The sequence below is a fragment of the Poecile atricapillus genome, chromosome 9, assembly GCF_030490865.1.
Source record: "Poecile atricapillus isolate bPoeAtr1 chromosome 9, bPoeAtr1.hap1, whole genome shotgun sequence".
Taxonomy (NCBI): domain Eukaryota; kingdom Metazoa; phylum Chordata; class Aves; order Passeriformes; family Paridae; genus Poecile; species Poecile atricapillus.
This window is the reverse complement of record NC_081257.1, coordinates 6,833,421-6,973,424: the sequence shown is the minus strand read 5'-3', so window position 1 is coordinate 6,973,424 and position 140,004 is coordinate 6,833,421. Positions and strand designations below refer to the sequence as shown.

General features: G+C 46.7%; 7 protein-coding genes across 18 annotated transcripts; 3 read left to right on the top strand and 4 right to left on the bottom strand.

Moving 5' to 3' along the window:
- Positions 1-20,464: 20,464 nt before the first annotated feature.
- LOC131582247 (PHD finger protein 7-like) lies at positions 20,465-23,548 on the bottom strand. Its single transcript, XM_058845201.1, has 10 exons — positions 23,416-23,548; positions 22,941-23,012; positions 22,481-22,572; positions 22,294-22,395; positions 21,907-22,031; positions 21,668-21,830; positions 21,475-21,581; positions 21,145-21,258; positions 20,873-20,998; positions 20,465-20,639 (listed from the first exon to the last, which is right to left on the bottom strand). Exons 1-10 carry the CDS (start codon positions 23,546-23,548, stop codon positions 20,465-20,467), a joined length of 1,209 nt encoding a protein of 402 aa, XP_058701184.1.
- Positions 23,549-31,670: 8,122 nt separating this feature from the next.
- Positions 31,671-67,337, top strand: EFCC1 (EF-hand and coiled-coil domain containing 1). 3 transcript variants are annotated; one of them, XM_058845063.1, is made up of 8 exons: positions 31,671-32,406; positions 33,639-34,045; positions 58,228-58,337; positions 59,582-59,714; positions 59,982-60,141; positions 62,574-62,732; positions 64,187-64,256; positions 65,855-67,337. In XM_058845063.1, exons 1-8 carry the CDS (start codon positions 31,705-31,707, stop codon positions 65,986-65,988), a joined length of 1,875 nt encoding a protein of 624 aa, XP_058701046.1. In that variant the 5' UTR covers positions 31,671-31,704; the 3' UTR covers positions 65,989-67,337. The 3 variants fall into 3 exon arrangements, with proteins under 3 accessions (XP_058701046.1, XP_058701045.1, XP_058701044.1); XM_058845062.1 differs by having other exon boundaries at positions 59,579-59,714; XM_058845061.1 differs by having other exon boundaries at positions 59,531-59,714.
- Positions 67,338-73,640: 6,303 nt separating this feature from the next.
- On the top strand, positions 73,641-76,556 carry GP9 (glycoprotein IX platelet). The gene is made up of 2 exons (XM_058845071.1): positions 73,641-73,885; positions 75,011-76,556. Exon 2 carries the CDS (start codon positions 75,017-75,019, stop codon positions 75,611-75,613), a length of 597 nt encoding a protein of 198 aa, XP_058701054.1. The 5' UTR covers positions 73,641-73,885; positions 75,011-75,016; the 3' UTR covers positions 75,614-76,556.
- Positions 76,557-86,443: 9,887 nt separating this feature from the next.
- Positions 86,444-100,174, top strand: RAB43 (RAB43, member RAS oncogene family). 2 transcript variants are annotated; one of them, XM_058845070.1, is made up of 3 exons: positions 86,444-86,745; positions 93,885-94,062; positions 94,900-100,174. In XM_058845070.1, the coding sequence occupies exons 1-3, from the start codon at positions 86,536-86,538 to the stop codon at positions 95,151-95,153; spliced, it is 642 nt and encodes a 213-aa protein (XP_058701053.1). In that variant the 5' UTR covers positions 86,444-86,535; the 3' UTR covers positions 95,154-100,174. The 2 variants fall into 2 exon arrangements, with proteins under 2 accessions (XP_058701053.1, XP_058701052.1); XM_058845069.1 differs by having other exon boundaries at positions 86,446-86,745; positions 93,879-94,062.
- Positions 100,175-101,458: 1,284 nt separating this feature from the next.
- On the bottom strand, positions 101,459-112,868 carry LOC131582165 (haloacid dehalogenase-like hydrolase domain-containing 5). Its single transcript, XM_058845064.1, has 8 exons — positions 112,727-112,868; positions 110,542-110,751; positions 109,732-109,844; positions 108,944-109,037; positions 107,727-107,760; positions 106,707-106,881; positions 105,147-105,335; positions 101,459-104,378 (listed from the first exon to the last, which is right to left on the bottom strand). The coding sequence occupies exons 1-8, from the start codon at positions 112,832-112,834 to the stop codon at positions 103,985-103,987; spliced, it is 1,317 nt and encodes a 438-aa protein (XP_058701047.1). The 5' UTR covers positions 112,835-112,868; the 3' UTR covers positions 101,459-103,984.
- Positions 112,869-115,196: 2,328 nt separating this feature from the next.
- On the bottom strand, positions 115,197-123,715 carry ISY1 (ISY1 splicing factor homolog). 4 transcript variants are annotated; one of them, XM_058845065.1, is made up of 12 exons: positions 123,515-123,715; positions 122,743-122,766; positions 122,349-122,371; positions 121,636-121,687; positions 120,798-120,863; positions 120,335-120,377; positions 120,055-120,167; positions 119,753-119,870; positions 118,906-119,028; positions 116,987-117,090; positions 116,252-116,338; positions 115,197-115,970 (listed from the first exon to the last, which is right to left on the bottom strand). In XM_058845065.1, the coding sequence occupies exons 1-12, from the start codon at positions 123,698-123,700 to the stop codon at positions 115,863-115,865; spliced, it is 1,047 nt and encodes a 348-aa protein (XP_058701048.1). In that variant the 5' UTR covers positions 123,701-123,715; the 3' UTR covers positions 115,197-115,862. The 4 variants fall into 4 exon arrangements, with proteins under 4 accessions (XP_058701048.1, XP_058701049.1, XP_058701050.1 ...); XM_058845066.1 differs by lacking the exon at positions 122,743-122,766 and having other exon boundaries at positions 123,483-123,595; XM_058845067.1 differs by lacking the exons at positions 122,743-122,766; positions 123,515-123,715 and adding an exon at positions 122,630-122,653.
- Positions 123,716-125,141: 1,426 nt separating this feature from the next.
- On the bottom strand, positions 125,142-134,264 carry CNBP (CCHC-type zinc finger nucleic acid binding protein). 6 transcript variants are annotated; one of them, XM_058845074.1, is made up of 6 exons: positions 134,106-134,249; positions 131,889-131,994; positions 127,796-127,915; positions 127,431-127,525; positions 127,054-127,256; positions 125,142-126,208 (listed from the first exon to the last, which is right to left on the bottom strand). In XM_058845074.1, exons 3-6 carry the CDS (start codon positions 127,896-127,898, stop codon positions 126,091-126,093), a joined length of 519 nt encoding a protein of 172 aa, XP_058701057.1. In that variant the 5' UTR covers positions 127,899-127,915; positions 131,889-131,994; positions 134,106-134,249; the 3' UTR covers positions 125,142-126,090. The 6 variants fall into 6 exon arrangements, with proteins under 6 accessions (XP_058701057.1, XP_058701060.1, XP_058701058.1 ...); XM_058845077.1 differs by having other exon boundaries at positions 127,431-127,522; positions 134,106-134,248; XM_058845075.1 differs by lacking the exon at positions 131,889-131,994 and having other exon boundaries at positions 127,054-127,252; positions 127,430-127,525; positions 134,106-134,264.
- Positions 134,265-140,004: the final 5,740 nt, after the last annotated feature.

The window sequence follows — 140,004 nt, the reverse complement described above, 5'->3', positions numbered from 1 at the left end:
CAGCACAGCACTTGCACCCTCCTGACTTGTGAGCCCCGAAGAAGGACACCAACCTGAAGGGGATGCGGATTCCCATGATGAACATTTCGAGAAGGAATGTCCCATGGTCTCTGCAGAGGGGGCAACGGAAGGAGAAAAGACCAGCACGCATGGCCAGTCCCTGCAGGGCAAACAGAAGCAGTGTGAGCAAGGCCCTGGTGCTGCTGAGCACCTGCTGTGTCCCAGGCCTGAGGGCATGGCTCCCACCTGCAGGCAGTCCCTGTGGAACCAGGCTCTTAGGCACGTCGGGCACACTATGGTGTTGAAGGTCATTCTCTCCTCCACTGGCTCCATGCAGATGGGGCATTCAGTGCCCAGCTCTGGAGTCGCCTGCACGATCTGCTCTGGACTGTGCTCAGGGCAGTAGGACCTGGGGGCAAAAGGATGGGCATAATGAGAACGACTTGGTCCTTCCCCGAGGGTGGCCAGAAGGGGAGAGGAGCTACCTGTATGAGGCAAAGTAGTGATTGACACAGCCGCCCTCCTTGGCACAGGGCAGGTGGAACCATCTGTTGCAGTTTTCCTCGCAGCACATGATGGTGGCCCCGCTCTGGCCGCAGACGCAGCAGTGCTGGAATGAGCCAAGCAGCCCCATCAGCGGCAGCCTGGGGGCCTCCCCAGGGCTGTGGGCAGGGCGCAGGATGGGGCCGCTCTCAGCCCACAGAGCCAGCTGGTGGAGGAAGCGCCTGTGCCAGGGTCTCTGTGGAGCTGCTGGGAGCCAGACTTTGTCCCACAGCTGGCTGGATGGCCGGCCTTCCCTGCTGGGGGTCTGGGCTAAGCTCTGGCCAGCCTCTCCTGGCACAAATGTCCCTGCTCTTTTGTCAGGCTCTCACCTTCTGTGCCGCCCTCCTGACTGCACATTTGATATCTTCAGGAAGATAGCCCAGGAGTCCAACACGTTTCTTTTCTTGCCGGACAAGAAGAGTGGCAAAATACTGCAGAAAAGGGGAAGAGGTGATGAAAACAGGGTGGCAGGGACTGCCCATTGCAATGCTGGCAGGAGTGCCCGGAGCCACTCACCAGGCAGAACATGTGGGCACAGATCCCGTATTTCTCCCGTCTGTTTCCGCAGGTGTCCGGGTCGGCCTCTACACGGCGACACAACACGCATGCTGCAGGAGACAGAGACAATGGCAGCGGGCATGAGCAGCTCTGTGGGGCTCTCAGCCCACATCATCGACCCCAAGGGCTGCTCTGTCCCTGCCTGCGTGCCTGGCTGATGGGCAGGGCTGGAGGCCTTGGAGAGCAGCGGCCATTGCGGGCACGGGGCTCCCAACAGCTGCCCCCTGGCCCAGCTGGGCCCCACTTGAGGAGGAAGGAGGCTCCCAGCCCTGGCCTGGATGAGCAGCTCCTGCCTCCTTTGGCCTCTGCTCTGGGCCCCACGCTGGCCACCCCGACAGCCCCTGGGCCAGGCTGTGGGAGGGGCTGCTTTGCCCTCACCTGGCTCCCTGCCATCAGAGCCCTCCTGCTCCCTGTCGCACATGGCGGCTGTCAGCGCTGAGTCCCTGTCCAGGAACGCCGCTGTCTCCGCCAGGTGCTGGTCCTGTCTCTCTGTGGGAGAGAGAAGAGTGATGGGAGTTTGGAGAACAGGCCCAGAGCTACAAGGGTGCTACTCCCTGGTCAGCCCTGCGTGAGCCCTGCTCCTGTCCGCCTTCTGCTCCCGTCGTCGCGTTGAGGAACACCGCCGTCTCCTCTGGATGTTCCTGCGCTGATTCTGGGAAGGGAGAGGCAGGTGAGCCTGCAGCAAGGGCCCAGAGGCCCGAGGTGTGGGGCCCCTCTGGTCCCTGGGCAGCTGCTTCCCTGCCTTACCTTCTCCTCCCGTTGCCAGGTCGCACTGACACACGGCCTGAGCCCAGCCTTCCCTTTTGGGGCTTTGGTCACACGTGTCACAATGGCCACTCCTCTGACATCAGCATCTTGCTCCCAAGATTGAGGCAGCCATGGCCTCATTTGCCTGGCGACCACTTGAGGCCGCCCCCTTGGGAACCGAGGTTCTGAGATGGTTCCAAGCCTTTGGTCAGCACGGAACCAGGCCAGAGACTCCTGCAGCAAGTGCAGCGTCCAATCCCAGGCCCCAGGGCAGCCATCGAGGGTGGCACTGTTGGCAGAAAGGTGCTGTTCAGGCACGGCCATGCCAGGGCTCCTGCCCCTGGCAGTCGGTTGCCCAGAGAGCTTGTGCAGGGTCTCTTGCACTGCACAGATTCCAAACCTGCTCTTTGGTGAACCGACATTTTCCTCAAGACCTCTCTGCAGTGAACTGAGATGAACCTGATTTCATGCCCGTGCTGATTGGTCACCGTTGGGAACAGGAAATAAAGCTGGGGACCACTGCAGCTGCCTCCCAACCTCAATTCTCCTGTCATCTAACGATCTAATGAATCTGACATTTCCTATTAAGTGGAAAAATTAGTATTAAGCTGCTGAGAAAGCTCATGCTTTACACTGACGCAATGGAAACCCGGGAATTTCAATGAAAGATTACCTTGTATCTGACTGGAGAGGTTGCAACAGTACTCAGCTCAGGAGTCAAATGCTTTTCCCACATTAAAGAACTTTGCCAGTTTTGTCCATGCTTTCCTTCTAGCAACTATATTGAAAAATGTCAAGATGGGACACACACAAACCGTTCTTGTAGAGTTTTCACATTCACACCTTTGCAAACACGCTCCTGCAAAGTCCAGATCATTGACTTCTAGAACAGTCAGCGGGATCCCAGGGAAACAGGGCAGGGGCTGACAAGCAGAGATACCCTGCACCTGCCTGATGCTGGGGCACCGGGAGTTCATCCATGTTCCTGTCTCCAGGGGAGAGCCCCCTTGGGTGGAAAACAATGCCTTCATTGAACTAGGAGGGAGGCACAGCAGGTGCAGTGCCAGGGAATGCCTTTACCCAGGAAGCAGGGTGGAGGCAGAGGAAAAGGGGAGAATTGGGAAGCTGCACCCGGGGCTCTGCAGGGAACCTGTGTCTCGGCAAGGCATTGAAGCTTAAGGAGCCAGAAGAGCTCAGCCATGCAATCCCGAGCTGTGGACCCTTTGTCCTCAGCACCAGGGACCCGTTTGCTTCTCCAGGCCCTGGGAAGTGCTCCGGTGCTGCTCCCGCAAGTTATGCATCGACACACAGAGCCACCGACTCTTCCTCAACCCTTTTCAGCACTGGACAGCAGGACGCAGTAAAATGTTGTCTCTGGTGCACGATCTAATTATTAAAAGTCTAATTATTCAAAGTCCTGCAAAGAAGCAACTTACATTGAAAGCATACACACCAAAAACCCCAAACCCTGGTACAAATCTTGAATTGACACAAGAAACATGTTCCTATTCAGAAACACAGCCTAACACTTTTGGCCAATATTTTTTCCTATTAGATCTTTGAATGGACTTCAAAATAACAATTTTTGGTAAGTTCTTCAAGGAACAAGCAGGAAACACGTGTGAACTCTAAAAGAAGATTTATTGGCTTGCTTTCACATTCCTTTTGGAATCCCTGTGCTTCATCCAGCATGCCAGAAAATTGTGAAAATCCAGCTTCGTATTAGGAGAAGTTTCTGAATTTGCAGTTTGCCTCAAAGACTTTCTTTACCTAGTTAAGGAACTGGTTCTGTAACTTACAGAGATTGAGTGGTTCCCCTGACTGGACATCACCACATGACCTTATACACTCCAGTACACAAAAGAGCTGTTGCTGCCTGGCAATTGCAAAGCTTTGAGCTCTTCTAGAGGCTTTGTCCTGAGCAACTTCATTAGGTCCCTCTCTGCTCGGCTCTCGAGCCTGTCCAGGTCACTCTGGAGGGCAGCACAGCCTTGTGGTGCATCAGCCCCTGCTCCCGCTTCTGTGCTATCAGCAAACGTGCTGAGGGAGCGCTCCGTCCCTTCTGCCAGGTCACTGGGGAATAAGGCAAACAAGGCTGGCCCCAGCACGGCCCCCTGAGGTCACAACCCTCTGAGTTTGGAGCTCCACTGTCCACTTCTCCACCTCACTCTCCCTGAACTGCCTCAGGAGCATATTATGGGAGACAGGGACAAAGCCTCGCTGAAGCTCCAGCTGACAACTCAGCCACTGCTCTTACCCACACAAACCCAGCCAGTCACTGCAGCAGAGGTGCCTATGAGATTCCTCAAGCATGGTTTTCCCTTCCTGCTATTCCAGAGCTTTGGAGATGACATCCAGGAGGGAGGTGTTTTGTCACCTGTCGGGAGATGGAGGAGGCTGATGGGCCTGCAGTTTCTTGGCTTCTTCTTGGTGGCCTTTGGGAAGACTGCAGTGATGCAGGCTTTCCTGCAATGCTCATGCCTCTCTCGTGAAGCATCACCTTCCCTGACTGGCTGAGAGAGCGCCCAGTGCCGGGGCCAGGAGCAGAGATTTCCCTTGGCCCCAAAAGGGAAGGCTGGGCTCAGGCCGTGTGTCAGTGCGACCTGACACCGGGAGGAGAAGGTAAGGCAGGGAAGCAGCTGCCCAGGGACCAGAGGGGCCCCACACCTCGGGCCTCTGGGCCCTTGCTGCAGGCTCACCTGCCTCTCCCTTCCCAGAATCAGCGCAGGAACATCCAGAGGAGACGGCGGTGTTCCTCAACGCGACGACAGGAGCAGAAGGCAGACAGGAGCAGGGCTCACGCAGGGCTGACCAGGGAGTAGCACCCTCATGGCTCTGGGCATGTCCTGCAAATTCCCCACACCCTTCTTCCCTCCACAGAGAGACAGGACCAGCACCTCGAGTAAACGTGGTGTTCCTGGACAGGGACTGAGCACTGACAGCCGCCATGTGTGACAGGGAGCAGGAGGGCTCTGATGGCAGGGAGCCAGGTGAGGGCAAAGCAGCCCCTCCCACAGCCTGGCCCAGGGGCTGTCGGGGTGGCCAGCGTGGGGCCCAGAGCAGAGGCCGGGGCAGGCAGGAGCTGCTCAGCCAGGCCAGGGCTGGGAGCCTCCTTCCTCCTCAAGTGGGGCCCAGCTGGGCCAGGGAGCAGCTGGTGGGAGCCCCGTGCCCGCAATGGCCGCTGCTCTCCAAGGCCTCCAGCCCTGCCCATCAGCCAGGCACGCAGGCAGGGACAGAGCAGCCCTTGGGGCCGATGATGTGGGCTGAGAGCCCCACAGAGCTGCTCATGCCCGCTGCCATTGTCTCTGTCTCCTGCAGCATGCGTGTTGTGTCGTCCTGTACAGGCCGACCCCTGTGCTTCCCCAGGCCCTGGCAAGTTCCCCTGTGCTGCTCCTGCATTGCCCAGGGCACCCACGGGCGTTGCTCGCGCCTGACAGTGACCAGAACCAGTGGGGAGTGTGACAGCTCTGTTGCTCTGGGCACGGCTGTCAGGCCAAGGCCCCTGGGCAGGGGGCAGTGTCCTTTTGGGCTTGGCAGAGCCCGTAGGCTCCTGGAGGGCTGGGGGCACTGCTCTGGCCCAGCCTGGCCCAGGCCTGGGAGGCCTTTGACATTGCTGATTGCCCTCACAGCCTCCAGGGCCGAGCCGGAGCTCAATGGCCCCAGCCTGACCGGACAGTCTGGACTGGAGCCTTCCCGTGGCTCCCCGGAACCCGAGAGCATCAGCGCCAGCTCAGAAACACTGCCTAACCGGGTTTGCCAATATTTTTTCTTGTTAGATCCTTGAAAGGATTTAAAAGGTAATGTTGTTGGGCAACTTCTTCAAGGAACAAATACGACACAATTCTTTTCAAGAAAGGGTTTATTAGTTTGGGTTCAGTTTCTGTATGAAATTCCTATGCTTCCTAAGACGATCCAGAAATTAATGAAGATCTAACATATTCCTAGGCGAAGTTTTTGAATCCACTACTCGCAGAAGTCTCTAAATTCACTGTTCCTCTTAAACACTTCCCTTACATCTAGTTAGCTAGCTGCTCCTGTAACATACAGAGATGCAGTGGTTTACTTGGCTGGACATCACAACATCATGTTACACACACCAGTATACTAACAACCTTTTGTTCCCTGACAGTTACAAAGCTTCAGGCTCTTCTGGAGGTCCTGAATTAATTTTGCATGCACATCCATAGCCGTGTTCCCTCCCCATGCTCAGCATTCAGCCACAGTTACCAGGGAACAGATGTTCCATACTCACCTCGAGCAATAATCTACGTCTGTCTTCCCAACCTACTTTGTCTTCACTGATCTCTACGGATCTACAAAAAATAACTTTGGGCCCTCTGCACAAAACAAAACACAACACCAATCAATAGGGTTCAACCCTTCTGATTCTGCTGCTGCTCCCAACAATCATGAATGAACAACACAACGGTCAAGTCAGCAGCTCTATTCTTCACGTCCCTCCTATTCTCTTGCCCCCCACCATATGTTGGCTCCAACAGAAATGTTCCCTACTGCAGCCTGGTGTACTAAGAAAAATGAAAGGCAGCAGCTGTCTCCCTGAACATGCTGAAATCTAAATTGCAGTGAAACAGCAGCTGCTTCATGAAATGCTCAGCAGCAGGATCCCACAGCTGCCCCCAGAATGCTGCCTGCCAAGGGCTGAGATCTCCATTCTAACACACCCTGCAAATCAGACGGGCTGGAAGATTGCAGGGCAGTAACTGTATGAACACAGCCATACATTTCATCAGTGTTATCTAACAAGTCTCAAGAAAGGAATGTCATTTAAGCCTGACTTGAGACTATAGTCTACAAAATAGAACAAGCAATTGTTTTGGCGGCCTGTGTAATTTTTTGGGGGCTGTGTATGTTTTCTTTTGTTGTTGTTGCCTTTGTTTTTAAATAGAAAATTCACTGGCTTCAGAAGAGAAAGCCCCAGATTCATTAGGATGAAGAACCGCACGGACGTATGTGGCTGACAAGAACACTCGGCATTCCTAATGGTAACAGCAGAAAGACAGGAAAAAGTTAAAGGAGATAGACCTACCTGAAAGGATCCCAAATGTCTCGGTAACCTGTCTAGTGACTATTTTTTTGCTAAGCTCTACAAGTTCCTATCGCTATGAGGCAATTGTCTGAAAGAAAGGAAAGGCAGAAAGCTGCTCAGCCTTTATTGTGCACCAGGACTGTCTCATGGGATTCTACCACAACTTTGGCCACAAGAAAGGATGGCAAATTTTGACTACAGAGCATTCATAACCAGGAGGCATCTTTTCCTCCTTACTCAAGTCCTGTAAGGGTTTAAAAGGGAAAAATAGACAAAAGGGGACTGAAGAAGTTGTGTCGTACCTCTTAGGCGTTCGTCATCTATGGAGAAGAAGAAAACTCGAGCACTTTCTGTGCGTGGTAGAGAAAGACACCTAGACAAGTACAAAGGGGTTTTAGCATCCTCAAAGGTCCTATCAAATGCCCTGAGCACGAGTTAGAGCTGTAGTGCCTCAGAGAAATGGTGTACATGGAAGAGCTCTACTCCACCGGATGCAAATAAAGCCTTCTATGAAAAAACCCCACTTTTTACAAGAAAACTGACTGTGTCTTTGCCTTTTGGCTCTCATTGCTCAGAGGTGTGCAGTGTCAGTTTCCCATTTTCTCAGTGCTGCCATTAATATTCCCACAGCATCCAACTACTACAGCCAAGTAGACAACAAATACAAATGGAACTTGCCTTTCTTGGTGCTTTTCAATTTCTGACATCTCAGGCTCATCAGCAGCCCCAGACGGGATGTCTTGGAAATGTGAATCCTCTTGCCACCTGACGTTTTCCGGTTTTATCGTTCCAAGTACGTGAGGCTCTGCAAAACCAGCAGCAAAACAGAAAGCAAGTCAAAACCAGATTATTTCTCTGCTTGCCAGGAAAAATTCCTCTTTTCAAGTGAAATATTTACATATTAAGAAGACAGATTTAGGAAGGACAAAATCTTCTCCTCCCTGATTTTCTGAGCTGTAGCTCTGCTCCAGGATATTCCACTTTGTTCTAGGCATCTCCTAGGTATTCTTAAACATTTAGCATCTCCTCCAGAAGACAGTGAATAGCTCCTGAATTCAGCACAAATGTGGTGGGCTTGTTGCTTTGTGTTGTTGTTTTTTAATATTTTGGATAAATTGGCACGGTTTCCTTTCATTCCTACCTGACTGTGACTTGATTAAATATTCCTTCATCTGCATTTCATAAGGCCTTATTTTATCTGAGCTTAGGACACCCCAGTGATCCTTCAGTGTCATTCAGTTTCACTTTTCTGAAGGCCCAGGAATAGAATTCGGTAACTAACAGAATGTTCATGGAGCTTGGGGGTCAACTCCAGGATTTTGCTCCTCCCTCTACCTTAACACACATTTTCCTTAAAATCCTGTTGGCTTCCATGTAACTTGGTATGACTGCTGTGCCACCTTTTTCCCTGTTTGAGAAGTTTAGGGGAAGCTTTTTCACTGCTCTGCAAAAATCCCAATGCCTTCTCAAGGCGTGCCTTTCCAAATTCCTGAGATGCAAGCAGGAGTTACCTCTCATTAATCTCCCACAACCTTGGCAAGTAGAGATGAAGATCAAAATGCTTCAGCAGAAGTACTGACTTCTGCTGCTGAAAATCCTCTGGATTGTGACCTTCTTCACACCATATTGCTCTACAGTGCCTGCCAGAAGCTGTTCCTTAGAAATGGCTCCGTTAGGAGGGTTCTGCTGTTACCTTCTTTGATGCCCAACTCCTCTGTGTCTCCAAAGAAGGAAAACTGGAAAGCACTGGACTCCTGAGTTCTGTTGTTTTCAGGCAAAGGTCCCAGACGGTCGTCTGGGGCAGAGTCCTGTGCATCCTCTTTGTCCTAGCCTATTTCCACTGTCTTTTCCGGTTTGATCTTTGAAGGTCCAAGCAAGTCTTTAAAATCATCAGCAGTGTCGCAATCGATTTCTTCAGACACTTAAAGCAGTGTCTCACTCTCTTCTTTCTCCCTCTGCTTTACTGAAGAAAGGCTTTACTGAAATGAGATTGATCAAGGATAGACACTCAACACATGTCCTTTTCAAAGACAGCTTCCCTAAGAGCCACCTTGCTCTTCATGTCTCCCTAAACGTATCCAAGCCATTAAGGACTGGTTCACGTTCAAGGCTAAGCAGTGGGGAAATATCTGTCTAAAGGCAGCAATGAGTGTCCTTTTTAATCAGCTATGTCCTTAAGTGACTTTTCCCTTCACAGTACATGGTAACATGGAAATCAAGAACCATAGAAATGCCAAGAGCTAATTCGGTTTTCCCACAGACCTGCAAATCCCGAGGTGCCTGTCTTGACCCTTCTCACCTTCACTTATGGCAGCAAACAGAGGGACTAGAAAGAGAGGATGACACTACGTGCTGCTGTTGGAGGTCCCAGTTGAGGCCCGACGTGGCTGGCGGGAGCGGTTGCTCCAGCGCGACGTCCGCGACGGTGTCCCCCTGCGCCTGGGCCTCTCAGCACTTGCTGTCCTCCTCCTGCTCCTGTCCTGGCGACTCCTGGACCGGACAGGTTGATCTGAGGCCCGACGTTGCACGCAGGAGCGGCTGCGTCTGGGGGACGTCCCTGAGGACGTCTCCCTTCGCCTGGGCCTCTCTGCCCTCGATGTTCTCCTGCTGCTCCTGTCATGGCAACTTCTCGACCGGGCAGGTGGACTCTGGGCATGAGCTTGCTGCCGGGAGCGGCTGTGTCTGCGGGAAGCCCGCGATGGTGTCTCCCTTTGCCTGCGCCTCTCTGCACTTGATGTTCTCCTGCTGCTCCTGTCATGGCGACTCCGCGACCGGACGGCTCCATCTGAGGCCCGCCTCTGCTGGTGAGAGCGCCTTCGCCTGCTGTCAGGCCCAGCACGTCTGGAATGGACCCTGTCCTCAGGGCCCGTCCAGCTGCTGGATCTTGCCCTTGGTGTGCGTGGGCTGCCGGTGTCTGCCAAGGAAGAAGGTGCATGCCGGGGGCTTCTGTGGCTGCTGGTCCCTGGAGTTGGGGACTGGGGAGCCAGACCCGATGGCACTGCGCTGCTGGAGCTCGGCCTGATGGCCTCGGATTCTGAAAGGCCGTGAGCAGGCTCCGGTCCTGACTGTCTGATCCGGCTGGCGCCATTGAGCTCCGGCCGCTCATCCCTGGGGGCTGTAAAGCCAAACAGGAATGTCAGAGGCCTGCCAGGCCCGGAGCAGGCCATGCCTGACCAGAACACTGCCCCCAGCCCTCCAGGAGCCCATGGGCTTTGCCATGCCTGGCCTGGGCACTGGCCCCAGCCCAGGGACACCCGCCTGCTTTGCCTCATACCCGTGCCGAGACCAGCACAGCTGTCACACTCCCAGCGGATTGTCCTCGCTGTCAGGCCAGAGCAGCGCCTGTGGGTGCCCTCGGCAGCACAGGAGAGGCACAGGAGCAGCTTCCAGGGCCTGGGAAAACAAACGGGTTGATGGCTCTGAAGACAAAGTGTCCCAGCACGGGATTGTGCAGCCGAGCTCCTCTGGCTCCTTCCACTTTGAGCCCTTGCCGAGACACAGGTTCCCTGCAGAGCCCCAGGTGCAGCTTCCCAACTCACCCCTCTTCCTCTGCCTCCTCCCTGCCTCCTGGGTAAAGGCATTCCCTGGCATTGCACCTGCTGTGCCGCACTCTCAGATCCGCGAAGGCATCGTTGTCCTCCCATGTTGGCTGACTGACGGGGAAAGGAAAAGCTGATGTGTTTCTGCTGCCCTGACCCCATGGACGTAACAGGGTGTCCCTGCTCTTCCTCCAATGCTTTTCCAAGTCCCGTGAGAAGCGGAAGTCCAGACTCCCTGGATGGGGCAGGGCTTGGACTGCTGGGGCAGGGCCTGGCACAGCACAGCACTTGCACCCTCCTGACTTGTGAGCCCCGAAGAAGGACACCAACCTGAAGGGGATGCGGATTCCCATGATGAACATTTCGAGAAGGAATGTCCCATGGTCTCTGCAGAGGGGGCAACGGAAGGAGAAAAGACCAGCACGCATGGCCTGTCCCTGCAGGGCAAACAGAAGCAGTGTGAGCAAGGCCCTGGTGCTGCTGAGCACCTGCTGTGTCCCAGGCCTGAGGGCATGGCTCCCACCTGCAGGCAGTCCCTGTGGAACCAGGCTCTTAGGCACGTCGGGCACACTATGGTGTTGAAGGTCATTCTCTCCTCCACTGGCTCCATGCAGATGGGGCATTCAGTGCCCAGCTCTGGAGTCGCCTGCACGATCTGCTCTGGACTGTGCTCAGGGCAGTAGGACCTGGGGGCAAAAGGATGGGCATAATGAAAAAGACTTGGTCCTTCCCCGAGGGTGGCCAGAAGGGGAGAGGAGGTACCTGTATGGGTCAATGTACTGTGTTACACAGCCGCCCTCCTTGGCACAGGGCAGGTGGAACCATCTGTTGCAGTTTTCCTCGCAGCACATGATGGTGGCCCCGCTCTGGCCACAGATGCAGCAGTGCTGGAATGAGCCAAGCAGCCCCATCAGCGGCAGCCTGGGGGCCTCCCCAGGGCTGTGGGCAGGGCGCAGGATGGGGCCGCTCTCAGCCCACAGAGCCAGCTGGTGGAGGAAGCGCCTGTGCCAGGGTCTCTGTGGAGCTGCTGGGAGCCAGACTTTGTCCCACAGCTGGCTGGATGGCCGGCCTTCCCTGCTGGGGGTCTGGGCTAAGCTCTGGCCAGCCTCTCCTGGCACAAATGTCCCTGCTCTTTTGTCAGGCTCTCACCTTCTGTGCTGCCCTCCTGACTGCACATTTGATATCTTCAGGAAGATAGCCCAGGAGTCCAACACGTTTCTTTTCTTGCCGGACAAGAAGAGTGGCAAAATACTGCAGAAAAGGGGAAGAGGTGATGAAAACAGGGTGGCAGGGACTGCCCATTGCAATGCTGGCGGGAGTTCCCAGAGCCACTCACCAGGCAGAACATGTGGGCACAGATCCCGTATTTCTCCTGTCTGTTTCCGCAGGTGTCCGGGTCGGCCTCTACACGGCGACACAACACGCATGCTGCAGGAGACAGAGCCAATGGCAGCGGGCATGAGCAGCTCTGTGGGGCTCTCAGCCCACATCATCGGCCCCAAGGGCTGCTCTGTCCCTGCCTGCGTGCCTGGCTGATGGGCAGGGCTGGAGGCCTTGGAGAGCAGCGGCCATTGCGGGCACGGGGCTCCCACCAGCTGCTCCCTGGCCCAGCTGGGCCCCACTTGAGGAGGAAGGAGGCTCCCAGCCCTGGCCTGGCTGAGCAGCTCCTGCCTCCTTTGGCCTCTGCTCTGGGCCCCACGCTGGCCACCCCGACAGCCCCTGGGCCAGGCTGTGGGAGGGGCTGCTTTGCCCTCACCTGGCTCCCTGCCATCAGAGCCCTCCTGCTCCCTGTCACACATGGCGGCTGTCAGCGCTGAGTCCCTGTCCAGGAACGCCGCTGTCTCCGCCAGGTGCTGGTCCTGTCTCTCTGTGGGAGAGAGAAGAGTGATGGGAGTTTGGAGAACAGGCCCAGAGCTACGCGGGTGCTACTCCCTGGTCAGCCCTGCGTGAGCCCTGCTCCTGTCCGCCTTCTGCTCCCGTTGTCGCGTTGAGGAACACCGCCGTCTCCTCTGGATGTTCCTGCGCTGATTCTGGGAAGGGAGAGGCAGGTGAGCCTGCAGCAAGGGCCCAGAGGCCCGAGGTGTGGGGCCCCTCTGGTCCCTGGGCAGCTGCTTCCCTGCCTTACCTTCTCCTCCCGTTGCCAGGTCGCACTGACACACGGCCTGAGCCCAGCCTTCCCTTTTGGGGCTTTGGTCACACGTGTCACAATGGCCACTCCTCTGACATCAGCATCTTGCTCCCAAGATTGAGGCAGCCATGGCCTCATTTGCCTGGCGACCACTTGAGGCCGCCCCCTTGGGAACCGAGGTTCTGAGATGGTTCCAAGTCTTTGGTCAGCACGGAACCAGGCCAGAGACTCCTGCAGCAAGTGCAGGGTCCAATCCCAGGCCCCAGGGCAGCCATCGAGGGTGGCACTGTTGGCAGAAAGGTGCTGTTCAGGCACGGCCATGCCAGGGCTCCTGCCCCTGGCAGTCGGTTGCCCAGAGAGCTTGTGCAGGGTCTCTTGCACTGCACAGATTCCAAACCTGCTCTTTGGTGAACCGACATTTTCCTCAAGACCTCACTGCAGTGAACTGAGATGAACCTGATTTCATGCCCGTGCTGATTGGTCACCGTTGGGAACAGGAGATAAAGCTGGGGATCACTGCAGCTGCCTCCCAACCTCAATTCTCCTGTCATCTAATGATCTAATGAATCTGACATTTCCTATTAAGTGGAAAAATTAGTATTAAGCTGCTGAGAAAGCTCATGCTTTACACTGACGCAATGGAAACCCGGGAATTTCAATGAAAGATTACCTTGTATCTGACTGGAGAGCTTGCAACAGTACTCAGCTCAGGAGTCAAATGCTTTTCCCACATTAAAGAACTTTGCCAGTTTTGTCCATGCTTTCCTTCTAGCAACTATATTGAAAAATGTCAAGATGGGACACACACAAACCGTTCTTGTAGAGTTTTCACATTCACACCTTTGCAAACACGCTCCTGCAAAGTCCAGATCATTGACTTCTAGAACAGTCAGCGGGATCCCAGGGAAACAGGGCAGGGGCTGACAAGCAGAGATACCCTGCACCTGCCTGATGCTGGGGCACCGGGAGTTCATCCATGTTCCTGTCTCCAGGGGAGAGCCCCCTTGGGTGGAAAACAATGCCTTCATTGAACTAGGAGGGAGGCACAGCAGGTGCAGTGCCAGGGAATGCCTTTACCCAGGAAGCAGGGTGGAGGCAGAGGAAAAGGGGAGAATTGGGAAGCTGCACCCGGGGCTCTGCAGGGAACCTGTGTCTCGGCAAGGCATTGAAGCTTAAGGAGCCAGAAGAGCTCAGCCATGCAATCCCGAGCTGTGGACCCTTTGTCCTCAGCACCAGGGACCCGTTTGCTTCTCCAGGCCCTGGGAAGTGCTCCGGTGCTGCTCCCGCAAGTTATGCATCGACACACAGAGCCACTGACTCTTCCTCAGCCCTTTTCAGCACTGGACAGCAGGACGCAGTAAAATGTTGTCTCTGGTGCATGATCTAATTATTAAAAGTCTAATTATTCAAAGTCCTGCAAAGAAGCAACTTACATTGAAAGCATACACACCAAAAACCCCAAACCCTGGTACAAATCTTGAATTGACACAAGAAACATGTTCCTATTCAGAAACACAGCCTAACACTTTTGGCCAATATTTTTTCCTATTAGATCTTTGAATGGACTTCAAAATAACAATTTTTGGTAAGTTCTTCAAGGAACAAGCAGGAAACACGTGTGAACTCTAAAAGAAGATTTATTGGCTTGCTTTCACATTCCTTTTGGAATCCCTGTGCTTCATCCAGCATGCCAGAAAATTGTGAAAATCCAGCTTCGTATTAGGAGAAGTTTCTGAATTTGCAGTTTGCCTCAAAGACTTTCTTTACCTAGTTAAGGAACTGGTTCTGTAACTTACAGAGATTGAGTGGTTCCCCTGACTGGACATCACCACATGACCTTATACACTCCAGTACGCAAAAGAGCTGTTGCTGCCTGGCAATTGCAAAGCTTTGATCTCTTCTAGAGGCTTTGTCCTGAGTAACTTCATTAGGTCCCTCTCTGCTCGGCTCTCGAGCCTGTCCAGGTCACTCTGGAGGGCAGCACAGCCTTGTGGTGCATCAGCCCCTGCTCCCGCTTCTGTGCTATCAGCAAACGTGCTGAGGGAGCGCTCCGTCCCTTCTGCCAGGTCACTGGGGAATAAGGCAAACAAGGCTGGCCCCAGCACGGCCCCCTGAGGTCACAACCCTCTGAGTTTGGAGCTCCACTGTCCACTTCTCCACCTCACTCTCCCTGAACTGCCTCAGGAGCATATTATGGGAGACAGGGACAAAGCCTCGCTGAAGCTCCAGCTGACAACTCAGCCACTGCTCTTACCCACACAAACCCAGCCAGTCACTGCAGCAGAGGTGCCTATGAGATTCCTCAAGCATGGTTTTCCCTTCCTGCTATTCCAGAGCTTTGGAGATGACATCCAGGAGGGAGGTGTTGTGTCACCTGCGGGAGATGGAGGAGGCTGATGGGCCTGCAGTTTCTTGGCTTCCTCTTGGTGGCCTTTGGGAAGACTGCAGTGATGCAGGCTTTCCTGCAATGCTCATGCCTCTCTCGTGAAGCATCACCTTCCCTGACTGGCTGAGAGAGCGCCCAGTGCCGGGGCCAGGAGCAGAGATTTCCCTTGGCCCCAAAAGGGAAGGCTGGGCTCAGGCCGTGTGTCAGTGCGACCTGACACCGGGAGGAGAAGGTAAGGCAGGGAAGCAGCTGCCCAGGGACCAGAGGGGCCCCACACCTCGGGCCTCTGGGCCCTTGCTGCAGGCTCACCTGCCTCTCCCTTCCCAGAATCAGCGCAGGAACATCCAGAGGAGACGGCGGTGTTCCTCAACGCGACGACAGGAGCAGAAGGCAGACAGGAGCAGGGCTCACGCAGGGCTGACCAGGGAGTAGCACCCTCATGGCTCTGGGCATGTCCTGCAAATTCCCCACACCCTTCTTCCCTCCACAGAGAGACAGGACCAGCACCTCGAGGACACGTGGTGTTCCTGGACAGGGACTGAGCACTGACAGCCGCCATGTGTGACAGGGAGCAGGAGGGCTCTGATGGCAGGGAGCCAGGTGAGGGCAAAGCAGCCCCTCCCACAGCCTGGCCCAGGGGCTGTCGGGGTGGCCAGCGTGGGGCCCAGAGCAGAGGCCGGGGCAGGCAGGAGCTGCTCAGCCAGGCCAGGGCTGGGAGCCTCCTTCCTCCTCAAGTGGGGCCCAGCTGGGCCAGGGAGCAGCTGTTGGGAGCCCCGTGCCCGCAATGGCCGCTGCTCTCCAAGGCCTCCAGCCCTGCCCATCAGCCAGGCACGCAGGCAGGGACAGAGCGGCCCTTGGGGCCGATGATGTGGGCTGAGAGCCCCACAGAGCTGCTCATGCCCGCTGCCATTGGCTCTGTCTCCTGCAGCATGCGTGTTGTGTCGTCCTGTACAGGCCGACCCCTGTGCTTCCCCAGGCCCTGGCAAGTTCCCCTGTGCTGCTCCTGCATTGCCCAGGGCACCCACGGGCGTTGCTCGCGCCTGACAGTGACCAGAACCAGTGGGGAGTGTGACAGCTCTGTTGCTCTGGGCACGGCTGTCAGGCCAAGCCCCCCGGGCAGGGGGCAGTGTCCTTTTGGGCTTGGCAGAGCCCGTAGGCTCCTGGAGGGCTGGGGGCACTGCTCTGGCCCAGCCTGGCCCAGGCCTGGGAGGCCTTTGACATTGCTGATTGCCCTCACAGCCTCCAGGGCCGAGCCGGAGCTCAATGGCCCCAGCCTGACCGGACAGTCTGGACTGGAGCCTTCCCGTGGCTCCCCGGAACCCGAGAGCATCAGCGCCAGCTCAGAAACACTGCCTAACCGGGTTTGCCAATATTTTTTCTTGTTAGATCCTTGAAAGGATTTAAAAGGTAATGTTGTTGGGCAACTTCTTCAAGGAACAAATACGACACAATTCTTTTCAAGAAAGGGTTTATTAGTTTGGGTTCAGTTTCTGTATGAAATTCCTATGCTTCCTAAGACGATCCAGAAATTAATGAAGATCTAACATATTCCTAGGCGAAGTTTTTGAATCCACTACTCGCAGAAGTCTCTAAATTCACTGTTCCTCTTAAACACTTCCCTTACATCTAGTTAGCTAGCTGCTCCTGTAACATACAGAGATGCAGTGGTTTACTTGGCTGGACATCACAACATCATGTTACACACACCAGTATACTAACAACCTTTTGTTCCCTGACAGTTACAAAGCTTCAGGCTCTTCTGGAGGTCCTGAATTAATTTTGCATGCACATCCATAGCCGTGTTCCCTCCCCATGCTCAGCATTCAGCCACAGTTACCAGGGAACAGATGTTCCATACTCACCTCGAGCAATAATCTACGTCTGTCTTCCCAACCTACTTTGTCTTCACTGATCTCTACGGATCTACAAAAAATAACTTTGGGCCCTCTGCACAAAACAAAACACAACACCAATCAATAGGGTTCAACCCTTCTGATTCTGCTGCTGCTCCCAACAATCATGAATGAACAACACAACGGTCAAGTCAGCAGCTCTATTCTTCACGTCCCTCCTATTCTCTTGCCCCCCACCACATGTCGGCTCCAACAGAAATGTTCCCTACTGCAGCCTGGTGTGTACTAAGAAAAATGAAAGGCAGCAGCTGTCTCCCTGAACATGCTGAAATCTAAATTGCAGTGAAACAGCAGCTGCTTCATGAAATGCTCAGCAGCAGGATCCCACAGCTGCCCCCAGAATGCTGCCTGCCAAGGGCTGAGATCTCCATTCTAACACACCCTGCAAATCAGACGGGCTGGAAGATTGCAGGGCAGTAACTGTATGAACACAGCCATACATTTCATCAGTGTTATCTAACAAGTCTCAAGAAAGGAACGTCATTTAAGCCTGACTTGAGACTATAGTCTACAAAATAGAACAAGCAATTGTTTTGGTGGCCTGTGTAATTTTTGGGGGCTGTGTATGTTTTCTTTTGTTGTTGTTGCCTTTGTTTTTAAATAGAAAATTCACTGGCTTCAGAAGAGAAAGCCCCAGATTCATTAGGATGAAGAACCGCACGGACATATGTGGCTGACAAGAACACTCGGCATTCCTAATGGTAACAGCAGAAAGACAGGAAAAAGTTAAAGGAGATAGACCTACCTGAAAGGATCCCAAATGTCTCGGTAACCTGTCTGGTGACTATTTTTTTGCTAAGCTCTACAAGTTCCTATCGCTATGAGGCAATTATCTGAAAGAAAGGAAAGGCAGAAAGCTGCTCAGCCTTTGTTGTGCACCAGGACTGTCTCATGGGATTCTACCACAACTTTGGCGACAAGAAAGGATGGAAAATTTTGACTACAGAGCATTCATAACCAGGAGGCATCTTTTCCTCCTTACTCAAGTCCTGTAAGGGTTTAAAAGGGAAAAATAGACAAAAGGGGCTGAACAAGTTGTGTCGTACCTCTTAGGCGTTCGTCATCTATGGAGAAGAAGAAAACTCGAGCACTTTCTGTGCGTGGTAGAGAAAGACACCTAGACAAGTACAAAGGGGTTTTAGCATCCTCAAAGGTCCTATCAAATGCCCTGAGCATGAGTTAGAGCTGTAGTGCCTCAGAGAAATGGTGTACATGGAAGAGCTCTACTCCACCGGATGCAAATAAAGCCTTCTATGAAAAAAACCCACTTTTTACAAGAAAACTGACTGTGTCTTTGCCTTTTGGCTCTCATTGCTCAGAGGTGTGCAGTGTCAGTTTCCCATTTTCTCAGTGCTGCCATTAATATTCCCACAGCATCCAACTACTACAGCCAAGTAGACAACAAATACAAATGGAACTTGCCTTTCTTGGTGCTTTTCAATTTCTGACATCTCAGGCTCATCAGCAGCCCCAGACGGGGTGTCTTGGAAATGTGAATCCTCTTGCCACCTGACGTTTTCCGGTTTTATCGTTCCAAGTACGTGAGGCTCTGCAAAACCAGCAGCAAAACAGAAAGTAAGTCAAAACCAGATTATTTCTCTGCTTGCCAGGAAAAATTCCTCTTTTCAAGTGAAATATTTACATATTAAGAAGACAGATTTAGGAAGGACAAAATCTTCTCCTCCCTGATTTTCTGAGCTGTAGCTCTGCTCCAGGATATTCCACTTTGTTCTAGGCATCTCCTAGGTATTCTTAAACATTTAGCATCTCCTCCAGAAGACAGTGAATAGCTCCTGAATTCAGCACAAGTGTGGTGGGCTTGTTGCTTTGTGTTGTTGTTTTTTAATATTTTGGATAAATGGGCACGGTTTCCTTTCATTCCTACCTGACTGTGACTTGATTAAATATTCCTTCATCTGCATTTCATAAGGCCTTATTTTATCTGAGCTTAGGACACCCCAGTGATCCTTCAGAGTCATTCAGTTTCACTTTTCTGAAGGCCCAGGAATAGAATTCGGTAACTAACAGAATGTTCATGGAGCTTGGGGGTCAACTCCAGGATTTTGCTCCTCCCTCTACCTTAACACACATTTTCCTTAAAATCCTGTTGGCTTCCATGTAACTTGGTATGACTGCTGTGCCACCTTTTTCCCTGTTTGAGAAGTTTAGGGGAAGCTTTTTCACCGCTCTGCAAAAATCCCAATGCCTTCTCAAGGCGTGCCTTTCCAAATTCCTGAGATGCAAGCAGGAGTTACCTCTCATTAATCTCCCACAACCTTGGCAAGTAGAGATGAAGATCAAAATGCTTCAGCAGAAGTACTGACTTCTGCTGCTGAAAATCCTCTGGATTATGACCTTCTTCACACCATATTGCTCTACAGTGCCTGCCAGAAGCTGTTCCTTAGAAATGGCTCCGTTAGGAGGGTTCTGCTGTTACCTTCTTTGGTGCCCAACTCCTCCGTGTCTCCAAAGAAGGAAAACTGGAAAGCACTGGACTCCTGAGTTCTGTTGTTTTCAGGCAAAGGTCCCAGACGGTCGTCTGGGGCAGAGTCCTGTGCATCCTCTTTGTCCTAGCCTATTTCCACTGTCTTTTCCGGTTTGATCTTTGAAGGTCCAAGCAAGTCTTTAAAATCAGCAGCAGTGTCGCAATCGATTTCTTCAGACACTTAAAGCAGTGTCTCACTCTCTTCTTTCTCCCTCTGCTTTACTGAAGAAAGGCTTTACTGAAATGAGATTGATCAAGGATAGACACTCAACACATGTCCTTTTCAAAGACAGCTTCCCTAAGAGCCACCTTGCTCTTCATGTCTCCCTAAACGTATCCAAGCCATTAAGGACTGGTTCACGTTCAAGGCTAAGCAGTGGGGAAATATCTGTCTAAAGGCAGCAATGAGTGTCCTTTTTAATCAGCTATGTCCTTAAGTGACTTTTCCCTTCACAGTACATGGTAACATGGAAATCAAGAACCATAGAAATGCCAAGAGCTAATTCGGTTTTCCCACAGACCTGCAAATCCCGAGGTGCCTGTCTTGACCCTTCTCACCTTCACTTATGTCAGCAAACAGAGGGACTAGAAAGAGAGGATGACACTACGTGCTGCTGTTGGAGGTCCCAGTTGAGGCCCGACGTGGCTGGCGGGAGCGGTTGCTCCAGCGCGACGTCCGCGACGGTGTCCCCCTGCGCCTGGGCCTCTCAGCACTTGCTGTCCTCCTCCTGCTCCTGTCCTGGCGACTCCTGGACCGGACAGGTTGATCTGAGGCCCGACGTTGCACGCAGGAGCGGCTGCGTCTGGGGGACGTCCCTGAGGACGTCTCCCTTCGCCTGGGCCTCTCTGCCCTCGACGTTCTCCTGCTGCTCCTGTCATGGCAACTTCTCGACCGGGCAGGTGGACTCTGGGCATGAGCTTGCTGCCAGGAGCGGCTGTGTCTGCGGGAAGCCCGCGATGGTGTCTCCCTTTGCCTGCGCCTCTCTGCACTTGATGTTCTCCTGCTGCTCCTGTCATGGCGACTCCGCGACCGGACGGCTCCATCTGAGGCCCGCCTCTGCTGGTGAGAGCGCCTTCGCCTGCGGTCAGGCCCAGCACGTCTGGAATGGACCCTGTCCTCAGGGCCCGTCCAGCTGCTGGATCTTGCCCTTGGTGTGCGTGGGCTGCCGGTGTCTGCCAAGGAAGAAGGTGCATGCCGGGGGCTTCTGTGGCTGCTGGTCCCTGGAGTTGGGGACTGGGGAGCCAGACCCGATGGCACTGCGCTGCTGGAGCTCGGCCTGATGGCCTCGGATTCTGAAAGGCCGTGAGCAGGCTCCGGTCCTGACTGTCTGATCCGGCTGGCGCCATTGAGCTCCGGCCGCTCATCCCTGGGGGCTGTAAAGCCAAACAGGAATGTCAGAGGCCTGCCAGGCCCGGAGCAGGCCATGCCTGACCAGAACACTGCCCCCAGCCCTCCAGGAGCCCATGGGCTTTGCCATGCCTGGCCTGGGCACTGGCCCCAGCCCAGGGACACCCGCCTGCTTTGCCTCATACCCGTGCTGAGTCCAGCACAGCTGTCACACTCCCAGCGGATTGTCCTCGCTGTCAGGCCAGAGCAGCGCCTGTGGGTGCCCTCGGCAGCACAGGAGAGGCACAGGAGCAGCTCCCAGGGCCTGGGAAAACAAACGGGTTGATGGCTCTGAAGACAAAGTGTCCCAGCACGGGATTGTGCAGCCGAGCTCCTCTGGCTCCTTCCACTTTGAGCCCTTGCCGAGGCACAGGTTCCCTGCAGAGCCCCGGGTGCAGCTTCCCAACTCACCCCTCTTCCTCTGCCTCCTCCCTGCCTCCTGGGTAAAGGCATTCCCTGGCATTGCACCTGCTGTGCCGCACTCTCAGATCCGCGAAGGCATCGTTGTCCTCCCATGTTGGCTGACTGACGGGGAAAGGAAAAGCTGATGTGTTTCTGCTGCCCTGACCCCATGGACGTAACAGGGTGTCCCTGCTCTTCCTCCAATGCTTTTCCAAGTCCCGTGAGAAGTGGAAGTCCAGACTCCCTGGATGGGGCAGGGCTTGGACTGCTGGGGCAGGGCCTGGCACAGCACAGCACTTGCACCCTCCTGCCTTGTGAGCCCTGAAGAAGGACACCAACCTGAAGGGGATGCGGATTCCCATGATGAACATTTCGACAGCGAACACCTCATGGTCTCTGCAGAGGGGGCAGCGGAAGGAGAAAAGACCAGCACGCATGGCCAGTCCCTGCAGGGCAAACAGAAGCAGTGTGAGCAAGGTCCTGGTGCTGCTCAGCACCTGCTGTGTCCCAGGCCTGAGGGCATGGCTCCCACCTGCAGGCAGTCCCTGTGGAACCAGGCTCTTAGGCACGTCGGGCACACTATGGTGTTGAAGGTCATTCTCTCCTCCACTGGCTCCATGCAGATGGGGCATTCGGTTTCCGGCTCTGGAGTCACCTCCACGATCTGCACTGGTCGGTGCTCAGGGCAGAAGGACCTGGGGGCAAAAGGATGGGCATAATGAAAAAGACTTGGTCCTTCCCCGAGGGTGGCCAGAAGGGGAGAGGAGCTACCTGTATGAGGCAAAGTAGTGATTGACACAGCCCCCCTCCTTGGCACAGGGCAGGTGGAACCATCTGTTGCAGTCTTCCTCGCAGCACATGATGGTGGCCCCGCTCTGGCCACAGATGCAGCAGTGCTGGAATGAGCCAAGCAGCCCCATCAGCGGCAGCCTGGGGGCCTCCCCAGGGCTGTGGGCAGGGCGCAGGATGGGGCCGCTCTCAGCCCACAGAGCCAGCTGGTGGAGGAAGCGCCTGTGCCAGGGTCTCTGTGGAGCTGCTGGGAGCCAGACTTTGTCCCACAGCTGGCTGGATGGCCGGCCTTCCCTGCTGGGGGTCTGGGCTAAGCTCTGGCCAGCCTCTCCTGGCACAAATGTCCCTGCTCTTTTGCCAGGCTCTCACCTTCTGTGCCGCCCTCCTGACTGCACATTTGATATCTTCAGGAAGATAGCCCAGGAGTCCAACACGTTTCTTTTCTTGCCGGACAAGAAGAGTGGCAAAATACTGCAGAAAATGGGAAGAGGTGATGAAAACAGGGTGGCAGGGACTGCCCATTGCAATGCTGGCAGGAGTGCCCGGAGCCACTCACCAGGCAGAACATGTGGGCACAGATCCCGTATTTCTCCCGTCTGTTTCCGCAGGTGTCCGGGTCGGCCTCTACACGGCGACACAACACGCATGCTGCAGGAGACAGAGCCAATGGCAGCGGGCATGAGCAGCTCTGTGGGGCTCTCAGCCCACATCATCGGCCCCCAAGGGCTGCTCTGTCCCTGCCTGCGTGCCTGGCTGATGGGCAGGGCTGGAGGCCTTGGAGAGCAGCGGCCATTGCGGGCACGGGGCTCCCACCAGCTGCTCCCTGGCCCAGCTGGGCCCCACTTGAGGAGGAAGGAGGCTCCCAGCCCTGGCCTGGCTGAGCAGCTCCTGCCTCCTTTGGCCTCTGCTCTGGGCCCCACGCTGGCCACCCCGACAGCCCCTGGGCCAGGCTGTGGGAGGGGCTGCTTTGCCCTCACCTGGCTCCCTGCCATCAGAGCCCTCCTGCTCCCTGTCACACATGGCGGCTGTCAGCGCTGAGTCCCTGTCCAGGAACGCCGCTGTCTCCGCCAGGTGCTGGTCCTGTCTCTCTGTGGGAGAGAGAAGAGTGATGGGAGTTTGGAGAACAGGCCCAGAGCTACGAGGGTGCTACTCCCTGGTCAGCCCTGTGTGAGCCCTGCTCCTGTCCGCCTTCTGCTCCCGTTGTCGCGTTGAGGAACACCGCCGTCTCCTCTGGATGTTCCTGCGCTGATTCTGGGAAGGGAGAGGCAGGTGAGCCTGCAGCAAGGGCCCAGAGGCCCGAGGTGTGGGGCCCCTCTGGTCCCTGGGCAGCTGCTTCCCTGCCTTACCTTCTCCTCCCGTTGCCAGGTCGCACTGACACACGGCCTGAGCCCAGCCTTCCCTTTTGGGGCTTTGGTCACACGTGTCACAATGGCCACTCCTCTGACATCAGCATCTTGCTCCCAAGATTGAGGCAGCCATGGCCTCATTTGCCTGGCGACCACTTGAGGCTGTCCCTTTGGGAACCGAGGTTCTGAGATGGTTCCAAGCCTTTGGTCAGCACGGAACCAGGCCAGAGACTCCTGCAGCAAGTGCAGGGTCCAATCCCAGGCCCCAGGGCAGCCATCGAGGGTGGCACTGTTGGCAGAAAGGTGCTGTTCAGGCACGGCCATGCCAGGGCTCCTGCCCCTGGCAGTCGGTTGCCCAGAGAGCTTGTGCAGGGTCTCTTGCACTGCACAGATTCCAAACCTGCTCTTTGGTGAACCGACATTTTCCTCAAGACCTCACTGCAGTGAACTGAGATGAACCTGATTTCATGCCCGTGCTGATTGGTCACCGTTGGGAACAGGAGATAAAGCTGGGGATCACTGCAGCTGCCTCCCAACCTCAATTCTCCTGTCATCTAACGATCTAATGAATCTGACATTTCCTATTAAGTGGAAAAATTAGTATTAAGCTGCTGAGAAAGCTCATGCTTTACACCGATGCAATGGAAACCCGGGAATTTCAATGAAAGATTACCTTGTATCTGACTGGAGAGCTTGCAACAGTACTCAGCTCAGGAGTCAAATGCTTTTCCCACATTAAAGAACTTTGCCAGTTTTGTCCATGCTTTCCTTCTAGCAACTATATTGAAAAATGTCAAGATGGGACACACACAAACCGTTCTTGTAGAGTTTTCACATTCACGCCTTTGCAAACACACTCCTGCAAAGTCCAGATCATTGACTTCTAGAACAGTCAGCGGGATCCCAGGGAAACAGGGCAGGGGCTGACAAGCAGAGATACCCTGCACCTGCCTGATGCTGGGGCACCGGGAGTTCATCCATGTTCCTGTCTCCAGGGGAGAGCCCCCTTGGGTGGAAAACAATGCCTTCATTGAACTAGGAGGGAGGCACAGCAGGTGCAGTGCCAGGGAATGCCTTTACCCAGGAGGCAGGGTGGAGGCAGAGGAAAAGGGGAGAACTGGGAAGCTGCACCCGGGGCTCTGCAGGGAACCTGTGTCTCGGCAAGGCATTGAAGCTTAAGGAGCCAGAAGAGCTCAGCCATGCAATCCCGAGCTGTGGACCCTTTGTCCTCAGCACCAGGGACCCGTTTGCTTCTCCAGGCCCTGGGAAGTGCTCCGGTGCTGCTCCCGCAAGTTATGCATCGACACACAGAGCCACCGACTCTTCCTCAACCCTCTTCAGCACTGGACAGCAGGACGCAGTAAAATGTTGTCTCTGGTGCATGATCTAATTATTAAAAGTCTAATTATTCAAAGTCCTGCAAAGAAGCAACTTACATTGAAAGCATACACACCAAAAACCCCAAACCCTGGTACAAATCTTGAATTGACACAAGAAACATGTTCCTATTCAGAAACACAGGCTAACACTTTTTATTGGAGAGTAATAAATTCTCGCTCGCGGTGAGAGACTTCTCCAGGGTCAAGCTGTTCAAGTGTAAGCAATTTATTATAAGGGTAAAAGGAGGGGAGACCCGTTTCCGCCACCAGCCTCGGCGTCCACGTGGTCCGGGGGAGGGGAGAGAGAACAGGTTGAGCAGGGGACGTGAGGTTGGATGAGGGAGGGAGGGAGTAAGAGAGCAGAGGGAAAGAGGGAAAAAGCAGAGGGAGAGAGCAGGGAAGACGAGAGGGGTAGGAGCAGGGAGAGGGGGCTGAGAGTTAGGAGGTGGGGAGAGGGGGAGGGGGGTAAGAGTTAAGATAAAAGAGCGAAGAGGTCAGAGTAAAGAGTAAAGAGAGTAAAAAAAGCGAAGTTCTTGTTACAATTCAATATATCTTTTTCTATCGTGAATATTCTAATTCTTAGTAACCAATCACCATGAGACACACCCACTAAAGAATTTACATTCAGCCTATGCGCTTCCCTCTATTAACATACAGTGTTGCATTTTAGATTCTACAAAACCTTACAAGTTCTTTCCTTGCTTCTTGACCTTTGCATTCTTTATCAGCAGAAGGACATTGTTTTATCAACAGGGATTCTCCTCTAGCTGGCTAAGCTATTGTTCTTTGGTTAACCAGTACTCAGTATCCTATGATTCAAAACAGGCTTTCATTTCTACTTTGATTCTAGCCTTCATATTTCCAGAATCTTTTGTTAAACCATCACATTCATAAGGTTTCCCTGTTTCACCTTCCCCAACAACTTTTGGCCAATATTTTTTCCTATTAGATCTTTGAATGGACTTCAAAATAACAATTTTTGGTAAGTTCTTCAAGGAACAAGCAGGAAACACGTGTGAACTCTAAAAGAAGATTTATTGGCTTGCTTTCACATTCCTTTTGGAATCCCTGTGCTTCATCCAGCATGCCAGAAAATTGTGAAAATCCAACTTCGTATTAGGAGAAGTTTCTGAATTTGCAGTTTGCCTCAAAGACTTTCTTTACCTAGTTAAGGAACTGGTTCTGTAACTTACAGAGATTGAGTGGTTCCCCTGACTGGACATCACCACATGACCTTATACACTCCAGTACACAAAAGAGCTGTTGCTGCCTGGCAATTGCAAAGCTTTGAGCTCTTCTAGAGGCTTTGTCCTGAGCAACTTCATTAGGTCCCTCTCTGCTTGGCTGTCGAGCCTGTCCAGGTCACTCTGGAGGGCAGCACAGCCTTGTGGTGCATCAGCCCCTGCTCCCGCTTCTGTGCTATCAGCAAACGTGCTGAGGGAGCGCTCCGTCCCTTCTGCCAGGTCACTGGGGAATAAGGCAAACAAGGCTGGCCCCAGCACGGCCCCCTGAGGTCACAACCCTCTGAGTTTGGAGCTCCACTGTCCACTTCTCCACCTCACTCTCCCTGAACTGCCTCAGGAGCATATTATGGGAGACAGGGACAAAGCCTCGCTGAAGCTCCAGCTGACAACTCAGCCACTGCTCTTACCCACACAAACCCAGCCAGTCACTGCAGCAGAGGTGCCTATGAGATTCCTCAAGCATGGTTTTCCCTTCCTGCTATTCCAGAGCTTTGGAGATGACATCCAGGAGGGAGGTGTTGTGTCACCTGCGGGAGATGGAGGAGGCTGATGGGCCTGCAGTTTCTTGGCTTCCTCTTGGTGGCCTTTGGGAAGACTGCAGTGATGCAGGCTTTCCTGCAATGCTCATGCCTCTCTCGTGAAGCATCACCTTCCCTGACTGGCTGAGAGAGCGCCCAGTGCCGGGGCCAGGAGCAGAGATTTCCCTTGGCCCCAAAAGGGAAGGCTGGGCTCAGGCCGTGTGTCAGTGCGACCTGACACCGGGAGGAGAAGGTAAGGCAGGGAAGCAGCTGCCCAGGGACCAGAGGGGCCCCACACCTCGGGCCTCTGGGCCCTTGCTGCAGGCTCACCTGCCTCTCCCTTCCCAGAATCAGCGCAGGAACATCCAGAGGAGACGGCGGTGTTCCTCAACGCGACGACGGGAGCAGAAGGCGGACAGGAGCAGGGCTCACGCAGGGCTGACCAGGGAGTAGCACCCTCATGGCTCTGGGCATGTCCTGCAAATTCCCCACACCCTTCTTCCCTCCACAGAGAGACAGGACCAGCACCTCGAGGACACCGTGGTGTTCCTGGACAGGGACTCAGCGCTGACAGCCACCATGTGTGACAGGGAGCAGGAGGGCTCTGATGGCAGGAAGCCAGGTGAGGGTAAAGCAGCCCCTCCCACAGCCTGGCCAGGCTGCTGCACAGCGAGCATGGAGAGCAGGTGAGCAGGTGGGCTGTTGTATTGGATCTAAAAATCTTGGTATCTCTCAAGGGTAAAACTCACCTCTGGTTTGTGTAATGTTAATTCCTACCTGAGAACCTTCTTTCCCGTCCTTCTTCCCATTGTCTGTGACCTCCCTGTATCCCCCGATCTCCCCTGCCCCCTAGTATAAGTGATAAGACCCAGGGCATTTCGGTGTCTTTCTTGCCCCGTATGGATGAGATACAATAAAGTCGGGATTACTCCACCAAGTTTGGGCCTCCTGTGTCTAGATACTTCGAGTCCGTGTTGTATCCTCTCCAGGACCCCCTCGGCCGCCTGTGTCCCGAGACTAGCGGGGCTCTCACCATGGGGGGTGGGACAGAGGAGTCCCCCCGAGAGAAGGATTACAACAGTGGCCTTGTTCCCCTTTCCTGGGACGGTGCTCCCTTCTCCCTGAGAAGCATTGGGGATGGTTGTCCCCAGGCCTTTCAGGAGGGTTTCCTCTGTAAAAGAGACAGAGTCCCCAGGGGCCCCAGGCTGGTCCTGTTGGGGCCCAATCAGGGATGTTGCACAGGGCCTGCAAAGAGGGTGGAGAGAGACCAGAACCAGCCCAGAGCTCCCCAAGCCCCTCTGCAGCTCTGGCCATGTCCATTGACATTCGGCTCCAATGGCCTTACCCGACGCCCTTGCAGTGCCCAGCTCCCTAAGGCAGAAGGGGATCCCAGCACACCATGGAATGGTGATCTCTGCTTCCTTCTAGATTGGAACTGTGATATGGAGTGTCTGGAATTCCTGGCACATGGTGGTTTCAGATCCATGGAAAATGCTGGAGGCAAGTTCTCTATGTCCCTTTTGGCGCAGAATAATCAGAGTCAATGTGGCAAGAGATCACTCATGTGCCATTTCCCTTAAGAGTCTGAGGGTTGATGGATTCTGGAAACCTCACCCACTCCCTTCTGGAGCCCTGAGTGATCCCACAGCATCGCTGCCAGTGGGAGGAAGGAGCATTTAGCTGTCAATCTTCTTCCCATGTGCAATGCCAGTGCCTCCTTCCGTGTGCTCTGTGCAGCCACGGAGAAGGGCAGAGAGAGAAGGGGCCAGGCCCAGAGCTGTGCCCCGGGGCTGTGCCTTGTGTGGCTCCTTTGCTGGCCCCAGGGAGCCTGAGGATCTCCTACAGTGCCACGGGAGCTGTTCTGTCCTGCCTTTCTTTGCAGCCATGCCACTTGGAGAAAGTGATCTGGCTTCCCAACCCACGTCCAGGACTGAGCCTCTGGAAGTTGGTGAGGGTAGGTCAAGGCCTTTCCCCCTGGGAGAGCTGCCAGCTCAGAGCCCAAGGCTTGGCCAGGTTGGCATGGCTGCAGATGCCAGGACAGAGCTGTGCACGTGTGTGCCCCCGCCCTGCACAATCCCCTCACCGCTTCTGCAGCTCAGTGCTGCCTCTGCAGATCTGTAGAGATGAGAGAAGCCTCTGTGCCTGTTGAGTTACAGGTGTGTCTGCAGGGAGAGGATTTTCCCAGCTCCTTTTCTGGATGCTGCACACAAGCCCAGCTCCCATCGCAGGGGTGAGTAGTGTGTCCCTGCTGACCCCACAGGCTGAGCAACGGTTTTGTGGGATCCATTCCTGGGAAATTTTTCTCCAAGGTCCTCCAACAGTGTCATGGTTTAGATTTGCCAATTTCGTTTCCCGGCCAATGCACCAAATAAATGTTGTGGTTTTAAAGCAGAACTAAAAAATCACTAGAAACCTTACTTATTTTTTGCTGTGAGATATGGATTAGAACAAGAGCAAAACAGGCTTAAAACTTAAAGGGAATAAAGAAAGTTTATTAACAAAACTACAAGAATAAGAAAACCAGAATAAAACTTCCAGAAAACCCTTTTTTCCCCCACTACCCAACCATTCCCTTGTTTACATGACACCTGGCCGTATCCAGCATGCTGCCAGCTCAGCAGTGGAGCACAGCACGGGCTCAACGCTGCCCATTGCTCCCACAGATATTATCACAGAAACCGGAATCTATGTTGAAGATCTGGTGCCCCTCGCAAGAATTGTCTGCCCCCAGGACGTGCAGGTCCTGCATGATAGGCACAGTAGTGACAGTCTTCACTGTGCCTCTTGTGCTTATATGATGTTATTTTGGGATTCAGAAGATCAGACGGTAATTTGTTGATTTTTCTCCACAGTTTTCTTAAAACTCTGCCCACAGCACTGGTAGCTTGACGCACAGTCATGCTGCTGTGCTCTTGTGGGTAATCAATGGTTGTCCAAAGAATTCTGCTGAGATTTCTGCTGCTGCCTGGGGCTTTCATTGGCCTCTTAATTGCTGGGCCTTGTCCTGGGGAGCCTGCTTGTGCTGCAGCCAATGCTGGCTCCCACGGAGGCTGCCTGGCCAAGAGCAGCCCCAGGAGCAGCAGGCAGAGGCAAAGCAAGGTGGGCAGGAGGAAGAGCGGGAACGAGATTGCCCTTGAAAGGAAGAAGCGCTCTGAGACCTGCTCCAGGCCAGGGACCCTGCCCAGAGCCATGCCCTGCTCGCCGGGCTCTTGAGGGGCAGCTCTCCAGCTGGGCCAAGCTGTGCCAGCAGCTGCAGCCGTGCTGGGGAGCCTTGGTCACTCTGGGCCCTGCTGTGCAGGAGGGGCCCTGTGTGCCGGCGGCAGCTGGGGGCCTCAGCCACCTCTTCTCTCCACAGGAACTCTTCTGTAGCTCCAGCATCCTGGCCAAGAATGTGTGACTCTCCATCATCCACAGGAAGCTTAGAGACTGTCTGGTTTTACTGTGCTCCTACATGCTCTCAGAAGCAGGAGTTGCCTTGGAAAGAAGAGCACCAGCACTCCCTGCCTCCCCCACGGTCCCCCAGCCCGGCTGTGATCCCTATTTCCCCTGAGATCCCCCCACCTCCTCCCCTCCCGAGCTGGCCGCCTCAGTCCTTCTAGGACTGAAAATCAGCCAGCCACGGTAGGCCTTGGGCCACCAACAGCTTGGGGCATCTGCTCTTGGCTACAAATAACACTTGTTGCCTATGGATAACAACCAGAGGTAGTTTTCTTACTGTTTTCCCTTTAATAGGAAGGGCTGAACATTCTTCCCATGCCCTGTCCCATCCTTTGCTCTTTTGATTTTCATACTGCTGGCTGCTGGCTGAATATCTTCAAAACCTTTATAACTCTGCATGTTTTACCCCACCTACTAGGCAAAAATAAATAATTCTTCCATTTAGATTTCATTTTTACTGTGGTTGGGCCACTCAGATTTGGAGCAACTCATTTTCTATTTCCCTTTTCCTTCCTATCTACAAAAAGTTCATCTGGACATGCAAATCAACAGAATTACTGAGATTCACCTCAAAGCCCAGAGGAGAATCTAGCACAAAATATTCTCCCTGTGTACTGCCCAGCAAGAAACATTCAGAGGAAAATACAGTGGCAGCTGAGGCTCGTGGAACTCCCAGAATCCTGAGCCTGCAGAGGAGGCAGACACAGCCTGGCAGTGGCTGAGGGGACTTCTCCTCACAGACTCCTCTGCATGTGTGTCCCTTCAGGAGGGGAAAGCTTTTAAAGCTTTGCCTTACCTTCCTCCTGTGCTAAAATGTAAGGCTTCTCCTTAAATTTACTGAGAAAATACTGAGCTACAAACAATTCTCCATTCCTCACCAAACTACTCAGGTGCTCGACTTCAAGAGCAAAACCAAATGTGGTCAGAAATTTCCCATCAAAGCCCATTTGTAGAGAAACCTCACCATATGTCAGCAACTATTTATTAGCACCAGTTCACTCAAGAGATTGCTCCTTTTTTATCCCAGAGAGAATATTAGAACCATTTGTTCTTGACAGGACTCCTTGGACAGCCTCCAGAGCTGCCTCCTCACCATGCCTTGCCTGGGCTGTTCTTGCAGCCTGGTAGCACCACCTGACTTTGCCACCCTGTTCAGACCTTGGGCATGGCTGGTGCCACTGTCCCCTCTGGTGCCATGGTCCCCTCTGGTGCCACTGTCCCCTCTGGTGCCACGGTCCTCTCTGGTGCCATGGTCCCCTCCTGGCTCGTGGCGTGTCCCTGCTGCTGGAGGAGCCCTGCTCGTGCTGCTGCCTATGTTCAACCAGGCCGGGGTTCTACCCCCCAGGCAAAGAGACTAAAGTCACTGCTTTGGGCAGCTCATTGGAACGAGTTTAACGCTTCCTCATCTCTATCACAGACCTCTTAAAACCCACAAAGCAACAGCATAAAGTCATCTCATCTACAGAGGTGAGGAGGCCTGAGTGAACAGAAGGTCGGCTTTCAAGCACACTGGGTTTTTAATTTAGTGGAATCACTCAGTCGTTCACAAGCCTTACTTGTCAAACCGGAATGTGCCATGCTCTTGTCTTGCTCGTGTTAAAGAGGCGCCAGGGAGAAATTGGTTAAGAAACCAGAAACACTGGGGGCTCTCAGGCTTGGCTGACGAACGGAGCAGGGTGGCACCTGCTGGCTTTGCCCCCATCCCTTTTCCTGCCGGAGGAAGGCGGACGCGGCTCCGCTGGGGGCGAGCCGGGCGCTCGGTGCGCGGCTCCGCTGGAGCTGCCGGCGGCCCCGCCCGGCTCGCCCCGCCCCGCCGCGGGCCGGGCCCGAGCGCTGGGCCGGCCTGGCGCTCGGGATGCTCGGGCAGCACCGCGGGCCGGCCGGGCGCTCGGGATGCTCGGGCAGCACCGCGGGCCGGCCGGGCGAGATGGAGCCGCCTGAGGGCTGGGACCCCTACGGGCGGCCGGCCCGGCGCACGCAGTGGCTGGTCAGCGCCCTCGCCTACCACTACGGGCTGGACCGAGGCGTGGAGAACGAGATCGTCGTGCTGGCCACCGGTCTGGACCAGTACCTGCAGGAGATCTTCCACCACCTGGACTGCGCCGGGGCGGGCCGCATCCCCGGCGAGGACTTCCGCACGCTGTGCCAGGTGCTGGGGCTGGAGGAGGCGGCGGAGCCCGAGGAGTGCGCGGGGCTATGGGACGGGCTCTCGGCCGAGCTCACCTTCCGCCAGTTCCACGCGCGGCTCTGCGGCCACTTCAGCACCCGCGCGGGGCCGCGGCTGCCGCTGGGCCGGGAGAGCGAGCACATCGAGACCCAGATCCGCCTGCGCAGCCCCCGCCGCCGCCGCCGCCGCGCCCACCCCGGAGCCGCGGGCAGCGCCGAGCGGCGGCCGCCCGGGCCCTGCTCCCGAGAGTGCTACGAGGAGATCGTGGCGCTGGAGCAGGCCGAGGACCGCATCGCCAAGCTGGAGGAGGAGAACGGCAGCCTGCGGGAGCTGGTGGAGGACATGCGGGCCGCCCTGCAGAGCAGCGATGCGCGGTGCCTGGCGCTGCAGGTGAGTCCGGGGCGGCTTGGGATGGCCCCGAGTGCTTCAGGCGAGTTGCTGCCCTGGGACAGTCAGTGTTTATAACCACCTCCAGACTCAGACCAAAGTTGCTCGTTCATCCTGGGCATTAACGTTTTAGAAGAGTTTAGTTACAAGAGAGGCTTTAAGGAGAAATGTATGGCACCGGTGTGCCATTAAATGTACTTGTGACGAGCACTGTCAAAAGTGTGGGGGAATTCAGCTTAACAAACCCACGTGTAAAATGCTGCTGCTTCTGCTGCACTTGCAGTCGGGATGTGCTGATACCATATGCTGGTTATGCTCCACTGCAGGGTTCTTCCTGAAGAAAGAACTTCTGGATTCTTAGCTGCACTAGCACATGCAGTGCCTCAGTCATAAGTGCCTCAGAAATATTAGAAGCATGTTTTGTTCAGAGTGTGATCACAAGAGTTCAGAGGTGGAACCAGTTCTGTGGGCAGGCTGATGAACAGTCTGGGGCTCCTCTGCAGAGGCCCATTAATTCCTGGGCTGGTTTCTGCTGGTTCTGCTCTACTGGCTTGAGTGAAACACATATACACTTAACAGCAGTTCAATTACTCTGGCACGAAAAGTGTGGAACAGGCAGAGCAGTGAAGGGCAGCATGGACCAATTGCTCTGGCACGCCTGACCAGGTCTGGTTTGAGACTAACACAGCACTCACAGAAGTCTGCTGCACTCTGCTCCACCTGTGACACTTCCACCTGCAGTAGATGACTGTTCCTCTTCACAATGTCCAGCAAGGCAGGTCAAAGACACTTTTACCAGTTTCATGTAAAAAAGGGAAAAGAAATCGGCAGCAAACAGGAAGTCACCAGCCAGAGGTCCCAGAAAGAATCAAAATGACAAAGAGGAGAGCTCTGGAACATCCCCAGCTGCTCCCTGCTCTCTTCTTCTGAACACAACTTCATTGGAAGTATCTTTTTCAGCACAGGACTGAGTACTGACATAGTAATGACATTAAAGCTATACAGAAAGTCGTGCAATAATATAATAGTGAGTAGTTTGAAAATTAAACTTAGAGCTAGGTATTAACAGCTACTTTCCAGAGATTGTTTCTTTGTGTATTTGGCGAAGGTCAAGTAGGTTTAGTTGCTGATCAACTATATGTGATTAAAAAAAAAACAACAAAGCACAATCCAGCCACTCTCAGTCTTAATTAAAACATCAATTTCCCTCTGCTTTGTGCTCCTGGTATCTACAGGTGGGACTGCGGAAGAGCCACGCCAGCCATAAAGAAGAAGGATCCTGCTTCATAGGGAGTAAGAGACCATTAACACAGAACCACTCCCAGACTGAGTGCCTCCAAAGTGTCCTGAAGGAAATGGAGCTCATCCGGAGCTCCAGGGATGGGCAGATTGAAGAAGCCATCAGGTTCAATCAGGAGCTGGAGAAGGAGCTGAAGAGCTCTCAGGAAGCTCTGGTCAGCCTGGAAGATTGCAACCGTAACCTGAAGAGAGAGCAGGCAGAGATGAGGAGGAAGGTGGAAGAGGCCAGACACGCTGTCCTGAACAGTCTTGGCAAAGTGAAGGAGCTGGAAGTGAGAGCTAATGAGGTGCCACATCTGCAGATACACATTCAGCAGCTGGAATCACAACTGCAGCACTACAGGTAGGTTGGAGTCTGTCAAAAAGCGCCTATAAAATCCAGGTGTTGGGACACAAGTGAGTTTGAGAATCACTGGTTGTGGCTTATTAAATGTCTCCAAAACACCTTGTGAAATCTAGCCAGAGGGAAATTAGAAGCTGCTTATCCATTTTCTTGGTAGGGGTCTGTAGGAGATCTGGGAGCCTTCCAGACCAAAGTAAGGGTGCTAATTTACAGAGTGCTGAAATTACTCCTCAGACACACAACAACAGAACTCAACGTGCTAATGCTTCAAGAAAGCCCCAAGCCAAATTCCTGATGGTCCTTCAGAAACCATTTCCAATGCTCTCATTTTTTTCACTGCATTTCCTGGTCGTTAGGTCCCATCCCAAGCCAGCTGTAATCAGATGGCTGACACTCCATTTCATAAAAAAGCACTTCAGGATGTCTTAGGAACTGGGGAAAAGTACACAAGGAAAAATTCTGGCCAGTGGTTTTAAACTTGCTGTGACTTCATTGCTTCTTCACTGACAGGTAATAAAGGAGAGAAGCTGAAACATTCCTAAATCCACAAAATAATATAGTGGGAAGCTTAAAAAAAAAACATTTCCCAACTAAACCTCACTTTTATAATAACATAAACAAATCTTTCCAGAAGTCAGAAAATTGGTCACAAATTTAACAGTCCACTGCTTTTGTTGCTTTTTATCGCAGACAAAACTTGGACTCACTGATGGTTATTGAGTGTTAGGCATTTCTGCACAGGTTTTAGAATGACCTGTGGAATAAAATCTACTTTCTATTTTCACTGACCCAAAGCAAAACCATTATTAATAGATACATTTTTACTTACACTACTAAATCTGGTCTTTTAATAAATTGCATCTTCTGAAGTCCTTGCCTCTTCCTAAACTCACACTTCCTCTGTTTGCTTATAAGAAGAATTCATAGTGAGTTATTTGTGGCATCATAGCTATTGTACTGTTTTATGAAGTGAGGAAATTCTAAAAATAACCATTTTACCCAGTGTCTAAGTATTGTGTATGTTAATACTTGCATGGCTGCAGAAGGCCAAAGAAAATAAAAGCATTTATTTAAACATCTGTAGGATTTAAAAAAACTCTGCGAGGGCACGTAATACGAGATTCAAGATGAGTGTCAGGGGTCTCTGGATGAATGATACAATTCCTGGTGCTAAAAGGGATCACAAAACTTGTCTGGTCTGTCACGTTCTCCTAGGCATAAGCACCAAAGATTTAAGATGAGTTCTTGTCCTGTGGAATTGCTTTTCCGAAGTACGATGAAGGATAAAAAAGATACCTTGAAACAGGTTAAAGGCAATAAGCAGTGTCCACTGGCCTTGCAGAGCAGGAACTTTATGGGTTACATCAAAACAAAGAGTGTGAGTTTAGAAATGTAAATTATATGTTCCTTGTAAGATTACCTTCATTTGTAATACTTAGGTTTAAATTGCATGCTAATCTCAAGTGAGTGTCAAGCTCAGGAATGGTGCTGGACTGACCATTTGGGAACTACACCCCTTTTTTAGCCCTGTGGCACATTTAGCCGAGGCCCAGGCCAGCTTCCACCCTTTGATATTCTCTGTTGGCCATAAAGCACCTCCCCATCCATGTCACAGAGCTCTTGGTGTCAAGAGTTTAATTTAGAGATGCATAATGATGATAATGGTGACTTGCACGCCTGTGGGCATACTCCATAACACATGGCATCCCATCACCCCTCATGTTCCCAGAGCGTCACAGAGGTGCCCAAACTGGCAGAAAATGGTGAATGAGTAGTGCAGAGCTGTGTGGTAAGGTGGGAAAAGGGTTCAGCAGCAGCTCTGCCCCACACAGCCCTGGCTGTCCCAGTTGGTCCCACTCCCTCTGCTTGCTCGCACTGGTGCTCAGGCAGCTGTTTCAGTCACCACTCCAGTGAGCAGTTTCCTCCTCTGCCAGGTGCCACACAGAGTTTGTGAGCAGGTCTGGATTTGGCAAGAACTAATGCTACAAGGTGGTGGTGGAGAGGAATGGGGGGGAACTTGGGTGTTCTGCAGAAAGCACTGACAATTGCAGATATGTCTCCTGATAATTCACCTTAACTGGCTTGGTTAGCCACAGGTTTCCTCCACCTAAAGTCAAGTTTCTTCCAGAGAGGATCATATTCAAGAATGAGTCCAATCTATGAGCTTTACACACTGCTCCTTCTTTATAGTTTCCTATTTATAAAGGAAATTATTTCTTCTTTTAGGTTAGGATTTTAAAAGCTCTTTTAGCATCTGCATCCATCTTCTAGACCTTCCTCTGATACCTACCTGCTATCATTTAGTTCTGGAATCCCAATCATGACCATAAGTTATAATCCCTAATGCAGGAAACAACAGTTCCCATTTAGTCAAGAAAGGGTTTAAGGACCTGCAAGTGATTAAACCTTGTCCTAAATTGGAGTGTGTCATTATAATCACCTATTCCTGATTTAATAGTGCAGATTCATATTCCTGACAAAGTGTATGACTTAAACATGAACTTCTGAGTGCACAGCTTCCCCTGCCAGGGTTTGAAATGTCCCTGTCACATCATTAGCTTCCTAAACCTGCCTAGTTGACCAAATAGTTCATAGTTCTTTTCTTCAGGTGTCCATCCTAATATCTACTGTGATGAACGTGTCAAGTTTCTGTCTGGACTGTCAGCTTTCATTGTTTAATCCCTGTCACATCAGTAAGTCAGTTCAGACACTTAAATGGTAAAATTTCAATCAATTCCTTACTGAAAGTTCCATTCATTTCAAAGGAAAAAGACATGACAAGAAATTGTATACTTACCATTGGTATTATAGAAGAACTGTGTAATTCCCAGTGCCTGATTACAGGAGAGTTTAGGAAGTCGGGTAAGTGCCATTTTTATGCAGTGCCCAGGGAGTTATTCCCAGAGGACAAATCATTAACCACTATTCCCTAAACTCCCTTTTTTTTTTCCCCGCTAAGTTTTACTCCAGCACTAAGTGACACCACCCATGTATTCTAATATAACCCTATGATTTCTAAGTATTGTTTATAAAAATACACATTGTTACTACAGTAAAAATTTCACATTTGCTGCTTCTTTTATCCACTAAGCCATTTGCCCTGTCAGAAAAGGAAATTGGACTGGTTTGACACGGATTATTCTTGCCAAATACGAGTTGGCTCTGTTTTCTATACTACATTGGAGGTAGCTTAGAAATTGACCACTTTATAACTTGTAATATTCTTTTTCTCTCTCCATATTCTTTTTCGCTTTAATAGCACTGGAGGGGATAGAACAATTTAACAACCATGTTTTTGATCCCAATGTAACAAATAAAAAGAAAGGTCATTTAGAATTGAAATCAACTTCATAACAGAGATGTTCACAGAGGGTTTATGTTGCTGCATCAGTCAGCAGCACAGTAATTACATAGGTCAGTGAAGGAGGTCATAAAATACCAAAAATTCTTCCCATATGCATGGTCTGTCTCCCAAATTACTTAATTATCCATCAGCATTTCTATGTGCTAATGAGTAGGAATCCTTTTGGCATGGAATGCAGAGAGGTTTGTTTCAGCCCCTCCCATTCTCCTGTAGATATGAAGACTGAGGCCTCTAGCATAATTTTCTCAATTTATTTATATCATCAGTGTCAATTTGTCTAAAATGTTATGCTTTAGGTCATCTTATACTGGAAGTAGTTCCATTTTTTTCTTTCAGGAGACAGTGCCCTGATCTTTTCAGTAATTTCTCAGGTTATCATTCAGTCTGCAAAATACAAGATGGACTAAATGGGTCAAAATCAAAAATCCAAGAACAGGAGAGAAATATGGAAATATTCCTAGCTGATACAGAATCAGCTCCATTAAGTGAGGAAACAAAAGCCCTAGAAAGGAAACACTAATACACAGTAGAAGGTGTCTGTAGTAGATTATTTCCTGTCAGGTTGATAATGGTTTCTATTTAGGCACCCTAGAAATGTTCTTCTACTTTAAAGATTAGACAATAAAGAAAATCTGGACAATTTTTGCTTGATTACTGTCATCAATACCAGCTCCCTGTTGTTGTGAGGTGAGGGACATCTTGGCAATTTGTTTCAGGTGGCACAAAATTTGAGAGGAGGCTGTAGGTGTGGCATGTGCTAGACAGATCTGCAGGTGGTAAAGATATCCTTGGACAGGAGCAGGGACTGATGGCACTCAGGGAACTGAGCTCAGAGAGTGAAATGAAATGTTAAATTTGCAGAGCCTCATCTGTAAAAACACTCAGATTCTTCTGGATGAACTGATGTCATCTCATTTTATTTTCTAACTTTGCCTGGAGCTGATATTGTTTTCTGCTAAAGGGTGTAAGGAGTTTTGTATTACAGAGAAGTCTGCCAAAAACCACAAGTTTTGGAAGAAGTTAGCTGCAGCAGGTGAATATATTCTATCATATGAAGCGTAGACTACTTGTGGGTCTCTAGTCATAGAAGACTCATAAGCTAAGTAAGGAAATTAGGTTACTCTCATTGGGAACCCTTTGAAGGAGCATTTTGATTTCACAAGAAGGGATAATGGAAGGTATTGTTATTTATGATAGAAAGAACCGTACAGAGCAATTTAAATAGATTAATTTAGCAGTGTAGAAAATGTATAGCATCTCTTTCTGTGGAAGGGCTGCTTTTATTTCAAATGCAAGAGTCTTTCAAAGCTAATAATAATAATAATAATAATAATAATAATAATAATAATAATAATAATGAGAGCAAAACCTTGACTTCAAATCCAGTCACATAATTGCAAGTTCATTTATCCCCAGTGTGCTGTGACACTGGAAGTGTAGCCACTTCCCTGCCTTTTCCCATGCTGGGCTCTTTTATTTACAATGGTTATTCTTGGGAGGCTTTCCCTGGCTTGTCCCTAAATCCTCCTTTTGTCTGCCTGGCTGTGTTTGCTGTGAGGGAGTGAATCGGTGGCAGCACAGTGACAGTGCCACACACAGGGACACCCCATCTGTCCCCTCCTGGCTCATCCCTTCCTGGGGATTGAGGGGTGGAAGTGCCCAAAACCAGAGCCCCAAGGCAGTGCCCATTCTGTCACCCCATACCCAGCCAGCAGCTGCCTTTCCCAGCTGCCTTCTCCGCCCTTCTGTGCATGGTTTCGATCATGCTAACCCCTCCTACACCAGAGGGATTCGTTTTTGCCAAGGGGATGGGATGTGGCAGCCAGTGTTTCTGCAGCTTTTCTTCCCTGAATGAATGCCTGGAAATTCAGGCAGCAGCTTGGTGATAGCTGTGCATATCCCTCCTCCATCTGCCTGCCCTGACTCTCCACAGTCCTCCCAGTAGCAGACTCTCTTACAGCACAAGCTTTGTAGGTGATCAACAGATTACCTATCTTGCCTTATGCTTCCCTCCCAAAAAAAAAAACTGATTTCACACACAAACATCACTTTAAAGAAAAAAATTTGCTCATCTACCCCTTTCAAAAACAAGCTGGAGTCCCCATGGGAGGCTGTGATCCTCAGAAAGCAGAGCTCCCAGTCCAGAGCCACTGATTTGCGGTTACAGCAAGAACCAACACCAGGCAAGGTTCCCAGATCATACCCAGCTCTCAGCCACACTGTAAATACCCTCGTGCTCCTCAGGACACTGCCAGGAGCAGAGGCACCCAGGGGTAGCCTGTCAAGCAGCATTTAAAACTGCATGGACTCTGAGGAGGCTGAGACTGAGCTAATCAGTGTCACTGATGTGAGGAAATACACTACAGGCAACTCCTGCACTTCCACTGACACAAGGCAGTTACTCAGCAGCCCTGCAAATATTTGCTCTGTTTGGCACTCCTGCTGAATCACTGCCTGTGTTTGCTGTGCTGTTCCCTTCCCTTCCTTCTCCTGGGTGTCCTTTCAACTTTGTCAGTGTCGCATCTGCCTGCTTAGCAGCATGATTAAAGTCCAGACTGATATTTGCCTCTCTCATGCCTGGCTGGGGGTATCCCTCTTTGTGGTACTCAGCATGTTTCCCTGGATTTGCCTTGGGAATCTGAACCTCAGCTACTCAGAACTGCAGCCCCTGAGAAAACCTAAGGAAAACTTAGCAGTCACATCCTAAGGAAAGTGAAAAAGCCAGGGGAAAAAAGCTAGAAAAAGATGTCCTGCTGTAGAAGTAAGACTCAGGTTAAATGGATCTGGTCTTACAGATTCGCGTCCTGACATAATCCCAGACTGAAATTCAAAGACTGATGGAGGTTGTGGGGGAGACAAGGTGGGGAGGAGGAGAAGGTGCTCAGTGTATCCGCTTCAGTCCTTCATTAGAGAAAAGAGATACCCAGGTATACCTCGTTCCACCTCCCCTATGGCAGAGGATCTTTAAGACCACCTGAAGATCTGAAGATTAACATCCCTTCCAACCCAAACCACTCTCCAATTCCCAATTCCAGATGTGAAACCTGATCTGTGTGCTCAAGTCTAGCAGCCTGAAAGTTGTAAAATGCATCAAGAGACTGGCTCTAGCTCAGAGACCATTCATGGTCTCTGAAAAAAGAATTTTTATGTGTTTTCATAGCTTTTCATAATACCCATCTGAAAATCTGGCAAATTCTGATAAAAAATGAATAGGTATGTGTGGCCTTAAGGGATCACAAAGTTAAAGCTCAGCTCAGAGACTGAAAACATAAAGCATGGACTGAAGCTAGACCATTATTGCAGGTATCTGTATCCCAGGATCTGCCTGTGTTCTGTGCACCATTCCACATAGGAACACACTTTAGAAAAAAAGAAATGGCCGGGCAATAAATGCCCAATGTAATCTCCGAGCATTAGGAAGTCACTTCTGTGGAGCAAACAACTTCAGCCTTTCACAGCATCATTCTAAAACCACTTGAAAAATAATGTGTAGACGCTGGGACTGACTGTGGGTTGCAATCCCTCCTTGTTCCAGGAGAAAAACCTTCCCTGAAGGCTGCCTGAGCTTGGAGTGCTAATTGCCACCACAGCACCTATCACCCCTTTTGGGAACAGAGGTGTCAAGTGCTGTGGATCAGATTTCAGTGGAAAGACCCCAAACCCTTCACTAAATCTCCAGAATGAAAATCAGGCCCTGTGCTTTGTTTTGTGCAGAGCCTCTGCTCACAGCAGAACGTTTCAGGGAGGCTTTATGGTGTCCCATTAATCATAACACTGAAAAATCTGGTACTCCCTGCACATCTGCTCTGCTTTTCCTCTCTGCACTTGACCCCATCACACGTCCTTGGCGTGAGTTCACACAACGTCAGAGTATCTGGGGCTGCACAGGGTGAGGTCAGCCGACTTTAAAGCGCCTTTGGCAGGTTTAAGCCAAGCTAAGCGCCTTTGGCAGGTTTAAGCCAAGCTCTGAGTACAGAATTTTCACTCTCCTGGAGCTGGCAGGTGTGAAGGGCACTGCTTGGCACAAAACTACACGAGGCAGAAATAGGAGCAACCAGAGCAAAGCCAATGCTTATGAGAATCGCAGAAGAGGAGGTTTCGCTCCCCATTTCTGTGCCAGCAAACAGGCAAGGGTGGCACTTCCAACCAGAGTACATCTGTCACGTGGAGCATCACTCTGCTATCACGAGCCACCGTCACTATCTGAATGACATTAATAAATTAAATTTCAAAGGACACTTTAACATACAAGTAAGAAATAAAATTAAAAAACATACAAATAAGAAATAAAATTAAAACCATTCACTTTGGTTTCTTGTTGAGCAGGCAGTTCTCTTCGTTGCAAAGTATTTTTTCCTCAGATTTCTAAATCAACCAAACCAAAAAAAAAAAAAAAAAAAAGAAAAATATTCCAAATGTTATAAGCAATAGTTGGGAGACAAGCTGGTCCTTAGAGTCTGAAATGTCTGTGTGTCCATTAATGAATGTACATTGTCCTGTTTAACTCCTAATGCTGCCCACATTTCCCAGGAACAATTCCTTCAGCCGGGGAAAAAAAAAGAGTAAGAAAACCAAGAATAAGAATGTTCTCAGTTTATTTTGTCAGTAAAACTGTGTCTGCACTTCTGGAGCCCTGGCTGGGATATTGCTGGGTAAATGCACGGACTTTGAACAAAAGACCTTTCAGCAGAGCCAGGGGTTGGGGTCTCTCAGAAAAGCTGTGATTAATCTCTCCACAGCAGAATTATGCACCAGGTTTATTCCTGTGCTGTCAACCTTGCACTTTACTGCCTTCTTCCCTCTCCCCCTGTTCCCTGCCTGCTTTTCTCTCTTTCCTCTGGGGCTTTTTGTTCAATGTCATTTACAGTTTGTAAAGAATGTTTCAAATGCACTTAAAAATAGGAAATTTGAAAATTAAGTAAGTATAAAGCTTTTGAGGTAAACACTATGCAGGATACCAATGATCCAAGCTTTGATTTCGTATCAAAACCCCATCATTAAAGATGTGAGACCCTTAGAGGTCAGACCTGTACTGTTTGTAAGATTGAGGAACTGTCAATCCATAAGCCTTGGCACTTGCTTTAAGTACTAAAAGTCATTTGTGCTTAGATTGCAGTTCTCCAGCCTTACCAGGAAAGGCCCTGCTTCTGGCAAGCAGCAATATTTTGCATTCAAGAAGTATTTTCTCCTAGTTAGGGTGCACCTTGCTGACAATCCAAATTACCTATCAAGTGGTGTTGATTTTAGAACAGAAAATTATTCATGCTGGAAAGGCAGCCTTCATTCCTTCCCATTCTAAGCAGAGAGAGCTTTCCTGGGGCAGGTTTCCAGGGACCAGCTGAATAAATGGAGCTGCTCCCTGAGCGAGCATGACTCACAGAGCAGAAATCACCAGCAAGTAATTGATGCTTTACTACCTCATGTTCTCCAACCAAACCTTTAATTCTATTAATCCACCTTTACCTGTCATTACATCCAGGAAGCAAACAGCAAATAACCCTGAAACAGAGTCATTACCCCACGGGCAGAGCCTACAGAACACCCTGAGCCCTCCTGTTTTTCTGGGCAGCGCCTGCAAGGCAGAGCTGAATTCCGCCCATCTCTAAAGGCTGTGGAGAGCAGAGCGGGGAGAAGGAGCAGCTCTGCTCTTCTACCGTCAGAAAGGAGCTGTCAAAGCATCGCTTCCTTTCCTCCCTCGCCAGCCTCTTTCTGCCCGGGGACGGCAGCTCAGATCAAAGCGGGTGGGTGAGGGCTGCAGCTGCACACACCAAAGGCGGCGAGCGCGGATGGGCAGCGGCAGGCAGGCAGGCTAGCTCAGCACCACGGCACCACGCCGGGACAGGGACACACCTCGGGACAGGGACACACCTCGGGACAGGGACACACCTCGGGACAGGGACACACCTCGGGAGCAGCCTGAGCCCAGATCCGCCTCACAGCCGATGCTCTGCGACACGCTAGAGCTGCCAGCACCAAGGCTGGAGGGCTGGATTGAGGAGGGGGCTCTTTGGGTGGGCTCCAGAGAGCACCAGAATCACCGACAGACACAAGGACAGAAAACAGGGAACGAGGCTGTGTGAGGGCTCTTATATTGGGAAGGAGTAGGGGGAGGTTACAACTTCTCAGCACATCAGGGAGAGCCAGGGGAGGTGCAGAAGGTGGGGTTTACAATGCTCTAACAAATGGCGAAACACAGGGAGGGGACACAGACTGACAAGCAGACAAACAATCCACTGGGGCGTCGTGGTTTAGGGGAATTCCAAAGGGGAGGGCCAAGCCGGGGGTCGGCACAAGGGGGGATTGACAGGGAACCCGCTGGAACAAGGGACAGGAATCGGGGTGGATTGGCACTCAAGGGGAAAGGCATAACGCAGGATTGACAGCCCGGGGGGGAGGCACAGGGAACATTTCAGGGTGAAGAGGCAGGGCTGGGACAGGGATTGGCAGGCGACCGAGGAGCTACAACTTGGGCCGAAGCAGCTGAGCTGGGGGGTGGCGGAACATACCAAGGGAAGGGAACACAGTATTCACAGCAGGAAGAGCACAGATGGCCACAACACTCATCTCTGGGTTCCTCCAGTTCGTGGGGCACAGAAATCCCTACCTCTTCCAGCCCTAATCCTGCCAGGGAGGCTCCTGCATGGAGAACAGCACCAGCCAGGTGTGCGTGTCACCTGTGCTCCAGGGGTGTCCTTGTCCTTGAGTCTCCTCAGGCAGCCTGCAGAAAGGCTCCAAATAACATTGAAATGGCTAGTTTTAATGGAGTTCTGTGTTGAAACAGCTCACAATGAGCAAGATGAATGTGAGCTGGGAGAGCTGCTGAAGTACATAAAGAAAACCAGGCACTGCGTTGTTTTTAAAGGCAGGTTTATGAACCATCCATCAACTCAACATGCAGAGACCTGAGTTCACTTGCAGGGGTTTATTATTTTTGGTGAAGGTAAGCAAACCAATGCTTTTGGATTTTGGTTTGCATTTTAGCCAAGCTTAGAATGAAGCAACTTTTTCAGTGACAGGAGTCCTCCCAGCACCCTGGGGACATATGCTGCCATGCCAAGCTTTACAAAAATGCTTTCTTTTTTCCATTGCTTTGGAAGTGAAACTGTAAACCTGTGATCTGGCCCAGAATATAATATATCAAGTGCCAGGTCTGGGGCGAGGGCTATAAAACAGGTGTAAAAAAGCTTATGTGGCTTAGATTGTGTATCCTTAAATTTAAAGGGCTTCCCCTCCCTCCTTGAGTAAACAAATTCATCTGCACACACTGGTAATATACTTAGTGAATGAGGTGCATTGTAAAATCACTCTAGATTTTATATTTTAGAAGATTAATTTGTCCCTTAAAAGCTGCACCCGGTCTGATGTTAAACCCCAGGATACATCAGCTTGTTTGTCTCTTGTTAAACCCTGCAGAAGAGACCATTGGTCAGACATGAGTCTGAACCCATCTCTGCAAGTAAAAACAGTGAAGTTCCAATTCAGTCATTTGATTCGTGTCTCCACTAAAAGTGCATTTGAACCACAAAGCTTGGATTCAGATCAGAATATCCACTGAGGGGGAGATGGAAACCTAACTTTTGCTTTATCCTAATTTCAACCACAGCTGGTAGTCTGGAAAAATGTTTTGTTTGGAGAAATCTGCTTTATATCACATGCTAAGGAAAGCTACAATCCTGTGATTATCATTTGACTTTTAGGTGAAATACTACTGGAAATAAAAATTTTAAAATTGCTCAGTTAGTCCAGATACAAAAAACCAGGATCAGCTGTGAAGAATCATAGAATGATCTTAGGACACTGAATGATGGGATGGTGGCAGGAACCACATATATGAAATCAGATTCATTTTGGGGGCTAAAAACCAAAATTAACCCCAAACAATGCTTTCAGCTCCAGTGAAGCAGATACAGTAATGAACTCAGAGTTTATTACAGCTACTGAAGAGTTATATCCTTGAGCTTTATAACTCCAAGGCTGTATCTGCAGTTATTAAGCTGCAGGGAGGAAAGCAAATAAAATATTAAAATGTGTTACAAAGGGAACAGAGAACAATACAAAGAAAATAATTATGCACGTTCACAGAACATCTATATCAGAGCAAGGAAATTCATCATCCTTTCACTGAAACGCATTAAAGTGAAAGTGAAAAGAATAGGCAAGGAGAGTAGGTCCATTTCTAATGCCTTTATTGAGGTCAGCTGTAGGTGGGGGAGCTTGACCACTGCTATTCACAATGAATGACCCAGAGGAGGCATTCAGCTTTGCCACATGGCAGAGCTAGGGCTTCCATCCTCATGAGAGTCCCTAGGAAGACACTGGCTCGTTGTAAATCTTGGGTAGTCATGGATAGCAAGTGTTGTTTTAGCTATGGCAATGAGGTGCAGAACATCAGTCAGCTGCGCAACGTTCTCCCTTGCTCCTCAATGTAGTTTGGAGTCCGGTTTCTGCCCTGTCTCACTGATTCTAGGGGTCTTTAGATGTTAATCCCACTTCTCCTGGGTGCTACCCCCCATGGGAGTTGGGCTCATCTACACACTGGGTGCTGTCATCAGTTGCCATTGGGGGTACTGGCTGCAGCAGAGGCAATAGACAAGGCCAGGTGGCATTAAAAAAGCTGTTACAACAACATTGATATTTACCAAACATGACACAGCATGAGGTATTTTAACAAAGAAGGCACCTTATGGTGACAAAATTCTACTGTTTAAACTGTAAACATCTTTGTATACTGGTCAGGAGGTCACATTTTACTCCTTACAAAAGAGGCCTAGAAAAGGCAACAAGTGGGAAAAAAAAAAAAAAAAAAAAAAGGCATGGAAATTATTTTAGCCACTTGCAGATGTGGAAGAGAAATAGCTTTGAACAGATGTGAAATGAGTCTGTAAAATTTTCATCCAGAAGATGAACAGGGAAGAATTGTTCAGTCTCTCAGCACAGGAACTGTGAGTCAGCTCAGGAAAGCAGAGGCAAGTTCAAAGCAGACAAAAAACAAAATGATTCTCACACAGTGGGTCCCACAAGCTTGGAGCACCTTTCTGCACAGTGTTGAGCTTGAGGAAAGGTTATGCAGATTAAAAAACAACTAAACTGTCAATTAAAAATAAAAAACCCCCACAATTTAGCAGATATTAAATAGAAAGATGACTCCACCTGAGTCACCATGGCAATTACTGAAATACTGCAGTGAAAGGCCAGGGGAGGAGTAAGGATGCACCAGATCCATGAAGAGCAGGGAAAATGTATCTCTAGGTATTGTCTTTGAGCCTTTAATATACATAGAATGATGAAATAAGAGTCTGAGTTTCTCACATCGTCTTGGCTTCCTTCACCTGCAGGAGTCCAAGGTCACAGCTCTGAGAATGAAGCTCACCTCACACCTGTAATCTCAGGGCTGTGCTCTAAGATGAGCCCTGACTCACACTCCAGACCACAGCTCTGGATGTTGTCCCTTCACATCAGTTTCCCCTTCTGAAAAGCGATTTTAATGACCACAGAGACGGCAGCTATTACTCACAGCAGTTACTGCTCCTACAATCACCTCTAAGATGACCTCCAAGCTTAGAGATGCTGTTTAATTCTTTCATAACAACCCCCTCTCGTTCAGATGCTCAAATATCATTGATAGCTGGAGATTAGCGGGGTTTAAAATGGATTAGCTGTTCTCCTGGTAAGGAGCATTTCTGAGCTACAGTGACAAATATTAGCTCCAATTTTGGAAAATCTCTTTATTTCAGCTTTAGCCCAAACTTCCCCGTTAGCAACCTCTTGCAGATTTCCTGCACAGCTCTCACAAGCTTTTCCTTGTTGGATGTAATAAGTAGGGTACAGGATTAGGTGTCTGAAGAGCCCAGCCCAAATCTGGTGTGACAAAACCCTGCCCAAGTCCCTGCCTTTAGGTCAGGCTTTCCCTTTCTGGCCATGTCCTGGCGGATGCCTATTGTCCGCTCTGCAATCACTTCTTTCATCTCCACTCAGAGCCCAGGAGCTCCCTGCTGGGCTGGGAACCCGCACAGGCCATTCAAGGGAGATGTCAGCCTTTGTGTGACAGACAGCCACACCAATATTGCAAGGAGCCTTTTCAGCCCTTCGTGCTTACAGCAAAATTTCATCTGAAAAGCTAGGCTTAGTGTTTCTGACATGCTGGCACAGCAAATATTTCCCCACATCACTTAAAAACATCATTTGTCAGAGTGCTGGCCCAGAGATTCTCAACACAGGCTGAGATCTGGGGGCAAGCAGAGCATTTTCATAATACCCAGTATTTATCTGGAATAGAACATGTGCTTTAATATTTTCATTCACTTGGCCTTCGTGCTGTTTGCAGCTGGCTGGCACAGACATGCACTGGTATTTCTCTGGGCACATTTGCTCACTTCACTCCAAACTGCTTGGTATGTCCATATATATCCAATATTAAAGATTCTGTTCCATAGTCTGTGTGATATCATTCATATCCAAGTACCTCACCTCTCTCTGCCCATAAAGGCAGCTCTAATTGGTTTGTCACATCCTGTTGGAACTGTCAGGGAGAGAAAATGGTGTTCTATAACCCTGAAACGAGAGATTTTTATTAATTCTAGTCCAGGTAGTCCTGAGATAGAAATAAAATATTTTACCTCATTGAAGAAAGGAATGAAGTATTAATGGGAAATCCTCTCTTTCTTTTAAAATCCCTCTGAGGATAAAAGAATAACCTGACTCCACAAATGGAGAAGAACCAGCCAGGAGAGCTGTGCTGTAAAACACAAAGCTTAAGCAGATGACACAAAAGGAGTTATGAACTGCAGGGCACAGTCTGCATTAATCACTTTGACAGGAGCAAATCATCTCAAACTCATCACAAACTTCATTCCTCCCAAACTTCCCCCACCAGCACTGCTTAGGAATACAAGGAGCTGGATTTTCAGCAGTGCCACTGCTCCCACAGCAGTGACTTTTATTGACACATACTCTAGAACCACTCAAACTATACTGTCAGATTATTTCAATCATTCTAACAGCTCATGCCACAAGAAAAATAACTGCTGGTTTACGTGGCAAAATGAGAAAGTAACTTTGTGTAATAGATCTTATTACTTTCTACTGTCCAACCCTGGCCAGGGACTTAGGAATATTTTGAATCTGACTTTCAAGGTTGTTATTTCAGAAATCTATTTTTATAGAGGTTACACTGTCCTTGTCAGAGCCAAAGTTATAAAATAAAGGCTGTAGCCTGAATATTTTAGTTCTAGAGAAATGTCTGTATGATAAAGGAGCATGATGAAATTATCTGGTTAGATTATTCAAAAAATCTCATTTAAGATCTCTTCACATCAATGCATGTCTTGGGGAAGGCTGTGTGCTATGAATTCTAGAGAACTCCGTCATGAATATCAAATAAAGATGATTTAAAAAGCAAACACTGATTTAGAAGGGTTACCTAGTTGGTGGCTGTCAGTCCCTTCCCACTGAACTGTTCTATTCTACGAGAAGAATTCATTAGGTTTTTGAACATGGCATTGTAGTTTTCAGGAAATTAATTTTATCAAAATAAACCACATTCTATCAGATTTCAGAGTTGCAGGTCTAATCCCCACCAGGGCACAGGAGAAATTTTCCTCTCTGGGCTGTTTTAAGCTTTTAATTTAAGGAACTTTTTTCCATTGTTATTGATGCTAGGCTGGCAAATAAGTGCAAAATGTAACTGCACATGCTGCTCTACTAAAATTTATGTGGTTTTTTGCTAGGTTTTGTATATGATGCTAAAATCTATCCTTAGAGCACTTTCCAAGTGGTCACAGACCCACGGGGAATGAAAAAAGAATTTGATTAAAGCAGCCTAAATGTGGATTCCAAAGTGATTGCTCAGGAAATGACCCCCTGCACCAGCAGAGACGGGTCTGAAAGCAGGCTGAGGTCTGCACTGGCAGATTGTAAGATTTGATTTGGGTTTTATACAAGTCAAATGTGTTGTCTCAAAATGATGTTACTGTGATTTCAACAGCTTTTATAGAGTTTAGGGAATCTCTTGGGGAGCATCAGGGATAGTTTGGAGAGGTGTCAATCACCCTCAGGTCCTGCTGGCACCTGCAGCCCTCGGGCACAAGAATAAGGAGGTCTCAGATCTCCATCAGCCTCGGGAAGTGAGGAAATCCAAGGGGTCCATGGAAGATGCACCTGCCAGAGGCAGTATAGTCATTGTAATTATTATTTAAAACTAAGCAGGCAACACCTAACAACTGTGGAGAGTTGCAGGCACCGAACCCTTGGAAGGCTTGCAATGATTACACAGTAAATATCTTTTGAGCTGGCATCTCATAGATGTTGAGATTTTTCTACATTTTCTCCAGCAATAATGTACTGGCATGAGAAGTCAATGAGAGCAGCAGCAGCAGCACTCTGGACTCTCCTCCCTGGTTTTGAAAACAAATACAGTTCTTGCAGAAGTAACAGACCCCAGAACTTCAGATGTGATGGCTCTGGTGGGTTACCAAGGAAGGGAAAAGTTGGGGAACAATCCTTAAATTGTCTCCATCGTAGCCATGGGTTAGTCCCAACCAGAAGCACAGAGCAGACACAGGAGAGAAGCAGCTCTTGTTTAACAGCAGTTGCATCAGGAAGTTTTAGAATATTCAACTGAATAACAGCAGACTGTCCATGTCAAATTGCACAAGGCCAGAAAGAAGTATTTCTTGGAATCTTGCTCAGTCTTGCTGGGAAAACACAGCCACTGAAAGATCTCCACAGGATCCCATTGACTGGGCCTGACAAAAGGGCTGGATACAAGGAACTCCTTTGGAATAAAGGCAGGCCTGGAAGCTCTGCTGCAGGCCAGGGTTTTGTTAAACCCTCTCCCAAACATCAGTGATACACTCTGGAGTTGCCTTTGATCCTGCATGGCCTTTCTAGGGACTGAAGTAAACAGAGGTTTTAAGGGATCCTGGGAACTTACATCGTGTCTCTCCTACACCACTCTGGACCCAAGGGCTTAAATTCCCAGTATTCTGATAAATGTGTTTGAATAACAATCCTTGAAGCAGGTGCCAGCACTCTCTCCTTGAGATGCTCTGGGTCCCCTCTGGCACTCACACCTGGGGCATGACCTGGTGAAAACTCATCTGAAACAGATCTGCATGTGGAATATCCTTGATTTCTGTTCCTAATGATGTATTTGGGGTTTATCTGGGAAAGATCTAGCATTTTAAACAAATGCTTCTGCTGGAAAATCAACTTTATGCACCACTTGGGGTTTTTCCCCTGGCTTTGGCCATTCATCAGATCTGGAGCCTGTCACTTCTCAAACCAGCATTAATAGTGGCCCTCACATCTGAAAGTAAGGTTCTTTCTGTTCCCAGAGGGATGAGACCCCTGAAAATAAGCAGAATTTATCCCGACTCTCCCAGCTCTGGGCAGGATCAGTGCAGTTCAATGAGCCTTTGCTAATGCAAAGCAGACTCGTGCGTGCTCGTGGGATGCTGTCATAAATCCTTGGAGGCCATAAACCTACAGCTGGCTCAGTTTACTGCCAGCAGCCTTCTTTATTGGCCCTCCAGATATATGATGTTTAATGTAGTCCTGCCCTGTTCAAGGAATTCCCAGCCCAAAAGCAGAGCCTGGTAAATGCCCCCTTTATCTGCTCTTGCCAGGCTGATCACTGCAGGTGTGAAAATGCTCTCTCAGGGCACTGCTAGGACCCCATGGCACATCACAGGGCAGCAAACATTCCTGCAGTGAATGACTGCACTGATTGGACTCACAACAATCAGGAGCATTTTAAAGAACCATAAATGATGGTTTGGAGGGAGAAGGGTGCTCTGCTGATAAATTTCAGGCTTGACATTGCAACGATATTGCACTTTGCACAGACTGTATTGATTTTTTTTTTCCGCTTTTAGTTGTTTAAGGTATCTACAGAAACCAAAACCAAGAAATATCTACATTCACTCCAAAGCCCTGCTGCTGTTTTTTGAAGTCTCTCAGATGAAAGGGTTTCTTGACAAACACCAGTGCTTCCAATAAGTTTAGCTCGAGCAGCAAACCAAACCCACCAGGCTTTCTTGTGGGGCTGAGCTGAAAGGAGCCCAGAACTCCACAGCACATTGCTCCTGTTTGTGCTCTGACCTCAAAGGGACCCTCTAGCACCTCCAAAGTCCTCTGCACTCGCTCTGATGGAAACTTCAGAAAATACTGATGGAAACTTCAGAAAATACAATATGAAATGTTTCTGTGAAATGCTGGGGTGTTGCTGGTATGGCTGTAAAAATCCAACCAGCAGCATTGCCAGCTGAGTGGAGTGGGTAAAGGAGGTTTTGTTTCAGATGCTCTTGAATTGGGAGGATTTTGGGCTTTTATTTCATATATCTCTAGAAACACGTGTCTAATTACTGAAGCCTAGTAGTGGAACTCAGAAACATCCTCTGCTTTCATTTTTTGCCATTTTCTGTATCTGAAATGAGCACAGAATATATTATCCCTAAGCTCTCAAATGCAAACAACATACTGTGAAAGCCAAGTCCATCTTCTTCCTTCTGATGTTTGGCTTTGTGAAATGAAGAAAGTGACAGTAAAAGTAAGGTCAAATTTCCTTTGAAGGATTTACAAATTTAAGAGTTTCTCCCCTCAGAATTGTCATTCCACGTGCTATATATTCATTTTTGATGAGCCTGTGTCACCTACCTAACGCTCTACAGCCCAAGAGGATTCCCAATGCAGCCAGATACAAACTGGAACATTTTCCTAGTGTGACTACAGTTGCTTTTAAGGTGGAGAGTTAAAAATTTCTTCTCCCTTTTCAGTTCCCACAGTAAAATCTAGAACAACTCCATAACATCTAGAACTCTGTGGGAGTTTGAGATTGGATCAGAAAGGATCAGTGCAAAATCTCTAGAAGATTTTAATTAACAAATATTTCTGCATGTCAGATTTTGTCAGATTTTATCCCGACCTGTCTTCCCTTCTAATGCATAAATCTCAGGGTTTGAAACTGAATTACAGGATGTCAAAAAGCCAAGGGAAAAGATTAAGTCTTATGTTGGGGGCAAGAGCAATGGGATCAGCATTAGAAAGCTTGGGATCCCATCCAAGACTGAGACAGATGGGAAGTTTTCCAAAAGGTAAAGTGAAAATAGAAAGTATGGTGTAAAAACCCGGTTACAGATGTTTCAGTGCTGGTCACCTACTGTCAATTACAATGAAAAGCTAAATATATTTAATAAATACCTGTGGGTTTAAATTCTGCTGCAGCCCTATGATGCTAAATTTAATCACTGTTTTTACATAAGACAACTCCACTGGTATCACCTACTGCTTCAAACAACCACATTTATTTTAAGTCTTCCTCCTAGTGCTGATCACAGAGAGCTGCTGCGGACTGCTTCCTGTTTTTCATACAGATTTCCCTCTTTTCCTGTGGAAATCTATTGAGGAAGCTCTCTGAAATCAGGAGGAAGTATCTGTTTCTAAATACCTGTGAGAGTGTCCAAAGGAAGGGTCTTTGCCCCCTGTGGGGCTCCTGGGGAGGGCAGGGGCTGCTTGTCCCCCCAAAAAGCTGCATCCTCACTCACACACAGCTGGGATCCTGCATGGAGAGGCTCCAATAAAGAGGGAAAAACTGCAACCAAGCATTGGGTTAGGAATTTTTTTAAAAAGAGGGAGAAGCAAAGAGCCAAAGCTTTTTGTTAAAATATTATTGACTGGGAAAACAGGAATCCTGTTTACTCAACTTCCTCATGAGGAATTTTCCTATAAGTGTGACCATCTCTCTCCTTCACCTCATTTAGTAGCTCTGCACTGCAGCCTGTGAGTTAATTAGAGTTTAACTCAAATTAAACTGGGTTTATGTCCATGAGATGTCATAATTGGCTAAAATTATGCACCTGCTTAAGCGTTCTGCTAGGAAAAAGTCTATGTAAGTTTAAACTTTGATAAGTTTAAGTGAATTTGATGATGAATACAACACAAACCTGCTTGGGCTGGGGTTCATCAAAAAACGGGAGGTGCTGCTGAGACAAGCAGAGGTGCAGCCATGGAGAAGGGAGAGGAGTCAGAGTGCTGAGCACTGCTGGAAATCAGTTCTTACACCCAGGGAGCAGCTGCAAATGGTCACACTACACTCCTGTCAGTGGCTTTTTCACCTCCCAATAATGTTTCCTATTCAACCATATCACCAACACAAGAAAAAATAGAAGTTGCTAGAACTGCAGCCAAAGCACAGGTAGGATCCTAATAAATGCAGACTCACTAGGCATCATTTTCTGATCTCTTGGAACTGGCAAATAACTTATAAATACTTGCAAAGGAAAATAGTGGACCTTGAGATTGGCTCGGTTGGTCAGAGCATGGTGTTAATAATGGCAAGATTGTGAGTTTGATCCAACTGGGCCATTCACTTAAGATTGAGCCTTGGGGGTTCCTATCATTTCAGAATATTCTGAGTTCTGGGAATCAATTCAGGAGTTACTTTTCAGTCACCTACCAGAACAATACTTGAAGAAGGCAGAGGACAGGCTGCTGTCAGGAAACCTTAAACGTTCAAAAGTCATCAAGACATCAGTCACGGAGCTTGGATTGAAGGAACATGCAGAATTACAGAGCCTCTGGTGGGGAACAGCACTCTCTGGAGCCCTGAGGATGTTTTCATGAAGCAGTAAACACAGCAGGGTGAGGTAATTGTTGCTTCCTGATGCAGGATCTGAGGAGTGGGAGCTGCGCCTTCCCCAGGTCCCCAGCAGGCAGCTGCTGCCTCTGACACCTCAGCTCAGCTCTGCTGGTGCCTCCTTGTCCCTCTGCACAGACAAAGCCCTAGCACAGCTCTCCTGGGGAACCTGCAGGCACCAAAACCCCTTTACAAGCTGGGAATACCCAGCCTGGATGCAGAACTGATGCTCACAGCCCCTCCCATGTTCCTGCTGGATTTTCCCAAATGCTCAGGAAGACACAGTCAGAAATAACTCACAGCCAGCTGGAGGCACAATGTTTGCTGTTAAATGAGCCATCTTTCTCTGCTGTCACTCCAGATCCACAAGACTCTGAATCAGTGAGGTACTGAAATAAATCCTGAAGGAATTCACGTGCCAGTGAGTAGGAGCTCTCCCAGTCTGTACCACACTCAGGGATAGCTGCACTTCTGCAGTCATCACAAAGAGCTTTGGCACATTTTTAGGATTTCAGAGTGGAATTCTGTAGGATCTTCACCCAGGTTAGATACTCTGTTAGGAAGAGCACTAAAAGGCTCCCTGGACATTGGATTTTTTACTGACATACACTGCAGCACCCAGGAGATAAGGGAAGGATTCCTGGGGATTAAACAGCACATGTCTACGTGAAGGAACACATGAAGGTGAGGGTTGTTACACAAGCAGTGGCAAAAGGAAATGATCCACAGGAGCACAGCTCTGCTTTCTCTGACCTCTATGATTTATGCCAGGTGCTTTGGTTAGAGCTGTCAGTGCTCAGAACACCACAGTATTTGAGTTACTAATTTTTGATTGTAGGACCTTGTCGCCCTGAGACTTAAAGCCTTCTGATAATGTTTTCATAGTTTTAGTTACTTTCCCATGAAAGTTCTATAAACATGGGTTGTCACATTCCTTCTAAGAAATGTCTTTTGATGGACGTTTTGCATGACCAGTGCGCTTGGGAAGGTGGTAACTTAATTATCCAACCCCTGGTGATTGTTGAGAATCTATAAATACTGGAGTCAGAGAGTAAAGAAGCTTTTTCCTCTTCTAACACTGAGAGACATTCGTGTGAATCATTTCATGTCCTTTAGCAAAAGGCTCTCAAGCATCTCTCTGTAAAATCCAAGTCAGGACACCAGAAGAGAGAGAATTCTCCAAATCTGAGTTTGAAAAGCAGGAAGGACAAACAGAATGTATCCAGGCAATTCTGGCATGGGCATGTGGGGGTGTGCCTGTGTTTGCTTCCACATGCCTCTATTGCTGTTCCTCATGGCCTGGGCTAAAAGCAGATCTCAAACAATTTCAAAATGTGTGCACAAAGGTTTGTGCCCTCTCCAAAGTGCTCGGAGTCACCACAGGAAGAACAATCCTGCTGTGTGTGACAGCACCATTCCAGGATTTTCCTGCTTGTATCCAACATGCAGGGAGATGGAAAGGTCTGCAAGAAGACACATGGCCATCACTTAAATGATTTTTTTCTAGAGGCTGGTGATTTTGGCAAGAAAATGAAAACCATCAGCCAGTAACAGGAAACCTCCCAGGACTGCAACCATTATAGTTGGAGTTATAATAGACTTTATAACTGCTTATATAAAGACAGGATATTTAGTGACCTTCATTATAGCCACTAAAAATTCATGCTTTTAAACATTTATCTTCAGTGCCAGACAGATCAAGCTATTTAAAAGCTGAGATTAAGCATCTGGATCGATCACAGAAAGTTCCTTCGTAGGATTTCTCTTGGAGAGGAGCTCACAGCACCAACCAGAGACAGATGTATTCAGAAAACCCACAGAGACACTCAGCTCCAGTGTGAAAACATAATCTCAACAGTAAACGAAAAGTCATAAATAATTCAAAAATATGCACACCTAAAGTCTCTAATTCCCACAGGGAATAAGCCAAATCTGAAACCATTCTGAGTTCCCTGAACTCTGACAGTTTAGGTAAAATAGTACAAAAATAAAAATCACACCTCATTTTGATTGAAAACCACAAGTCCTACACTTTGAAAATAAAGTGTAGCTCTGAGTATAATTGTGCTCAGGGCAACATACACATACAGCTGTTTGATCTGCTCCAAGGAAATCTCTAAAAGAGACGAGTTATAGGTCTGTGAATGACAAGTTAATTATTCCTCAGAGTTATTTTCTGATCAGTCAGGAATTATTTAAGCCCAAGATCTGCTCGGCACCAGAAGCAGGTGGGTTTTCCTGCAGCTCGATGTTTCCATAACAATACCACAGAGCCAATTAAAAGCCAATTAGTCATGGACATTACTTGAAGGCCCAGTACTTTGCAAACTCTCCCCTCTTGTGTGTTGCTGTCCATTATGCTGGGGATAAAGGCTCTGGGATGAATGGGAGCTGTTTCCCTGTCTCCATGGAAGCCTTGCCACGCTCACCCCACACAAACCTTCCAGCACCGCTTCCCCCTCTGATCTCTGCCCCAAACAAATGTGCTGTTTATTCACTCTTCTTCTCATTTATGGGGACCCATTTGATGCTGTATGAATAGCAATGAGGGAAGAATTAAACCTGTGTTTGAGAAGCAGTGAAGATTCCTGCTTCCAGCTCTTCCTCAAATCCCCTTCACCCACACCTGCTGGAAAGGATTTTCATGATACTTGAAAACTCTCCACGTTTTATAGGTTAAAATCTTAACCACTGCAATAAATAGTCACTGAAATATCAGCATCTGTGTTATGTGAACTAACCCTAGAATCTGAAACCCAAACAATCTAAATTATACTGCAGCTCAAAACTGAGAACAGTCTGCTCAGACACCAACTGCGGTGCTCAAGAAATTGTAAAGGATTCCTGTAGAGGTACCAGAAAATCAGCACATTGCAGGGAAGTAAAATGCAGTATCCCTGTGAAAGGAATATCCCCCAGTAGCAGTCCAGGACTCTGAAGCTCTGTGATGCTTCTCAGAGCCCCCACTCTGAATGTCCAGGCTTTACAGTGCATTTTGTTCGTGTGCTGCTCCAGAAGGATTTTTTCCAGAAATGATGACTGTCCAGGCTCCTTCCTGGGGATTGCTATGTCCCTTGGCTTTACAGGAAATCCAGTTGTTGCTAAGCTGAATAACGCCATAAATTGCAAATTAAGCAAGACATTAGTTTTTAATGCAGTCAGCCTTACTCAAGGGGGTAAAGTAAGAGCTGGCTTCTCAGTAAGGTTTAGCTCAGCTTTTCCCCTACAGATGTTTTCAAATAGTGACTTCTGTTGTTAAAGCCATGATCTTGTTTACTCCTTCCAGTTTCACAGGCAATGAAGGAACTACCATTGGTGTGGCTCCCCAGGAGCAGCTGAGTTAAACAAAGCCTCTGCAATTCTGGTGTCCAGCGTGGCCTCAGCTGCTCTGTCCCTGCAGCCAAAGTCCCCTCCCAGCTGCGGCTGAATTTAAAGGCAGGAAGCACAAGATTTGTACAGAAAACTCACGTTATACAATTTGTGTCAGCAGGACCCATCTGCTGAGTGGTTTGGCTCTCATTTTTTGCTATTTAATGTGTTAAATAAAGGAAATATGCAATATTCACCGGAACAAAATTAATCTATAGAAGAACCTGTAGGGAACTGGGCAACTTTGAGGACTCCTGTCCCTCAGTTACATTATTTGATCTGTGTCCCATCCCGCAAAAGCCATTCCTTTAAAACACATAAATGTGACATGCCCTCTTTGATCTCAGATAAAGACAATTCCAAAGGAGGCTCTCAGCATTGCTGACACCCATTCTGAGATGCTTTTCACCCTGGTTCCCAGGTGTGCCACCATTTCTGGCTCATTTTTTTTGCCTGCTCAGGCTCTGACTCTGCTTCATCCCAGCACTCAGAAGATATGGATCAAACTCCCAGACATTTCTGAGCCCACAGGAATGGCTGCAGGTGCCTGTGGCCAGAGCAGACTACTCCATATATGTTTTCTAGAGGTCTTTGACCTGACCTCAAAGTTATGGGTACAGCTCAGCTCTTCTTATCAAAGGACAGCTGGAACCCACCTTCCTGTGGTTGTCAGGGAAGTCACCTCAGGCTTGGGGTTCAGGTCAATGGCCCCGTTCTTCAGCGAGTCCCAGCAGCTGCATCCCACCAAAGCCCTGCTGGGCACATCTTGGTTTTCCAAATCTCCTGCACTCAGCCTCAGCCTGGTCTCTTTTTCAGGTGGGCAGCGGAGCGATGGCAGCGTGGCCAGCAGCACAGCCCCGAGCAGCAGGGGAGAGCAGCCCTGGCACCGCGGGATCGCCGCTCCCCGGCCGGCACCGCCGAGCACGGTACCCCAAACCCCAAACCCCAAACCCCAAACCCCAAACCCCAAACCCAGCCCTGCCACACTCAGCTGTGGTGCCAGCAGCAGCAAAACTAACCAGAGGTTCAACCACCACACCACAAACCAGTCCTGGAGATTCTTCAAATCCCAGACCTACACAAAACCTCATAGCCCAGATTTCCACTTCTCGCTCCCCACGTAATTTTGTGTTTAATGAAAGACTGAACTTATCACTTAGAGCTATGATTTAAAACAGCTTTTTTCCACATGAGTCATCCCACCAAAACTTTTTTTTCCTGGCTTAGAAAGTATAAAGACTTCATTTCTTCGTAAATAAAAATACAGAACCTCAGCAAAAATAATTTCCAAGGAAACAATTTGCAGATAATATTCTGTACAGCCATGCTCCTTGGAAACATCCTGGCTGCTCCAGTGACTCTGGACAAGCCCAAACTGTTTAGCACATGTAGCACCACCAACTGCCATAACATTGCACACTTTCCCTGCAGTAATTTATTTTTTTGGGCACATCCAGTTCAAAGACCACAAAAGCACTTATCTGACAATAACTCTGAGTTACAAGACACCTTTACTGCAGACTGGAGAGCTGTTTGTTGTGATAAAAAATTGGATTTTAGGTGTGTGTTGAATGGAGCTGGCAAGCAGCTTCTTGGGAATGTTAAAAACAGTGACATGTAAATACAATTAACATTGAAGCATGTTCTTCATCTGGCTAGACTTAGAAAGTAAACCTGCTTTTACAAATGTTTTTATCCAATAACACATTTTGCCAGCTCAGTTTCCACATAAAATAACATCACCTGTATTTCAAACAGCTTTTTAGCATGATGTTTTCATACAAATAAATCATGGGGTTATAGATTCTAAAACAGGGAAAAAATGTTCGATCAAGTAAAACAGGATTAGTTAGGCAGAAAAATCTAACTCAGAGAGATGAACAGGTAGGAAAAAATGTGTACTCGAACAGTAGTTGCTCCCTGCAACAACTGATCCTTCAGACTTATCCTTACCCTAGGGTAACTCAGGGAAAGAAGAGAGTTGAGGTGAAACAGCTCCAAGTTACCCACAAGAGAGCACTGAAATGTTCCAGACTCCTAAAATAAGGATCTTGGCTGCAGCCCCTCCCAGGGCTGGTGTTTCTCTGGGGGTTTGAGCTCTCCCTTCTCTCTGGCTCAGGTTTATCTGGGGGTGTAGGGGTGCAGCTGAGGGGTCCCTGTGTCCCCGCAGAGGATCAGCTCTTCCGCTCCGTGGAGGGCCGGGCTGCCTCGGATGAGGAGGAGGAGAAGTGGGCAGGAGAGAGGGATCCCCAGCTGGAGCACGGGAAGAAGATCCTGGCCAAACTCCCTTGCTGTGGCAGTGGGTAAGTTTAATTCATTAATTAATGTACTTTGAGCCCTTTGCAAAGATAATTTCACAACATGTGGCTGCAGTCAGGAGCCTTTTGCCCATCCTTTGTGGCACATGGGGAGCAGCCTGCTGGATATTCCCACCAAGCCCTAATTAGTGTCAGCAAAGATACTCATTTGTGACCTGTGCTGCCAAGAATTCCACAGGAAATCTGGTTTTTACAAACACAGACCTCTGCTGGGAGGTCTCACTATCTCTTTTCTCTTAATGGTGTGTGTAGATGTGATGAAAAGACGTGGAGAAATCCGCTGTCCCACCTGGAGAGCACCAGCACTGACGGGAAGGACCCTGTAGAGCTCCCAGGGAGAATCTCCCCCCTCACAGAGCAGCCAGAACTCAAGGGCCACCAAGAGAAAAAACTGGAAACAAACATGGAAGAGGTAACAGGTGCCAAACAGAGTGTGAAAGAGTTGTTTATGCATCTTTGGGGAGCTGCATCTATATATGTTTGTATTTTATTCTGGCCATTCTGCTCTCTGTTGTTGATGTTTCTTGTTGTGCTGTGGTTTGTCAGCTCAGACATCTCCTGTTTTCCTCCAACACCTGCATTTCTACTCTGGTTCCTACCCAAAACTGCCTTTGGAGGATGAGATATACCCCAGGCCCTTCAAATACTGTCCTTGATTTACTGAGATTCCCCAGCGGTGGATGAAACACTCCCCATATCCTAAGGCATCCAACACCTCTGGAAGCAGAATAACTTTTCAATAAATCCCTCAGGCTGGCTGAGACTCCCTGCTTTGGAGTCAATTATCCTATTTACTATGTGTTTTTCTTGGGCTTAGACTGATATATTTATATCATAAATATAAATCTAATATATCAATAATATAATAAAATGGGAATAAAATTAGTTCTCAGGTTTAGTGTGTCCAAATCCCTTGAGCAGAGGTTACAACCACATTATTTAAAGCCCCAGTGCTGTATCCCAGCAGTCCTGTGTGATCTCACTATTTAAATTCTGCAGACTTCAGCCCCTGATGGGTATAGATTGAAGTGCCAGCAATCTTCCTATGAAACAAAAATAGTGCATTGCCCTGGTCATTCAGTATTTTACCCCATCTTTAAATAAAGCAGAAAGCTTCCCATAGTTCTGGAAGGATTATGTGAATCAGTGAAATATTTCAAGTGAGGGTAAAATATTTAGCTTCTTTACATGTTGCCATCCTTTGTGTTTTAACAGTGTTTCATATCATTTTCTCCCTTGACTAAATTAAATTAAGAAGTTTACATGTTAGGGGAGAAAAAAAATTAAAACCAGAGTAAAATCTTATTTCTGCCTTACAGAATTTTCAGTATTCAACGGCCATTTATCCTTGCAATATTCTTTACAGAAACATGAAAGTTCCTTCTCTACTGCTTAGCATCAGCTCATGGGAAAAAACTACCTGCAGGTAGTGCCAGTTTTCTTCTCGTTTTATTCCCCATTCTGAGGTGCTCATCTTCTTCTGCAGCATCATTCTCCCCTCTTTTTCATCTCTGCTGGTGGATATTAGTTCTGTGCAGCTTGTCTGGAAAATCACCATTATCAACAGATTAATACAAAATTCCAGAGGAAAAATGGAACCTGTTACTCTTGATTTAGAGGCAAGCAGAGAGGTGAAGGAGCCGTAGTGCCAACTCACTGTGACATTAATTGAATAGCAATAGGATGAATCATTTTGATTCCTGTTAGGAAATTTATTCTTAAGCCCTTTTATATTAGCCAGCAGTTATAGGGGAGGAATTTGCTGCTACAAAACAGACAAGTAATAAAAAAATCCCTGTCAAAAAGGTGACTCTCCTTGCCATCAACAGAAAGCAAATAGGAAGACTGAGAAATGCTCTCTCTCAAGCACCTTGCAAGTAAATACATTGGCTTAATAAACAAACCACCAACACTTTCTCTGAAGCTGACAGAAGTGCCCTATCCACTGCTGTATATGCTTCTGTTTGTGGCTGCTCAGTGTGTAAAATCAAATAACAACGAGCCTAACAAGCAAGAGACTCAGCAGGCAAGTGAGGGGCAGCACTCTCAAATACTCATTAATAATTGCTTCAGCCTGAGATTTGTAAAACCAGAGGATGAGAGAGTTCTGAGATTTGTCATCTCTACAAAGTTCTACTTTCCAACAGCCCAACACTTAAAAACAGCTTCTCCTGAAGACAGGGTGGTGACCTGGGGATGATAGATGGGGAGAACATGAGTGAAATCTAAAAATAAAGTGTTGTGCTGCTGAGTGTAGTGTTACAAAGAAATGCCAATTATTGTCTATACGAGCCTGCATGCAAGCTGCCAGCTTCATTAAAAAGGCAATTAGTTTATGAACTGCCATACAGGGTCAAAGGAGAAGTTCATCCCAATATCTGGAGAAAAGCAAGGAGAAACAGTGGAGAGGTTGTTCCTCTTGGTGTTCCTCACCTGGTTCCCACTGCACCGGGGACTGACACATCTTGTCTCACTGAATGTACAGACAATTGCTCTGTAGGAGCTGCAAGGCAAAGAGATGATCATGGGGAAGGCACACAAATTAGTTTTGCTTTATAGAGGACAACAGGAATGCAAAAGGGGAGAAAGCTGACATAGCAATGATAATATTTAAGTATAAAATATATAAAAAATTTAGTATTTAAAATTCCTGAGTGACCTGCCTGTACCCAGTGATGAATGAACTCCCCTTGTGCACAAGAGCAAAGCACTGACTTCCTAACAGCTCCTGATATCTCACTTTATGGAGCACATTAAACCACAAAAGGGGGAAAACTCAGCTTTGCAATCCTTGGGCAAGAAAGGAAAAGCTCCAGTGCCTTCAGTTTGCTGTGTTTTGTGCAGATGAAAGGCCCCTTGCTCGGGGAGCTGCAGCAGAAGGTGGAGGAGGCAGAAGGGCTGAAGATGGAGCTGCAGATGTTGGAGACAGAGAGGGTTCGGCTGTCCCTGGTGGAAGAGAAGCTCATGGATGTTCTTCAGCTTCTCCAACAACTCCGAGACCTGGTATGGTGAGAAAGCAGTCCTGGGACTGAAAACTGGGTTTTGTAGTCCTTTCCAAACTAAGAATGTGGTCATCCCTTCTACAAAGTACAAAATTCTTTACAGCAGGACAGAATTTGACATGTGTGTGGCCTGGGAACTGGCTGGTGCTTGCAGAAAGCCTTTAGACTCCTTTGGCTGGCTTTCTAAAAGCCTAGAGATCTCCTTGGAGCTGAGTCTTCAAGCTCATTACCCTCTAAACCAAAAGTGAGGGCAAATGAGGAAAACAAAGGAGTAATCAGGAAGATTCCAGAACATGTATTTTTCCTTCTAGAACAGGACCTTTGTTTAACTGCATGCTTACGTAATTCTGAGTCAGTATTAAAGAGATAAAACTCCCAGGAGTGTTTAGCAAGAATCCCCTAAATCTCTGATGGGCTGTACCCAAGAGAAAGGAAACCTTACCCATCAGAACCTGGGGGTTTAGGTGTCACTTCTGCAGCACATTCACCTTCATGTCTGAAATATTTCATTCACAACAGAACCTACCACCTAGCAGTGACTGTCCAAAGGCACACACACACCCTGTCAGGACTAATAAAACCTCACACTGTGTTGCTGAGGCCATGAGAAATCCTCAAACTGCTCCCCACTCTGCCCCAGTCCCCACTGGGGCAGCCAAGCAGATGGAAGAGGCCCCAGTGCCAGGGAGCAGGGCAGCTCTGCCTGGAGGTGACAGCATCTTCCTCCCAGAACTGCTCCCTTCCACTTGCTGAAGTTTTAGCAAGAACAGCCTGTCCCTGCAGACAGGGGCTCCCAAGGTGCTAATTCAGCTGAGGCAAGACCATCTCCCAGAAAGCACGGGAGTGTCCTGACAGCAGATTAGGAGAGTTTGCTTTTCCAGGCACATTATATAATGTCCCACCAGATTTCTTATGTAAAACCACCACGGAGAGAGATCATCCAAGTCCTGAGTAGTTTTTACAGTGCTCTCACTTTGGCTAATGTTTGTTACATCTCAGATCCAGCCCTGCCCCAGGACATTTGCTCTGTGCTTCAGCTGACTCTGAGATGACCTTTACTAAAATAACCCCACCAGGTCCAGCTCACCTTCCCCACAGACCTGGCAGAGGACTCAAAGAGCTTTTGCTCTGCTTGCCCTCCTTGCCACCTACAGCTGCTTAGGCACACACTCTGGAAAATGCTGTATTTTCCACTGAATAATTGTTACTTCTCTTTCCACAACAGGAATTAGAGGTTGTAGGTTTTACAGCCCCCTACAAACTGCTGTCTGAGCAGGGTCTAAGATGAATTTGCCTTATTGAAGATAAGGCAAATATCAAGTCTTGTGTTAATCAGGATTCAGCGTCATTTTGTTTTAGTTTCCAAATGCAAATACCCTGCACACAGGTTCTGTTGCATATCTGTAAACTGGGGAAGGACAGATTTATGCCATAATGTTGTTTTATTTTTTAAAGAACATATCTAAACGAGCCTTGGGGAAAATCCTGCTGAGCACTTTGGAATCCTGCCATGACCCCCAACCTGGTAAGAAAAGAAATCATATCTAAAGACCAAGAATCATGAAAATGTGTCCTTTTGGGACAAACACTGGGTAATGCACAGATGAATAGGAAAAGGAAATTTCAACTCCTGGGGTACAGCCTGGGGAGAAGGAGGTAGTTTGCAAGAAGATTGCCTATAGAAAGTGATGCTTTCTAGTCTGTGACACATCAAAAAAACACATCCAGGGTGCTTTTTTAGTCAAGTTTTAATTAAAACTTGGCCTCTGGCTGGTAATTCATCATTCTGCAAATGTTTTTAGGGTTTCATTGATACAGGAAAGTGGAAAAATGACCAAGTATGTAATGCAGCTGTTTCTCAGGTTTGCTAGCCCAGGGTGCTGTGTTCCTCTGCTGCAACACAAAGTTTACCCATCAGAACAGTTCTGTACAGAAACCAGATCAAACCTGCACTCCTCTGATAACAACATTTCCTGATCCTTGTGTGAAAATTAAACTTGCAAATTCCTGTCCCTGGCCAATGGTCTGGAGCTACCTTTGCAGGAACCGTGCAGGGACCAGAGCCCCAGGGCTTTGGTTTGATGCCTTTATTCCTATTAGCAGAGCATTTGTTCTTCCCTCCAAGAAATGAACACCCTGTCCCGGGAACACGGCTTGGAGGTGCTTTTAATAGGCAGGCAGTGGTCAAAGACAAGGTTAGAAAAGAACAAATGTGGCCTGGGGGCTCGGTTTTGGAGAATATTATTTACAGGGATTTAGGGAGAATGGCATTAGAGCCCTTCTGAGGTTTGCAGTTTCAAAGCCTGATTTTCCTTGTGCCCAGCAATCCAGGGCACAGGCAGCCCAGAGCCAAGCTGTGCTCTTCAGCTGCAGAGGGAGCCGAGAAAAGAGGGCAAAGACACACTTTTGTGGGCAAAGACACACTTTTGTGGGCAAAGACACACTTTTGTGGGCAAAGACACACTTTTGTGGGCAAAGACACACTTTTGTGGGCTCCAGGACACCAATACAGAGAGAAACCACAGCTGAGCCGTGGGTTTGATGTTCTCCTGGGAGAACAGAAGAGGAGATTGTTTGGACCCACAGCGCAGTGTCCAGAAGGTGCTGCCAGTTATCCTGCACAGGAACAGGGACTCCCAGGGATGCTGCTCAGAGTTCCTCCCTTTCTAACAGCAGCACAGCTCAGCTCCCTGAAACTCCAGCAGGTGCTGCTCTCTGTCCATTCTGCATCAGCCCTGCCATACCCAGCTCAGCCTCTCTGCTTTCCACTCTCTGGCTGAGCACCTGGAGAGAGTCCAGCAGCTTTCCCGAGTCTTTGTACTCAAACGTTTTTCTCTGACAAGCCAAAGTGGGTGGTTGGGTTGGCAATGGTGATATGGAATAGTCTTTGCTCCCACAAGAACGTGAGACCTCAGGGGGCAGGGTCTGAAGCAAGAGAAGAACAGAGAAGACAGCTGAACCCAGGTTTGCTCAGGTTTCTCATGGACAGGACTTCATTATTTGGTCACAAATTTAGACATTTTATTGAAAGGGCACCTATGAAGAAAAGAGTCTTTTGTGACTGTGAAACTGCAACTTCCTTACTTTGTTCAAATGCTAATGTTTGCAATTTTCTTCCCCAAGGCAAAGCCCAGCTGTTGGAAGTGCTGAACACCCTTCAGCAGGAGCTGGCCGCCTGTGAACTGCTGCACAAGCAGCCCATGGAGCAGGCACAGAGCCCACGGTCCCTGTCCAACCCCCTGGTCATCTCCTGCTGAGCCCAGCCAGCCCCAGGACAGCTGGAAGGAGGAATGAAGGACATTTGTCCAGCCCAGCCAGGCCTGGACTGGCCAGGAGCGAGGAGTGACCCCAGGGAAGAGCAGCAGCCCTGGGCTGAGCACAGCCCTGCCTTGGCTGGACTGCAAACCCCAGCCCTGGGGTGCCCTGGGGTGCCCTGGGGTGCCCTGGGGTGCCCTGGGACTGGGCTGGCACCAAACTGTGCCCAGCACCCTCACCTGACCCACGGTGATTTACAGCCCTGGGGATGTGGGGGCTGCCCACAGTCTGCAGCCTCTGTGGAAGCCCCACTCCAAAGCCAAGTGTTACCCCTGGATTTGTTATCCCTTACCCTACAAGTGACAAACTGAATGATGAACACACCCAGGAGTGTGTGCCAGCAGTGCAGGTTTTAAGGGCTCTGTGTTTCTCACTCAATTATTCACCTTATTTAACTCTGAAGCTAGATTTTTTATTGCTCTGCTGAATTTTATATTGGCAATTATAGAGATGCCTTAGGAATATGCAGCAGCCTTTCCTGTCAACAGTCAGATTTTACATAAAAAGTTACATTTAAATGCTTGAAGAAGATCCAAAGCACTCTTGTTCCCAAGGTCTCAGGGAAAGGAAGGGCTGAAAAATTCACTTTGCTGTCGTTCTGTGTTAGCAAACAACCTATGCAGTGCACAAGTGAGTTCTCAAGTTTAATTTCCCTCAGTGCAGCTGCACAGACACAAAATTAGCCCCCATATGCAAACCAATTAATGTAAAAGAGCTGGGCCTAATCATGGTGCCATGGAATGTTTTAATCTGCAATAAAATAATTCCCGGGGCAACAGTTAAAAAAAAAAAAAAAAAAGGTTTATTTCAAGGTGCTTTTGCTGTGTCATTCACCTGCCAAACAGAGGCAGAATTCCTAAAAGAGCCAGCTGAATTTATGTTATTGAAAAGATGCACTGAGGATCTTTTAAGAATGTGAAATTATCTGCCTGAGATAATGCCAGCGATGAAGTAAGATCATTCCACTGTACATGTATGAATTTTTTCCAGAAAATGGTTTTCATACAGGAATAAGGTCCACAAGGCAAGATGGGGAATAAGATTTCCATTCCTTTCCATTCAGAACACACTGTGCAGCTCACACACACCTCCATTAAAAATTGTGGCACATTTGAGCCACATTGGGAACAAGAATTTGTATTATTTTCATTTAATTTTAAAGGAGAAAAAAAAAAAGGGATTATGCAAACAGGGAAACAAACTCTACTCAATGGTGATTTACCTCATTGGGGTTCTTTTTGTATTTTGGGTTTTTTTTGGTGGTTTAGCAGAGGAAGATTTTAAGAATAGATATATATTGTTAATGAACATTTTTCTTATAGATACATTAGACAGGACGTGTATACATAGAATAATATTCACCCTATAAGAAAGAAAACTGTCTTTTAATGCTAAATATATTACTAACAAAATACCAGAGAATAATATACTATGACTAGAACTGATGGGATTTTGGTGTGTTTTTCCCATGAGCCAGACATGCAAACTGAGCAGAGGCAGAGATTTGTAGCAAAAGCTCTGTTCAGCTGCAGCAGTGGTGGGACTGGAGGCAGCACAGAGGTAACTGGCCCTGTATTCTGCAAAGGGGATCTCCCTGCTCCAGGTTTGGTTTTATTCATAGAGATTAATCAGAAATGCCACAGAGTTTGAAGGAGAAGAAAAGGAAAAATAATTACATTCACTAGGAAACAAATTGGAACATCCAAAATAATGGAGATGATGAGTAAAGGCAAAAAGCAAATGATGGAAGCAAAAGCTCAGGCAAAGCACTCTGATCTCAGAAACGTGCTTAGATCACAATGAAAGGTCCTTAAAACAGCATAAAGTGCCACTGAAGGGAGGCCGTGAGCAATACTTAACGGGAGGGGGAATCCCAGGGATTTTTCTTTTCTCATCCTTTTAGCTGAAGACACCTCATATTTCAGAACAGTTCACAGGATGACTCCTCATTAAAAAAAATGTAAAGCAAAGCTGACAGATTTTCTCTAGTCATAAACCCTGAGCAGTGCCCTTCAGCTGGAGCAGCTGAAGGTGCAGAAATGGCCAAGGCAGGAGGCAAACCCTGAGTGATTTCAGAGCTGCTGATAAGAGAGGACAGGGAGCTCTCCTTCTCTCATTGCAGGCTCTGGTTTCCCTGTCAGAGACAGAGATGCTGTGGCTGTGCTGTGCCTGCATTTATCAAACTGATGAGGAAATAAATTTAAATAACCTCCAACCAGCTCCACCAAATGCAGGAAGTTTCACTGAATGCAGTCATCAACACTGGGCTAGAGACACCAAATGAGGGCAAAGAGATAATTAGATAATGCAGGAAGAGGCTTGCAGCATCTTCTAATGAATGTACAATTCTCCTCAGAGGAACTGCTGCTTATTTATACCCTGCTGTAAGTGACCATGTGATTAATTCAGCTAGCAACTTGATCAAACTGACTTTCCAAATTGTTGGTATATCAGCATTCAGTGATAGGAAATTATAGGATTAGCACAGCAGCATTTTCAGCTCTTGAGATTTTATCACAGGTCACACTATATAAAGGAATTGTTTAAGAACCCAAGGCACTTCATCAGCTTTCATTAGCAGTCTGCAGCCTTAAGGACTAGGATGGCTCAAAATATTAAGCCTATTAAAAAAAAAATTAAAAAATAATATCCTACATTGCTTTGAAATGCAAATATCAGGGTTTGAGGATGCAATGCAAGAACTGGAAACTAGGGCTGGCAATAATGTTATCTGACATCCTGCAGCAAACACTGTGTGGTTGCAGAGTTGGAGAATGCTCAGGACTGACCTCCCAACCCCAGGGCAGCTCTGCACTCTGACATCTCCTCCTGGGTAAAACATTCCCGATAATCCAGCTGCTGGCAGCAGGAACTCAGCAGAACAGGATCAGACCTGTCTGCAGGGACTTTCTGGGGCTCTTCATGGGTGATCAGGAGTCTGGGCAAACTCTCCTGCAGTTCACTGTGCAAACAGCTGGGCACATCTGCAAGGGTGGGTCCCACAATTGGTGTGTAAACCCAGCATTAGTGGGGCAGGAGCAATGGCACTGGAGCTGCTCTCACTGGAGAAAATTAATTCATCACTGCACAGACACCCAGAGTCAACTGGTTTATTTCAAAACCAATGGAGTCATAGCTTTGTAAAGGACAGTATAAAAATAACCATTGTATCAATTATGGACAGTGAGTGAAATTCTGCAATGAGTTCCCACAGTAAACTCATCACCTGGGCTTTCCCAATGTAGTCTTTGACATCAGACACTAATTAATATCTAACTCATCTCTCCAAGAACAGCTGCTCAGTGTGGCCATAAAGTTCAGTGTCCTGCCTTCTACATTTCCAACTCTTCAAGCAGAAAATTAGCTAATGATTTTAGCTGATCTTATTTGTCACCATTCCCTTAAGCAAGGAGCACACCACAACACTCTGAGTGCTGAACAATCTCATGCCTTTCAAAACCCTACTACAGCTGTTCTGCAATAAATTGGTGAAGATTAATGCTTAAACACCTTTAGCAGGCTTGCCTAAAGAGTTAGCAGAGCATTGGAACAAGGTCATTCATGGATAGCTCTTTGTCACACTGGGAATTCAACAAACAGCCCAAACAGCTGGAACAGAGCAGTGAAATAATCTGGAACTGAGGATACCACATGCCACCATTTATACCAGGAGAGCAGGGGCTGATTTGGACTATCTTTAGCCTGGTCCAAGCACTGAACCCCCGTTAGCACAAATCCCAGGTATTTCCAGAATGAATACTGCAATTTAATTTAATGTAAAAGGCACACACGGAAAATAGAGAGCAGGAGATCTGCTCTGACAGCTCAATCCCAATCCCAAATAAAACATTCCCATAAATGCAGTCTTGTGTTGTGCCTGCCTGCAGCACTGGACTGTATTTTCAATGACAGTGACTGTGCCTAAAGAGCTAGAAAAAGACCTGCTTTTCATTAGAGCAAAGCAAGCAAGGCAGAGATGGGCACAGAGCCTCCAGTTTGCCCAGCCCAGAGCTGTCTAAATCCAAATTGACCATGAATATTTTCATGAATCCTCTGAGTTCCATAAAACACAAACATGTGGGTTAAGGCCTCTGATTCAGACAGATCCCTTAATACACACATTTTGTACCTCGAATTTATTTGTATCCTGGAGACAACGGAAAAAAATTTCCTAAAAATAAATCAGTATTTTGTTCTTTCAGGTAATTCTTTTGAATTGAGAAATTACAGCTCAAGAGCCGATTCGGGGGATGATCAACATTGGAGAACAAAATAACTTGGATGACACCTAGTGGAAAAATAAGCAATCACTGGGTGAAATTCTGAATGGGGGAAATGGCAAAGAGAGAGGTTCTTTGTGAGAACAGGTGGGAGGAGAGAGAATTTCCTGATAAAATGGGAGAAGTACAATTTAGGAGAAGAATTTCCTAAATGACAAGACTTTATCTGCCTTCGGGATAATCCGAGGAAATGGGATTTTTTAATTGGAAGAGGCAAAACCCCATTAGGCAAAATCACGATAAATGTGCAGCAGGAAAAAATATGGACAGGAGGAAACTCTGAGTCCTCCTATGTGGAAATACTCAGAAGGCTTTGACAGCCAATTCTGCAGAGTGAAGTAGGTAAGAGGAATATTTTTGCCTTCAGGCAACAATAGCTCCTGATTTGAGAGAAGTTTTTCTTTAATTCATTTTTGCCAACAATATTCCTTGATGTGAGAATGAATTTTGTGAATTTTTTATGCTCCTTCTTGCTTATTTGTAGAATTCATTAATTACCAGTGACTCACATCCAAATTACAAAGCTGTATTTTGGTTAGTCTGCTCTCACCAACCTATTTGAAAGTACAAAAGAACAGAATTAATCAAGGTGAGAGGTTTTAAATGAGAAGCTGTCCATTTGCAATGTGAGGTGGGCAGTTTTTTCAGCACTGGAGATGGAAGCAGTGCTTGAGAAAACTGCTTTTCTAGGTCAAGAACAGCAATAAATGACTGTAACTCCTAAAAAGTGGCTAGAAAAGATACTGGTATCTTCTGCCTGAATTTGCTCTCAGCAGGTCATGAGTTTGATCTGCACTTTTATCTCCAACTTGCAGTTTTTATTCTGAGCCACAAGGAAAGCAGTAATCTCCTCTCAGCCCTTTTCCTCCCTGAATAATCAGACACAGCCCCATGGAACTCAGTGAAGTCAAGGGCTCCAAAAAAAGCTGATCCAGAGAAAAAGGCTTTCAGGGGAGAGGTGAGTATGGGGGGGCTGTTTGGGAACCAAGAGTGTCCAGAAATCCTTTTCCACTGAGAGGAGGCAGAGCCTCTCTCATTCACAAAAACTTCAGATGGATTCTCTCTGTGGACAAAAATACTTTCATACCCTAACAAGATTATAGCGGATTATAACTATTTTTTTTTTTTTTTTTTCAAATTGGCTCTTAATAAATCCTCTTAAATGAAGAGTCCTCATTTGGCCTACAAAAAGCTATAGCCCTAACATCAGAAATGTAAATGCCTGGTGCTTCTGCCAGATACTCTGCACACCCTCACCTCCCCAGGGAGCTGGAGCACTGGGCACAGGCATGGGGACTCAGCATGAGCAGCCACCTCTGACGGCCCCAGGGACACCTGGAGGAAGGTGGGACTATCTCTGAGGATAGCACAGAATGTGAGTGTGGATTCCAGGGGATTCCAAATGTTTTCAATGCAAAAGGACGCAGCATTTGACTTCACTGTGGGACAGGAAGGTTTTGATTCCGTGTGGCAGCATTCCTGAAGGCACAGTGGCACAGACTGTGCAGGCACAGGGGCACACAGACATTTATGAAATCCATGGATGTGCTTCCCAAAAGCAGTGAAACAATCCCAGGGATGGAAGGACCTTCCTGTCATTATCAGTCCACTCACATTCCACTCCAGGTGAACTTCTCACTTCTCAAGGGAGGCATCGCCCTCCTCATCTCATAGAAAAGATCAAAACTCAAATGGGCTTTGAAGTATTTTTATCTTTCCCCCCCGGCACTGTCTGAATTGCCTTTTCAAATGCTAAAGAGCAGAAATACACAATAAAGCATTTTCTTGAGGAAGTTCCTAATGAAGTTGAGGCCCCTCGAAACTCATTAGACCTAATGAAGAAAAGTTCTTTAAAAGTAAGTAAAAATTAGACAACAAGTGTTGCATCCCAAGAGTTGGTAGGGGAATCTATCAGTGGCAAACCATGGGATGAAACCCATGTTTAGGAACATTCTCCCACAGCCCCTTGTTGTTTCTGTGTACCCATTTCCAAGTTACATCATTCTGGTTATGTCATTCCTTGTCCCTGCCCATTTCATCCCTGCTCCCCACCCCAGTTCCAGAATATTCCTCGCTCTGGGCTCCCCCATTGGTTCCTGTTCCCTGTTGTTCCTCCCCTGAAGCCTGGTTGGTTGTTATCCCTTGGCCCTGCCTTTGCCCTCAGCCCATTGGCCCACAGTCCTGATGCTCCGCCCATCCCTGGCTTTATAAATTCCTGGACCCTGCTAAGTTGTAGGTTTTTTGTCCCTGTTCTCCTTCTGGGCGAGGATAATAAACTCCCTAGGAACTCCACACAAAGAGCCCCTCTCATCTTTTCTCCTCGGCTCGGCTCAGTGCACGAGTGTCCGGTGATAAGAGCTGTCCCTTCCCCTGGAGACACCAAGCTCTTGGGAAGGCGGTGGTCTCAGCAGCTCCTGCCCTGTCACCACGAACAAGAATTGCTGCCAGGATAATTTATACACCAGAAGTTTCCTTTCCTCCCAGGAAGAGCCTGTCATAAAGAGAGGACAGCTCAAAACCACAGCTCTGCTACACGTCTGCAACACGAAAACCTCACCTGGGCTTCATTTCCAGAAGCAGAAAAGAGCTCCGAGCCTGTCCCCTAAACAATACTACACAGAAGTGGCCTGAATGAAGCACCAGATCCACAACCAGCTGGGCTTCCAAATGTCAGCTGCCGTCACAGTTCTTGTGTGTTCATGGCTGGTAACTGAAGCAAAGCAAAACTTAGATCCAAAATTTGCACACCCAATCAGAAGTGAAAAGAAAATCCTGTTTTTGCTTTCCCTTCACACAGACATGGTATTCTTTGTTTAGATGAACAGATAAATATGTATTATAAACCTGTATGATCCTAATGCACTGGCTTTGCAGCCAAATACACAAAGATCATTTCAGAAACCTTCCTTTCACTAGCTGGAGTCATCGTTTTTGAACATGGGTGACCCAAATAAAATACTATATTTTGTGTGACTTCAACACAATTTCTTCTGTTTCAGTTCAATGGCATTAATATTTTCCTTTCTCTATTCCTGTCTTTCTCTATCTCTTAATGATGCCACCTATCATGGCTATTTTGATGTTATGGTGTGCTTTTATGAAAGTTTTATTGAAAAGGTGAGAAGGCAGATACTAAACAAACCTGGCTGACTAATACAGAAAAACTCAATTTCACAGGCTAACTTCATCTCCCTCATCAGCAGCTCAGGGCCAAACTAACTTTTATTCCTGGAGAATTTTTGGAGGAAAAAAACCCCACAAATCTCAAATTCTTCCAGATACTGTCAGATGCAATAGGGAAAATACGTTAGGAATAAAACAAAAATCCCAAAGCATTCCCTCTTGCCTGCAGAAAATACAAGACCCACCCCAAGCACTTTATGTCACATCACAACCATAAATAGCAGCTTGCTCTGGCGTGCTGCCCCATCCTGCCCAGGAAAAAGCTCATCTTCCCTGCCACACTTCCTTGGGGACTCTGAGCACTCAGCCTGCACTGCCATCCACACTGCAGCACTTTGGCAGGCGGAGGGAAAGGGATCAAGAGGGATCAGACAGGGTAAGTGTCAGCCAGGCACCTCCCCAGCTCTCCCTTCTGCATTTTTGCCATAGTTCTTGTTTCTGTTTGTGTTTGGGTTTCTTGCTGTTTCAATATTAAATCAGAAGAGATCATCTTTTCCATAAATATCACCTAACTTTTTTTAGGCAGCTGTCATAGTCTGTCCTTCTAAGATGATTACTTTGGGAAAAAGAGGTCCAGTAGATTTCTTGAGAAATCACAGATGAGTATCTAGATTCAGAGGAAAGATACTCAGAATAACTCACTGACAAAGACACAGGAGATGGTTGAGTCAGCTTCAGAAAGAAAGAAGATTTCCAGACATTTACAATTATTCAATCCCTTAAACACATATTTTTAACACTAGATCTATGAAGATATGGAAGCAGAATAGAAACCTTTGCCTAAAACTAAACTGTTTTTTCCCACCATATCGTGGTGACATTCTGTCCCAGAATTTTGATCAATAATATTTTTTGTACAGATATGAAGGGAAAACAATGAACCATAGAGGAAAGGGAAGAACTGTGTTCTGTCTTCAGTGTTTGTGCTGAAGTTGGTCTCTGTGGGACATACAGAAGCTAAAGATTTTATTCCAAAAACCTAAACCTGGGGAAGAAATAACTGCCATGGTTCTGATAACTTGGGAGGCTCCCTAGAACAGAGGCTAGACAGAGTTAAAGGAATAAAATAGGGATTTATTAAAAGGCCTTTAAAGGATGCACCTTGGGCAGTCCAAGAGCCCGGATGTGGCTCCACCCAAGATGGACCATGAGTCATGAGTTTTCACACTTTTATAAGTTTTGGTCCATTTCATATTGGGGTTAATTGTGCAATTCCAGCTGCAGGTGATGCAGTCCCATCCTCCCTGATTGCTCTCTCTCTGCTGTTTGTACTTTTTGGGCCTGAAGCTGCAGCGGTGTCCTTGGTTCTGGGGCTGGAAAAGGATTGTTGTGTGTGCCTGAGCTGTGAGGAGAACTTGCTGACACTTTGTATGAAGTTCAGAGTTATATACTAATGCAGTACAGAATCTGCAAAATACGAAAGCTAAAACTTAAGGCATCAGTTCTGCTCGTAGAACCACACTAATAAACCTATAAACCTCACTTATTGTCGTTTGTGCAGCTGGAGATGGAGCTGCTGGCCGTGCTGGGCTGTGTCCTGCTGTTCCCCGTGGTCCTGGGTGAGGATTGTCCATCCCTGTGCAGCTGCTGGTCCCTGGGGGAGGCGTGGGGGATGCATGTGGACTGCAGCTCGCGGGGGCTGCGCTCCCTGCCCACCCTGCCCCGCCTGACCCGCAGCCTGCACCTGCACAACAACAGCCTGGCCTCCATCCCTGCTGGAGCCCTGGACAGCCTGGGCCACCTGCAGGAGCTGCAGGTCTGGGACAACCCCTGGCACTGTGACTGTCACATCCTCTACCTCAAGCTCTGGCTGCAGGATTTCTCCGCGCCCGCGCTCGCCCGGCTCAGGTGCGCCAGCCCCGCTCATCTGAGGATGAAATCCCTGGGGCAGCTCACTGGGAATGATCTGGGCGTTTGTACGAGGCTTCTCCCAACCAAGTGTCTCCAGTTCTTCTGGCGGGACCTCATTTTAATTGCTGGAGTGATAATTACCCTTATTTTAGTGGCGCGGGCTCTGAAGATCTCCAAAAAGCTGATCTGCCAGCTCACCCTGGGGCGCCGGCGCTGGAGGAGGAACATCCCCAAAACACACAAGATACAGTGAGTGCTCTTCCCTGCCACCAGCCTTCAGAAACTTCAAACTCCTCCACAACAGAAGAGCAAGAGCACCGGTAACCCTGCTCTGAATAACAGTCAATGATAAAAAAGCTCAAAGTCTGGGTCCTCAGGCAAGTTTGATTTAATTTTCGTCCAAAAAGAAGCTCGGTGAGGTTTGGACAGGCAAGTTTCATACTGCTGCCATCTACTCATAAGAAGAGCAGTTTCCACTGATTTTTAAAAATCATTTAACTTAGTGCTTTCCCACTGAATTCTCAGCTCTTATAAAAAGATTTACACTCCCACATCCTACACTTTTTAATATATGGAGAAGAACACCCAACTGTATTATTTTAACAACTCTTTTCTCACTCATGCTCTGTGAGTTTAAAACCCATCACCATCTCTTGGTGTCCCAGAGGGCTTGGTAGGACCATTCCTGTGTGCAGAACAACTCAGCCACCTCTTCCTCAGGTTCAGGAGCTTTCTGCCACCAAAACCACCAAGATTATATACACTGGATACTGAATGTATTCCTTACTGAATACACTTAAAGATGAACTGGTAATGAGAATATAATCAGCAAAATAATTTTAAATCTTATTGAATTTCCCGGAGGGTGAACAACAATAAAGCATTCTGTGTGAAACTGAAATAATGGATGCTTATTGAACATTCATATTGACCCAAATGTGATCTCTTTCTACGATTCTAAACATTTCTGATTAAATTTCTAAGATATTTCCAGAACTTGTCCTCTGGAGATAATTTTAGAATATTTCCCCTGCACTGAGCTTTTCAATTTTTTAAAAGACAACCAACATTCTGTAGGAATGCAGAATATTACAGAAGAAATGCACTCTGCCATCTCTCATGGAATTTCCTACATGATATTTCTTGTTTCTCCAAAATGAAATAAATCATTAACACTAAAAAGCTTTCACTCTCTTCTGTTCCTATAAACCAGATATGCATAGAATAGTAAACTGTTTTACTACGTGGCTTCAATAGTACAAATGTTTTTAAAATGAGCAATTAGCAAACATTTCTGCTTACACCAACCAACATATCAAATAAGATGCACAGAATACAGGAAAAAAATAATTGAGAGAACTTTTCTGTCCTTATAAGAGGAAAGAGAAGGGAATCTCTTCCATGGCAGTAGCTCACATTCTACCAAAACAGCACTGTATTTAGAACTCTTGGTCCATTTGGGTTTTATCTGGAAAAAAACCCTCTGCGAAGGGGACAGATGGAGCTGACTGAGGGCTCAAAAGCAACACTCAGTGTTTATCTGGCAGAGCCACTGTGTCATGCTTAAGCCACACACTCCATCAAACTGCACAAAAAACACCACAGTTGCTAACAATGTGCAAATGCAGGAAAATACATCAGCTATCAAAATGAAACATGCAAGCAGCACTCCCAAAATGGGTTTGGAACACCCCAGAAAGTGTCACTGCATCCTTCCTGCCTGCAAGGGGCAAACTGGTGGCTGTCTGCTTGCACAGTCTGGGAACACTGGTGTGACTGCTGGGATGATAATAAATAAAATAAAATAAAAAGTTAGGAGGTTTGCTTCCACACTGGGCAGGAGTGGTCATTGTTATTGCCCAAAACTTCACTGTAGCACACAGAGAAGGTTTGTGTGAACAGCAGTTCTGTGTAGACTGAAACTCAATTAACATGAAGAATATTTGCAGGTTTCATTTATTAAATAGCACGAGATGTGAATCACCTTTTTGCCTATGAATTCTCTACATTTTGTTAACACTGGAGCAAACAGCATTGCTCAAGCTGAATTCTGTCCAGCTTCCTGCTTGCTTTCTGCCAGGCTGAATTCAGAGTTTATTCTAGGTCTGTTGTTTGAGCTCAGGCAGCAGAGCAGTTTGCAAGGCTCCATCATCACAAAATGCTGCTCTCCTTTGTGCTGCAGGGCCACCATCCTGACAGAACGTGATTATTATGATCCATGTGCTAACAGGCAGCTCTGGAGCTCCCTGAAACACAAGGCAGCTCATTCCCTAGGAACCATTCTGTCTCAGCTGAGAGCAGGCTGAATAAAACAGCTCAGCTCTGCCCAATAAAATAAAACAGTTCAGCTCTGCCCAATAAAATAAAACAGCTCAGCTCTGCCCAATAGAAGTGGCTCTGCCTTGTGGAGTCCCACTGTCTGGCTTTGCATCACTGATGTCCTTCCTCTGGGTGCAGCCACTCTGGGGCTGATTGCTGAAATCAGCTGCAAATACTCTTTCCTGCACCAGAATTGAAAGAATTGAAGCACTTCTGCTTGTTTATAATACAGAAGAATTTCCAAATCCAGAAAGAAAGCAGCAGCACGATTGCCCTTGGGCAGCAGCAGCTGCTGAGGTCACCGGAGCTCCTGCAAAAGCACAGCAGGAGCAGGGCAGCCTGGGGAGGAGCTGCCCAAAAGATGCCAAGCGTGGAGCTAAGTGGGAAAAATAGTGGCATTGCCATGGACTCTTGATATGTCTGCTTTTCAATATATATAATTTTTATTTTTATTTTTATAATACCTTCCTCCTGCCTGCACAGGGCAATGGCAACTGCCAGCAGCTCCAATCCAAATGCCACTGCCAGGGAGGGCTGGGCACCTGGATAGTGTAGGAAATGACATGGCTTGGAGAATGGAGCCAGCTTGAGCCCTCCTGCCCTGGCACAAGCATATCCTTGCAAAGGAGAAGCAAAAGTGCATGCCTGTGATGTAAGTTGTTTTAGAAGAGATGCTTATTCAGAGGAAAAACTGCAATGTTTTCACTAAAAAGTACCTGCCACTGCTGTGGAGTCATTGCATTTGCATGATTTCCACCCTGTCCCATGTTCTAAGGATGTTGGTATTTTAAGAACATACATTTCTCATGTGTTTCAATCCCACCTCCTGCAGGTGAAGGTTAAATGATGAATGAGATCTAGGTGTACTCAACAGCTTTTTTTCCCCCATGAAGCAAAGAGGAAGAAATCTGAAAACTTTTTTTTTTTTCACCCTGGAGTCTCACGTGCTTTGAGAATGAGCCCAGCCTTTCCCAGGAGCTCTGGGCAGCTCCATGAGGTGGGTACATGGCATTTTTCTGTTCTGACAGTCTTCTCATAAGTGTGAGTGTAGGAAGTAGATTTGATGGGCTTACATTCATATCCAACCTGAGAGGATTTTGACTGTAAACCTGTCCTAAGGTTTGCTCAGCAACCTACGTAAAATCCATTCACACTAAATTCATTGTGCTCAGAGACTAAGCACAGCTTTGCTCTCAGGAACAAAATACACTGCAAAATTAACCAGCTTGTTCTGTATTTATCATTTGGTTAATTAGCTGTGAATTTAAGGATTCAGATTTAGTGGTCCCTTACAAAGAATTTAACTACACAGAAAATGAGTAATACAAAGTAAAATATTTATTTCTGTTCAGTTAAACCCCAGCTATGTCATAGGAGATATGTCACATAATGACAGTAATTTTCCATATTAGTTGCATACCTTCTGCTTGCACTGACCAGATATGGAACTGCATTAAAAACTACTAGAATAACTCGTCCAATAAAAAGATAAAAACTCGCCCAAGAAAAGGTTTCAAACAGCAGAAAACCAAGACTATTCCTAGCCTAATAGGACAAGAAAAAAACAGGGATTCCCTCAGGTGAACAGGAAATTTCTCCTATTTTTGAACTAGTAAACAGAAACTGTAAGAACTAAACCCTAATTCAATGTACAAAATACATGCAGAATGCAATGAAACAGGTTATTGGTTGGTCTGTACTGCCACTCTTGTATTCTAAATTAATTAACCAATGCACATTCATTCTCATGATGGTTTATGCACCCTAAATGCACTCTTTGGGGAATTATTAAAATAGAATTTGAGGCTTCACAAAACTTCTGTTGTTCCTGGATTCTTAAGGTCCACACACTTGCATGTTATGATTTACACTGAATGAGAGGATTTTACTTTTGTTGCCAACAAGTGAAACTGAGATGCTAACAGTTCCTACCTAATGGCTCCTTTGATGGTGCTAAGTTTACTGTAATGCTTAGTTTATTTATCTTAATGCCTTTTCTCTCCAGAGCACAAAACAATTTCCCAGAGTGCTGCAGCTCTGTTGCTGGAACCCACGTAAATATTTTGCCACTACATTGACTCCAATGAAATTCAGATTACACTCAATAATGGGTGTGTGACAACAAATTGCTGCAGTTGCATAATGGCCACATGGCTGCTATTTATACTTATTTATACTTCCCAGGGGCAATTTACTCCTGACGTGGCCTCTTCCCCAGCAGCACTTCCCAATGTTTATCCCAAGTGATGTCACAGCTTCTGCCTGACCTGGCATCTTCATTTGTGGCAAAAGAAATGGGATGTGCCTGACAGAATTTTTCTCAGATTTCATTTGGCTTGGCTTGTCTGACCAGCAAGCATCCAGCTCTCGAGCAATCTAGAGTTATTTAAATTGAATGGTGCTGGTTTTGCATCAAGACATTCCCTGGGAAAAGTGGATTGAAACCTCTTCCCTCAGAATACTCTGAAAGAATAGGGCTACAGAAATACAGAACTTTAATCTTAGTCCAAGGGGAAAAAATTCAAATAAAGCCTTTCTTAAATGACCTTTATCTCTAGGGAAGGGAGTGTCAGCAGGGATGGATTGCAGCCTCCCTTTTCTCCTTGAATCATCCTTCTTGTCTCCTCTTCAGGAGTCAAAACGGTTTTACCTCTTAACTAATAATTTGTTTTTTGACAAGGATTCATAGATTGCCTCTTACAGAGAAGGACTCTGGAACCTGACACATCCAAATAAAATCGATTTTTGCAATCCTCTCCCATCAGCAGCGGTGCACAGCAGATGGAGGCTGTGGCAATGGCCAGGCCACCAAAGTTTGCCCTCAAGGCAGCAGAGCATTTCGAACCGAGGGCATTTTTCACTCCCCTGAGTTTGCAAGGACACTGCAAACCCCAGTAATTTAATGTTCAGATGCATTTACCAAAGCTGGGTTACAGAAAGACAAATCCTAAACCAGCAGCAATTACAACCCGAAGGAAAGGGGCAATGAAAGGACACAAATTGTGCACAGCAAAAACTCAGAGCCCCCAGAGGGATTTCTTTGCCCCCAGTCTCTGCTTTGTCCAGCTGCTCTGAAACTGGACCAGCACTGGCACCTAGGGGCTGCTAAATCCGACAGGGACAGAAGTTCCCTGAAGTTTGTCACCCTTAACAAGGCCTCAGTGATGGGCTGAGATTTTCCAAACAAGCTGCCAATTACTGCCAGCTCTTCCCAGAGTTTCCATACAAATTTTCTGTTCTGAAGTGTCTGAAGGTGTAAGACATAAATTGTTTTCTACTGGCAGAAACCTGGAGTTATAATAATTCTGGACACTGGGCAATACAATCTCCATTTGTTTTCTTCACTGTGATTAATCATTTTTAGACGAGTCTGGAAATTTCTGCTACTACAACTGCCAAAGTCACAGCTTAATATTTACACTGAAACTTGACAAAGGCTTTATTTCTTCTGTTTTCCTGAAGTGATGATGAACTTTGATATAAATTCAAATTAGACTAACATCTTTGTACTATGGCTTCATCCCATCAAAGTGCAATAAAACAAAAAAGGAAAAAAGTATATTAAGTAAAACAAAATAATATATTAAGTAAAACAAAAAAGTATATTAAGTAAAACAAAATAATGAAATCAAATCCCTTTGTGGGTCTTTTCCCCTGCTGTTCCCCTACCTAACTGAAGTGCAACACCATAATTCTTAAAAGGCCCAAATATATTAAAACAACTTGAGCTCCCTCAGCAATCTGTACTGGGGAAAAGTTACCATCAAAAAATCCAGCTATTGTGACAATATCAGGGGATCCCAAACAGACACAAGGAAAATGAAACCCCAGATTTTAGGATGTCTGATGAAAAGAATAAAGAGCCAGCAGATGCTGCAGATTTCCAGATGTGTCTTTACTGAGTCTTTAGCACTTTGTGCAGTATTTCATGGACATGCAGCCTCAGGCCAGCTGGTAAATCCCAGTTCATGTGCACCCTCGCTGCTCTGTGGGACTGGCTGCACTGGAAATGCCAGGCAGGAATCCTGGTGGGTGAAAATGCTGTTAAAGGTACCCAAAAACTCCCTGACCCTTCACTCCTGATGGTGCAGCTCCAACCAGGTGATGCAGGTCAGCAAGGAGCCCAGGGAACTGCACAGATCCCCAAAACAAGGGGACTGGACTGGCTGTGAGGCCACATAAACCGAGGGGTTTAGTTTCATCAGCCACTCTTTAGTGTCTGAGACTGATTAGCAGCCGAGTTTAAGAAATCAGTTCTGTAATTGCCATGGCTCTGAAGTGTGTGTGTGTGTCCTCAGGCCCTGTGAGATAAAACCTGTGTGCCATGACTGCCCTTCATCCTCTAGAGAGCACAGACAAGGAAAAAAGGATGGGTGACTGAGATTGATAAAGGCCTCCAGAAGCCAAGCAGAGGAGGATTTGCACTTCATTCGTTCAGAAGATGATTAAGCTGTGAATGTGAATGTTGTATTTCAAATGACAGAGGCCAGTCTCCACAACTGAGTCATCTGAAAGGAACTGGAAATAGCTGATAGTTTTTAACATTCAAAACGCCTCTTCATGAATACAATTACAATTTTTTTTGTTATTCCCAGCTTGTTCTGGAACTTGGTTGGTAACAAACGGGACACCTGTGCAGGGTGAGGAACACATCACACATGACAAAGTCACACACTTTGCTGAACAGCTGCAGAACAGAAACTGTTCCATTGCTAGGAGTCACCACGAGGGAGATTTTCAGTTTTTCCCATAGCAAGGGTAGGCTCTGCAGGCTTAGAAGATGTACTCAATACAAATCCTTGGTGGGAGAAGTTTTGGGTGCCAAATTCATCCCTGTTTATTTGCTAGTTATTTCCTTATAACTTGACAGTTCTGCTGCCACCTGCACTACTACAGAAAAAGGACACCAGGCAGAGGCAAAATTTCTGCTAGAATACGTCTAAGTGACATCAGTTTCTGAGATTCCAGGAGTTCTCCAGCTGCTGGGACCACTGCTGCTCGGAAGGACAAATGTTTGAGTGTGGAAAAGAGCACATAAGGAAAACCCCACTGTAACAATGTCGAACTTCTCAATTAAACACAATTCTTACCATTACCGTAAAGAGCATCTCTATCCATGTGCTGCTCCCCACTTCACACAACACAACGATGGGGAAGAGAGGCTGCCAGCAGGAATTCCTGTATTCCTGTACAGCAGAAATATCTGTTCACTGGTGATGGGCTTCAAAACACCCATCCATTTGTGTCAGCCCTTTGTGAGTTGAAAGCTCCACACCCCATCCACAGAGAGGACAAAATGCTGTCTCTCCTGTAAACACAAACCCTCCTCAAGAAGGAAAGCTCAAAATATTAAAAATAATATAAGACTGGAACAAGAGCAGTTTGCTTTGAGAAACTCAAGAGCCATAGAGCATGCATGATTTAATATGCATGAGTAAGAATTTATGCATCAAATCTATGGGGCTATTTCAGGTAATGCTGAGTATGGGAGCATGGTTCCCATACATACTTTTTAAAAAAAAAAAAAACAAAACCCAAATAAGTTGTTACTTTGCATATATTATATTTATTATAAAAGGTGATCTTTAAATATTTAACAAATAGCTGTCTTTAAAAAGAAATTACAATATATCACTGCTTTTGTAGTCTGAAAGAACTCAGTCCATTCCAGCTGACTCAGCTGCAAAATCAGCAGGCCATTAAATTATATTAAATTATATTAAATTAAATTATATCAAGAATTACAGATGCTTAAACATTTCCTCTTAACCAAAATCTAACCAGGGAAAGGCTGTACCACGAAAGGAGCATTAACATCAAACAACATCAATAGAAAATGTTGAAATTTGCTGGAAAATGTCTCTTGGAACACAGTATAAACAGCGTGCCCACCAAGCCATAAATCAAGTCATCTTGGTTTTCGTGAACAATTTTAGTGATTGTTCTACATTCCCTCTGGAAGCCACAGGGAATGAATGCTTGCTACTGCAGAGAATTCAGGAAATTCAGTGTGTCCTCAGAGAGTTTCAGAACTTACTTGGAACCCCTGCCCTCAGCTCCTCCAGTGCTGCAGGAGAGTGGAGAGCAGATTTTAGGATCTTCCTTGTGGTTTTTCTGTTTCATATGAGATCACTGTAGACGTTCATTCAGAAGGTCAGAACTTAATCTCCTTTTTAACTTCAAGTCTCCAGCTTTGAAAAATAACCCGGTCCTAACCCCCAAATCCATTGTGGAAATTGCCAACAACCTTCCACCTGCACCCAAGGCTCTGCAGCTCAGTTTGGTGGAGCTGAAATTTCACTTCCCCAGTGGAACTGAGAGAACAGGAAACTAAGGCCAGTTTAGGGGGTTTTCTCCCAGGTTTTAGTACTGCTTTCTAGGTAAAACTGGGTAAGAGACTACTACAGAGTGTTTCTAGCACTCTCTACTCTTCTCTGATGAATCACTCTCAAATACAGCCAGATACAATTTGGAATTGACTCAAACCCATTTTGTTTTTCCTGCTCTTTGCATGAAACAGGTGTTAACCCCAATGGAGTCTGAGGATTAATCAAAGAAAACCAAATATTTTAACACTCAAATCACTACTTACAGCTTTCATAATGCGAGAGAGCTCATCACAGATCCCTCACATAAGCATGATAATATAATGTGATAATTTGTGGGTTTTTTTGGAGAAATTTTTTTTTTTAAAAGCAGTTAAAGGCTCATGATTACAAGCAGCAACAATAATAGCTAATAGAAAAATCTAGCAAGGATAATGAAAACCCTGATTTATAATTATGTTCACAGAAGTAGCACCTTTAGTTCTCCATTAAAATGATGAGATAAAATTAATTATAAATATTAAAGACTAACATCTCTAGCAATGATTCCTCCTAACTAACACTAACAAGTGTTTTTTCTCAGCTCTGAAAATGTAATTAGCATGAAAGCATACACACAATGATGTCTTATTATCTCTTTAACACCTTTTCTGTCCTGGCTGATCAATATCCAAGGATGCAGTGTCCTGCTTAATTCAGAGCTGCAGGAACAGAAAGCCTTTGGTCCAGCCTGACTGAGAACTCAAACCTCTGCTCTAGGCTGGAAGGTAACCATGGATCACCAGAAATAGATACCCACATCTGAAGAAGAATAATCATGGAGCCACCCAAAACCAGACTGATTTCAGAGGCAACTCATGCCAAGCTGGCCTGGTTGGCTGTGCTGGCTCAGAGATAATCAGGTTGCTCTTCTCCTGCACAACTCTCTACGGCACAATTTAACTCCCACTCTTTGCCATATAACAGTTTCACTTCACAATTTTATAACCTGAAACAATGAGGATGGAACTCAGCTGATCTTTGGTACAAAGAACAGAATGACAAAATGTGCTCTGTCAGTGTGCCCAATTAGTAAAGCTTATTTTTATTAACATCTTGATTTTCCACGTAAACTAAAGGAGAGTACGTGTTCAAGAGCACTTTGCTTTGCAGATAACCCAGACAGCAGTTAAAACAATATATCTTGAGATATATTCACCTTAATACGCAGAAGCAGTTTGCGATGTAACAGTCACACATATCCATGTGCCTGTGTCAGACACGCAGCTGGATGTCAACATCTCTAAAGCCATCTCTCAGCAGCACAGGACCTCGCAAGGGTGAAAAAACACAGCCCTGAGCCTCGGCCTGTGCCTGTGGGAACAAACCACACCCTGCTGAGACCTGAAAACGAAAAGCCAGCGAGGCAAGCCAGCGGCACTTCCCGGAAGGCTCAGTGGCAACTGCACCTGTTTGTTTCTGCAAGAGGAATACACAAAACCCGCAGAACACAGCAAGAAATCCGCCACTCCAGCGAGGATGCGGAGGAGCGCTGCGGGTGCACATTCTCTGCCCGGACAGCGATCCATGGCTCAGCACCAGCACCGCCTGTGGGCCCTCGCATGACGGGTTCGGGTGCTCGGACCGCGACACGGGGGAGCTGCGGCCGCTCCGGGTGTGCCCGGGGCAGTGACGGATCCCCGCTCGGCGACCGATCCCCGCTCGGAGCCGGCACAGCCCGGCCGCGGCCGTGCCGAGCAGGAGCGGTCCCGAGGCGGTCCCGAGGCGGTCCCCGGGCGGTCCCCGGGCGGTCCCGGGGCGGTCCCCGGGCGGTCCTGAGGCGGTCCCGGGGCGGTCCCCGGGCGGTCCCTGAGCGGTCCCGGGGCGGTCCTGAGGCGGTCCCCGAGCGGTCCCCGAGCGGTCCCCGGGCGGTCCCGGGGCGGTCCTGAGGCGGTCCCTGAGCGGTCCCTGAGCGGTCCCGAGGCGGTCCCGAGGCGGTCCCGGGGCGGTCCCCGGGCGGTCCCGAGGCGGTCCCGGGGCGGTCCCCGGGCGGTCCCGAGGCGGTCCCGGGGCGGTCCCGAGGCGGTCCCGGGGCGGTCCCCGGGCGGTCCCGAGGCGGTCCTGAGGCGGTCCCGGGGCGGTCCCCGGGCGGTCCCGAGGCGGTCCTGAGGCGGTCCCGGGGCGGTCCCCGGGCGGTCCCGAGGCGGTCCCGAGGCGGTCCCGGGGCGGTCCCCGGGCGGTCCCGAGGCGGTCCCGGGGCGGTCCCCGGGCGGTCCCGAGGCGGTCCCGGGGCGGTCCCGAGGCGGTCCCGGGGCGGTCCCCGGGCGGTCCCGAGGCGGTCCTGAGGCGGTCCCGGGGCGGTCCCCGGGCGGTCCCGAGGCGGTCCTGAGGCGGTCCCGGGGCGGTCCCCGGGCGGTCCCGGGGCGGTCCCCGGGCGGTCCCGAGGCGGTCCCGGGGCGGTCCCGGGGCGGTCCCCGGGCGGTCCTGAGGCGGTCCCGGGGCGGCGGGCGCTGCGCAGAGCCGGCTGCCCTCGGCCGCAGCGCGCCCCGCCATGCCCGGAGCGGCCGCGCTGGGCGCCGGCCCCGAGGCCGAGGAGAGCTACGATTTCCTCTTCAAGCTGGTGCTGATCGGCGACGCCAGCGTGGGCAAGACCTGCCTGGTGCAGCGCTTCAAGACCGGGGCCTTCTCCGAGCGCCAGGGCAGCACCATCGGCGTGGACTTCACCATGAAGAGCCTGGAGATCCAGGGCAAGCGGGTGAAGGTGAGCGGCGCCGGGCCCGGCGGGGCTGGCTCGGGCCGTGCCCGCAGCCGGGGCCCTGGGCGAGGAGGAGCGGCTGCCGGAGCCCGGCGGGCCGGAGGCACCGAGCGCAGGAACGGGCCGGGCCCGCCCGGGCCCCGGGGCAAAGGCTGCCCCAGCCCGGCCTGCGCTGCTGCAGCGGCTCCCGCTCGCCTCGGGCTCCTTCCTGGCCCCGCTCTGCTCACAAGGCAGAAGAAAGCTCAGCTGGACTGTCGTGTTTCCAGAAAGGGATGTGGAACGAGCAGATTGAGAGAAGGTTCCTAAATTAGGCATGTTATTATCTTAAGACACTGTTTTACAGGGTGTCACAGGAAGTGCCGTTTTTACGGTTCTTCTTTCTAGAACCAATAAACTCTAAATTTGACCTTTTTGGGGGTTTTTTTTAAGCTAGAGGAAGTCAGCTGGTTGTTAGGGTTAGAAAGAGCCTAGAGCATATACCCAGTGATCTATGCTCAGATTCTCAGTGGCACAGATTCCCTACAACTGTGCTCACCCTTTGAACACAGGAGTGAGTGCAAGTAAACAGGGGAGAAAATGTTTAAGGCATCTGCGGTTTGTAGTAGGTGCTTTTAACAATGGTGCTTCAAACTGGGATCAATCCCTTCACCAGCCCCTCCAGAACGGGGTCTTATAACTATCCTCCCCCCGGTTGGAGTAAAAAGCATTGGATTCAGTCACTGCCTGCAGAAAGGTGATGGAACTGTAAAGCTTTTAGTGACACATAAATACACTAATGCGGTTAAGTTTTGGGCTGTGTTTACCAAAGTAGGTGTCAAAGTCCTCTGTTGGTTTTTTTCTTATAAATTAACTTAGGTGACCAGAATATTAAAGTGAAAAGGCTGCAGAAGACAGAAGAAATGAAGGCTGGCATTTTTTAGGAAAAGAGGAGTTTACAGTTCCACACCCTGCAGCAGTGTTTATTTTCTTGTTAGTGTCACACCTTTCCCTGTCACGTCTGGCTGGGGCTGAGGAGCTGAAAAGGAAACTCAGGTTGTCTGAGGTTTTTTCCTGCGGTTTTTGAGCTGTCAGTGCCTCTTCCAGACTCTCTGGCAAATGAGGAGTGGGGGGTTCTGCTTTAAGGTGGAAACCTGCCTCTGTTTAAATGCTGAGCACATAGAAAGTGATAAATGTGTCTGTTCCTGGTGCCAGGGACTTCAGGAGTATCCCAGGAAATTAGCTAAACTTCCTAGGTGTGCTTTTTCATACTGTCACTACTCACACCTCAATAGTCCTGGATTTGTAGCCTGTCTGTAACAAAACCTGTGTGTTATTTCTTAGTATTTTATGCAAAACAAGTAAGTGCAAGGTCTTGAAGCTTATCTTTTTCTTTGGGTTGTTCAGTGCTTCCACTTAGGAAAAAAAAAGAGGAATGCACATATTGAAGAAGAGTATTTTAAGTATTACTTTAGGAAAATTAATCCAACACTCTTGCTGATTTACCTTACAGGTGCTTCTGTCAGCTGCTGAGTTAGGGACACAGCCTGAATATGAAAGCATTTGCTTTGAGTTTTTTTGGTTTTGGTTTGGTTTTTTTGGGGTTGTTTTTTTTTTGTTGGTTTTTTTTTGGTAGTTTGTTTTTGTTTGGTCTGTTAAGGTGTGGGCTGTGTGTGAAGTTTAAATCAGATTTTCCCAGTTGGATTGAGATTTCAGAGCAGCCCATCTAACCTGGGTTAGGTTTGCTCAGCATGCTCTTGGAAACAGGGAATAAGGAAGCATTTTCTTAGACTTTTTTGAGCTTACACACTACTTGCACTTCTTGCCTCACAAAAGTGGGACAGGCAGTTGTCTGCTGCTTTGATTTCGTTAGGGGTTTATGGTACTCAAGACAGTATTGTTTTCTATTTAGCAAATGGTGAAGGAATCAGAAAATTCCTGTTTTTATAATGTTTCAGAGGCTCAGCTTTAGAAGTTCCTTCAAAACAAAATATCTACCAAAAAAACCCCCACAAACTAAAAAAGGAGCTCTTGAATGCTACTTGTTCCACCTCCCCAGTGGCCTAAACTTAATTTTTAGTCTGGCTGAGGTTGTTGCAACCCAACAACACTTATTTTGTGATTGAAATAAACAATTTAAGGTTAAATGTGCCCCTTTCTGTTTCAAACTTCAAGTGTTCCCATCACAGTTACATAATGTTTCTGAAATATTTGGAACCCAAGGATTTTAGGTCTCACTTTCTTTTGATGTGATTTGTTGGGGTTTTTTTTTGATAAAAATGATGAAAAGATGCCTGTTGGAATACTGATGGTAAAGGTGCTGCAAATAGCTTTTTTTTTTTAATCATTTATGAAACTTGGGTCTTTCCTTGCACGTTGAAGCTGTATTCTGTCAAGTGTCTCACGTGGTGTTCCACACACTGCTGTTTCATCAGCTGCTGAAGCTGACTAAACTTCATATAGAAAGAGATCAGCTTTATGAAATGTCTGCAGGCTGTCTTAATTTAAAGAAATGTTCTAGTACATGCTGTTTGAAATTGATGCATGCTGCTTTCTCCAAAGAAATCCTCCCTAGCTGGCTAAATCCTGGAGTACAGCCTGTAGTGCCCAAAAGTTGGTCTTGTTAATGACTCAAAAGTGTTTAAAAGTGGTGTTAATCACTTAATGCATAGTGATTAAAGTCCTGTTGATAAAATAATTACTTGTTCTTTGAGTGATAGGAAAAAAATCTGGTAAACAGAACAAAAATGTTTTATAACTGTTATGTCACTGTAAGAAAAGATATTTATAAAATGCTGGAACCGAGATTTTACATAATGATAGGCAAGGACATTCCTAAGTCCAGGTCCATAAATCGTGGTTAGTAATAACAAAAGTATTTTTCTTTTGATGGATTACTTCCTGTGAGCTGATTAATTGTCCTTAATGTCTACTTTATGCTGTCATTTCATAGTGTTTTACTTAAAGTGTTTTTTCCTCTGTGCCACAGTTTTTCTCCCTCAGTATAACTTTCAGAAAGTAGCAGAAGAGAACAGTTGAAAACACATTCCTTTTACAACAAGTACTTCTTTATGTACCATTGCACTTCTTCATTTACAAGCTTTTTCAGCCCATATGTTATCAAGATTATTGGCTTTGATTCAGGCCTCATGGCTGTGAATTCCTTTCAGAATGGCCCAAAATATACTTTTGTGTCATGATCTGGCCAAATTGCCAGTGATAAAAAGTTGTGACTTGTCTTGTCTCCTGACTGGGGATTTAATAACTTTGCTTCACAGATAAAAGCAGAGCTGTTGGAAGCAATAGTCTTTGATATCCAGAGGAAAATGTAGCTCTCTGTCAACTCCTTTGACACTCATAACCTGGAGCAAATGAGAACACTACATTCCCAAAATAGAGAGATTCCTCATTCTCTGAAAACTGTGTAGGGAAACATTTGAATGGAGCAGTTTATCTTGACTGTCCTGTCTATGAATATCACTTTAAATTGAAATACACTGCCACAGAGATGTTGCTTTTGGCAAAAATGGCGTGGATTAAATTGCAAGGCTGTTTCAATAAGTGTTTTTAGGAGCAAGTGTTGTGTTTTGCCAGCCTACAGGAATGTATATTATTGTTTGCCATTGGAGATGACAGGAGTCAGACACAGTTGGTTAAGATTCATTTAGCACAGTCTTTAGATCCAGTATTTCACTGCTGGGAAATTTTATGGAATATCACTCCAAAAGTGACATTTCTGTTTTTATAAAGGAAGGTATCAGCTGGAGGATGCCCTCAGTCATTATTTATGCTGCTCCACAAGCAAAAGTACACCTGAACTCCTGTGATACTTCAGAAGAATTAGGAAAGTACTTAATAAATTATGTAGCAAGTAAGGGAGGGAGAAATTATTTCATGTGTCTTGGGGCCATCTGTTAAGCATTAACCTTTGATAAACAATATGTTTATCAATGCAAGGAGCAGCCACATTTGGTAATGAACATTTACTGTGCTCTTTGGCCAACCTGTCACACACCAGCTTCAACATTTTGTCTATCTCTGTGGTTGAAAATCTGCTTTCTGTAAGACTGAGCAGACATCCCAGAATGATCTTCCAGAGAACCTCCATGAATTTTACCACCTTGTGTTTTCCTCCTTGCATCTAACTGAAACACTCTTTGTTTCAGATTTTTTCTGGTGTCTCTCACTGTCCTTTCTGTGCCACCCTGAATAGTGTGGCTGTCCAAAAAGTTCAAAGCTAAGAGCAGATCAAAATAACCAGCTTTTGTGAGTAAATGAGTGAAAACAGTGAAGCAATTAGCACAAGAAAGGTGGCTCCTTTACTCTGCCGTATTCCTTCTGAACAATGAATATGTATTCCCTGTTCTTTGCCCTGTTCTCTTTTGCTCCTAGCAGTGGTCCCCCTGAAGGCCTGCCACCAATCTCTGATTTCATAGGTGTTTTTAATTATTAGTTTCAATTGAATCCAGCACAATTCTCCAGCAATCCCAACTTCTCTGTCTTTCTTACTCCAAAGGAGTTGCCAGTAATTACAAAATCAGGAACCGCTTTAAAAGGTTACTGGGTGTCAGATGTCGCTACCACCAAGTTATTTACAAAGCTGAAGCACTTAAATCGAGGAAATAAACAATTAAGAACTTTGTGTCATTTACAACACATGTCATACACTTGTATACATATATATATGTATATACATACTTGTCTATACAGAAGAATACATGAGCATATATTTTTTAGTAACCTGTGGCTAGTACAGTCCTTTTGGTATTTAACTTTTAACTTAAACTGAGGGCCTTTGGAATGGTAAATAGTAAGACTACATTTTTTTTCCCCAAAGAGTTTTAAATTGTTACTTTTTGTCAAGAGTTACATGCTTATAAATATAGTTTAACAGAAATACTATATAAAACTTTTGCTGTGCACAAGCTGGTGAAAGTTGTAGTTGTGATTGGTGTTTTTGTAAAGTTGTCATGGTTCTTTTTCTGTAGAATTCCGTGAAATATCTCTGTAGACATGCTGGAGAAAACAGGTTTACTTAGGATCAGAACTGGTATTTTTGTAACTACTTAAATTATATTTTTAACCATATATCAGACTGATTAATGTTACATGGAAATATTTTTCTTAGACTTTTCTAAAGATGCTGTCAAGCAAACTAGCTGTATTTTTCCTTTAGAAATACAACTTGCTTTACATGAAGTAATCTGGTTCATAATACTTCCTTGCTGTGTCTACAGTGTGCATTCTTAATGATGTAAGACATTATTCAAATTACAAACCATGTGACAAGACAAGGTTTTCAATCTTCCAAACTGGAGGAGGAGTTGTTCTTAACTCAGTCACTCTGCACTTTTATTTACACCACGTGAAAAATATAAGAGAAAACAATTTTATTTTTTAAATCGAATATTTCCAATTTGTCTGTATGCACAGAATCCCTCAGGCCCTTCCCTAGAGCTGAGTAATCATCATTAGCCTTTTCTAGCACTTGTCCTAATCAAGTATTGAGATTTAACAAACACAAAGGTCTGGTGGGAGACTGGAGTACAGAGATCATCCACACACCTGCCCCCAGTTTCCTTGTCCCTGGTAAGTGCTGACTGCTCTGAACCATTATCTGTTGCATTAATAACCATTGGCTTTGTGGTTTTCTGAGTCCATTACAGTCCCTTCTCTGAGAATACTCTTACCAGAACTGAGAAGTCCTTTCTCCTTGGATTGATTCCTTTTCAGCTGTACATATATCAGCTGGGATCTGAATGCTTGCTTAGCACAGGAAATGAGATCTTATCAGCACAGCCTTTTCCAAAGTGAAATTTGCTGCTCGAAAATGCAGCAGAGTCAGAAGACACAAAGAAAAATCTACTGTGCAAAAGAAATAAAAGGAGAAAATTATTCCATATTATTTGGTATAAAATAGAACTGGCACATTGTGTTAAGCTGTCAACAACACTTTAAAATAAGGGGGTTCAGAGAGAGGGGAAACCATAAATAAAAGGTCTGCGCTATGGGAGGATTAAAAACCCCAGTAGTATTTACTTATGTCCTGTTTCAGTGGAGATGCAGAATATAAGGAATGGCACAAAAAGACAAGCAGTGGTCTCCCATTTATCATTTGGGGATAGAGAAGTGAAAGTGCAACAGAATATAAATTTATAGAAGGAAATTCTTTAGTTTCGCTGTGACTAAATAGTGAAGCCAAAAGCTTTGGAAGATTCAGAAAAAATTAGAGGTTTATAAAGAGGATGAGAACATCCCCAGTTACTTCAGACTACAAGATTCTGGAATATAAGTCATCATGTTCCAGGACATTCGACAACCTATAAAACAACAGGATTTACAAAGAAATTCCCTATGAGCAGGATATTGTGTTTGTCCACACTGAATTCTTTGGTTTAATCCTCTGGAACATCTAATACTGGGAACTCAAACTCTGATGCTAAACTCATCACTCTTATGCTGCTGGATTTAGGCAGAAGTATATAAACCAAGCATTTCTTCTTCCTGCCCAGACATAATGTCTGTTTCACCACCCAAAAAAGGACAGGTGATTGGACAGACCAGATCCTTGGCTGACTTTATTGAGACCTAGGATTGCTGGCATTTCATTTACACACCCTTTTATCTGTATTCTTTAAATTGTCTTGTATTTCCTTCTAAAACAGCATCAGTGCTCTCAGATTATGTGACCACATCCTGCTCCCTTTGTTCCTGCCCCTGTCACAGAACTGGCAGAACCACAGAGAAGTGTGGTAGCCAAAACCCACCTGTAGTTTCAGTGACACCAAGTGACCTTGGCTGAAGGCTGGCACCTTGTTCTGCTGCAGAGGGTGACAAAGGGGTAGGGCTGGGCACAGAAGAGAATTCCAAAATCTGCCACAGAAGGAGCTTGCTGGCAGGAAACCAGGGTGCCAACTGATTCAGGTACAAACTTTGAGCAGCTAAGTTCTCACCATAGATTACATATATATATGTAATTATTATCTATATGTTTATATCAAAGTTCTCAAGCATATATTCTCATCCTTAGACAAAAGAACTAAACATGAGCAAAAGGCTAGATCAGCACAGGGCTAGAATGTATTGCACATACAGGAGATTTGGATCAAGGCTGTTGGATCAAGTCCTGTCCTCTCTGTGTCTCACTGTGCTGTGTCCCTCAGCTGCAGATCTGGGACACGGCAGGCCAGGAGCGCTTCAGGACCATCACACAGAGTTACTATCGCAGCGCCAACGGGGCCATCCTGGCCTACGACATCAGCAAGAGAGGCTCCTTCCTGTCCATCCCTCGCTGGATCGAGGATGTCAGGAAGTACGCCGGCTCCAACATCGTGCAGTTACTGATTGGTGAGTTGGAAATGCCAGTGCTTGTTTAATATGGCCAGAAGGTTTTGGTTTTGGTTGAAGTTAAGGTGTGTGCAACAGACCCGATTGGAGATTTTACCAGAAGAACTGATTCAGGGAAGCAGAGATGTTTTGCTTTGATTGATTTCTTAAAAGAAGTAGACAGCTTTGAATCCTTTGCATCTCATCTAGTGGAGAACTGGGATGCCCTGGATTTCCCAGTTCTGAGGCACAGCTGCTGTGGAGTCCCCTCTCCCCCTCTTTCCTCCCCTCTCCTTTTTCCTTTCCTTTTTCATTTCATCATAAAGATCGGGCTCAGGGAAGCTCCATCATAGCAAGCTGATGCATTTTGGTGAGTTGGAACACACACACACTTCAGCAGACAGGGATTTTTGGAAGGACTTTGAGACAATCAGAGTTTGTCAGTTCTTTGCTAGGAGTTCTGCTTTCTAGCCCAAATGTTTTGGACTTAGATGCAGCTCTTGGGGCCTGTAGAGTTGCTAAGACAACAGCAGGACCATTCTAGATTTCCCTAGGAACCAGCAGCTGTCTGCTGTTTTCACAGAATGGTTTTAACCTCAATTTCTAGCCTATTCTCTTCTGTTACTTTTTCTCTATGGGTAATACAGAAATACAGGTTGGAAAGGGCTGGGGAGATCATCCAGTCCAAGCTGCTGCTCAGAGCAAGGCTGGAGTCAGGTTGGTCAGAGCCTTTTCAGTCACATTTTGAGAATCGACAGAATGGAAATTCTTCAGCTTCCTTGAAAAACCTCCTGCCAAACACTTCCTGTGACACAAACAAGCCCTTATAAATCGCTCTGTTGTTCCCTTTCCTTCCAGGAAACAAGTCTGACCTAAGTGACCTTAGAGAGGTTCGGCTGGAAGAAGCTCAGAGCCTGGCTGAACACCATGACAACATCATCTGTGCCATAGAGACCTCTGCGAAGGACTCCAGCAACGTGGAGGAGGCTTTTGTGAAGATGGCCACAGAGCTGATGATGAGGCATGGAGGGCCCATGTTCAGTGAGAAGAACACTGACAGCATCAAGCTTGACAGCAAAGACGTTGTGGAAGGCTGGGGGTGTGGTTGCTGATAAGAGCTAGCTGATATCCCTAGCTTTACTGGAATTTAGACGGTGCTTCACCCTAATGCTGAGTAGCATGGTAGCCATATTCTCCTCCTCCTCCTGTGAAACCAGCAATTTTGTAGAAGTTAGACACAATCCTGTTTGCTTCGGTGTCTTAATTTTAAAAAGGGACTTTGGAGAGATAGTCCTAAAAGTCAAACCCTCTGAAAAACTTACTCAACATTTGTCCCCACCATTTTATTTTCTGTAACCTTCATACGAGTTACAAAAAGGAAGGAAACTACTTTGAACTTGGTATTTTGGGGTGGGAAGACATTTGGTTGGGGAAGAGGCTGATACAAACCCAAAGGTCTGAGCATTTAGCGTGGGTCTGGTGGCAAAGGAGATCACTTTTGGAACAGGCAATCTTGACAGTGTCTCCTCAAATCCTCAGCGCTCCACTAGTGACCAGAAAGTGTCAGTGTCTTCGATAGTGGTATTTCAAGGGTCATAATAGCCAAGATTTTGATGACAGGACCAAATAGCAGTCACCTGTCCTAGGGCATATAAATTGCTAGTTGCTGTTGGAGCAGGCCCAGGTGGGGGAGCTTCTCTCAGGTTTTGTTATCATTTGAAGTTAGTGTTTTAACAGAAAGCAAAACCAGCCTGAGCGCTATCGCAAGCAGGGCTGGACCGGGGCAGTGATTTAAAACAGCCTTGAGGAGAGAGAAGGTGCATTTCATTTCCTGTTTGCACAGTGATAGCTCCTTCTTCCAAGTGGAAGCATCACTGAGATTTTGCCCTCAGGTCTCATCATTTCATTCCGCAACTCAAGACCTGCACCACTGGAAAGAGAAACTGGAGAAACCTTGAGCTGACTGTAGCCAAGATCTCTTGCCATGTGCCTAAAGGTCAAGTACAGGGTTCATTCTGGTCAAACATTTGATGTTGTGTTACCAGAGTGCATAAGTGGCATAAGTGGATTTGATTTTTTTATTGGTTTTGTTTTTTAAACCATCTCTTTTAAGTACTACATGGGCATATAATGGGAAAGAAGACCTCAGAATAGCTGAGAACTGCATGATTGCAACTTCTTGGCTATGAAAAACCAGCGTTGAGTGAATCCCTCCCAGCTTTGTACCCAAATGTTCCCCTCTCCCTAACACAAGTTACCAGTTGCTTTTCATTTCTTTAAAACACTCAGCAGGAAAAATCTTTCACAGTGGATCAAAATCTACATAAAGTAAAATAGATTTCATAATCCAGTTCTTTCAGATGCAGCTCTGTAGAGTTTCTTGTAGATGTGGCTGAGGTACTGATGGATTCCTCTGCATTTACACTCTCAGGCACCTTACAAAAGTGTATTTGCAAAGAGAGCAGGGGCAGCAATATTTTTAACTCTGCAGATAAAGCAAAGGTGTTCAGGAATGGCAAGCAATTCTGGTAATTTGAAGGAGTTACTTTCAAAAAGCACCCATTTGAAATCACTTGACTCTTTGAAAAATCCAGATCAAAAAGGACTTGAATTGTTTTGCTACTAGGCCTGCACCAGTTTAGTCATCCAACATATCCAGTGCCATGAAAATTAGGAAGATTTAGGAAAGGGCTAATGGATACCAATTTTAATACTATTCATCTTCCTGTAGCAAATACTAAACCGTTTTCTGATCTTTCTGGTTTTTTTTTAAACTGTGAGGTAGATAACTGAGGAGTAGTGTGTGCTTTGTAGCCTGTTTGCTTCTATCTAAGGGGTTAGTTTTCAAATTTTATAGTTGGGGGAATGAAAAGGCCTTAAGTTTTTCAACTAGTATAGTTTTCACAATTCTGATATTTTCTACAGAAGGGCAGGCTGAGCTGCAGTACTTGGTAGTGTTTTTGGATAGTTTTCCAGAATGTTCTTACTTCCAAAGATAGCAGGCAATAAGTGTCCAGCTAGACATTTGGGGATTTGAAATTGGGAATGGGAATGAAAATGGGAATTTTCCAAACCCTAGAATTGTCAGTGTATAACCTATATTCTGCTCTCAGGAGAAACTGTGAAGACAGTCCAAGCTAAAACTCAGTGCTGGTGGCTGCTTTTCCTCCTGCTGAGATCCTTAAGGTACAGAACATTTGCAGACACTTGACTTTCTGTCCTGACCTGTTAGAGTTGATGTCTGTAGGTCATGGTCCTGCAGTTCTGCTTGAACAGGGACCCCCAGATGAGCTCAGCCCCCCACTGCCTGCAGGATTGGTGCCAAATTATTTAATAATGAGAAAAATCCACATGCATTTAAGAGCAGTATTGCTACTTCTCAGACTGAAATCCGTAGTTTACATAGTAACTCATCTTAAAACTGGAACAAGAAGCAAAATGAACATAAATCCTGCTTCCAGTGCAGCCAGTGAATGATTGTGTTTTTACAGTAGATGAAGAACTGAGGAACTGTTGATCCTATTCTAGCCTAAACCTCTTTGTTTTGAGGTTTGTTTAGTGAATAAGTAGAATTAGACCAGGCAATACACTTTTCATTACAATTTGCCTGGATGTATCTCTTAAACCAGGCTTGAAGGGTGAGGCTCTGTCTGCAGGTCAGTCTGGCTCAGTCAGAAAATGTGCAATAGAGCAGCAGTGAATTGTTTGCTGTACTGTAAATGAAGGCACCAATTCCAATTGGTTTTCAGTTTCCTGCAGGAAACTAAAAGCGTGGCTTTAAATCAGTTTTGTCTTTTAACTCTTGGCTCTTCTGTGTTGTAACAAATGGAGTACAAGTTTGCATGCCCTCCTAACTGAACAAAAGAAATAGAAGAAGCTGGTTTATTTTTAATTTTCATTTTTTTCAGAAGAAACCTGAAGACCTGGTTTATTTTTCAGGTTAGCAGCTGGTGGTGCTTGGGCTGTCAGTAGTTAAAGTTTATTTTGATTACCAAACCCTTCCTTTGTTCACTGCCCCCTAGGCTGGGAGCTTCTTGACCAGAAATAAACAGTAAATGTAAAGCTTTTCACTGCCCTGTTGAAGACTTTATCAAACCTGGGACTACACACAGCTATGAAATTCAGGCATTAGGGAGATTGTTGGTTTAACTCCATTAACCCCATTGAACCCAAAAGGATACTGGAGTGAAGAGAGTGAGGAGCAATAAACCTGTGATTTACGGGTAAAAACCTGAGTTTCAGCTCTCAGGGTATAAATGGGCACTGATGTACATCCAGTGAATAATTCAGTAGTGCTTGTTCAGAGTTCACAGCATAAACATTTGCCAAGAAATCTGTTTACTGCCAGTTGAACATTAACAGGACTATGGTGCAGTAATTGCTTTCAAGCAGATCCCCTTGGCTGATCATGTATTTGCATTAGTATTTATCATTTCTCTTTGGCAGTACCAAAGTGTGCAAAAATATTACAAAAGCACAGGAGGGGACATTGATCTCTGCCTTGTAGCACTTGGGAGTGGAATGCAGAGGCAAATACTGAAATGAAATCATCAGCAAAATGTGGTTCCCAGGAGCCTTGGTTACACTTTGTATTGATTTCAAGCTAATTTTATCTCCAGTTTCTCATCCAGTCCATCATCACGGATGGAACTTGTACAAATATTTATAATTATGTAAATATAAAAGCAAATAAGTGCTGGCCCAGAAACCTGCTAACATTTGCTTTGCAAAGCAAAATTTGATAAAAATGAGAATACTTAAGAACAGAGGGGAAGTCCTCTTACAGTACTGGAAAGAGGTTTTTCAGGGGGAAAAAAATCTAAATGAAGCCCAGCTAAAACCACTAATAGCTTTCCTGTTAGCTAATACTGATAGATTTCCAGGAGCTTCACCAAAAGTGGAGCTCTTGCTTGTTTTGGGTGCCTCAACTATCATATATGAAAACAAGGGTTTGGAAGATTGTCCTTTGCACACAGCATGCAAACTTGTCCTGAGGACATTTCTTAAAAGTGAGCCAAGAGCTGAATTGACACAGACACAAAAGCTGCAGACAGATGCCTCCCAATCTCTTCAAAAGCATCTCGGTACCATTGCAAATAAAGCACAAAACTTGTGTGGAAGTGGTTTTGCACTAAAGGGAAATAGTTATCAGAGAAAAAAAAAAAAAATCATTAATGTGAAGGGAGAGCATCCTGGTTATTCTGCATTTTTCATGTTGATTTCCTGTTTCAATGCTGTGCATAAGTAAGATTTGTCCCTTTAAAAATTATATTAAAATAGATAAAGTGTGAAAAGTAGTTTGATACTTGACAAAATAAACACTTTCTTAAGAGAGTGGTAATACTGATGAGGAGAATAACTTTGCTAATTGGGCTTGGTGGTGCAGTATGAGGGGTTCCCTACAGTTGTTGTTGTGTTGGAATGGTGTGAGACACAAAAACCATTCCCAAAACAGGGGAAGCCAGTGGGGGACACCAGACCCTGTCCTGCCTGCCAGACAGAAAATAGATACAGGCATGTACTGAGCAGAAGGTGAATTTAGTTCTTTGTAACTGTTTTTAAAGATTTCTGTTTTAGATCTCTGATGGGCAGATGTGCTCTGTGCTGTCAGCCAGCTTTTCCCTCTTCTGTGCCTCACTCGCTGAGATCTGACAGGTAAAAACCCCACAACTCCAGAGCAGGGAGCATCCCAGCCAGTCTGGCTCACACACACATCTTGGGGGAAGGAAAAAAATCTCTAATTCATATTGAATTCATTCACTGCATTCCAAAATTATTTGAGGGGTTTGGGTGATAACAGTGTTAAAATGGTTCTGCATTTTCTAGGACAAATCTGTTGCTTTTCAAGGTTTCTTCAGGAGATGCAGGCTGTACATTTCTAATCATCAGTAACTATTTTGCTTTTAATCTTTCTTATCACAATACTGAATAAATGATTTGGAATATGAGGAGACAAGGGAGCAAGCTTGCATACTACGGTAATTTTTTATACTTTACCTTCATCTATTTATGAATTTATTATGAAAAGTATTTTTAAACATGAAACCTGCTTTTGTTGTGAATTTTAGCAAAGTAGTGGATACATTGTACTGTGTATCATTTAAAAGGTTTAATTAAAGTAAACATTTGGCAATTAATTCCTTTTGTTGTTATTTTATGCATGTACCTTGTTGTGGTATATGATCAGAAACAAAATCAACTTTAAGAAATTATGTATGCTATCCTACAGTGCTGTATGGTCAACTTTTACACAAGATATGACCTAATGTACTTTTAATTAAACAAATGGTGCTGAACTAACTTCCTCTTATCCTCCCAGCTGTCCATCACTTCCAGAAATGCATGCACTTCCAGTTGTTCCCAGTTAGCAAACTCTCCAGCAGAGCTGTCTGTGAGATGAAGAATGAAACCCAAAATGCTCAGTGTTGGAGAAGCCCAAATAACTTTTTCAGTGCTTGCAATTAAGTGTGAACAATGTAGTTACAACTGTACCTCCCCAAGGGAACGTTTAGATCCTGGATTTTATTGAAGTGCTGGAAATTAAACAAAGCAACACCCCTTTCTTTTTGCTTGGCTCTTTAATTTGAACGTCAGCAGATGGGTATTTGTGATCCACAGGAGCCAAATATTGAATTACTTGGTTTGCATTGTCTGCTGCTTCAGTAACAGCCTCAGGTATCGAAAGAGGAGTTGTCAGTGCAATGGCCAAGCTCTGGAGCTGGGTCCTCAGAGGGCTGGGTGCAGCTGAATTTGTCAGTTAATTCTCTTTATTGCTACAGAAACCTCATGGCTGACTGTGCTGGTGAGAGTGGGTGTGAGAGGGAAATGGTGCAGGTGTCATGATTGATGTCCATCTGCTCTTGGGAGGGACTGACTGTGACTTTCTCATGTGTTCTACACATTTAAACTGGAGTTTCTAAATCTGTGTGGGGGAAAAAAACCCCAACTTTTCCCTTTTAATGGCTTGTTATAAGTGCACGTGATGAACACTTAGAAATGATTTCCCATTTCTGGGAACTCTCCCTGGAATTCTCTAAGAATGTGAAATAGTTTGGATACAAGAGATCTACACACACTACAACCATTTTTCATTTGCTGTGGTGAACTGACCATTCATTATGTAGCTTGTACCTTCAAAAAAAAAACCTGTGTTTTTTATAGTTTAAGTTCACTGAATATTTTTTCTCCTCATCTATGGGCAGGAAGTTAGCTGTTAAACTAGCAGAAAGCATTTTCCCAGATACAATTCCACAAAACAAGACACCAGTCCTAAATCCTATTGAAAATCTGGTTCTGAGATTCTTACCTGTACAACAGATGCTGCTTCTGCTTTTCAGGCAAAGGTCAATAAATAAACCAACAAATAAATACTTTATAAATTTATAAATAACACCTGCTGGGTGTTAAACTGTAAGGCATGTTTAGCATGAGCCCAGATTCCAGATTGGCATACAAGACCAACACAATGGAAGGAGAACTTTTAAGACCAGCTGAGTCCTAGGTAGTCTGAATTAGAAATTAAACAATCTTTACACAAAGTAAACCTACCTGTACTATTTGGAATATCAACTCATCTGTTTTATTCACAGAAGCGACCACAAAAACACTTCCCTGAAACTTTTAAGTGTGCAGCCTGTTTCTGTCAACGCTGAAAACAGGATATATTTCATCACCCAAGAATTCATCCTTGTCTAGACAAAAGATTTTAATACAGACTGTGTGAGATACACTGTGGTATCTGTTAGTTCCCATTTCTGTTCAAGCTACAGAGCATACAGGCACACCACTGAGTTTCAGAGAAACTCCTGTAATCCCAGCTTTACACTGATGGAAAGAGATTTCCACCTCTTTGGCAACTGCCTTCTGTGTGTAGTGTTATCCAGCTCACTATTTATGATTTCCTTTCTTTCCTTCAACTGCTGGTTTTTCAGCATTTTGGCTTTTTGAGGGTCTGCCAAGCCCAAACTGCCACTCACCAAGCTGGAGTTCAGTCCATGGAGCTGGAGAATCTGGAATATCCTGAGGCATGGAGGACTGTCTTCCTCCTCTATAAACACATTTTATGTTAATGTTTCCATGAGGGATGATATTTAAGAGATCTATATACAGTTCCTTCATTAATCTTTTGAAGTGTTCATCCACATTACAGAGAAAAAAAAAGGAGAAACAGAACATTTTCTGTTCTTCAGCAACTTCCAACATTTTTATTCCTTGCTCCACCGATTCTGGTAGAGAGTTGTACAACATGCCTTAGTACTGAAACAACTTCAAATCATCCTGACCTTACAAAATCACAATCTTTACTTAGATTTGGCATTCTTTGCAAATACTTGGTATATTACAGAAAAGTGCTAAAGAAACAGGTAGATACCTGTTCATTGTACCAATGAAAAGGCAAGAATGTGCTGCTGTAAATACTTTTCCAGTGAAGAAGCAGGAAATCGACTGTTTAGAGCAGTGTCCTTGCACAGGATCCAGTGAGACACTGAAAGCTCCTTAGGAAACAAGAGATGAATCAACAATCCTGACAGTGGAGAGGGGATTGCAGTGCTTTGCAAGCAGAGGAAACACAACAACAAAATCTGACTTCACAGCAGCTGTGAGCTCTCAGAGTTGCTGTTGGGATAATGAGCAGTGAAGGATTTGGCCAGGAAGGCATTTGTGCCAACCCTGCAGGAACCTGGGAGAAATGAACACCCAGGATTTTGTTTGTACAATTCCTAATTTGAGAAAAAAAAACACCTAAAAAACTCAACCCTAAAAACCTGACTAGTCCCTAATGTGAATTGATCTTTGTGTGTAAGTTGACTTTGATTTTAAAACAATGAATTGGCTTATGTTTTCCAAGCTTAAGTCACAGGTAGAACGCATATTGTGTTATAACAAACAACACAGAAATACTTTCAAAGGCATCTTTGGGATGAAAACTTTAGAAGTATTTTACAAGAATAACAAAAAAAAATAAATTACTTTTTCATTTTAAACAAACAGCTATTAAAATCCATGACCCAAACAACATGTAACATTGACACGAGATGAGATACATTACACTAAAGGCCAGTTAATTACCACAGTGGTGTGAGGCTTCAAGTAAATTAGGAGGCACTTTTTGGCCAAGCAGTAGTCCCTGATTCAGTGGTAAAGTCCCAACTCACAGAAACACCTGAAACAAAACTGCTAAAGCTTTCTAAGATTCTAAATTCCTAAAAAAAAAAAAGAAAAGTGCAGATAGAAAGGCAGCAAAAAGCAGCAGAAGGCCCCAGAGGGCACCACCCAGGTCTGCTACTTCCCTTCCAGGATTATGGAGCTCCAACACAGCCAGGGCTTCACACAGCAATAAGAGGAGCAATGAAACTCCAGGGACATGGGAAAACAGACACAAGGAAAGGCAGCAGCAGTTAGATCAGAGCAAGTCTAAAGTGGGACAGGCTGAACTCTGCTCTGATTGAAGGGAGCACTGAGTACTTGCAGAATGCCAGGCACTGAGACATGGTGTGCTCTGTACCAGCCCATGTGGAATGGACTGAGTGACGCCAGCACCACAATCTGATACCCTCAACATCCCCAACACCTAAAAGCTGAATCTTCCAGCAAACAAAAGGAGGTACTTTTGTGGAGGGATTTAAGTACCAGTATATGAATAGGCTACTATGAAATATTGCTATTAAAGTCCCTAACATAACAAAGAGGAAGACAATAATGGGCAACTCAAGCCAGAAATTCCACATTTAGAAGCACTATAGAAAGCATTATTGATATTTAATGTACTTAAACACACTAATGTTCCTACGTGTACTTCTAATAAGTATACTTAGTAGAAGATTGTATCAATTTAGAGGTTAAAAAAGTTTAAAGGCAGCAGTTTGTGGCACTCTTGTAAAGCACAATGTGTTTTGGGGAAGAAAAGCGCAGCACTGAGTGGTCCTTAAGAAATCCTGTCACCTCAATTAGGTACAAAGTTCTCCAGCTGGAAGACCAGGTCTACAGCAGCATCCACATCTGGCACAATGTGGTCTGGTTCCACCAAGCCAGGGTCGAACCTGAAATCCCTGTGGCCGTGGAACACGGTCTCAGTTACGCTGTCCCTGGTGTCCAGGGGCACCTCGGTGTGGGGGTTGTACACCCCGGTACAAACCAGGACAGACCTGCAGTGGGCAGCAGCTGCAGATGCCAGCTCGTTCTCCCAGCTGAGGCCAATCTCATTGTCCTGGGAGAGCGTGGCAGGGCCTCTGCCTCCAGAAACCTTGGCCTGGAGGCGGGATTTGGAACCTGTCCTGGAGCTCTCCAGGTAGCGGTTGTACAGGTTAGCGCCGTACACATCCGTCATCAGATTGTCCCTGCAAACGAGAAATCCAGTCAGCACTGCAGCTTTAGCTGTCAAAAGTCACTCTTACAGTTTCCATTTAACAGTTCATTGTATACTTTACACAACTTTATGTGGAATTGGGCAGACAGGGAGAAATCCAACCCCGCAGCTGTTTTATTGTACCATTTTCATGAAGCATGACAGCATAAAAATGAATCACTCTCCGTGTTGCAGACTGGGGCAAGGGGAGAGAAAATCAAGATATGAGCAGCCCATGAATAAGCTTACTATATTTCCAGAAATCTTGGAGATTCTGGAACAGTCCTTAATACAATACAGTTTTATCTTCTCTGAAAAGGATTCTATGATGTGGCAGCACAGGCAATAGCATATGACCAACCTAAATTACCTCAGAGATAAAGTCTAGCACTACAGTCTCTGTCCTTTGTTCAAAGGCAGTTGGTGTTACACCATTAAACCTAATAGAATCAACATCCAGACAAACCCTTTTTGTTAGATTTACACAGCCTATTACAGGAAATAAATAAATTAATAAAAAATCTGGAGAAATCTTAGTTGCATATAAAACTACCTTCTGAAGAAATTACACATAAAAAGAGCAAAGAATCATTAATTTTTAATATTAGAAACCTCATAAAAAATACACCATAACACCAACGAAGTCAGATGGTCTTAAAATGTTGGAGAAACAAGCTGGTGAGAGTTGTGTGTTTTTCTTGGCTGGCATTTACACTGTAAGTAATTTCCTGGTGCATTTGTCAGGCTCAGCTCGCCTTACCCCACAGCATAGAGGGTCTGGATGGGCTGCTCCCAGCTCCTCTGCAGGGCCTGCGCCCGGATCAGGTGCTCTGCATATTGGTATGTCAGCCTGCTGGGTTTGCCCATTAACACCTCGTACTTCAGCTCTTTCCCAGTGATCTTCTTGTAAATGTTTTCCAAACAAACCATGAATGTCCCGTGTCCAAACCTACACAGATAGAAATCCAAACCATCAATGTTCCATCCCCAAACCAACACAGATAGAAATCCAAACCATCAATGTTCCATCCCCAAACCAACACAGATAGAAATCCAAACCATCAATGTTCCATCCCCAAACCTACTCAGATATAAAACCAAACCATCAATGCTCCATGCCCAAACCTACTCAGATATAAAACCAAACCATCAATGTTCCATCCCCAAACCTACATAGATATAAATCCAAACCATCAATGTTCCATGCCCAAACCTACACAGAAATAAATCCAAACCATGAATCTCCTGTGCCCAAATCTACACAGATATAAAACCAAACCATGAATGTTCCGTGCCCAAACCCACACAGATATAAAACCAAATCAAATTACATTAAGCAGAGATTAAAAACATCAAACAAGGCTTTTTTTATTTCATGATTTTTTAGGAATAAATCATGTCCTGTAACTATCAAATTCTCCTCAGCATGCAACATTTCTGCAGCTGGTTCATTGAAAATTAAGTGCTATTTAGCTGAACAACAGACAACACAATAAACCCACATTACTGGGATGGCACAACAGATTTATCTAATTTTAAAATTGCTCACTGGAGGTATCTGGGCTGCCTCATGGTAGCCTGAAGCCATCACACATAAATCTTTTTCAATGTGCCAATTAGAGATGGCCTTTGCTTCCAAAGAGAGAAATCTGAGCAGATCTTTGACCCAGGATTCAGGCAGCAATCAAGTCACAGTAACAAGTTTCTATTTCAAAATTACAGACTGAGGGGAAGGGAAGGAAAACAAACCTATTAAAGAAGTACCTTATATTGAAAGCAAAATCAAAACCACTCTAAGAGGTCCTGGCACCTTGTTCTGCGTGTTCTACTTGTTTTCTCTTGTGCTCCTTAAAGAGCTCACTGCATTGTTCTCAGCTCAGAACCACTCACTGCTTTCAACCAGCAGGGTCAGCTCTTTACCCTACCAGGAAAAGAGAAATACCAAAGAGGGACCTAATGAAATGAAACAACGGCCTTGATAATTTTTTTTTTCATTTTTGCCTTTGAACTGAGGCTCTGAAGCCCTCAGGAAAAAAAAACTTCTCTTTCTCCACTGTTCTGGGAGTGAGGAAACAAAAGGGGGGGGGGGTTTTTTGAGCTTAAAAGCAGCTTTTCTCTTGAGTGACTGATTTCCTGGATGCAATAATGCAGCCAGCAACAAGGCAGCATTAGCTGAAAGTGCATTAGAGATGTTGCATTCAAAGCCAAGCCCTGCTGTGAAGCTCCATCAAGCATTCTGTATTCAAGCGTTGACTCTGAATCCTACTGGAAAAACGAGGAAGCCCCAAATAAATCCCAATTCTATGAATAAAGCACTTACCTTGGGGACTGTGCCTCAGCCACCCACATCAGGTCCATGTTACAGGCAAGCACGGGAATGTGAGGGTAGTTTTCCTGCTCATAGGGATTTCCAGGATAGCCACTTGTCAGCAAAACATCAATTATCAGCTGCAGGCTGGTTTCCCATCTCACTGGCTCCCCAAACAACACCACAGCTGTGAGAGCCACAGTTACAGAACAGGAATGGAATTGTTAGCACTGGGTCTAAAACTTGGCCTAAAGAGACTGAACAAGTCATTTAATACAACCAGGAACTGATCAAACAGTCACATTAATTTAAGGGCTTGATATATCACATGCCCATCCATTCAAAATCTCAGAAGTAACAAGACCCCACTGCAAACTTGACAGCTTTAGGAGTTTTATTTCATAGGTGAGGTTTCTCCAGAAATTACAATATTGACTTCTAAATTGTATTTCCAAGTCTTCCATAACCCACATGTTCTCTGTTTATACACAGTACATGAATACACCACCTGCGATGTTGATTTGTTCAACTCAGAACAAAATTTGGATGCTGTATTTAAAAACTGCTTTGGTCTCCAGCAATAATCTGACATGGATTTTTAAAAATACTAAGGTCCAATTTCTACTTTCCTGTAGTTCAGATGAGATGAGAGTGAACACAAGGCCCTTCTCATACTACAGCTCCATCCTGACTACTGTAAGAACAAGACCAATTATTTCTGAATAATGAACATCAGTTAATTCCTCATTTATGAAAGGAGGACAACAATAGCCTGTTAAAGGCAGATGAAAAGGAAAGGAGACCTCATATAGCCTTCAAACTTCAAAACCCAATGGCTGAAAGCTGCATGCACTAAAAAACAGCTTTACAACACATGATGCTTTCAAATTAATGACAGGTGTCATTAACAAGGAAATTTTGTCTCAGGCGAATTTCTGAAGTGCTCAACAAATCTAAAAATAATTTCTGAAAATAAAATAAAAATATTTTATTTATTAATGGATAGATGCAAGTTAAATAAAGATAACTGACCCTCAATCTTGGGAAGCTCCACAGCAGAAGGAGACTGCAACAAGAAAAAAGTGAAAGTTTTTTTACAAGATTAAACATCTGTTTTAAACAGAATAAATTCAAGCACAGCTCCCACAGCTGCCCCCTGCCACTCTGCCAGGAAATGCACTCTATAGTGATATATACCTGACGTCAGTTCACTCAGAAAATTGTGTTTCCACTCTGACACCTCTGGCTCAGGGACAGCAGTGACTGTGCTGTACCTGCACCAGCCTCCTGCTTCTCCAGAGCTGTTTTAAACAGCTTTTTAACTGGAGTTCTTTAACTCCAGCTCTTAAAATTACTTGTGTTGCAATTTTAGCTGCTTAAATTACCTATTTAATTAGTTGTCTAAATTACTTGTATATAAAAGTATGGATGTTTATTTTTCTCCAGTAGTACCAAGACATTTGAAAAATAGTTTTTGAGATGTTTTTCTTTAACACTTCTGATAAAGAATGCACAGTATAACATGTAATATATTTGCTAAACAATTAAGAGTCTGTACTTCATTATTTACTCTCTGTGGTGAGAGTAAACACTTTAACAGGTTCTTGACCTTCCCCATCCACTTGGGTGAGGAGCCCAGCAAAAGGTGACACAGCTGAGGGATGGATTCTGTCAGCCACTGAGAATGTCCCTGTTCCAGGGGGGAATCCTTTTTCTAGGCTGGCCCTGAACGTGAGCAGCACACCCAGCTGTTCACTCCTGCTTCAAACCCTGCACAGCTCAACTGGCACCACTGTACCCACTGGAAACATTTAAATAGTGCTACAAACAGCAAAGGGAGATCTATGAGGGAAAATTATTTCTCTTCAAAGCATTCATTTACAATCAAAGCTACCTCATACCAACACAATCATATATATTCAGGGAAAAGCTTATGTTATCTGCCATACTTTCTGAGGAAGCTAATCAGCTTTCCAGGACAGACTTTGCATTAGGTATCTGCATTAGATTGTGAGTTTTCCTGCAGCAGTAGGTTACAAAATCAAAGGCTGGGTTAAAGAATTACTACTGAGAGAAAAGAGTTGTTCTTGAGAATGCTTTGTTAATAAAACAAATAAGGAAGCAGAAAAGTAAAGTCAAAATACAGTGTAAGAACAGCAGCATTAGCTTGGTAGTTAAATATTGACCCCTGTTATAGGATGTCATGCAATGAGCAAACAGAGATGTTTAAAACAAAAATCTGCACTCACCAGGACATTGGGTCTTCTGTCATGGTCAACTGCATCGAGGAGAGGGCGTTTCTCCCGCAGGGCATCAATGGTGATGGGCTGGCAGAAACCAAGGCTGGGACACAGCAGCTAAGGACACACAACTGCTCACAGGAAAAGGTTTCCAAACTGCTGATTCCACTTAAACCATTTAAATGTACTCAACTGACAAATTACTTAGGAATGAAAGCAATGCCAAAGACAGACTATTCCTTCTGTGAGACAGAAAGATGATCGTCCCACTGCTGATAAACGAGAGACCAAAGTTCTTCTCTTTTGTTTTCAGTCTTCTCAGCTACTTCTCTCTTAGCCAAGCCTAATGAATTTTGACCATTAATTGGAATGTTTCTTCAATACCTTTTTCTCAGTTTTGTACTTCAGAGCTTATGTTTAAAAGATGCATACACATTTTTGCAACTCATGATTGACACCAACTTTAATGAAAATCCCACTAAAGGAAGAAGTGCAGAAGAGACTTAATGGAAGCCTGAGCAAAGCTTATGCAAAAGTAAAGATTATTAAGTTACAGTTTGAAACTTTGATACCACCATGTTATCAATATAATTTAAGTTCTTTGGGCACTTAGTATAAAACCACATCCAAAACATAAATTTGGCACCATACTAGGAATTATCATTACTATTTATTACTGCATTTGAAGGCTTGAAATATTTGATTTTCACTTAGTCCATGGGATCCCCTGAACCTGATTAAGGAAAACACTGTGACAGAAAGTTGTTGGTTTTTTTAACTCTTTTTTTTAAAGATACTCTTGAGCAATATCAAGAAGTGGTCCTTGTCCAGATACCAGAACACATTTTTCATGATAACGCTTGAACATCCGTAGAGGACTGTGTGACATCATCACTTGATCTTGTGAAATCTGTTTGGGATTTAAAAACAAAAGGAGTCTGTTGTTTTTCAGAGAAGTTGTTTATACATAGATTCAATTAACAGATGTGACAGATTCCAGGAATTACAAAACAATCAGTATTTTCTCCTTTCACAAATGATGTATTGATAATATGTCAGAAAAAAGTACCTTACTGACAAATTGTCATACACACTCCTTTGAGCTCCCAGCTCTATTCAACATGAACAAACTTTCCTCTCCTAGTTTTATAAAACCACCAAATTCATTTGAAAATAAAAATTCCAATAAATTATTTGGAAATCATTTTCCTTTAGAAAAGGAGAATCAGAAGGAGCCTCGTTCCAATCGTGGGTCCTTTGCTGGACTGCAGCTCTGATTTAATAGTGCCAGAAGATCACCTGATTGCAGTTTACATATCCCCACCCCTTCAACAGGACAGGGATTAACCAGTAAGATTGTTATCCTGGAAAGATGCTCCTGTGAGCACCTTTCCAAAGAAATACCTTTAGCTTTACTATTGGAAAAATCAGTGCCTTTAGCAGTGGAAATTCCATTAGCTTTGGACAGCATTTTTTACTTTCAGCAAAGCATGTCAGGGGGCTTAAAGGGAAAAGCAGACCTGATTAACTGAGCAGCACTTAATGGAAGATAATACATCTGACACACTCAACATGATAATGAAATAAATGGGATTTAGGTGACTCACTGGAACCCCCAGCAGGTGAGACAACTGGTCAGCTTTCTTCTGGCGCAGGCAGTTCCCTGCATTGGTGACAAAGACCACGGGCACCAGGAACTGTCCCTGAGAGTTGACCAGCTTTTGGAAGGCTGTTCTGGCAGCAGGAATGGGGGTCTTCCCTCGCACCAGCACCCCATCAATGTCAAAGAGAAATCCAAAGGACGGCAGCACGCTGAGCTGGAAGGAGGGATGAAATCAAACATTAGTTCTGCCTGTCCTTACACTTAATAGGGTTTATAGCAGCTGCAGCCCCCTGAGAACAGACACCTCCAGTGGGAGCAGGGGATCTATAACTCTGCACGTCTTAATGTGCCTTACAGACACATCTTCATGCTACATACACATTGACACAAGGAGCACCACAACTCCCTCTGCCTTATGCATACAGACTCATGACAGCTATTTTGCTTTACAAATAGCCTCAGACTGTTTCAGAACATAGGGAAAAATTCACTTAAACTGATGCCAAGAGGTACAAAATACGTGGTGCTGTGCCAGTGAGTCACACTTTAATGTGAATTAGAATTCTACACAGAGAATACTACACACATGGAACACTAACAAAACATACAGAAGTGAATTTTTTAGCAGTAGACAGGTCTTGGACACAAGTATTGCACTTGGCTCCTCCCTTACAAGGTGTTTATGTAGTAGAACTGTTCTGTTCTACAAGTTTGATTACAGCCAAGTGACTGCTGTGCTCCCACACACACCTTCAGTGCTGGTTTCACTTAGGGCAGACTAACTGGGAAAGTCAGCACCTACACACAGGTGCTGCTCGAGTCACTGAAGTGTATCTCCTTGCCTGCCTTTGAGGCAGTGAAGAGCTGGACTTGGTGAGCCCCAGCGAGGAAAGATGAGCTGGGTGCTAAGGGCAAGGAGCAGAGACAGAGAGAGGACTGTTGAGCAATGAAGCTGTTACTGGATCAGGCTGGAAAAGTACGGAACAAAACCTATCATCTAAAGCTCATTTCTCTCCTGAGCCTAAAACAGAAACAGGAACCTTGGGATTTATGATCAGTGATGAAAAGGGACAGGTTAAGGGCCGAGGCTGAGCGTGATGGAGGGAGCAGGCACAGAAAGGTCTGCAGCCATGGGAGGTGGGCCAGCCTTTGCTAGCAGAGCTGTCTCAGGGCACGCACCCACAGCCACCTGTCTCCTATGCAGGAGGAGAAGGCCACTTTGCCCACTCAAGCAGCACTTTTGTTCCACATCAAATATTCACCTGCCACACTTTTCCTGCAGCTGGGCACAGCACAGGGACAGGCAGTGCTGGGATGGGGATGCAGCTCAAACAACAGGGAAAATCCACTCCTTTACACAGCCCGAGTTCATAACGTCAACACCGTAAATATACTGCATTACTGTTCATTTAAATTAGGCTGGGGTTTTGTTTTACATGCAAGAACTTCCCCTGAAGCCCTCTCATCTCTCCTCTGTAGAATCACCACCCTTTTGATTTGAAGAACAAAACTCCTGGAGTCCTTGTCTCCACACAACCCGCACCCGTTTCAGGAAAGCTATGTCAGAAATAACCCAACTTGCTGCAGAGATGCTGCTAAAGGCAAGCTAATAAATGTAGAGCAGTCTTCCCAGGCTTTGTGAATGGGTACATGAAACTGCTGAAACTATAGTGCTAATAGAATAACTCTCTAGCAGATGTGATTCTTTACGTTAATTTTGCGACACATAAATAAGAGATGTAAAGATAACAGACTACAAATGGGAACTTTACAGTGAGTAACACTAACAGAAAGAAAAAGAAAGTATTACAGGGAAAAAAGCACTAAGGAAAGAATTGAACACATACTTATGACGGATATAATGATAAATAGAGATAATGATGTGAACAGCTTTGTTTCCCTTTTGACCCGAAAGAAACTGTTGGTGACAAGAGTGCGGTGCCGCACAGCCAAAGGGACGCGCGGAGCCGGCAGTGGTCGGAACGGGTTTCCCTCGTTCGCTCTGTAAGAGCAGGAGCACACGCAGCCCCAGGACCGGAGTATCCGGGAAATCTGTCCCGGCGTCCCGGGGAAGCGAGGATACCGCCGGGCATCCCCGGCCAGGGCGAGTGGCCCTGCCGCGCTCCGCCGCGCCCCGCACCCGTTTCGCTTTCGCTGCCCCCCGGCCCGCCCGCCCCGGCCCCGCTCACCGCGCTGTGCCCGCTCCGCTCGGCCGGGCGGCCGCAGCTCCCCCGGGCCGCCGGGAGCCGCCGGGCGGCCCCGAGCAGGGCGCGGAGCGGCGGCAGCGCCCGGCGCATGGCGAGCGCAGAGCGGCGGCGGCCGCAGCGCCCGGCAGCGTCACCCGCGTCACGGGCAAACGTCAGCCCCGGGCCGGGACAGCGCCCGCCGCTTCCCCGCGCACCGACAGCCTCCCAGCACGCTGCCACGGGCTCGGCCCCGCCAAGAGCACTACAACATTCCGACCTAGGACATAAGGCTTTTTAAATTTAACGAAAAAGCAGAAGAAACATTCTGTCTGTTTGTGCCTGGCCAAGTGATGGAGGGACTGGAGCGTGTCTCTTGCGAGGAAAGGCTGAGGGAGCCGGGCACCGCCGGCCTGGGAGCGGAGCCAAGAGGATGGAGCAGGCTCTGCTCGGTGGTGCCAACCATTGGGACACGAGCAACGGGCAGGAACTGATGCCCGGGGGGAGCTTCTTCCCTGTGCAGTGACTGAGCGCTGGAACAGACTGTCCACAGAGGGTGTGGAGTTGTCTCGCTGGAGCTGCCCCAGACAGGAGTTGTCTGGACAAATCCTGTGCCCTGTGCTCTGGGATGGCCCTGCTGGAGCAAGTAGGTTGGACCAGATGCCCATCCCTTCCAACCTGACCCATTCTGTGATTCATTTTTTGGGAAAAAACCTGTCATGCAAAAACACCACCGTCCCTCAGCTTTGCACCCCTGCAGATAGACTTGAAAGTGAGACGAGCAGCACAAAATGTCATTAGTTAATGGATACTCTGCAAAGCTGTCTCTGTTTATCTTGCTCATCTGCTAATGAAGATTAGGTAAATCCACTTATTTCCTAGTGCTGCCAACAAATATTCCTCACCACCCCTCTGACTGCAAGGAGAAACTGATCCTTCAGTGACTGCACTGTGAGACACAGAACAAGGGAGGTGCCCTTCGATCTGCACCACTGACGTGGCTGGCATTAAATGAAACACACAAATACATTTCTAAGAGACAAAAGCAGGCCCAAATCCATGCAGCAGACAGAACAATTAGCGAGTTTATCCCCTTGGTACTCAAGCAGGATCACACACAGAGCAGAACTCTGAAGCAGACATGTAAGAATACATAAAGTAATTGTTTTATAACCTGGATGTGTTCAGAGCTGACACATTCCAGGGAAGGTATGAGCCATAAGTCTGGCACCACACACACATCCCAGCACAGCTGCACACTCAGAGTTAAGGCAGAGCTCCATTCTCCAGGACAAACAGATCAGTTTCCTGGCTGTGGCCACAGCAGCTTCCCCACCCTGACTCCACCAGCAATTCCAGAGCCTGGCAGGACACAGGCATTTTGCTATAGGCCACTGTGGCAAATAATTACTCTGCAATTTGTTCCCTCAGATGCAGCCAAGAGCACTCAGCTCAAAATGCTTCACACTCAGAGCTACAGAGAGAGGATGTGGATGTGGCAGCAGCCAGTTTGCCTTGTAGTTACACACTACATTTTTGTGCATTTATTCCTTTTCTGTGTTGGTTGGCAGAGATTAGCCCTATCTTACAAACTTGCCTTTTACATCATGATGTTGGTCACATTCCTTTGAACATTAATGTAATCACAATCCTGTTGCTTTTTCTCATTCTTTCCATTTATTCTTCTTTTGTATTTGTTATCATCACTGTCCCTGATCTGCCTTTACCCTTGTGTCTTCTTTTATCTTACAGACAACCCTCAGACTGTATCAGGCCATAAAAATTAGCTGTTTTTATCCTCCCCCTTGTTATCTCCAGCATATAGTTTAGCAAATCTACAGCAAATTATTACAAGCCGTAAAGACATTGTTTGCTGCTTTCTTACAAAGCAGAGAAAGCTGCACTGCTGACAGGAAGAGAGAAGAATATGTTTGTGATGTTAGTTGTCTGCTTGCTACCAAAAATTGAGCTTTTAATTTTTTCTGGTTTTTTTTTTTTTATGTTTTAATTTGGCAGCTATGCTTTCCATTTTTCAATTCTATTTTTTTTTTATTTGATTGCTTGCATCAAGTAACACAAAGCTTGTCTCTATAATTTAGGGCTTTGATTGTTCTGTAGTGGATTATTCACAACAGATTGTAATAGATAAATACTGAGAGCATCCAGAAATGCTGAATAGTCCCAAACCTGGCTATTAAATACTCTGTTCCTTAGACAGAAATGCTCCATGGCTGCAGATGTCCAGTTTCAAATGCCATTCATTCAGAGCTGTACAACAGTATTAGTCATCCATAAGACTCTGACCAGGCTCTACCTTGCCTCTTGTCCCAGGATTCAGAAGCCAAGAGCAGTAGGGGATGCAGAGCTTGAAATCCCTACAGGGATGTGTCTATGTCTATGATGATCATCTATGATCCCAGTCTTTGGCTACCATTAGGGAATCATCACAATCCTTTGAGCTAGAACAAAACAGACACCAGGTTGTAAATAAGTTTTAATAAAAACATTTGAACAAGGTATTGCAAAGTTTTTTACAGTAGCTGCTGAAATATCCAGCAATTCATCCAGGCACACTTACAAACCACAAAAAGGGTAACAGGTTTTAGACATCACATGTGTTTTAGAAAAAATCAAACTTCCTCCAAAGTCACTCATAAGATCTGCCTTCAAGCCACCTCTAGACAGGTTCCAGGTTATTCTGGTAAACTAAGCAGGTGTAATAGTGTAAGTTACTTCTCAGCTCAACAAAACCCAGCATGAGAGGATGTTCACACTTACAGTCAGGACAGAGCAGACAGGATGGCAGGAACACCATGGGTTTTTTTCCAGGACTGAGGAGCTCACTGGGAGTGGTTCTGGGAGAGGCCCCACTGCACAGACCCTTTCCCAAACTGAAAGTACTGAAGACAGATGTTAGATGAAGAGACAAGCTCACCAAGGTTTGACCTTTTCCAGCACTGGAGTAAAAGTCATCCTAGTGGAGAAACCAGAATGATGGTTCTCCTTCTGCACACCACACTGTCATTCCAGCAGTTTGCTCCACATCCAAAGGAACTTTCAGAGCTAAAACCCATTGCTACCAGAACTTAGGAACCTGTTGCTTTCAGAGGGATTACACACAGACCAGGACACTGGTGTGATGTTACAATCCTAGAAGTGTCTTTGCCTCCTCGCTCTGTGCCAGGAGGGTTTCACTGGCGTACTTCTGGAGCAGCTCCATCTTCTTTCTTCGTACAAGAGCTTCCTCAATCTGCAGTGACAAAACCAGGGTGGATTCAGCTCAGCTGAGATGGTGAAACCTCAGATGCTCAGCCATACCACAACACTTCCCAATTTATGGAATACTTAGGAAGGTTTTAGAAATTCTGAGATAAAAAGGGTTATAGCATTTGCAAGAGGATTAAACAGCTGCAGAGTCAAGTCAGAGAAATCATAAATTTAGGGCACTTTTACTGATGACCTGATGTAAATTAAGATGTGTCTAGCAAAAGCCAGTGTGCATCTCTGCAGCTGAATGCTGTTATGCCTTACCTCCTGTTGAGTTGGCACTGGAACATGTGCAATAAATTTCTGTTGGCCGTCTTCACCTTCTCTCTCCTTGGCACCTTCCTCATCAGACTAAAAAGTGAAAAAATCACATCAAGTTTATTTTCTATAGAGGACATAAAAAACCCCCTTTTCACTTGCTTTGCCAGAAAAAACAAAGCATGGTCAACACTACAAACATAGGAATGAGTGAAGAGGACTGAGCACCAAAGGAACAGAGGGTTCACATGCAGATCCTGCTCCTTGACATTTTCAGCATTACTGCTTCTGTTTCCAAGAGCAGTGAGAGCAGCACCAGCAAAGCCCTGCTGCATCATGATTCAAGTGTGAACAAGGCCCTGCACCCCTTGGGTTTTCAGAGTGGCAGTGTGACATTATCCTGTCCCCAAAGCTGCTAGTGCTGCTACTGAGGCAGGCTGTACTCAGGAGCCAGACTGAGCAGTGTTACCAACCCTCTACCTGACAAAAACAGTGTACTTGAATCACAGCAAGGTGCTTCTCACTCCAGTGAAAGGTCTGTCCTCACATGCCAGCCTCCAGCACCCCCTAAACTTGAGCCAAGAGCACTCTCCTATTCCTGATTCTTACTAAGCTGTGCAGGGGGTCAGGTGGGGAGAGGGGCAGGACAGCAGCAGACAGGTCCTTGGCAGAGTAACAGCATGTCCAAGAAGGCAGCACAGAAGACAGATGAAAAGTCACATCACCTGAGCCATCCCCTACCTCTTCCTCATGGACAGCATAGATGTTTTCTTCCTCCTCCTCCTCACCTCTTGCAAGTCGTGCTTCTCTCTCCATCTTCCATTTTTCCACTGCTTCTGCTATAACTGGGGAGCAAAGGAAAATGGCAAGTGTGGCTGAGAGCCAGTCAGGGCAGCATGGTCTTATTGCCAGAGCTCTTCCAATGGACTTAAAACTTCTTGCCTAAATCCTCTACACCAGTAAGACACACATGTAGAATCTTGATGTATGATGTAATAAAATGCATCAGTGCATGCTGATATACTGTCACAGTGTGGTTGGCCTTCCTTTAGGTACATTTTAGACACTAAATGTCACAGATAAACACCAACCTACTTTCTGACCTGAGCAGCAGGGTCACATGAGCAGGCTAAGTGGCTCTTACAGCTCTGTAGCCTGTCAGCAGCTACAGGGATGCTGATCACCGTGTGATTAATTAAATGTGACTATGCTCCTCACACTGACCACCCACCTAAGGCTCTTTCTCCATCTCAGAGGGTATTTCTCTTATTTTGTAGCACAATCCCAATTCTGTACCTTGCTGCTAGGTGGAAGCTGCCAGGCTGCTGCATCTCTATTACAGCAGAGTGACAGTAAGAGCACTAAAACATGTTTTAAGAAGCTTAATCAGTAACATGGCCAGTGCCGAAGACCCTACAGAGGTGCCAGATTAATGCATCTTGGCAGGAGGAAATGCCTACAGCAACAGGAGCCAGCAGGCATTCCCCAGGCTCTCACAGACCACACATCAAAATTCTCCCCCTGAGAGAGCAAGACCTAACCACTTTCACATGGCTTGTGTGTGACTCCCTAACAGAAAAGGTACCCAAATTTAATCAGTTTTTTCAATACTTCATTTCAGAAAAGCTTTACTTAACAAGGTGAAAACTGCAAGGTCCCAGACAAGCAGGATGTGCAGGAAGGACCCTGAGTGGGAGCTGTTGGAACTCACCACACAACTTCCCTTCCTGCACTATCCAGTGCCCCTTCCCCCTTAGTTTGGAGCTCCAGGCTCTGCTGCAGGACACTGATAAGTGAAGATTTCCTTCAGCCTCCCTTCCTCCCTGCCCCACCATCCAATCAACAAGGCATGACCTTGAATTCTGTGAATGCCTCACCAACGGAGAAGGGATAACTGAGGGTCAGCCAGAGCTCAGCAGAAGCATGAGAACTATTTAGGAAATTTAAAAGTGGTCTGTGCCCTCTTGATTTGAGCCACACAAATCACAGAAAATGGCACACAGTGCTGAATTCTGAAGAGATTTTCGGGAATTAAGCCTTGCCATCCCAGTGTCTTCACCAGGGAATTCAGTAGAATAATGCTAGTAAAACTATCTGAGCAAACACATGGATAAATATTTTCTATTGTGAAGAACTAAGTTCCAAAGGGAAAAATATTCACAAAGTGTTAAAATTCCAAGAGAGATGACATGGCTAAATTAACACAGCCCACCCAGACTGCAGAGTTTCCAGCAGGCCCCTCTAATCTGGCAGAAAAGTAACCAGCTATTTTTATGGATAAATAAATAATGAGGTGAGACAGGAAACAGATGGTAGGGTCAGTTTTCACAAGGGAGAGAGAGAGAGAACTGCTTGGGTTCCACCGATCTTGCTGCAACCTACTTTTCTACATCCTTAAGCAGGAAAAAGGAGTGGGGGAAGGAGCTTTTGCTTTAGTAGTGAATGACTTGCTAAAATATTGAATCATTTACAGTAGTAAAGGTGAAAGCCAACTCTAAAGCACCTCCCCCCTGAAATGCCTTATTTGGACACCCATGGGACAAAGTCTCACAGCTAAGCACAAGACAAAGCCAGCAGCAGGGGGGAAAAGATGCCTTAACTTCAGAGTCCACCATCACCCCCTCCTGGGCTGCCCTGTGCAGGTTTGTAATCTCACACACCTTTCTTCTCATGTTCCTGCTCCAGGGGCTCCAGAATCCCATCATCTTCATCCCTGTAGCCATAGTACTCAGCGTCGATGTCCTTCATGAGCTCAGCCCGAGTCTTCCGTGGGGGTGGCAGGGCTGCAAGAACACCACTGTCACCCACCAGGGCACCTCCATCACCTGCTGAGTGGCCCCAGCTTGTCCCCAACCTCACAGCACCCACAGCTGCCCTGTGCCAGCCAATACTCAGCATGATGGAGCTGCTGCCAGCACTGGGAGCACTGGTGTCACCCTCTGGTCTGCACAAATCAGTTCCAGTACAGAGCCAAGGCTTCCCTCACATCCTGGAGTACTTCCCATAATTGTCATTATTCCCATCAATTCCCATCAATTGTCATTATTCTCATCAATTCCCATAAATGTCAGGCCCAAGCAATTCTCACTCATTCCATGACAAAGTTTCATCCCCTTACATCCAGTTTTTCATTATGAAAACTCATTCTTGCTTCTAAAATGATGTTCAACCCAACTTTCCTTTTTATTTCATTTTTTTCTAGCCTGAACTCTGAGCACTATTCAGAACTTCTCAATGAAGTTTGCCTGTTATGTTTCTATAGGACATCAGTCCTTACCATTTGGAATTCCTGGTAGAAACCAGTTTATTCCTTTTTATATTTCTTCAATTGCAAACAGACAAAGGTGTTCCTGGCATTTAATTAACTACCTGTGCTCAGTGTTCCACTGAGGTGACCTAAGACATTCAGAAATGCTGTTACCATCACTCCTCACAAACTACAGCAGCATTTTACTCAAGATACTCTACTACACAGATTCATGTCTGGGAGAGTTGCTCTTTACTTACGTTCCTTTTCAAAAAGTTCTCTAACTCCTGGCAAATCCTTTGCAGCCCCGAAGTATTTGTAGCCTCTGTTTCCTGGAACTTCTTTCCCTTCATGATCTAACATTTTTGGGCCAATCCTCTGAAAGGTAAACAGAGTTCACAGTTTAAAACTTTCTTTTAGCACATTTAGAAACATTTTAGGGGCTGCATAAAATTAACACTGGCCAAGCCATTGATGGGTAACTAAATGTTACATATTTTTCTCAGCAGTCACTTCACTTGTAAGCAGAACAACCCTGCAGTACAACACATTCCACACTTACAGCATAATCAGGACCTCCCAGCTCCTTTATTCTGTACTCCCAGTGTCCTTTCTCCCTCAAAAGTTTGTTTATTTCATCATTCAGGTCCCGAATTCTGAATTCACCCAATCCAGCTGTTAGAGAGGAAAAAAACCAATAAATCAGGCAGCTCACAGAAACACCAGAGGAATTTCAGAATTTATGCAATGGAAACAGAATAGTTCACATTAAATGGGATTTTTACTGTAACTGCTTATGACTGGATATTCAAAAAAATAAAACACAGTTAGAAAAATCTTACCGTTTTGGATCTGTGCCACTTTCTTGGAAATTTCCCCAATGATCTAGAAAAATAAGAACACAGAAATTCACTTCTAGATCAGTAGAAGGAACAGAGAAGACAGAGACAGATGGTCTGAGAAGTGCATGGCAATAGGACAAGTAGCAATAAAACACAAGCTGAAACTGGAGAAATTCTGATTAAATTCAAGGGGAGAGAAATCATTAGGAAGATAATCAAACACTGGAACAGCAGCCCCAAAAACCTGGAATCTAAATCCCTGAAGATGTTAAAGACTCAGCTGGACATGGCCCTGAGGCAACCTGACATGGTAGGAGCTACTTTGAAGACTGAGCTTATCTGAGAAAATGTTCTGTGATTTAACTGTCAGGGACTGACAAGTGTGGAAAAAAGCAGGCTGTCTAAACAGGAAGTGTAAAGTTCTACCTCCTACAGAATTAGAAAATCCACAGGTTGACATTACCTGTCTCCTCCATTTCTCAGCTTTGGGCAGCTCATTACACTCTGATGCAAGAAAAGGCCTTCGCTCCTGTCAGACAGAAAACCACACACATGAAATTCAGCTGAGCACTGGCACACAGCATTTCACACAGGCTTTACTGCTCCATTAATGCCAAATTATGCTACCAAGCTCCAGGGCCTTCTGCTCTCATGGATTTTTAATTAGTGGAGAACAATAATGATTTACAGCCCTGACAAATTAAACTATCACCAACTATAAAAGCCTATTTAAATCCACTTTATCCAAACCAAAATCTCTCACCTGTTTTTTTAACAACATGCCATAATCCTCTCCAATACAACAAACGTTCCATTCAGGACAGTTTCACCATTTCCAGCATACACCACCACCTTAAGGTTAAGCTTTTCTCAACAGCTGCTACTAAATGATGAAATTTTTTCTATACAGAGTACCTTCTTCTCAACCTTTTTCACATTCCATTGGCTTGCTTACACAAACTAATGCATCATCTTGCTTCTAGAGTTTTGTGTGCAGTTATTTTGTCCCTTTCCCCAGCTTCACCTTTTATTAAAGTGCTTTACCTTTTTACTAAAACCTCCATTTTTTATTAAAAGATATTAAACCCCTTTCCTCTGCGTAATATGCAACATGAAACAGAAAAATAAAAAAGGTTTGGAGAAACTGTAGTGGAGAATTTTCCTGGCTGTGAGTGTGAAATACAGTCAGCTGAAGTATTTTCCTTCTAATTGGAGTCAAGCACAGGACACCTGAGCTCTGAACAAGGCCTGCCTTCCTCCCTGACTTGAGCTACCAAACCTCCAGGGCTTTTACAGCTCACCTTGACTTTTCCTTCCTCAAGCTGGGCTTGCCGGAATCTTGCCAAGGCCGTCCTAAAGAGAAGAAAACACATTCACTTTTGCAAATCCACATTCCAACAGGAACAAGTTTTGCTCTGGATGTTTATTATAGACTTAAGTACAGTCTGTGGAAAACAAAGGCCTGAACACATTCACTGACCATCTCCCAGCTCTTACTGCTAATGACTTCTCAACACTTGAAATCCTCAGTGGCTCATTCCTCAAGGATTGCTGACTGATTCTTTCTATCTGGCCTGGCATCTCTGTTCCCAAATTGGGAACTGCCTAAAACCACAAAGGGTCCTTTACAACACATTTCAGTGCACTTATCCCCGAGCCTGCAGGGGGACAGGTACAGTGCTGCAGGGCCTCTCCTACACAGAACCACCCAGCACAGCTACAGGAGCTGCACAGCACCAGGTACGTGTGTGCAGGTGCCTTTCAACTCCCACAGCCTCTGGGCTCTGTACAACTGAGTACCCAGAAGCATCATTAAACTGTTGGCGCTTTAAAAGAGGCTGCACAGCGAGTTCTGTGGGATAGCCAGGCACAGGCAGCAGGCAGGGATGTGTGAGATGAGGTACAGTCAGTGCCAGCGGCCACAGATGTGTGAGACCAGGTCCGGCCGCAGCCTCAGCCGGGGTGACCCAGGACTCGAGCGGTGCCCGCACTGCAGTGTCCCCGCCACACTCACATGGCCTTCTCCGCGTTACGAGCCTGCAAGACACAAACACAGCGGCCTCGGTCACCGCCGGCCCCGCCGTGCTCCCGCCTCCAGCGGTCCCAGCCTGCGATCCCCTCCGAGCCCCTCGCTGGGCAGTGGCACCAGGGGACAACCAGTGCCGAGCGCTCCCTCATCCCCACACTCACCATGGTCCCGCCGTGCCCCTCATCCCCGCACTCACCATGGTCCCACCGTGCCCCTCATCCCCGCACTCACCATGGTCCCACCGTGCCCCTCATCCCCACACTCACCATGGTCCCGCTGTGCTCCTCAGCCCCTCATTCCCACACTCACCATGGTCCCTCCGTGCCCCTCATCCCCGCACTCACCATGGTCCCGCCGTGCCCCTCATCCCCACACTCACCATGGTCCCGCTGTGCCCCTCAGCCCCTCATCCCCACACTCACCATGGTCCCGCTGTGCTCCTCAGCCCCTCATCCCCGCACTCACCATGGTCCCACCGTGCCCCTCAGCCCCTCATTCCCACACTCACCATGGTCCCACCGTGCCCCTCATTCCCACACTCACCATGGTCCCGCTGTGCCCCTCATTCCCGCACTCACCATGGTCCCTCCGTGCCCCTCATTCCCACACTCACCATGGTCCCGCTGTGCTCCTCAGCCCCTCACTCACCATGGTCCCGCTGTGCCCCTCATTCCCACACTCACCATGGTCCCACCGTGCCCCTCATTCCCACACTCACCACGGTCCCGCTGTGCCCCTCATCCCCGCACTCACCATGGTCCCGCTGTGCTCCTCAGCCCCACACTCACCATGGTCCCGCTGTGCTCCTCAGCCCCTCATCCCCGCACTCACCATGGTCCCTCCGTGCCCCTCATTCCCACACTCACCATGGTCCCTCCGTGCCCCTCATTCCCACACTCACCATGGTCCCGCTGTGCTCCTCAGCCCCTCATCCCCGCACTCACCATGGTCCCTCCGTGCCCCTCATTCCCACACTCACCATGGTCCCTCCGTGCCCCTCATCCCCACACTCACCATGGTCCCGCTGTGCCCCTCATTCCCACACTCACCATGGTCCCGCTGTGCCCCTCATTCCCACACTCACCATGGTCCCGCTGTGCCCCTCATTCCCGCACTCACCATGGTCCCGCCGTGCTCCTCAGCCCCTCAGCTCCGGCCTCTCCGAATGTGCCGCTCCCGCAGCCGCTCCAAGCCCCGGAAGTGAACCCGGCTCTGCCCCCAGTGCGCCTGCGCGCCCCGCTGGCGCAGATGCGGTGACCCCGCGCCGCGCATGCGCTCCTGGGGCCGGAGGGGAGCATGGAGGGAGCTCGGGGAGCCTGCAGTGCCACCCCTGCCATGGCAGCGACACCTCCCGCTGTCCCAGGTGCTCCCGGCCCCGTCCAACCTGGCCTGCGGCACTGCCAGGGATCCACGGGCAGCCACAGCTGCTCTGGGCACCTGTGCCAGGGCCTCACCACCCTCACAAGCAAAAGAGCTCCTTCGAATGCCTGATCTAAATTTCCTTTCAGTTTGTACCCGTTCCCCCTTGTCCTGTCACTCAGTTCCTGATGAACAGTCCTTCTCTGTAACCATTTAATGAGTCTGCCATATGGAACGAGGAGATGCCTCCGTATTAGTGTAAAAGATCAACATGAAACATACAAAAAATTGGTTTTTTCTATATCCCACAATGTATGAAATACTTCTTGCTTGCCCTCCTCTTCACTTGGGAAAAACTATGAACAGCAGCACCAATGTTCTCACAGAAAGATGACCAAGGAGGAGACATCTTTTGAATTTTCTCCTTCTGGAGCCTTAAACCAGGTTTATGTTCCTCAGCTTTTTAATCTTTTATTTGTATAAAAATACAGATTTTTAGAGGAAAACCTCACTTTGTAGCTGTCAAATATTTAAGTCCAAAAGACTTCCAGATCTTTGTAATCAGAGGTGCAAGCTTTACTGCCGTTTAACTAAGATAATTGTGTGCAAAGACTTAATTTATCCCAGCCTACCAGGCTGAAGCACCACGTGCTGTGTACGTGCACTACCCCAGGAAAACCCACGGGTTCCACCCGTGCTTCCAGAACCAACAGGAGTGTTACCCTGACAGTAACTGGTGATGCCAACAGATGCACAAGTGCCAGTTCAGCTGTCCCCAGCACGGCTGCAGACTGCTGTCTGCTCCTTCTCCCTGCAGGGACACACATCAGCCTGCTCCTCACTGCTGCAGCACACACAGCCTTGGGGATGGGGAAGGAAAACCTTTAGAGTGACAATTCAAACACAAGCAGAGTCCAGCACGCCGTGCCTGCCCCTAACTGCAGATTGCACAGGATCTGCCAGGGCTTGAGCACAGCCAGCAGCTCAAGAGGCACTGCAGGCAAAGCCCAGTTCCACACCAGACATTAGGACACCCCATCTGCAGTCCTGCCTTAGGGTGAAGCACTGAGCTCCTGCACACCAAGACTTTATTCACTGGGTGGATGTGAAGATCTGCTGTTTGTCAGCTCCTCACTGACCCTCAGTGAACCAACACGGCACAGCCACCAAGGGAGAAATGCTTTAAGTTCTCAGTGCCACTGTGAAAGCTCAAATACCGCTGGACAGAACTGACCAACTCAGAGTTTGGAACTCCCTGCACCTCCAGCAACCTCCTCCTTTAATGGCTTTTCCATTAATTGCTTGAACTGCACCAGCACAGACGTGATCAGCCCCCCATCCAGACCCCACTCCCATGGGGGATCCCCACATGTGCAGACAGGACCTTAACATCACAGAGTACAAAAGAAAAGGCCAAGCTGAACCTCCACATACCCCTTTTAATATGTTGTTTTGCACTGTGTACAGGAAAACCAAAAATAAACAAAAGGAACTTTAGCCAAACTCCCCTTCCTCCTCCAGCTTTATTGATAGTTTAAAATTACATTTTCTATGTTCTAGGACTTCAATTGCTCTTACCATCTTACTTTAAAAACCGATTACAAGCAAATGAAACTCAGTTGTCTAAGTGATATAGTATACAAAAATAACATCTTGATTTCTGTGAAAATGCATTTATTTGCAACTCCTGAATAGCTCCAAATTGTTTATGCTATGAGCACTGATGTCTGGGTTTCAGATTGACTTTGAGATATTTATTCAAAAGCTTCCCATTGCGTTCTGTATCTCCAACATTAACATTCACTGACTGAATTACTGTTACTTTTAGATTTATTTCAGATTTCTCTCTCTCTCTCATGGCCATTAACAGGCATGTGCATCTTTTGTCTGTTTACTCCCACTCAGCTATATGCTCTAGGTAGGGCCTGATGCAGATATCACTTGGTGTTAACAGCTACTGAGGTCAGACAATCCAAGGCCATTGTAATAAAATAAAAGTTATGAGGAAGTTTAGACACTTCCAGAATTTCTTTCCTCCTGCATAGGATCACTTCCCTGTAACCCAGAGAGGGTTTTTGCTGGTCTGACTCAACTCTTCCCACTCATCAATCCCTATTCACCAGTGGCACGGAAAGGGGGTTCTTTAACAAAGCATTATACATAACACCTCTACCAAACTAAACATAAACATTTTTGTAGTTAAATGCAGAAAGTTGATTTTTCCACCCCTTTCCTCCTTTTACACGGCAAGTAAAGCTCACTGGCCTGGGAGTAGCCTCTATCTGCCAACCTTTGGCCAGTGAAGAGGATTCAGAGAAAAATAATACAACCATCAATCAGAAAAAGGAGGGGCGACAAAGGAAAATAATTAGGCTGTAGCTTCAATTGTGCATTCCCGTGCAAGGTGCCCTGACTCGCCGCAGCGGTAGCAGTTGACTTCGCTGGTCTTGCTGCAGTTGATGGCTACATGGCCAGTTTCACCACACCTGCAAAAGCAAAGGTTGTGTCAGAACAGCCACAACACTCACAGGAGCAACCCTACTCTGTGTCCAGGACATTGTCTACTTCAGTTTCATGCAACGCTAGAGCTGCATTCAAGGCTTCAGTTCCAGAATTCTCTGGCAAGAAGCAAGTCTGTCTTCAGCAGAGCCATGAACTGCTCCCAAATGATCAACTCAGATTAATCACTCTTTATGCCAAAATCACTGTACATCAGTTTTTTGTATTTGCAGGGCTTTCTTTCCAATTGTGCCCTGCATTTTGCCTGCTTATGCTTGCAGTTTAGCCTTGTTTTGAGAATAATTAGTTTTAACTCAAACACATCATGTTCTCTCTCCTTCCTCCACAGAAGGGAATGTTGGTGGGGGTGAGGAATACTGCTCTCAGGAACGTGTTGTTTCTGGTTTATGCCTGCATTCAAAAACCAGACAACAATCTGAAGATGGCATTTCCAACCAATCTAACACCCACTTCTGTTCACTGTTCCTATAACCAAAGCATCTTCAGTGTGCTCCTGCAGGGGCTGGCTGTGCCAGTCAGCTGGGCTGTACAGTTGGGGTTTGTTAGCTGTGGCAAAAGACACAGGGTAGCCAACTCTGCTACTCCTGCTACCTTCTGCAAAAGGACACGCCCTTTCTGTACAGCTCAAACGACAGAACACCTGCACTGGCTGGCCATCTACAGATACATCATGCTAGTAAGGTTTAAGCCTCAGTTTTGAACAGCAACGGGTAACAGCTGAAATAAACTGCATTTCCTAAGCAAAACCAGACACAAAATGTATCCAGCACGGAAGGTGCATCTCTTGCAGCTGCCTCCTGTCAGTCCTTACCTATAGCATTTCACTTTGGTGCAGTCTTTTTGAATGTGCCCGAACTCTCCACAAGAATAGCACTTCTGCTCGTCTGCGTGGTCGCAGTCGCGGGCCAGGTGGCCGGGCTTGCCACAGTTGTAGCAGCACTGCTCCCTCTCCCTCTTGGGCTCCTTGCAGTCCTTCGCAATGTGGCCACCTCTACCGCAGTTATAGCAGGCTTCCACAATAAGAAAAACATACCAAACAAGACTATAAAACCTTGGTAGCATGAGGGGCAGCATGCTGTGAACAGGGCACAGGCACAGCTTGTTCCCAGGGAATCCCAGCACCCTTCTCTTCAGCCACAGAGCTCTGCCTGTGGCACTGAAGAGATGGAATATTTAGTGATACTTACCATCCTCCTGCAGGTCACAGTCCTTGGCAAGATGGCCAGACTCACCACAGCGGTAACAGATATCTGGCAGAGACGAAGACATGAACTGGAAGCCTGCTTGAAATGGGTACAATAAAAAAGAACAGCCATAAGTAATAATTCCAGAACACTTTTAAGAATCAATCACAAACTGAAATGACAAGTTTGCTTTACTCCCAGAGCCCCTGGCCAAAGTCTTGGGTAGAGGCAAATTTCCCTGGTTCCTAGTACCAATTTGAGTCTCAAGTTCTTCACTCAGGTCTGCCAGAGCCTGGTTTACCCACTACACACAGCAGCCAGCTGGAGATCTGCTGTCCAAACACACAGAAGAACACAGCCACCACTCACCTCTGCCACGGCTCCTCATCCCACGGCCACGGCCCATCCCAGTGGGGCACTCCCGGGCCCAGTGGCCAGTACGGCCGCACTTGAAGCACTCGTTGCTGCTCATGGCTGCAGATCACCTGTCTGAACAAGAAACACATTTTTGAGCACCTTCTGCTCCCCTGGCCAAAGGATACATTAAAATGAGAGATTTAGAGGCTTCCCAGCCCCTCAGCAAAGGCAATTCAAACCATACAGGACTTCCAGCTAAGTCAGTACTTTCTTGTACAGTATCTGATCACGACCACTGAAACCACTGCAGAGGGTAAAAGTCTGCCTCCATTCTGCTTTGAGTAAGACAGCTCTGAACAGACAGTGTGCTAACTTTTCCTCTAGTTATTTTTTACCACCCTTTACTTCAAGAACTTACAACATGTTCAGGAACAGAGAAAAAAAGGAAATCTCTAACTATTGTAGTAGCAGCCTTAAAGCCGTTATCCCTTTCAGTAAAGCACCTTCCTTGCTCAGAGTTAAACTCGAAAGCCAGTAACTTAATCCCTGCAAGTTATTTCCTCCTGGTAGTTGTTACATTTTCTCTTGAAAGACCTGCCCAGCAGCTACTACCTCAATTGACTGGAAGCAAAGTGTAAGAATAGGTAGTATAACATTTGAAGATTTTAGGTCTTTTATGACCTAAACAGCAGTTTAATCGTGAAAAGCAAAACTACAGCTTGTAATTAACCTATAGCTCAGGATGCATATTCCACTCCAGGTATCAATGAAAGAAAATGTTTTAAGATGTTAAGACAGCAGACACTTGCCAACTACACAGAAGGCTAACTAGGAAAAACATCCTTAGAACGCTCTGGAAGCATCACAGGCAGTTCTGACAGCCCAAACAGAGGTCAGCAGTGCACAAGCCAGCCTACACAGCCCAGTGGACAGGGCAGATTCCACACTGTGCTCACACTGCCACACCTCCCCTGAGCTGCAGGACACTCACAGCACTTCCAGAGCCAGAAAGAAAAGAACAAGGAAGTTACACATTTCAAGTGGAGTGTTTTTTAAAGTGTGCTTGAAGACAAGTTTAAAGTACACTGGTCTAAAAATATGCATGTCAAGCTTTGTTTTGATTAAGTATCCTGAAGTTTATATACTCTCACATACTCTCTCCCAATTAATTATTCTTTACCCAGCAGAAATAGAATCATTATCTGGCATGTTTGGCAGTTTACCTGATCACCCTTCAAGGTAATCCCTCTGCAACTCTGCAGTTTATCCATGTTACAGAATGACTCCCCTCCTCCCAGACCTCCAGCATCCCTATCACAGGAACATCCCGTAAATTGAGTCTAGAAGAAAGCCACTAGAGGAGCAGCAGAACAACACATGACCTCCAGAAGGAACCAGAATTAGCATCCTGACATTTAGCTCTTAAACAGAGTGTGCGTCTAAATGTGAATTGTTATTTAGCTACTTCCAAAGTACCTCAGTATTTCACAGATTTACTGTGTCTTTTTATCTACTCCTACCTCAAAACAGTTCTCTCTGATGGTCTTCTGCATAGAAGTAGTTATTCCAACCACAGTAGATGGCTGAGAATTTAAAATACAAGAGGTACATACTCTAGCACCAGTAATCCCACATCTAACTTCCAGTGGACCAGATGATGGATTTTGCCCTCAAACTGAAGTTCTGGAGTGAAAAGCTGCAAGAAAACCTTAGACACATCTAAACTAAGTTAAAACAACTGGCTGCAGGAGCACTTAAAAGAGATCCACTTGATTCACACAACTCAAGTGTTCTCTGCTCCACTGCAGTGTTCAAGATTTCCAGCGTCTTCTGAGGACACCCAGGGCTGAGCACTGCCTGCTCTGCTGGCAGCAGCTGGCACTCACTGTGCCATTGTTTATGCCTGTTTTCATAGCAACCATGTTGACACTGCAGAACAGGAAAAACACAGGCACAGCCAACGGCAGGAGCTGGGCTCAGGCACCAGAGTAGATGCTGCTTTTCAATTGCAAGAGGGCCAAGATGAGGGTCTCTGAATTTTATATATATATACACTTCACTTCATTACAACTCTTTTAAACAGCCCTCACATTAAGGCATTATCAAATGGCAACATGAAATCTACTAACAAGAGCGATTAGTAGGCACCAGCTCTAAGAGAACTGCAGACTTCACTCCCAACCATGAACCTGAGACTGCAAGAGGTGACAGGACTGAGACCTGCTGGCAGTGCCCCACAAGAAGCACCAACAGAACCAGCCAGGTTAACACATGGTAAAAGACAAATGTCTGACAGGTGAGCCAGACCCATTTCAGATACACAGTGGGGGTGCTTTTATACCAAGATTAACGGCAACCTACAGCTAGTCTGTCCTGCCAGTCCAGGTCAGGAGCTGCACGAGGGAACAAGCTCACTCCTCACTGCACCAAAGGAATGTCAAGAGAGAAGTTTTAAATCAGATTCAGAGTTTTTTTCCTTTTTAACTGTCCCCTCAAAAGGAAAACTTCAAGCTTTTCTTCCTCTGCTATACCAGCAAATTGGTAAAGATTACACAAACTGAAGCAGAAATCTAAAGTCAAACACCAGTCTGTGTGCAACGATTCCTCTAGACTGAGACGAATTTAAAAACCTCTATCTTCAGAGGCCCCTTTTCCCCCTGAGCTCAAGAGCAGTGGAAGGTTACAGCTGCCACACAAATATGATTACAAAGCATGCTGCTCCATCTTCAGGTACCTTAAACACATCCAAACCGGTTAAGTTTCTCATCACCACTATTTATTTCTATGTTAAACTTCTGTGTCATTCCTGTAAAGGATGTGGAACTGCAAACAGGTTCACCTGTTTGCAGAGGTGGCTTCAGCTGACACTGGTTTTACTTATCTGCATCCTACCAAAGCACAGAATTCCCCAGCAGTGTGAACTGTAAGGATTCAGTTTTCAGGGAAAGTCAACAGCCACCTTCAAGAAGCAACATCCAGAAAAGGCCGGTTCAGAAGACAAGTCCTTAAATGGAGAGCCTCCAAGCACTCTGGACACCATTACAGTTCTCAGTTACTTCCAAGAGAAAAAATGAGCACAGTAAAAACCACCCAAGTTCAAACACTTCTCTGTTAGTCAATACCCCTCCATTTTGTCATCACAGGCAAGTTTCCAGCAGTACCTTTTATCTATCAAGGCCACCTTAAGTAAGCCTTCTGCAAGAAAGCTACCTAAGTCTTCTTGGAAAGTTTTCAGACACAGCTATCACTGTTTTCCACAGCTCAGATGTGTTACACAAAGCAGCCTGTCCTGTCTGTCCATGTGTCATCATCCCCTCCCTTCTTACATTCCAGCACCAGATTTTTACCTCACCAGGGCAGGAAAAGTAGTAATGGGAAACAAATTACAACTACGGCCTCATCTAGCATTTCTGAGACAGGTCAAATTCTGGAAGATACAGCAATGCACTGCCTCCTGGATTAGCTCTCAAAACTCATCCAGAAACTCAAGTCTAGTTGAGCCTTCTCACCTCAAACCTTACCTTTCTAGAAAAGGGGAAGTTTACCTGAACTCCTCCTAAAGACTTCTGTAAGTGCAGCTGGAAGCTGAATCATTATTAAGAATGTATTTTAGGTCTTGTTCTGTGTGATGGCCATACTGCTGAACAGCAGGGACTGATGACAAAGATCCCTGTGCCACCACAGCCTTTTGCTAGGTCGCAGCTGAAGTTTCTGAGTGCAACTTGAGCACCAAACTTCAAAGTGGGAGCTTTTTTGTGATTCTCCTAGTTGTAGGAGACACCTCTGACACAGGAACTTTCTGGTCTTATACTCTGAAGGGGAAGACTGTCTTTCTGTGGCTTTACAGTTAAAATATATTCAAGACTCTTAAAACAGGAGAGGTACTATTAATCTCCAGCCTTCATGCACAAGATTCAGCAATATTCAAATTTGGTTTAGTAGCCCTTCTAAACCTGATGATGTAAAAAACTGTCACAAAGCTCCACTGTAACATTCCTCATTTTATGGCTTTTAGCCTAGATGCCCTCCAAAGAAGAAGTTGTTTTAACAAACTAAAATACCATTAACTTGGGCTCCTCATAGTAAAAAGGAAGCTGAACTTCACCTCTGAGACAACTCAGGATTCTTCTGGATACCAGCTGCTCCTGAAGATCCAACAGGCCAACAGAACAGGGCAACTCTCTTCACTCTACTTCAGTGCTTCTTTTGACCTACAAAGAAGCACTTGAAGCTGGTATCAGCAGGACTTCACTCTTTCAATCAAAGGACAGAGCAGATAAAAGCCACTGCTCAAACCAGCACATGCAAAGCCCTTCAGCAAGGCAGCTCGATCAGAGGCACACATTGGGAAATCAGCAGGACCTTCCCAGGTTGCCGTGACCAACCCACAGCACCACACCTGAATTGGACAAGTCAGAGCTAAGCATGATGAAACCCCAACGTGACAGGAAGCACAGCTCTGCTGTCCTCTGGAGCACTGAAGAGGCAGAAAGGCCTGCTAATCATAATCTAGCTTTTAGTTTCAAAAGAGAAGTCAAACCATTACTAATTTTATAAGAAATACCATCTGTGAGTAGTTTTTATTTCCCAAGCAACACGTTGTAAGAATTCTTGAACGCAGGACAGATGACTGTCACCAAAGCCACTCCTTATTTAGCAGCTAATTTCCACATTGTAACCTGAAAGTCTGCTGCCACAGAGTTAGTGATGCTCCTGTCTCCCTCTTTTGTTCTCAATAGCACAAGATACAGAATTAAGTATTCTGACCAGCAGGTAACAACACCCCAACTCTGAAAGAAACCAATCCGAAAATTATTGGAAACCTGCCTAAGTGAAAAGCCAATCCCTATGCTCCATTTGGGACCCCTCAATATATTTCACAGCCAAGCTGACCCAGGACTGCTGAACATTAACTAAGGCTCAAGAAGACCCAGAAACCAGGACAAAAGGACATCATGACTCCACTCAGACAAGTAATTCTTGGATATCTCTGTTGACACAAACAAGAAAGAGAACAAAAGTTCATCAAGGAGTGACTCAGTAGCACTTTCTGCCTATCCATACTAGTTAACGTAGAAAGGGATAAGCCCTATTGAACAAATATGCACATTTTACCATCTTTCCCTTTAATTTTTATTTCTAACTGTAGGAAATTTTTAACTTAAACACCACGAGCAACATGTGAGGCTTTGAACACAACATTCAGCCCAGACATTAACAAAGTTAGTTTAAATGGCAGGTTAAACCTGTAACTCTCAGGAGTGCTGCACAGCCCTAGTGAACTTATTTAACCTCTTCACTTAGAGGACGGATGCAGGATTGCCTCTCTAGGCAAGTCTGCACCGAAGAAGGAAAGACGGACTAGGCAACCCCAATGCTGGCTTGGCAATGAGACCACATTGAGTGCACACAGGAAATCAGAACTCATTATTAGGTTTAATAAACCGTTGTGGCAATGCTGGCTCCTAAATGACTAACAGCGGTTACTTGAGAACTACGCCCGACAGGAACTCAAATAAAAGGCCGCCCCACAGCCCGCGATCTGCAGATGGCACAGGCTGTTTTTCCTATCCATTTATAGGTCACATTTGGATTTAGAGCAGGCCACCATCCGTGGCTGTGGTCGGAGCAAACAGTTGCGACACCTCACCCCTCTCGTCTCCGGCAGCGCCTCACACGTGGGGAACCACGTGGTGCGCGGGCCGCGGCCCCGCTCGGCCCCGCCGACGGGAGTTTAGCGGGGACTCAAACTCAGATTTAAAAAAAAAAAAAAACCAACAATTTAATCAAGAAAGGATTTAATTCCAGTCCGTTCTCCGCAGTCTCCACACTCATAGGACGTTCTTTACTCCAAACTCGCTGGCTCACGGGCGGGCCGACCGGACTCCCTCTCCCCACGCCCAAGCGGCCACGTGCAGCTCTGCCCCGGCCCCGCCGCCCACCACTCCCGGCTAAGAGACCGAGTGTGAGGCCTCTCCGAGCCGACCGGAGCGGCTCCCCCCTCGCCCAGTGCTCCGGCCTCCCTCCCCCGAGCGGCGCAGGCTCCCTGGGCGCTCCCGGAACCCAGACCTGACTCACCCGCCGCCGCCCGCCGGCCTCTCCAGGCCCGCGGCCCTCAGGGCTTTAGCGGCCTTCACGGCCTCCCCGGCGCACCACAGGGCCGGGAATGGCGCCGGCGCCCGCCCGCCCGTACTTTCCCGCGCGCTAGGCCGGAGTGCGCCAGCGCCATCACCGTCCCGCGCAGTGCCCTCGCTGCCGCCTCGGGGCCCCGCAGGATCCCCGGCCGCTCCCCTGCGGTTCCCTCGCGGCCTCCCGGCGGTACCTGCGGTCCCGTTCCCCGCGGCCGCGGCCCCCGCACGTCTCAGCTCCGCTCGCTCGCTCGGCCCCGCCGGTCCCGCTGCCTGCGCCACACGCGGTGTGCACACGGCCCGCCGGCTCACCCCGCCCCGCCGCTGTGCGCACGGCTCGCCGGAGCCCGCCTCGGCCAATGGGAGCAGAGCGGCGCTGCGGCGCGGCCAATGGGAGCGGCGAACGGGGACACCCAACCGCGGCGGCCGGAGGGTGGGCGGGGCGCGCCTCCCGCGCGCTGGCCGGGGGCGGGCGGGGTGGCCATGGCGGCGCGGTCATGGCGGCGCTCGGTTCGCGCTGGTTCAGCGGACCCGAGCACGACGCAGCCCCGGCGGTGGCGGCGTGGTACCGCAGATACCCGAGCGGCTGGCGGGAGCGTTGGAGCCCTTGCCCGCCTGACTCCCTGCCTGTCGCTGCCCGGCCCGGCCTGCCTCTAGTCCACTCCGCTCCTCGCGGTGACACCATGTTGTACCGGGGAGCCGCGCTCAGCCCCGCTCCTCTGTCCCGCACAGATTCCCGCGCCGAGCCGGGCAGCCCAAAGCTTCCAGGGGAAAACCCCACACGCCCCAACGAGACCTGTCCGGGACTTGCTGCCACCCCATCCCCCGGCAGCCTCCGCCAGCCGGGACTCCCTCAGCCTCCGTCCCGCACCCCGTGCCGCCGGGCGCCGGTGCAGCGCTCGGCACAGCCCGCGGTCCGGATCGGGGCTAGAACGGCCTTGGGGGTCGGGAAGAGGCCGAGGGGAGCGGGCAGGGGCCGCATCCCGCCTCGGCCGGCCCTCAGGCGCCGCCGCCATCTTGGCAGGGCGCGGGCCCGGCGCGGCGCAGGAAATGGAGGACGCGGGGCCGTGAGGGCTCCCGGGGCTCCCTCAGCGCCGAGGGCTCCGCTCAGGACACGCGCGGCGCTCCCACGCGCGACAGCCGAGAGACTGCAGGGAGAAAAAAGTTTTTCGAGTTGCCGAACAATTTGGTGTTCGTCTTTGTGCGTTACGGGAAGCTCAGCAGTAATGTTACCGCTTAGTTCAGCGTTCTGAGGATGTTTTGCATAAATCTTCTCCCTTTTGCCTGGGAACTTTGTGGATGAATTAGTGGCCAGTTATTGCCCCAAACTGCACTCCTACCTGGATATAGTGCAGCAAGTACAACGCACCAGCGTTACCCACAATTAGTTGTCATCCTTTTGTTTAAATGTCTTTCCCTTCCTGCTCATCAGGTACGAGAAACCCCTGCCGAGCCCCCGGGCTCAGGAATGAAATGTGCGAGAGACAGATCGTGGAGACACTTTGGATTGACCTTTCCTCAAGCTGTAAATCTAATATTATAGCACTGTTAAGTTTCTTTAATTAGACTATGAGTAACAACGTGTGTCTTTTCCTCCCTGTTAAGTGCAGCTCATTTAAGATGGACTTGGGTTTATTTGTGTGTTGAGTGCTGTGTTTGTGTGTCCGTGTGGTGTGGTTTAGAAGATGCTGTATTTCTACAGAATTAAACCCATCCCCAGTTTTGGGAAAAGGGGATGAGCCTCTCACTAAAACATCGGTGTCGACAACAGGCTTTGAACGCATAATAACATTTTCCCCAGTAACAGCATTTCTTCCCATTAATTACTTTTTAAATCTCTACTGTCCTAGTCCAGCATAATTTTCATGGCCTTTGATTGCCTCGGATACATTACAATCCTGTTCACAAGTAGCCCCACTTTTAGTTTCAATCAGTTACTGCTGTTTTCAGGTGATAAAGGGAAGAAAAATAGCGTGTGGAGCCAAGGAAGTGCTCAGAGCTTATAAATCATAACTTTTTTTCACTGCATAAAAAAACCAGCCAACAGATCAATATCACTCACAAAGGCTGCAAAAACAAAATCATGTATCATCTTTTTTTTTATCAAATCTTTAGTTTTTCTGAAGAAAGAAAACCTGGCTTCTCTCTGAGTCTTTGTAATAGGACTCAGGAATTTCAGACAGACAAACCTCTTATAATAAAACTTTTCTAACTTTTTCTTGTGTTTTGCTGGTTGTACTTCTGGAACTGTCCATGAGCTCAGGAAACTCCAAGCTTAATCTTGGTGGCCAACTGTAGACTTACTGTAATAAAAAGTTTTTGTGATTGATAAATTGCCCTGAGCAAATCAAAACTCTTTATCTAAAAGAACTTCAAATCATCCCCTGGACTCTTCCTTAGTTGAAGTGGAACCAGGGTGCAACAGTGAGTGAAAATGCTTTACTCAAGAAGTGTTACTGCTGGTGACACATCAATTAATCATCTTCTCTAAGTGTACTGCCTCACATTCAGCTCCAGTGTTCTTATAATACAGGATATTTTTAGCTGTATTTCATTATAATGGAGGAAATTCTCCCCCAGCAGATAGTGAGGGAGTCTTTCAACAGCATTTAGTTTGTGTATTTGCCTCAAGAATTAATTTGGCTTGTTGTATGTTCATAAAACTTGTAATTCTTGTTTTGCAAGTTTCTCTTTGATATTTAGGCAAAGGATAGTCTTGCAGTTAGAGAACAAAAATGAGGAGCGTGACATCTATGCCTGGCTCGGTACTTCCTGGAGAAAACAAAGAAGAGAGAAAACAAGGTGGAAGCACAAAGTCTTTGCATTTCTTGCACACGAGGAAAATGCAATTTTATGTCAGGTCCAGCGTCTGCCCCAAAAATCCCAAGAGCAATTTGCAAATAGCTGTGCTTAGAGGAGCTCCAGCTTCCCAGCTGAAGGTAATCTGTTGTTTCAGCAATAAATCTTTCCTAACACAGACAGTCCTTAGAAGTGTTGGACCAAGAGCCAAATCATTTTAAGACCAAATAAAACAACAAATCACATTTTGCAACCCGTGTTGTTGCCTTGTTTTCCTCGGAGTGGTTGGAGCTGTGGGTAGAGAACTGTTGCAGTTGCTGGCTCATTGTGATTCTTTTCCTTGAGAGTGTATCTGTGCTAAATTAGCTATATACAGTCTTCTAGGGCAAAATGAGTCTGGTTGAGGAGAAGCAATCATATTGACTGATTCCAGATGCTTAGTCCATTTTGATTTGTTGTAATTAGGTGATGAGATTTCCAATAATTACTTATTTAGTGTGTATAGTAAGACAAGAGTGATGAGTTAGCTCATGGCTATTGCACAGATATCCACATTTAGAATCAGGCAAAAAGAACTTCCTTTGCTAACTGAGAACTGCAGCTACACAACCATCCCTCTATTTCTCTAGAGAGACTGAAACCAGTTACTCAGGAAGTCCTGTGGAATACAGAGCCACAACTTACAGGGTACAAGGGGGGCCCTTCAGTGCCTGGAGCAGCAGATTGGTGTCCCATGAGAACGGGAAGGTAAAAGTGCAGATGAAGTCACCAGGAGGCCATACCAACATCACCAGAGTGGCACAGGCTGAGGCATGCCACCAAAGTGTCACATCCTCCAAAGCATATTCTGTCACATGGCAAGAGCACGCAAACCTCCTTGTCCCCTCCCGTTATTTTTAAAACAACCTATGGAATAACCTGCTGGGTGCCAGCTGCTTGGGATACTTTTTTTAAGCTGTGTCCACCTTGCAGGTGCCATTTCCTTTGGTCACAGGGCAGTTCAGCACCGAGCCCAATGCTCTGGCTACAGCGTTAAAAATCACAGCAGCATTTGATGGCACTGCAAAGGCCTCTGCTGTAGGATGGCTCTGACACCACACACACACCTCAAATATTTTAGGATAACCTCCAAAACCTGGAGTGCCAGAGGCGCTGTGCCGTGAGAACAGCAGGGATGGTCATGTGCAGTGTTGATGGAGTTGTGGTGTCCCTCTAAAATGGGAAATTCCACTAAAGGGGCAGATTTGGTCATTCTGTTGCTTCTATTTCTGAGCAGTGCCCTGGGGCTGTCCAGGACAATGTGGAGCCGCGGTCAGGAGCTGCCTGGATTGTCCCCAGAGCGCTGGGCTCCGGGTCTGTTATCAGCTGTCTGGCCTCAGGCATCTGCCGCAGTCAATCTGCAGCCAGGGCTCCGCCCTCGCTCCGAAAGCTTTTCACCCTGTTCCCAGCCACTCTCACAAGTGATTCCAAAATTTGAGTTTTACTGATGAGGAATCAGTGACCAAAAAATCTCTATGCAGCGTTCATTGCAAACGCAATAAAAAAAAAAAATCAATGATTAATTTAACATGATTGTAACTCGATGATCCCAGGCATTCCGTGATGTTGCTGACACCAGTTGGAATGCTTGTGCCATTCTGTCCACTCTGACAGGGCATCTCCTGAGCTGTGATTCCAGAGCAGGATCAGATCCCACAGGTAAACCTCTATGCTGGACAGTCCTACTGGGCTGGGTCAGAGGGATCTGGGAGCCTCCAGCTGAGATTCACAACCAGCCCATCATTTATCAGTGTGTGTTTGACAGCGAGCAGCTGCACCTGGACACCAAAGGCTTTACCTTGTTGGGGGCCATCCCCTCATCACTCTTCCAGCTAACCCTGGGAAGGAGGGAGATTCCTAGGAAAAAAAATAGGATGCCAAGAGGGCAGTGGCAGAGACAGTCAGGTGCTGGAACAGCTTTACCAAGTTTTCCAGAGCTGGAAGCAGAGGAATGGACTGGTCTAGGCTGACTTGACTGAAGAGAGTTCAAGGCAAAGCTGCCTTGTCCTCTGGCACTGCCATGGCTCCCAGCAGCAGGTTCCTAACCTAGTTTGGATGCAGCAATCCTCAGCTGGGATCCAACACTGAAATGAGCTCTTTATCTGTACTTGACCAGGCTCCAAGTGATTTCAGTAAGAGGAGGCTGACTCAGAACTTGGCTTCAGGTGGATCAGAGCCTTTGCAGTGTTTATTTATTAAATATCTCCCATCTGCTTTCCTGTTTGCAGCCTGCCAAAGCAAAGGGGATTAAAACCTTGGCCCCCCAACAGCTCATTACTGAAGTAGTAACTTTTTTCCCCATCTACATTATTCCTGGAATAAGCTGTCAAGCCAGCAGTTGAGTTGTTGCACCTTACCACAACCTTTGCCAAGAAAGATTTAGCAGCATGATAATTTAATGGAAAATATTATAGCTGCATTCCTTTCAGACATAAATTCTCTGCAGAAAGATAGATGTCTAATGGGGAAAAAAAATCTGTGTTAACATTACAGTGATTTATCTGCTTTATTGTTTTTTCCAGTGAGGTGTTTTACCCAAAATAGTGCAGAGTATATAGGAGAGTGAGCTAAGTGAGGTTATCCCACCCCAGATTGAAATGTGGATATAAACCTGACAGCATCCTTACAGCTGCATTAAATAACAGATAGAAGTGTAATAAATCAGACAGGACTCCATTTCCTTCATGCAGGAAAAGCTAATTTGCTTGTGAGCTAATTAGTTCTAAACTCCAGAAAATTGCTGTAGATAAAATTCAAGGTTATAGGATTTAGTTAAAAGTTTAAAATTGATTGCTACAAATAATATTGGGTATATAAATTTTTAATTGGTATAGTAAAAGCCCACAGTATTACAACATGGACAGTTTCGAATTCCTCCAGGAAAACGGTAAAGCTGCTGTCAGGAAAATTAATCCACAAACACCAGAGGTTTATATCCAAAACGGAGACAATATCCAAAAAGGAGAGGCCATGGGGCATTCCCCTGGGGTCTCTCAAATTTTTGGAAGGTGCAGCCTCCTTTTTATCCTAGTTTCCCGGCCCATGTCCCGTCTCTCTCCATAGGCTGAGGCACTTGAGAGGTACAGGCTTCCCCCATTAAATGCACAATCCCTTTCTTAACTCTTGTGGAATTCGTGTTTTCCTCCGTGTCTCTTTCACCCTTCAGTGGAATCCATCCCATTGTTTCTGTTATCCCTCAGTGATAATTTTCATCTTATCAGCAGACCCACAGCTTGTTTGTAAAGACAAACCTGT

Excerpts from the sequence above, each read along its gene's own strand:
- CNBP (XM_058845072.1), bottom strand. The coding sequence starts at position 127,898 with ATGAGCAGCAACGAGTGCTTCAAGTGCGGCCGTACTGGCCACTGGGCC. Across the intron at positions 127,526-127,795 it reads GATGAGGAGCCGTGGCAGAG|CAGGCTTCCAGTTCATGTCT; the intron begins GTGAGTGGTGGC and ends ACCCATTTCAAG. Across the intron at positions 127,257-127,430 it reads ACTGTGACCTGCAGGAGGAT|GAAGCCTGCTATAACTGCGG; the intron begins GGTAAGTATCAC and ends TTTCTTATTGTG.
- EFCC1 (XM_058845061.1), top strand. The coding sequence starts at position 31,705 with ATGCTCGGGCAGCACCGCGGGCCGGCCGGGCGCTCGGGATGCTCGGGC. Across the intron at positions 58,338-59,530 it reads GGCCGGCACCGCCGAGCACG|GTTTATCTGGGGGTGTAGGG; the intron begins GTACCCCAAACC and ends TCTCTGGCTCAG. Across the intron at positions 59,715-59,981 it reads CTCCCTTGCTGTGGCAGTGG|ATGTGATGAAAAGACGTGGA; the intron begins GTAAGTTTAATT and ends TGGTGTGTGTAG.
- ISY1 (XM_058845065.1), bottom strand. The coding sequence starts at position 123,700 with ATGGCAGGGGTGGCACTGCAGGCTCCCCGAGCTCCCTCCATGCTCCCC. Across the intron at positions 119,871-120,054 it reads TGGGAGGTCCTGATTATGCT|AGGATTGGCCCAAAAATGTT; the intron begins GTAAGTGTGGAA and ends TTTACCTTTCAG. Across the intron at positions 119,029-119,752 it reads AGAACTTTTTGAAAAGGAAC|CCCTGCCACCCCCACGGAAG; the intron begins GTAAGTAAAGAG and ends GTGTTCTTGCAG.
- RAB43 (XM_058845069.1), top strand. The coding sequence starts at position 86,536 with ATGCCCGGAGCGGCCGCGCTGGGCGCCGGCCCCGAGGCCGAGGAGAGC. Across the intron at positions 86,746-93,878 it reads TCCAGGGCAAGCGGGTGAAG|CTGCAGATCTGGGACACGGC; the intron begins GTGAGCGGCGCC and ends TGTGTCCCTCAG. Across the intron at positions 94,063-94,899 it reads CATCGTGCAGTTACTGATTG|GAAACAAGTCTGACCTAAGT; the intron begins GTGAGTTGGAAA and ends CTTTCCTTCCAG.
- GP9 (XM_058845071.1), top strand. The coding sequence starts at position 75,017 with ATGGAGCTGCTGGCCGTGCTGGGCTGTGTCCTGCTGTTCCCCGTGGTC.
- LOC131582165 (XM_058845064.1), bottom strand. The coding sequence starts at position 112,834 with ATGCGCCGGGCGCTGCCGCCGCTCCGCGCCCTGCTCGGGGCCGCCCGG. Across the intron at positions 110,752-112,726 it reads AGCGGAGCGGGCACAGCGCG|CTCAGCGTGCTGCCGTCCTT; the intron begins GTGAGCGGGGCC and ends CCCTCCTTCCAG. Across the intron at positions 104,379-105,146 it reads CAGACCCTCTATGCTGTGGG|GGACAATCTGATGACGGATG; the intron begins GTAAGGCGAGCT and ends TCTCGTTTGCAG.
- LOC131582247 (XM_058845201.1), bottom strand. The coding sequence starts at position 23,548 with ATGGCTGCCCTGGGGCCTGGGATTGGACCCTGCACTTGCTGCAGGAGT. Across the intron at positions 22,032-22,293 it reads TCAGGAGGGCGGCACAGAAG|CACTGCTGCATCTGTGGCCA; the intron begins GTGAGAGCCTGG and ends GGCTCATTCCAG. Across the intron at positions 20,999-21,144 it reads GAGGAGGCAGAGGAAGAGGG|GCCCTGGGAGCTGCTCCTGT; the intron begins GTGAGTTGGGAA and ends TTGTTTTCCCAG.